The 122,663-nt window shown below is 32.3% G+C and overlaps 3 protein-coding genes and 1 long non-coding RNA gene across 6 annotated transcripts; 2 read left to right on the top strand and 2 right to left on the bottom strand.

Annotated features, from left to right (window-relative positions):
- Positions 1 to 1,743: 1,743 nt before the first annotated feature.
- On the bottom strand, positions 1,744 to 39,036 carry LOC132752340 (uncharacterized). Its single transcript, XM_060742653.1, has 22 exons — positions 38,971 to 39,036; positions 32,307 to 32,385; positions 22,042 to 22,176; positions 20,237 to 20,325; positions 19,644 to 19,717; positions 18,368 to 18,429; positions 16,780 to 16,903; positions 14,853 to 14,907; positions 14,526 to 14,624; positions 11,111 to 11,267; positions 9,491 to 9,608; positions 9,114 to 9,203; positions 8,634 to 8,753; positions 8,098 to 8,297; positions 7,609 to 7,720; positions 6,939 to 7,099; positions 6,307 to 6,432; positions 5,667 to 5,787; positions 4,938 to 5,094; positions 3,594 to 3,631; positions 3,229 to 3,372; positions 1,744 to 2,360 (listed from the first exon to the last, which is right to left on the bottom strand). The coding sequence occupies exons 2-22, from the start codon at positions 32,342 to 32,344 to the stop codon at positions 2,142 to 2,144; spliced, it is 2,439 nt and encodes an 812-aa protein (XP_060598636.1). The 5' UTR covers positions 32,345 to 32,385; positions 38,971 to 39,036; the 3' UTR covers positions 1,744 to 2,141.
- A 157-nt stretch (positions 39,037 to 39,193) lies between these two features.
- On the top strand, positions 39,194 to 57,100 carry LOC132752319 (methylthioribose-1-phosphate isomerase-like). Its single transcript, XM_060742628.1, has 5 exons — positions 39,194 to 39,401; positions 43,170 to 43,405; positions 52,362 to 52,531; positions 53,405 to 53,806; positions 56,740 to 57,100. Exons 1-5 carry the CDS (start codon positions 39,270 to 39,272, stop codon positions 56,871 to 56,873), a joined length of 1,074 nt encoding a protein of 357 aa, XP_060598611.1. The 5' UTR covers positions 39,194 to 39,269; the 3' UTR covers positions 56,874 to 57,100.
- A 7,484-nt stretch (positions 57,101 to 64,584) lies between these two features.
- LOC132752320 (neurocalcin homolog) lies at positions 64,585 to 120,731 on the bottom strand. Of its 3 annotated transcripts, none has more exons than XM_060742631.1 (3): positions 120,614 to 120,731; positions 83,391 to 83,785; positions 64,585 to 67,355 (listed from the first exon to the last, which is right to left on the bottom strand). In XM_060742631.1, the coding sequence occupies exons 2-3, from the start codon at positions 83,766 to 83,768 to the stop codon at positions 67,158 to 67,160; spliced, it is 576 nt and encodes a 191-aa protein (XP_060598614.1). In that variant the 5' UTR covers positions 83,769 to 83,785; positions 120,614 to 120,731; the 3' UTR covers positions 64,585 to 67,157. The 3 variants fall into 3 exon arrangements, with proteins under 3 accessions (XP_060598614.1, XP_060598612.1, XP_060598613.1); XM_060742629.1 differs by lacking the exon at positions 120,614 to 120,731 and adding an exon at positions 98,771 to 98,911; XM_060742630.1 differs by lacking the exon at positions 120,614 to 120,731 and adding an exon at positions 90,111 to 90,246.
- On the top strand, positions 71,912 to 73,882 carry LOC132752321 (uncharacterized). Its single transcript, XR_009628802.1, has 3 exons — positions 71,912 to 72,231; positions 73,251 to 73,353; positions 73,598 to 73,882. It is a non-coding gene; the product is annotated as an uncharacterized LOC132752321 (long non-coding RNA).
- Positions 120,732 to 122,663: the final 1,932 nt, after the last annotated feature.

The raw sequence follows: 122,663 nt of genomic DNA, 5'->3' as shown, positions 1-122,663 counted from the left end.
ACAAGCTATTGACGCCTTTTTTATATATTGTATCAAAGTTTTACTTGTTCAGTGCTCCTCTAGACCACTGCTTCAGTGTTCCAATTTAAGCTCCAAATTAGAGTAAAGAGAGCTGAGATAGTATTGACCTGAGACAAAGAAGAAATCACAAAATTTAAATTTTGTTGGTGGTTCTACTTGGGTGCCCATTCATACCTGAAGTAATACAGGGAGGGGCACCTGAGGTCTTTCTCTAATACTAAAGATGGAAAGTCGCCATATGACCTAACTGTGTTGGTGCAACTTATCTCTCAACTGAAGAAAACAAGAACCGGGTGATGCTCCCCTGAGTAGGTTTTGAACACAGAAAAGTATACCTCTTGAAGTGTCTTGAAGAGTTATGTCCCTGACAAAGTTCAAAGTGTAAAAATGAACAAAGGGCAATAACTCCAAAATTAAGCAAGGCAGAGTTAAGGTTCTTTTGCGCTGCACTTCTATTTAATGAGATCAATCTACATGTACCTACGAACCTCTTATGGTTTCAGAGCTATGTCCCAGACAAAGTTCAAAGTAAAAAAATTACCAAAATTACCAATAACTACAAAATTAGGCAAGGCAGAGTTAAGGTTCTTATGCACTGCACTGCTGTCCACCTACAAAGTTTCATGTTGATATCACTTACAGTTTTAAAGTAATGTCCCGCACAAAGTTCAAAGTGTAAAAATGAACAAAGGGCAATAACTCCAAAATTAGGCAAGACAAAGTTATGGTTCTTTAGCACTGCACTTCTACACAATGAGATCTATATACCTACAAAGTTTCATGTTGATACCTCTTGTTGTTCCAAAGTTATGACCCGGACAAGACTAGCGGATGGACTGACAAAACGGCCACTATATGCTCGCTCTTCAACGAGCATAAACACAACACTGCGCTGCCTTTCATTATCCTGTAGTACTGGGAAGTTTACATCTAATTTCTTCAATATAATTAATTATTCTCTAGATTATCAATAATTATAATAGGAGATTATTCAAACAAGTGGGCCATGATGGCCCAGAAATTGCTCACCTGTATATATGGCTAGACAATGTTTCATGCCAAATACTTAAACTCTAGCTCTTTCGATTTTTTTAAAAGATTTTTTAAGTTTTTTCTTTCGGTTGCCATGGCAACCAGAGTTATGCATGGAATTTAAGTCTTTGAACAATTCTTAAAGTTGACTGCCAAAGGAACATTCCTGTGAAGTTTGTATGAAATTGGCTTAGCGGTTAATGAGGAGATGTCATTTAAAGTAAAAGTTTACGGCTGAACGACCCAGACGAAAAGCGATCACAAAAGCTCATCATGTCACTTTGTGACTGGTGAGCTAAAAAACAGTGGTTACTTGTAATGGTGGCCCAGCCTTGTACATTTTGAACTAAAATCATGATAATATAAATTTTAAGAAAATTTTGAATATTTTTACACTATACATGTAACTGGTTTAGATAAATTTTGTTAAGGCAACATGGAAATTTCTCATGTACATGCTGTATTAGATTTTCTGTAGTATGTTTTTTTGAATTCCAAATATGACACAAAACTAACACATATTCATGACAACATAACCTGCTTATAAATAACAGAGTTATGGTTCTCAAAACCAAACTTGATTGCATAGACTAAAAAGAAACCAAATTATTAGCTTTTCCAAGATAAAATGATAATCTTTTCAAAGAGAATCTAAATACCATTATTGTTCATATAGGGTTATTTTGATAGATAAGAGTCAACTCATTTGATACTTCTCATTTATATTGTTATTCTAGCACAAACAAAAATATTAACAAGAGCACCGCATGCAGTGTGAACACTCGTCTGTTAAAATTCTACTTTAAAAGGGGCATTATTCCAAAAATATTGCTTTCAGAAATATGCCCCTTGTCTAACAACTGCACCTCGTCATGATAAAAAAGTACTCTAAGTTTCATATTGATAACTTAAAATCTTTGAATAATGGGCTACATTAAATTTTTTGCATAATAATTGTAACAACCATGCAGCGATCATTATAGCTTGACTTTTCTTTGAAACAGACAAGCTTAAAATCGTTGCATAAATGTGAAAGCTATCTTTTCAATGTTTTATTTTATCACAGGCAGTCTCTGATTTATGACCAGCTAACAGTCTATAAATTGCACCATTAGATGTTTTCCATTATATCTGTCAATTACAGAGCTGTCGATCATTAGACATTGTCCCTGTCTGTCAAGTTCTCCAACATTACATTGATATAGTGTCACTGTATGAAGACTGTGTAAACACTGACCAAGTGAATATAGCTGATCTCCTTTTATCATACTTCCATGTAAAGATAATTCTTCTAACTTGGGACAATACTGAAACAAAACATTACATTTATTGATAAAGATCTGTCTTATAGGTCTTGTACATGATACCTTTTTGAAATCAAAGTTACCAAAATTGCATCTTGCAGTATTATGAAGGGAGAATGATAAACTATCTCTCTTGGAAAGGAATATTAAACACATTTAATTACTACATGAAATACAAAACTGCATCAAACTTCAAAAGTTGTCTTGCCAATAATAAAGACTAATGTGTTTTAAAATAAGTCTTTAAAGAAGCAGTCATTTGAACACCAAATCTGTTTGAACAGTCAAGTTAAAACTTAACCAAAGTAATAAAACAGTCTTAGGAAAATGTCTTTTACAATAGAATCCTTGTCACTTGACTTCCTTTAACACACACAAAAAAATTGAAATATACCTTAACACTAGAATTGAGTTAATGAATACTCAAGCTATGTGAGGTGTGTGCACTGACAACTCTCATCCTATATTTATCTTATGATTAACATTTGAGTTATTTAATGCTATAATACTCTACCATGCCCACCTACCCTACTTTCCTACATTGTTGTTAATAAAACCAAAGCTCTGTTTAAAAAAAAACAATATTAACATACTGAACAAGTATACAATATTTGTGTATAGAGTTAGTGTTTTACCCTTTGATTATACTTCAAGTTTGTGTGAGGACTTCCCAGCCTATATTTTCACTAGTAAAATATGTCCGATTCCCCACTACAGATGAGGTATAACCTCATATGTTCCTTAAACTAACTGAACAACATCTGTTGAACTTTTTAACTTCATTGCAATGAAACAATTTGTGATAGCATGCATTTCAATTAAAAGTAGTATCAATAATAAGCTGGTATAATGGTACCGGTTTGGTACTTACATAAGCCAGGACTCGAGCCAAGTGTTGTACTTGTTTACTATGTAATGATAAACATTTTAGTGCAAGCAGTGGAGAACTGTGGTACACTTGTACTTGTGTCAGACTCTCAACATGTAATGTCAGTGAACACAGCTTTGGACATCCCTAAACAGACAATAATACATATTATGTTACTTTATGGAATAATAGAAATTATAATTACCAATAATAGCCATATAGTTTTATATTAACAACTTTTGCTGAAATTCGTTCATTGCATGTAACATTACAATCTATAGTTTCTTTTAAAACTGACATATTTTTTAAAACAAACGTAAACAAGATTAGCCACCAGATAACTACAATGTAGCATGGTATAAGATTACCTGTATCCTGAGATACCTCAACTTTGAACATAAAATCTCTGAAAGATAAAAAAGCCAGTATTATCACTATAATATGGTAAGCATGTCAATAATTATTGTTTACAAATTAGTAATTAATTTCAAACAAACAGCAGTTTTGTTAAATGCTACCTGGTAAATTAAGTGAACCATTCAAGGCCTTATAACCCTTTACTTCATATAGAAGTGTTTTGACGGCTTATCGACCCCGCCCCCCTTTTCGAGGCCTCAGACAGTGAAATATTACCCTATTTAGGCCCCAAACACTGTTTTTCGTTTGGGAAATGTTGCTGAAAAAAGTATTCACTTTATCAGCGCTCCCCCTATCAAAAAGGTACATCAGGGGGTTGCCAGAAGGGGGATGTGCCCCATTGTGTTTGGAGGGTTTGAAGGGGGACTGTAGTCCCCACATCGCCAAGAAAATTTTTGACTTGTGAGAGGCTAAAAATAACCCCAGGTCGATCAAAACGTAATGTGTAACCAAAGCTGAAAAGCCTTTGACTCTATATCTCAATCCTTTGAGAAGTTGCAGCACTTTAATATCAATTTTTATGGAAAAAATCAATGCAAAATAGTGATTTTTGGCAATTTTGAGATGTCCCCTTCTTGCCATGGTCACAGAAAGTTTAAGACTGAGCATGTTTTTGCATAGGCAATGGTCCAGTCAACATTTGTGCCAAGTTTGATTAGTATTGAAGCATTTTTTCATAGTTTCATAGCAGTTTGAACTTGTAACAGGAGGCTTTTCAATGAAAACGGCCGTTTTTACAATATGCTCGTGAGGGAAAGGGATAACAAGGCAACAGCCAACAGAAGACTATACATGTATTCAATACCAAGAATATTCCATTTGTAAGCACTGACAAAGATAATAAAATGTAAGTCAGCATGTGGTTTTACCAAACACTAAATTACTGGCTGACCTATTTTAAAATGAAATGTTTCAAAATAAAAATTACTAAATTTGAACGGCAAGCAACATTGGACAAGACAGCACAGGTGCAAACTGACCCTAATTGCAATATTGCTGGTATATGCCTCTTCATATTAAAAATTTATCAAATTTCAGATAGAACTTTACAAAAACTAATATTTTTATTTAGCACTTTTTTCTCATAGTAGCATATGAATTTACTACTCCATTTATAATGGCAAAATGACATCACCCTGAGAATACAATTCATTCATAAAAGGTGCATGGGAATGATGTCATTTAAAGTATGCAGCCTGTCTGAGACAGGGCAGGGGTGTAAGACCGGGTTTTCTTCTTGCACCTGTGTAAACAGTAGATATGCAATATGTAATGTTATAGGCTAAATGTGATACCTAAAGAAGCTAGATGTATGCCCTGATCTAGTGTGAGTGAAGTCAGATTTTGTAGTTGTAGACGAAGGAACGTTTCTCCAGGTATAGCACGAACTTCCAGTATTCTCAATGACTCTACACACTGCTGTAATATCAACTCCCTCTTCTCTGGTGTTAACTTAAACAATAAAATATACAGTTATATTATATTTTGATAGTAACCTTTGAAGAAAGAAACTGTTTTCTTATCAAACAGATTTAGAATATATTTGTATAGAGACTATCATCCAGCATAACATTCAAAATGTATTTTTATCATTTAATAAATTTAAACTTAAAATTAAACTTACCATTTTATAAACATTACTACTTAAAACACCTAAGTACATGTAATCCTAGTACAATAATGATATAAAAAATCTGCAAGTTGAAATTAAACATGTATCTGATGGCTGTTAACTACACTATTTGTCAGTATTTTGTGTAATGTTCCAATGTACCGTATATGTTTTTATTTAATAAGAAAGTAAGCAATATACGGTATTTAAGTAAAGACAGTTATTACATCAATTCAGTCCAACCAGGCTCTAAACTGTTGATAACTCATCTTGTGCATTCTGATATTGAAATTTCATACACTTTGGACTATTTCAAATTCAAACAGGGCAAATTCATAACATAAATTTAGCATTAAGTGGGAATTATAAATAACATTATACTTGCAAAATCAAAAGAATAATTTATTGTTACCTTTGGTAGATTGTTGAGGGTAAGATGGTGGACACAAATTGGTGACTGTAGTTTTATTTCTTTCAGTGTTCTATGACCTGTCAAACTGCATGTTTTTATACAGCTTGGTAATAATAGACACCTAAAATTTGTAGAAAATGGTAAAAATATAAAACTTGCAGTTGTTGAACAAACAAATGGTATGTCAATTACAATCAGCTTGTTCACAGAGTTCACAATAAGTCATCAGTCAGCCACCTTGGTACATGGACTTCACATGTTGTTGAAAGTCATTAAAATATTTTTTTTTTTAAACTGGTTTTAATCAATTACTTTGAAGAAAACCTGAAAACAAAAGATATCTTAGACTAACAATAATAAATAAGTCTGTAGTATTATATACATGTATAATATTTTACAATTATATTACAATAATGACATCCAACTAAAACTAACATTGCTACATTTGTATATTTTTACTGCAAAAATATTTAGATTTTTAAGCCACTAAGATAAGAAAGTATTGAAAAACAGAGACCAAGTGGCTTTAACATCCAGTTCAAATTTGTTCACTTGATTTTACATTGGACATAACACCGCCAAACAATGTCAGCCTCAATATATCTCAGAGAAATGGTTGACATGGGCAGAATGAATTTACCTGAGAGATAATGATCCTATCAATGACAATGAATGTAGTTGGGGATTGTTTTGAATAATCTCAGTAACTGTCACATCAGTCATTCTATCACATTTTGTTATCGTCAACTCTCGTAGTCTCACACATCTGTAAATATGCCAATACCTTGAAATCTGTACAGCTAAACTTTTCTTTTGACACAAATTTATAGAGAATATAATTACATGATGACTTAATAAATACAGTGTATAATCAGTATTCATCATTAAATAATATATCTTTATAATAAAATTACTTCATAAAGACCATAACTGGGGTCACATTGTTGAGATAATTCGATTTTAATTTCACCCATAACTAGTACTACAGAACAGACTTTATTGATTTAACCCACGAGCCCATAACATATACAATTGTAACATTGAAAAAGATACAATTTATGTGGAAACACTCACATAAATGCATTATATTTATAACAATTTATACACATTATATATAAAGACGTAATTTAATCAAAACTGCATTATCATCTTTTTTCGAATTGTTGCATGGTTAAAATTATTGGCAAGACTCTTTATAACATTTTCATTTTTACACGATAATAATATACTCAATAACTAGTTCTAATTAATGTTTATGAGAGAATGAGTTACCTTAGTGATACTGTATGTTTTGGTTGAGTACAAACACCATTAAGTTTAAGACTATCTAATTGATCACAATGTATATCAAGTTGAGCAAAATTTGTTCCTATAACATCCAAGAAGGTTACATTTTCACCTGTTAATCTGAAATTCTGTACCATACCACACCACTGTAACAAATCAGGAATAAATGTAAATATAAACAATACAAAAAAAAATACAATTATATGTACTGAATAAATTTTAACTATATGCAAATTGATAGATAATAATGCAAAGTAAGAAAGTTAATCATTCAGGGAGTGACACAGAGACTGTGTGCAATAAATACCTGTCCAGAAAACAAAAATAAAGAAAATTCCACAGTAATTACAGAGAAACTAACTTTATGTACAATTTACTATTAACAGGTATTTATAGATTATATTTGTTAGACCAAAATATTTTTGATGATTTTAATATATTCCTGACAATTATAAGTTATTGATGATAAATATAAATTCCTTTTTTTCCCTGAGATTTATTATCTCTTTTTTTACCATAAACATGTAACCTGGTAAGTCAAACTGATTGTCATGATTTATTTCTGTAAGTCGTCAATTATTTTGGTATTCATACATTGTTGTTTCTAGTATATCAGTTATATGTATTGAATAATATGATGCACAAGAAAACATACCCTGACATGAAGTTGTTGTAGTGTAGGAACATTTTGTACAGTGATAGCAGTCAGTCTGTTACAACTCTCAATCTTCAATGATGTCAAACTAGGCCATCCATTTACAAACATACTGTAATACACATAGATAAATATCTTTCTATAAAATGACCATGCACAATTCATATTTGGTTTATACAGAATTTATTTTAGTTTGATTGTGTAGGAAGCCATAAGCTTAAAGACACACTTTCGAATCCGTTCTTAAATTCATATAAATATCAAAATTGATATTTTGAATAAGAAAAAAGGTCAATATACATGTATATGAGAAAACATTTCAATAAGCAAATGTTGTAATCTAACAGTTAATGTCTAAAGAAAGCTAACAGTATCTTCATAATGTTTGTGTTGGTGGTTTAGGTAGTGATCCCGAGAGTAAACTACCAACACAACCCCTTCAAAAAATTTTCTTTCAGTAACAAACACATGAGTGCAGTAATAACTTACTGTGTGAGGAATGTACAGTGTATAAACTCAACATTAGAGAGATATTGGAAGTAACGTAGATCATGTGATAGAATATCACCATGGAGACCTGGAAGACTGTGACATTTCAATGTACAAAGATTTGGAATACCCGAGTCCTGAAAAAATGGTTGTTCTTTATGATCTGATACCAAACTCTCTAACCCCTGCATTCTTGTCACCTAAAATACCGTAAGAGTTTATTAATTCATAAATGAAATTTTAATACTAGGTGCAAGTTGAGTTAAAATCAACACAAGTACACAAAAATAAGATATCTAATCATTTAGATGTTATTAATGCTTTTATTTTAATATATTATCACCAATTCAACTAACTAAAATAGTAAGTCATGTCTGAAATATTACTTTACTTAAATGTCCCTACATGTCACACTGTTGACAGGTAGAATACCATCCAGGACTACCTGTTTCTTAATTATAATTATATAAGGTGGTTCTTTTTTTATAAGTCACACTATAACATTGTTACTATGATTACTAAAGTTATAACCTTACCAGTTTTCCATGGAGGAAGCTGTCCATGAGTTCCTGTTCAGAGAAATCTCTACAATCCTTTATTGTCACATGCTGTATGGACTGAGATGTCAACAAAATATTTGTTGTGTTGATACAAGTCTGAATAATTGTAATAAACATAATAAAATTGTTAACATACATAAAGAAAATTCCACAAAAATGTAGTTGACTTTTGAATACACTGTTATTGACAGAAATGCTTTAGCCTCAGATGTCAACTGTCATAACTTTGAGTGGAAAGCACTTTTTATTGTAATTTTGAAGCTTGACAAGGATTTTCACCCATAAACTCAAAATAAAATTTTATTTCAAGAAGCAACTGTAATAGATTATCATTGACCTAAACTTTACTATACTTAAACGTATCTGTTTCTGATGACATTCCTCCACAACCTTGATTAATACATATTGTAGGAGTGAAATCCTTGTAAAAGAATGAACAAAGATTTAGAAGTTTACCGAAAATTCTAGCTGTGAGATTATATTTGAAGATATTGCTACATTTGTCCATGAATGCCCACCATACTTCAATGTTTTAAGACCAGTCAACTGAAGATAAAAACCAACAATAAAAATATTACATTTAATGTAAAAATCATTGTACACGAGGCAGATAAAGTTACAGTAAAAAATCTTTTTAATGCAAAAAATACTTGAAAAATTGACCTTGATGCTGATGCTAGGGTAAGTCTTTCTATATTCTTTTGACAATTAAGTTTAAAATAAGAAAAACCTTTGTGACTGGCTAGCAATTTAAAGCATAAAACAAAACTAAAACAATGAGTTAAATTCCTTCTACTTCTTCATTTGATAAGGATCTAAGAGGAAAATGTTACCTGTGGTAATATAATAGAGTTGACATCATCGGGGCTGATGTTTTTACAGCCACAAATATTAAGGGACAACAATAAATCTTTGTTTGTAATTGCATCAAGTAAGTTGTTGGCTGAAAGTCTGAAATTTGAAATAAACAAATTAAAACATTATATCTGTACTATGTATATTGTTAAGCTCTTTGTGTTGCAATCAATTTTTTATCCAATTAACAATAAATTTCATTTATCCGCGCAGTCTGATCAGGATTCATGCTGCTCGCTTACAAACCCTATTACAAGTAGAGAAACTGATAGACCAAATAGACTAAACTGACAAAAGCACTATGTTGGTTTTGTCATGGTGTGGCTCATATAACTGTCATGCTAAATGTGGTAAAACTTCCCTTATAATGCCAAAACAAGTTCATTTTTATTAGTTTTAATGCATTTAAATGTGATAAAAAAAGAATCTCACAATCATTGTCATATTATATATAGAGGATATTAAATGAGTGTAGGTTTAATACTAAATTTATTGAACGAGTTGAATAAAATCATATTATGCGAGCCTCTGGCGAGCATAATATTGTTTTATTCAACGAGTTCAATAAATTCAGTATTGAATCTACACAAATATAATATTCTATTTATCACATATATAAAATAAGAACGGTAAACTGTTAACAAGAGTCATTTTTCTTTGACGCGTCTATAGTGTAACGCTAACATTAGCGCGCTTTAACGCTATGTTTATAGTGCAAATGACGTGACGTCAAAGTGTTATTACACTAGTGTAATATCGTCTAGTGTATTATCGTTTTTATTAAATGGCTTTAATACACTTGTTACTATATATAGTAACAAATTGCCTATGATTTCAACTGATTATGAGTGTCACGTGACCTATTATGAGTTTGCGGCCCGGGGCCGAGAACTAGTTATCAGCCCGCAGAACATGTGCACGTGCACAAACTGAAACAATGACGTCATATTTTACGTCATCAAACAGTTAAGTGTAAAAGTGAAAGCAGGTTGTCAGCACGAATTGCTTTATTTTTATTATGAGAGCTTAAGCGTATTTAGTACAAACACATTTTTGTTACTTTTGAAATTTGAAGAAATTATACGACAAATCCATTCGGAAAAAAAAGGAAAATAAAACTTGCTTCTAGATTCTACTGCTTTGAACACACAAACAGTAAACATCTCTGAACAGAACAGTAGAAGAGTAGACAAGAATTTCAACGAAAGAACTTTGTTGTTGTATTTTTTTATATGCTACTTTTAGATCTACCAAGTGTATTAAAGACATTAATACACGTCAGAGTAGGGCCGGGAGGTGATAATCGGCCCGCAAAATGAATAATGGACCCGAGGGCTTTAGCCGGCCCTCTCCTGCCGTGTATTAACCTCTTAGTGTAATATCATTTTTATTAAATGGCTTTATTACACTCCTGGGCCGCGGTTTATGTGATAAAAAATATTACTAAACTTGACAAGAAAATATTATAAAGCTCACCAGAGGTTCACATAATCATAATTTCTTGAGATCATTTAAAATTATATATTATATGGCAACTCATGTGAGAACCGATGTATTTACAACAGAAGTTCAAATATAATCATTCTACATGTACATACCTTGAGCAACATGAGAGATTCAGTGAGGTGAGCTGGTCTGATCCAATATGTAATATATCTAGCTGTTTCATTCCTTCACAACATAACTCACACAAATCAGAGCTTGTAAGATCTATCTTAGTTATTTCTTCACAGCCTACTGTATCTAACTTACACACTGTAAACAAATTTATTTTTACAATCTGCATACATAATAATAAACCAATATGTTGATGCTCTTCAATAGTTTACTGGTTTTATATTCCATAATAATATTGTAAATATGTTGATGACGTGATTGATGAATTACATTTTTTATCTGTGCGAGTTATTTCAGTTTCATAAATGATTGTAAGAATACCACAGCATTACATAAGTGAAATATCATTAGATTAAATATACAGTAAACTTCACTTATAGCGAACACGGTTATTGCGAACTTCCGGTTATAAGGAACAATTTATTTTGGCCCGAATTTTGCCCTTCTTGATTTAATATAAAAATATATGGTTAAAGTGAACACTGTTATAAGGAATAACAGTTATAAGGAATTATCGCTTATATTTAGGAACTCATTTTTTAGTCCCAATTTAGTTAAAAGTACAGAAAATTACACTTTTATAACGAACTCCAAAATATCGACTATCCGATAGATCCCGCATTTTCAACTTTCATTTTCATAGGCACGGATTAAAACTCAGCCAAATGTACCGTGTATTAAAACAGCTGTGAAAATGAATTTGTATAGTAGTACATAATTTTCTATTTAGGATATTTTTTGCATGGGTTCTTGTCACCAAGATAAAACGGTTACAAAATGTATTATTTTTATTCTATTATTTCTTTTCTTTAATAGTTTTGCTCGAGTAAAAAAATTATGACCATTTATAATCGGTTTGCAACATAATCACGAATGCTTGCTAATCCATTGAAAACTACAAAATAAGCTTGATTGAAATGAAAAGAAATCTATATCTTTCATTTGTAAAAGTCACCCTTAAAATATAATAGAAGATATTCAATTTAAAAAGAAAGGAAAAATCGAAAATCCTGTTTGTTCTTAATCATGGAAAGAAAACGAAAAACACTGAGGTTAGAACAAAATATGATGTTTTATGAGCAAATGAGAAGGGGAGTAAAACTAAGAATGAAATAGCAAAAGATTTTCAAATAAATGACTAATTTTTCTTAATCAAATGCTCTTCAAAATGGAGGACGATGGTAAACAATCAGTTCGTTATTCGTAAATCCGTTCGCTATAAAAACTCCTGATACAAGGAACTAATTCGCTATATGCTTACAAGGAACTCCGGATATAAGGAACAAATTTTGAATGTCCCAATGAGTTCGTTATAAGCGGATTTTACTGTACTAGTAAGTTTCACCTCTACTGTTGCAACTGTTTTAATATTATATGTATAATAATTTTAAACATATTTCTGCAAAAAAAGAATGGTTTCCATTTTTGTTTATTCGTCATGGATGGCAAAACAGTTATCTCAGAGCTTTTAAGTTGAACAAGAGCTGTCGGTAGGACAGCAACGCTCGACTATTTTTAGTGCTTGATAGTAAAACAAGAACTGTCGGAGGACAGTAACGCTCGACTATTCGAAAATTTGTCACAAGGGTGTTTCATTGAGTATAATAATGCTTACCTATATGAATACATAAAATTGTCCGAAAAGGTACAAACTCTTCAAGTTTCAATACATTCCCTTCAGTAGTTATGGAGATACAAGCTTACATGCAAAAACTTAACCAAGAATTCATGAGTCGAAAAAGGGGCATAATTATGCAAAGAAGCAAATCAGAGTTATGGGACTTGTACCAATCATCTTAGATAATCACAGAGAACAAGTGTGTGAAGTTTCAATCCATTCCCTTCAGTAGTTATGGAGATACCAGCTTACACGCAAAAACTTAACCAAGAATTTCTAAGTCGAAAAAGGGGCATAATTATGTAAAAAAGCAAATCAGAGTTATGGGACTTATGCCAATCATCTTAGATAATCACAGAGAACAAGTGTGTGAAGTTTCAATCCATTCCCTTCAGTAGTTATGGAGATACCAGCTTACACGCAAAAACTTAACCAAGAATTTCTAAGTCGAAAAAGGGGCATAATTATGAAAAAAAGCAAATCAGAGTTATGGGACTTATGCCAATCATCTTAGATAATCACAGAGAACAAGTGTGTGAAGTTTCAATCCATTCCCTTCAGTAGTTATGGAGATACCAGCTTACATACAAAAACTTAACCAAGAATTTCTAAGTCGAAAAAGGGGCATAATTATAAAAAAAAGCAAATCAGAGTTATGGGACTTGTGCCAATCATCTTAGATAATCACAGAGAACAAGTGTGTAAAGTTTCAATCCATTCCCTTCAGTAGTTATGGAGATACCAGCTTACATACAAAAACTTAACCAAGAATTTCTAAGTCGAAAAAGGGGCATAATTATGAAAAAAAGTAAATCAGAGTTATGGGACTTGTGCCAATCATCTTAGATAATCACAGAGAACAAGTGTGTGAAGTTTCAATCCATTCCCTTCAGTAGTTATGGAGATACCAGCTTACATACAAAAACTTAACCAAGAATTTCTAAGTCGAAAAAGGGGCATAATTATGAAAAAAAGCAAATCAGAGTTATGGGACTTGTGCCAATCATCTTAGATAATCACAGAGAACAAGTGTGTGAAGTTTCAATCCATTCCCTTCAGTAGTTATGGAGATACCAGCTTACATACAAAAACTTAACCACAGGGACGCCGACGCCGACGCCGACGCCGACAAATGGGTGACTGCATTAGCTCGATTATTCTGCGAATAGTCGAGCTAAAAAATGCTTGATACAGTTACCTCCTCCTGTTTACAGGTTGGGGTCATGATGGTGAACAAGTGTGCAAAGTTTCAAAGCCATATGTCAATGGACTTTGAAAATATTTGAACTATTACAAAAACTTTAACGTAAATTTTAAGTCGAAAAAGGGGCATAATTCTGTCAAAATGCTTGATAGAGTTACCTCCTCTTGTCTACAGGTTGGGGTCATGATGGTGAACAAGTGTGCAAAGTTTCAAAGCCATATGTCAATGGACTTTGAAAATATTTGAACTATTACAAAAACTTTAACAATAGTCGAGCTAATAAATGGAGTCAATTCAACAAAAGTTTATCAAATTAAACCTTACACACTTGTACCACATGTCTGTCTTGTTTTTCAATATGCAGGTTTATTTCTAGTTTAAAACCATTTAGAATACATTTGTAACTCAAACATATGTTTTGTAACTTTCTTTATCTTGTAAGAACCAAAATTTAATTGTTACATATATTTCTGATGTTCTCTCAATGTTATGCTACATATATAATATACATCCTGACAGAACTAAATATATGTGCTGACTCAGCAAAAATATCAATAATGATACTGTTACTTACATTTAGGAGTTGTTGCTGTAATTTCATTCAAGCTAACACAATGAGAGGTGTCAAGTTGTTGCAGATTTGGACAATATGGAAGACTGACCACCTGCAAGTCTACAAACAGGGCAATGAGTTTAATAATTGTTTTAGTATCACTCATATTATAACAGTTAATTTTTTCTAATACCTAAAAATTTTTGGATTATTTTTGTGTAACAATGTACAACATACTTGCTTGTTTATGAAATATTATCTAGCTAAAAGGAAACACAATGATTTACCTTAAATTTATTTTAATTTAAGCTAAACATATAAAAATTTATAAATTTCCATATTTAATACCTTTGCAGAATTTGAGTATTACAACTTTGAGATTATCTAACGCACTTCTTTGCCCCTGTATAAGAAAACGAAAACATTGATATAGGTCATTTACTAAACTAATCAGCAGCAGATCACTAATGCTTTTGTTGACCTTAAATTTTATAAACATAACAAACAAGGCAAGAACATTTTGACGTTTCAGCTATGCAGCTATGGCCACTTGTGCTACAAGCTTTTGGTCTCTGAAAATTTAATGATAACATGCTTTATGTAAAGCATTTGTGTAATGGAAATTAGGACAGGAACATATGAGCTGTGTTAACACAAGCTTTATGTAAAGCATTTGTGTAATGGAAATTAGGACAGGAACATATGAGCTGTGCTAACACAAGCTTTATGTAAAGCATTTTTGTTATGAACATTAGGACAGGAACATATGAGCTGTAATAACATGAGCTTCATGTAAAGCATTTTTGTTATGAACATTAGGACAGGAACAGGAACATAAGAGCTGCAATAACATGAGGTTTGTGATATGAACATTAGGACAGGAACATATGAGCTGTGATTTGCATATCCATCATTTGAGCTACATTTGAACTATGACCATTAATTTCGAAACAAAAACATTTGAATTATGAAGCAATGAAAATTGAGCCATGAATACTTGTAGGTTGAATATATGCAGAAAAGTATTTCAGCAATAAACAGTAAGCAGCAATTGAGATTTGAGTATTTGTGCTATGAACATTTAAGCTATAAGTGCTTAAGCTGTGACCAGTTGAGCTATGGTTATCTATGGAAAGAAGCAATGAGTTATGGCTATTTAAACTAGGTAAATTTGAGTTTATGAACATTTAAGCTGTGAACAAAGAATTATGAACATTCACATAAAGAACAGTTGAACTGTTATCAGCTGAACAATGAACATTTGAGCAATCAACATTGTAAAGACTTATTAGTTATTTAGTTACTAGTTATTGACAGTTGTGCCATGGTCATACATGTACATCTATATGAACTATAAAGATTCAGCTATGAACAATTTTAAAATAAACATAAGGGCCACGACCATTTGAGAAATGAACATTGGAGCTATGATTATTTCGGTCATGAACATTAATTTAGAGTTGTGAACATGTGAGCTGTGCATAGTGGAGCTGTAAATATAGGTAATTGATAATATGTGTCTTGAAGATTGGAGCAATGGTATTCAAGATATGAAAATTTGAGACACTTACAATTACACTGTGAAAAATTAAGCTACAAAGAGTTAAGCAATAATCATTTTTGAGCAATGTACAGTTCTGCTACAAACAGTGAAATAGCATTTGGGCTTTGACCATTTAAGCTATGACCATTTAAATTGCGATCATTTGAGCTATGATTAGTTATGCTATTTAGAAGTTGAGCTATGAGTATTAGAGCTATGAAACTAGTTTAGTACACGAAGCTGGATGATAAGTAGTGAAAAGATATCTGAAAATGTCTCATATTAACATGAAAAAAATGTCTCATATTAACATAACATTATCAGCATTTTGTGGACTTAGCAGACAAACACTTTCCCATCAAGTAACAACTGATGAAACTGTTTAAAACTGAAATTAAATAGCTATACAATACTGCACATTTGTAACATTGCTTTTCATTGGATAATCATAACGTTTAGTATAGTTTTATATATGAGCTGCTGTCAATTCATGAAGAAATCTCACTTTTTTTGTCTAAAAAAGGAAGTTTGCTATATTAGAAATTTGTTAAAAATATTCCTGACAGGTTATATGATCATATATAAATGGTGGTTTGCAATATAACCCTTGCCTAGTCCTCAGGTTATATTTTTAAACAACTTATAACCTGTCAAAAATCTCTATAACCAATAATATAAAATTGAATTTTAAAGTAACTAATAATTTTTGTTGTAATATGCTATAATAGATACCTGATTTACATCAAAGGAGAAACTGTTGAGATATTGACTGGCTGTGAGATCTAGATGTGTAAGGTAAGGACAAGATTGAACCAAGATCTGTATGTTGCTAATAACAACCTTTTGCCCTAACAAACTGAAAGATGATATAATGATTAGAAGGTTATCACATAACAAATTTAGTTTGATGCAAAGCATCACAGATGCTGTATATTTTTTTGTAATAAGACTTTAAAGAAGTAAGGTCATTTAAACATAATAGGATTATCGGCTCTTTTGAAATAGTATCACAATTAACATGTATACCAAGTTTAAAGTGAATAGCTTTTATAATTCCTGAGAAAATGGATCTTAATGAAAAGGTTAACCAATGCCAATGAAAGGGTCATTGCAAAAGCTCCATAATTTAAAAAAAAAAAATGGAGCTAACAATATGTTAACATACAAAAAGTTTCTATAGAATTAAAACATATTAGCCGCGTCACAACAAAACCAACATAGTGCGTCTGCTACCATCATGGATCCAGACCAGCCTGCTCATCCGCGCAGTCTGATCAGGATCCATGCTGTTCGCTATCAGTTTCTCTACTTGTAATAGGCTCGGTAAGCGAACAGCATGGATCCTGATCAGACTGCGTGGTTGCAAACGAATTATGTTGGTTTTGTCGTGACAGGGGCTCATTTTAAAGTAAATTTTAAAACAACAATCCCAAGGGTTTGTAAAACCGGAGAATGCGGGGCTGGGGATCTGAATGTTTTAATCCGGGAATTCTAACTTCTTCAAACCCTTAAAAAAAAATTTTAACAACTTAAATTTAAAAATTTAAAGAAAATTTGTTAAAACTGATTTTTCCCCTATTAATAAAAAATTATTGGGTTTCTTGGAAACTTTTGGGTATTTTGGGTTATGGAAATTTTTTTGGTTTAAAAAGGAAACACCAAAAAAAATAACTTTGGAAAAAACAAGGGCTAAAAGGACAGCCTTTTGAGATAAAAATGACACAAGTTTCCAAAATTAAGGAAATTACAAATTTTCATTTTTAATTCTTTGGATTTTTAATTAAAAATTAAACAAATGTCTTGAAAACAAAGTAAAATAAAAGGGGAATTTTGAGTAAAACCTTGGGCTAGGAATAAACTTAATTTAACCATTAGCTCTGATTTACCTGGTCATGCTGATTGCAAATTACATATCATCATGTATCAATTAATTAAAGTTTTCTTGGAATAACAATTAAGATCATAAAATATAAAACTTTAATTACAGTTACACCAAGTTCTTGACTCATGATACTAGCTTTAGATTAGTTCAAGACAAAAGTCAGAACTGAATATAAAAATTACAAAAAGCAATAACTACATGAAAAATACGAAGGGCAATAACTCCAAATTATGCACACACAAAAAAGAAAAGAATTACAGTTTTATTTCAAGTGTGTACAATTTTGAAGGTTTTTTTATATTGTTTTTTCTTTTCTTTTACAATAAATTGGTTACAGAATATAACTGCTCCTTAAGAGAATTGCAAAATCATAGTACTGTATCTAATTGAAATGCTCTTATATATACAATACAAGTGATATCAATAACTTAGAATTACCTGTCTATAACAAGTTGTGTGAGACGTGACTGGAAAGAGACCAGTTCATTGATAGAACCAGCCTGTATGTAATTATTGTCATGTATCTCCAGTGTTTGTAGACATGTACATTTGGCACATATTGCATTCACTAAAATAACAGATAATAGTGATACTAGGTAATATATTCCTTTACTTATATAAGGAAAAAATTCAAACACTCAAATATTGTACATGACTGTAGGTCACATAAAATCTTACAATGTAAGTTCCTGATTTATAAGCTTTATCATAGGTAGATGATAAGAAATTGAAGTAAATTCATTCAAATTTGGGTAACAAAAGAATGTAAGGTCAACATTATGTTACTGCATAAAAACCTTATTTTTAAAAGGAAAAAAACTTTTCTTTATTTTTAAAAGGGGAGTGATTTTTGCAAAAAATTTAGTAAATTGAAAACCCTTATATCCGGGAAAATTAAAGATAAAATTTATTAAATTTGTAAAAAGGGGAATTTGGGGAAATTTAAAAATATAAATTTTACCAGACATGTGGGTTTATTTTGTGCTATTGTAACTCAAAGATGTGATATTCTTGTACAACTTTTTTAAAAAACTCCACCCATGAACCCTGTCGGCACTGTGAGATTTGCTCGGGGTTTTGTTTCACCAGCTTTTTCTTCCTCATTATAAATTCTTTTTCCTCTTTTCCACCTTTCCCCCAAAAAACAAATATTATAAACATTTTACACAAAATTCAAATATGCTTCATTTCTTGAAAACATAAATTATTTTTTCAAATTTAATTTTTTTCCTTTGGTAACCCGGGCTTTTTTACCGTATAAAATGTATTAAATGTAGTGTGTAAAATTGGTTCAGACGATGACTAATTTTATGAACACTGTATTTTATTTGTATGAAATTATCCATATCACCTGTTATGTATCGCTCACGGTATATCATTCACTGAATGGTGTATATCACATTTTGTATATCATACATGCTATATCACTCACTGTTAATCACTGATTGAATATCCCTCACAGTATATCACACACAGTATATTACTCAATGTACATATATATTACTTATTGTATATATTTCATTTCACATCACTCCATGTATACCTTTCACAATATAAATTTATTTCTTTTAAATTTCAGGACATTTTTTTTATGTACAAATTTTTTAACTTTTTTTTTTCTTTGATAAACCCCCCCCCCCCCCCCCCCCCCAAAACAACAAACTAAAGCTAATTGTAATATTTCAGTTAAGCTTTAGTGATAAAATATGTGAACATACCCCATATTATTTGCCATCCTGATGTTGTCAGAATCATCCTCACTGAGAATATCTCCAAGAATTACATGAACTGCAAGAATTTATAAACAATAGTTAACAAAATAATATTGATACAAATTCCAATAAACGTTAGTATATCCTGGTATTTTTTTAGAATGGACTAGCAGTACTTTGACTTTGTAACTGTCTTCTGTTTATTTAAATGAAAGATTTCGATATTTAATGCCTAGCCTGTTAGCAGCAACAGATACATGTATAACCAGTGCAAAAAAGAGAAAAACGGAATCCCTCAAGAACACCCAAAATGACAAAATTAAATATGTTGAAGGCTCAGTTTGATTTACTCTGTTTGTGCCATCCAGTTAGAACATATTTTGAAATGTTCCCGTAAAAATGATGAGTGGTCATGAAAGATGGACCTGTTCATTTAAGATGTTTAGTGACATAATGTTTAAACAGGCCACAGTAAAGAGTTTAGGCATACTGCAAACAAAGTTTAGACTGTCATTAAACTTCTGGCATAAGCAAGTCATTATCATCACTAACATTCAAACTTTAACAATTGATAACATAGTATTCAATGTTTTACCTGCATTTGGAGTTTTGTGTAAAATTTGTATTATTTTTTCAGCATCTGGAACAGCACAGTTTCTGAAGTCTAACACTTGTAAACCTAACCTGAACACAGAAAATAACAATATTATTAATTAATCAACACATAATTATTCTAAAATATCATAGACAAGAGCTGTCCGTAAGACAGCGCGCTCGACTTTTTTATTGCTTGCCAATAAAAAAAGTTTTTGCAGTAAAAGGCAATACAAGAATCTCTGTATTTTTAAAGTGAACAATGGCCATGAGCATTAAGATATTTAGTGAAGAATTATTTATATATATATTATTTACTTGTCCACCAATCAAATAGGCGAGATAAAATGTGAAATATGCATATACTACTGATTTTAATTTCAAGTACAAAAAGAGAAAAATAACTAGTTGTTTGATACCCTTGAATATTACAGCAATGTTTATATGACATAATTTATGGTAAAGTGAACAAGTGGATAGGAATGAATTTTTTTAGATTTTTTAAGTTTTTTAGTGCTTGCCTATAATACAAAACATTGACAGTTAAGGGCCATAATTCAAATAAAATCTTTGACAGAATTACCTTCTCCTGGACATGTTTGGGAATCATGATTGTAAACAAGTATTCCAACTTTCAAATTAATATCTCAAACAGTTCAGTCAAAAAGTGGACTGGTACTAAAAACTTAACCAAGATTCTAAGTCGATAAAAGGCCTTAATTTTTAAAACAAATCCTTGACAGAGTTTACCTTCTCTTGCGTACAGATGGGGGTAATGATGTGAAATAGCATTAAAAGTTTCAAAGCAATATCTCAAAGGGTTAAGGCAATAAGTGGATTTTACCCATATTCAATGTATTTTCTAAGTCAAAAAGGGGCATAATTCTGTCAAAAACCTTGACAGAGTTATGTCCTCTTGTCTGTTGATGAAGGTCGTGATGGTAAACAAGTATGGTCAGTTTCAAAGCAATACCTCCAATGGTTTTGAAATAAAGTGAGGTGGTACAAAAAACTTAACCAAGCTCAATACACTTTCTAAGTCAAAAAAGGGCCATAATTCTGTCAAAAACCTTGACAGAGTTATGTACTCTTGTCTGTAGATGGAGGTTATGATGGTGAACAAGTATGGTAAGTTTCAAAGCCATACTTGTAATACTTCTGAAATAAAGTGGGGTGGTACGAAAAACTTAACCAAGGTGTGACGCCGACGCCGACGCCGGGGCGAGTAGGATAGCTCCCCTTTTCATAGAAAAGTCGAGCTAAAAATAAACAAGAAATACATGTGACAATGATATTCCAAAGAAAAGAGCACAAAATGATGTATTTGCATGTTTAATGTTACACATGAGGAGAAAAATCTGAACTCTAAAGCTCATGATAGCGATCTTACATTTATAAAGCATTGTTGTACCACAATGTAGTACACTGTAAGTAATTCAGAGTCACAGATATTGACTAGAAAATCTACTCAGACAAATGTATGTATAAACAGCTAGATATTTACTAAGACAGTTACATGGACAACTAACAACCATTGTTATTTATCTCCTTGTAATATTTTGCAGTAAAACCATCGTTTTGAATATTCTACTACTTTTCAAACAAAAATAAAGTATAGCTGAATAAGATGAAAACATAATACAATGTACATGCCGACTGTTAATAGCAGTGAAATGGTAACATATTCATCAATATGTAATGTATAGGCAATATTCTATAAACATAATTATATTCTGTTGTATTTTACAATTTCAGGGTGGCTAAATAACTATGTGACAATGCAGTGTACAGGATTAGTTTACCTACCATAGTGTTGCTGAGGAGCAAACTTCTCTGAATTTTGTACAAGTGGAGGATACTTGACAAATGTCATTCCAGTCTAGAAATTTAAATATTTCTAATAACACTCCTGCTGGCATGTACTCTAATAAAGATAGTACACTGTAATTAAATAAAATACAGTTGTATAAATAATGTTGTTTATATAAATATATAGAGCATAAAAGATGAATTATCATTGTATATGAATCATTTCATATCCTGTTTTTCTATAAAAAACAATCAATATAAAATGTTTTTGTAATATTATTCTATGCATGATAATAATAGGGTAATATATTGTCTTGAAATTAATTTATTTACTTTAAGCATTAAAAACTGATTATGCTTTGTTTACATTTAGAACAATCTATTTTCAGCTCTTATCTCTAAGCATCAACATAACAACATGTCACTGGTTATTAGATCAGTACGTGTGTGTGTGTTTGGGTTTGTTTACCCTCGCCACCGGAAAGAGACCATATGGGCGAGCATATACTTCATTTATAACCTTTTAAAAAGGGGGAGCTGATGTTTAATTACTTATTGTTATATCCGTACATGTGTTTATGTGCATACCATATCCCCCATGACAGGGTAGTCTCTACGTACAACCTCTGCCATGGGAGGAAGATGGGGCAATCCCATACTAAGATTAAGAATTCTAAAATTAAATTATTAAAAAGCACTTATTTTAAAATTGGCCAAGACGTTTATAGAAGTTACCGTCTTTTATAACTGGTCTATCTAATATTTAGTATAACTAAAAATTTTAAAATATTACCTATAATTGTAGAGTTCGCATACTTGCGAAGAAGGCATGTCAGGAACGTTTTCTGACCAATTCATTGTGGGCTAAAAGTTATTTATGTTGGTTTCTATTTAAATGTTATAAACCGTATACATTGGGATGCATATAATTAATTACATGTTTGTAATTAGCAGAGTTTGTTTTAAATTTTGTAATTTTTGTAAGTTCTACCGAACACCCGCTTTATAAAGTTAATTTTGATTGGTTTAGAGAGGATTGCCTCCTTTGTTCTCATTGGCCGAAAATTCTCTGTTTACAAAATAAGGAGGTCAATCCGATTTTGTGATATTTTGCAAATTTTCTTAATTTTTGGATTGACCTATATCGACAGGTTTGTCGCGCGGACTGGATAGAAATTTTGCGGGTGCCCGTTGCATCCAATGTATACGTGTTTTTACCAACTTTATTTCAAAATTAAAACAAATATGATAGTTAAAATGTGGTGGAAACGGCCTTATCTATTTATCACTGTCTCATGGTCTATAAATTATTATGCATCTAGATATCACACATAATAATTAATCTTCTATTACTTAAACAATTCATAGAAGAATAAGAAAAAATCTAAGTCCCAAATATGGCTAATAATAATAACTTGGTTACCCATAATGTGATGAGATAGTCTTTATGTAACATATTTAAGAAAATCTCATGCTTGAGTGTACCCGTGATAAACGTATTGCTCCATATGGGGGCACGGGTTCACGTTTACTAGTATTAAGGATACTAGTTTATATATACAGGAATAAAAAGATAGATAATAAATAACACGGGGCGGGGGGCAAAGGGATATATACAATATGGAGTCTTTTTTGACATTATGGGTAATCTGTAGCCAGCACTTCCCAATTTTGATAATAACCATGAGACTGTATGGTAAAAATAGTCTAGTGCACAGCCTATTTAAGAAATTATTCAATTAAAATTACATAGCAATAAAATTACAAAATAGATAAATAAATAAACTTCGTAATAGCACCGTTTCACGGCCACTTATTAGGGCCACTTTTAAAAATAAACACTTAAAAATAGGTTATGTACACTTTATACAATGGCTGTGCACTGACTCAAAAATTTAAAATATAAAATATTTGTCCAAACTAACATACAGTATACTATACTGTAGTATATAGCTTAGGCAACTACCCCTCGCGTATTGTTTATATGTTCGCGTCATAACCTAATATATCAAAAAAGTTTTGTCTAGTTAGACTACCTAATATTTATCTTATAAAGTTTCATTTTACGGCATTGATTATATTTTAATACATTCGCCTTTTTGCTGGAGAAAATGTGAGCTCGCGGACAGCGCACTGATAGATCACTCAAACCTTCTTCAGAATCGGATAGATGGACCAACCACCACATATAATGATGTTAAACGAGACGAAAAGTATTTTAAATTTACGAAAATAGAAGAGGATAAACCTTTTACTGTACACGATAATTGTGACCAATCATATTGTTGTATTTCTGTTAATTTGAGAATACTTCAATTTCATTGGTTGTTGGAAAATACCATAGAAGAAAATATGATAAATTTCTTCGCGAATACCTTATTTTATGAGCCCATAATTTTATTGATGGGGACATATTTATAAAAGAAACCATTTTTCTACAATGTCCAGCATTATTATTTAATGAAAAAGTGTTTGATTTTGTCAGATCTTATTCATATTATAAGATCTGATACCCCATTTTCTTCTTTTCGTGTTGGATAGAAAATGAGGTGAATTAACCTATTGGATACGTCAATTTGTACATTCGATAAATTTTTATTCTGATATTGAAATAGCTTGAAAATTGTTTTCTACAATGTACGTTGTATGTGTTAAATGATAAAATATTCCAAAGCATTATATCTGATCTATACAATCAGATCTGATATGTCATTTTCTTCTTTCGGTGTCGGAAAGATAGAAAATCTAAATTTGAAAATGTGATACAAAATGCTGTATATGTAGTAAATTATACATTAAAAGGCAAAATAGTCTATAGTTATAGATCTTGTATCACTATAAACTGAAATAACGTCAATTTTTAAATTAAATATTAACCATTTAGTCGAAAATCTACTTTATCGTTATTTCATGCCGAACATGGGATTTGATACGTGCTCTCTCATTGGTTGAGAGCATTTGTCTCCTATGCGGCCATTGGTCCATTTACTATCCGATTCTGACTTCAAGCTCAAGACTTTGACCTATGACCCCCTCAGGAATGTGGCATAAACAAAGATTTGTTTACATTTTGTGCTGTACACTATGTAGAGCTTTTAGACCCTATTTATATTAAAAATTTGATTTTTTAAGATATAAAAAGTAAAATACATTTAAAATAATTGCCACTAATCCTTATAGATATATTGGTAACACAATTATATTCATTTTACCTTATTAATTTGTTTGAATTCATTCGGGTTGAGAGTTTTTAAAGGTATACTTTTAGATTTGAATCAAATAATTAATTGCTGTTGGAATTTGCCATGAATACAGCTGGTAACGGGTATTTTCCCGATGTAAGGCCAGTCCACACGCTCAGGTCAACCCGTACCAAAACTGTTATTTATAAAAATATGTTATGAAAAGAAGAACAGATGGAACTATGTTTGATGAATAGATATATTTCAAAATTTATTGACAAGGGAACCTGGAGTCAACCAGAGCTCCTCCCCGGTAACGTAGGATACTAGTATCCCCCCTCCCTGTTGAGACAGGGCGCCGCCGGGGTGCCCGAGACAGTCTTCTGCCGTCCTTCCCCTGATGGAATGGGCTGAAGGACAGCATAGGCTTTCTCTGAACCCCTGCCTTACCATAAATAGTCAGTTCTATTATTAGTTAAGATATGAGGTAAAGGTTAAGAGTCTGTTTGTTGTTTATTGCCAGGGGGAGAGTAGATAACTCCTGTTATTTAGTTGTTTTTTATAAAATTGGCCGAAGATTTTCTTAAATAACGTATATTAACTGATTGTTTGATGGTTTTATTCCGAAACACCCTTAAAAGTTTATACATTAATAAATTTTGGAACATTTTAATGTGTTTAGGTTAAATTTGTCTATTGAAATGTCAATAAAGTAAAAATATAGTATCAGATTATTAGTTAAAGTTTTCTCCCTTGGACTGTTATTAACCAATATATAGGAATTATTGCAAATCATTATGGAATTATATATCATAGGAAAATGGCTATAAATATTTTATTTCTCAATGGATTTTGTTGGGGTTTTCTTCTTTTAGTCCATTATATGTATCTGTTATTTAAAAAATAGAGTTTATGATAGTTATCTTACTCTTTCTTAATTATTGGAGAGTTATATTTGTATAAAATTATCTAATTTTAGAATATTTGGGTTTGATTTTGGGAAAGTTACCCATCATAGGAAAATTTCTATATCTTTTTTAGTTTTTAATGAATTCTTTTGGGGTTTTCTTATTTTATTCAATAAGATATGTCTATTAATAAATACTGTGGTTTAATTTTGATTAATATATTAGATTTCAGATCATAGAAGGTTAAGATTTCTTTATTTTAGTACTTTGGTGTTAAATTTGTACTAATAACCTATTACAGGTAGAATGATGTTATATTTTCATTTATTAGTCAATTTGTTTAGGAATTTTCCTGTATGTTATGTGGATGAATCTATTAATGTTTAAAGATGATTTGGGATGGGTTATCTACTCTATTTCATTTTATTGTGGGTATATTGACATCTGTTACTAAACCGGTGTCAAGGGACTAAAGTATGCAAACTGGGTCCCTATTAACCTGTTATTGTGAGGTTATATTACCATATAATTATGGTTATATATAAATTGGTTATATATCTTAGATATTTAATTATGGTTATATATATTTTGGGTGAATAATTGTGTTACCTGAGGGGGACACGGGCACATTTCAAGTTGATTTATTAAATTTTATCTGTTAATTTACACTCAAGGATAAATATCTCAAGAGCCCCATATACATGGTTATGATGTTGTTTTGGGGGATTTAAAATGTTCTTTGCAGTAAATCCAAGCCCCACTGATCCAATGCGACCCACCAATTCTTGCCGCTGGGCTGCAAATTGGGGACATTCGATCAGTAGGTGGTCAGAACCATATCTCACTCCACATTGTGGGCAGGTCGGGTCAATTTTCTTAATGTACTGCCCCACACTACCAGGTAATAGGCTTGAGCCCAGTCTTAGCCGGCTAATGATTTTATCAATTTTGGTATTGTTTGAATATTGTTCGTTACCATAGATACCTATATGTGCTGGACACCAAACAATGGTTACCATTTTACCTACATTTAGGCATTTATTGTATAATATATAGATTTCTTGTAAAAGTTCTGGTCTTGACTGACTATTATTTGATTTCAGTGAGACCAATGATGATAGAGAATCAGAGAAAATGACAACTTTATTGTGATTGTTGTCATTTATCCAGCACAAAGCATTCCTAATTGCAAGTAGCTCAGCCGTATAGATGGATGTTTTATTTGTTAACCTGTCAATTTTTTCATATTGCTGGGAAGGGATTACTACGGCTGAAGCTACTTTGCCCGAGTCCGGGTCTTTAGATCCATCTGTGTATATATGTGTTTGACCTGAATATTTTTCATAGTATATTTGTACTTCTGATCTTGCGAGGTGCGGAAGATCAGTTTTGTTCACTATAGATGTTAGATGTGTATCAACTATGGGTGGCGAAAGGGTCCAGGGCGGAACCGCAGCAGGCCGCCGTTCAGCAATGTCAATACCTTTAAGGCCGCACCCCTCCGCCAGAAGGTCAGTACTGACCCCAAAGGGAAGGGCGGGGTCCTTAAACTTGGATTTACAGAAATAACCTTCCCCTAAAACACCATGCACGGGATTATTAGTCTTATTACTTTTAATCCGTGCATAGTATTTTAGGGTTTGTTCCTGTCTTCTCAAATGTAGTGGTGGTATACCGGCCTCAAGTTCCAGGTCTCGGGCTGGGGTAGATCCTAGGGCCCCCAGGGCCAACCTGAGAGCAGCATTTTGGATACGGTCCAATTTATTAAGGAAGCTGGGGCATGCACTAGAATAGATTTGTGCTCCATAATCTATTTTTGAACGTATTAAGGATTTATATAGTAGTAAAAGGCTATTTTTATCAGTGCCGAAATCTGTGCCTTTTAACATTCTCATGACATTTAAATCCTTTTGACACCTGTTGACCAGATCTTGAATATGTTGCCCGAAAGTTAATTTTTTGTCCAAAAGTATGCCTAAAAATCGGGCAACTTTAACAAATTGAATTGGTGTACTGCCTAAAGATACGTTCAAAGTGTGCTCTTTTTGATTTCCAAATAAAAAATTGCTACTGTTTTGGTCTCAGAAATTTTGAAATCCCCATTTTTTTGCCCATCCCCATAGAGAGTCCATGCCAGCCTGTGCACATTGGGCTAGTTTTACCAAATTGGACCCTGTCTTCCAACAGCTTGAATCATCAGCAAATTGGCTAATAACCATACCAGAGCCAGAGAGAGCCTCTGGTAGACCATTGATTATTATAGAAAAAAGCAACGGTGAGAGGATCGAGCCTTGCGGAGTGCCCCGCTCCACAGGCTCAAGGTCAGACATAAACCCTTCTACCCGGACCGATATCTTTCTGCCCTCAAGGAAGGACCTGATATACTGGAAGCAAGACCCTGTCACTCCATATTCTTTTAATTTAAATAATACTCCAAAATGCCATGTTAGGTCAAAAGCTGCAGTAAGATCCAGAAAAATTGCTAGCACTGAACGTGATCTGTTTTTTGCATAGGTCACGTCATGCTGCAGTCGAGCCAGCTGATCCAAAGTGCTCCTGCCCTTTCGGAAGCCAGATTGAAAGGGGTTAATTATATTTTTTGATTCTAGTAAATGTTCTAAACGTGCCTTGACCATTCCCTCAAGCAATTTCCCTGAGTGAGATGTAAGGCTTATTGGTCTGTAAGATTTTGGTTCATTTTTTATTTTTGCCATTTTTGTATATAGGAATGACAGTGGCCTCCCTCCAAGCATTGGGGTATATTCCCTCAGACCACACCCTATTGTATAGCCTTAACCATATTTCAAGCACACTGTCTGGTAGGTGCTTGAACATCTGGTAAGAAAGCACATCCTTGCCCGCGGCAGAATCTCGCCTCGCATTTAAGCAAGATTTAAGTTCCGAAAGACTGAATTGTAAATTAAGAGGCGAGTTATTTTCCCCCGGCTCATAGACCGAATCCTTGTTTTGTGTGACTCAAACTCTGCCTGATATTGAAGAGTTTCCGGTAACATGTTTGAGTCACTGGAGACCTGTTTGTAGTGCTTAACAAGGAATTGAGCCTTTTCTAGAGGTGTTTTGCTATATCATTATTTAATTTTAATAGTGGTACAGGATTGGAAGCTACACCTTTAATACTATTAATTTTTTGCCAAAAAATATTCTTGCACTACATTTTGTAACTGAGACAGTCTCACAAAAATTCTGTCCAGTTCTGTTTTTTAGCTTCCAATATTGTTTCTTTACATTTTAGTTCAGTTTGTTTGAGATTATTGAAATTTTCAGGACTTATATTTCTTTTTAGTTTATTTAAAGCTATTTTTCTATCCTGTACCACTTTCTTACATTCATTATTCCACCATGGGACAAGTTTGTGCCTTCTTGGCCTGGAAGATGAAGCCGGTATAGACAGCTCAGCCCTGTCTAGAATTTCTTTATTAAGTTTATTTAAAAAAGAATCAATATTATCACTGTAGACATCCTCATATTTAATTTGTTTAGTTAAGTTATGAAAAGTAGACCAATCTGCCTTTTCATAATTAAATTTAATTTGTTCACTTGAACTTTCTTTTTCAGGTATTTTTGAATTTATTGTGATAAATTGTGGGAAGTGATCAGAACCCATGTTATCATCCAAAATACCCCATGCCAAAGATGCCGAAAGTTTAGGGGTGGCCAATGTGAGGTCTATACAGCTATATATTACTCTCCATTTTTCTAACCTTGTTGGGGTGCCATCATTCATTAGTACTAACCCATTATTTTCTAACCATTTCCAGATATCCCTACCCCTCTTATTAGTATATGATGACCCCTAGAGCTGGTGATGAGCATTAAAGTCCCCAGTTATCACACATTCCTGTAGATTGTTATCTTGAGTAAGAGGTGCAATAATTTTACTCAGTGATAACTGGTCTGCCCCCTAGAGTACAGGTTAACCAGGGTGAAAGGGGGGCCATTTGTATGTATCTTAATGGCTTGTACTTCAAAGATCACTTCCCCTTGATCATTTGATGGATTATCTACAGTGATTACCTCATAGTTAATACTGTTTTTGATATAAATTGCTAATCCCCCTGCTATATTATTTTTTGGTGTGTTAGGACCTGAAAAAAATTTAAATTCTGACCTAAATCCCGGGATGGTCCTAACATAATTTTCTATAAATTTTGTTTCTTGTAAGCACAGGATATCAATTTGGGGGTTATTGTCTATTAAATGTTTTATTTCTACATGTTTATGACTACTACATCCTTGGATGTTAAATGATATGATATTGAATTGTCTAGACATGGTTGAGCTGTTTTGTTTTAACTAAATTTAGTTTGTTCCTAACAAAGGGGGACACACACATTTGATTAATTGACTTCCTGCTAGATTTTAATTTGTGGGGGGTGCCGGGGTCTCTATATCCCCCACCTATCATGGCGGCGCCACTGGAGGTCAGCTTTCGGTATACCTTCTTTTTTTAAATTGGGGATGCCGCAATTGTCTATTTCAGGTTTTAGGCCTAGTTGTGAAAGAAGAGTATTTTTAATAAAGATTTCTAATCTGTTTTTGGCCGGTTTACTTTTATTGTTTATAATGTCCCTAATTAATAGGGTCAAACAGTTAATATCTATATTTTTGACCCTATCATCATATTTGACCTGAATTTTTTCTTGTTTAACCTTGGGTGGGGGGTTAAAGATGTTTGACATGATTTATTGACATTTGGCGGCACCCGCAACTGACTCTTAAGGGGTGTGACCTCTATTTCACATAGGCCCGAAAGAGTTAGATTATTATAGCCCATTGGGGTGACTTCCCCCAATGAGCTGTTCATACAGGATGTATGGACTGAGACTATGGAGTCCTCCTCGGTGACATTGAACACTCCATTATCACTCATGGTTGGATCATCCATGAGAGATGAAGTGTTCTCTGTCCCCGCAGAGGGCCCCACAGTCTCTCTACCATTAGGGGTAGATGTACATTTGCCTCCAACTGTGGGGGTTTTGATATCGGTCCTCTGGTTCGAACCCCTGCTTGAAGTCATAATTGAATCTCCCTTACAGTGGTATGTTGGGGAGGGAGTCCCCACCCCCCCAACTAAGGAGATTTTAGGGAGAGACCCTTGGGGGGTCTTTGTTTTCACAATATCCCCATAGGATTTAATTGGGGACTTATTTGGTACCCCATTTCCCCCATATGGGGAAATGGGGGGAGTGAGCCCAGAGGGGGGAGATTCCCCCTCCACGCTCACTCCCAAAATATTTCCATTAACTCCAAGTTCCCCCCGCTCCCCACATGGGGAGCATGGGGTACGTGTATTTACCCCATTTCCCCATATTGGGGAAATGGGGGGAGATGGCATAGAGGTGGAATTTTCCACCCCCACTCCATCTCTCAATTCACCCATGCTCTCCCCACCCTCCCCCCTGTGGGGAGAACATGGGGGCTGGGTGTTAGTCATTTCCAGGGGGCGGACCGGGAGAAGGCCCCTATCCTCCTCTGCTTTTAGCTGTTCCAGCTCTTTATAGAACAGGGCAGTACTCCTAGACCTATACTTTACATAGGGATTTATGTCCAGTTTTCAAAAGTGGAGTTAAAGAATGACCTTTTCTTATTTTAGTGCTTAATAAGCCACACAGGATTTTTTTTTTTAATTCACATGGATAATTTCAGTGAAAATCTATGCTAGAGTCTTAATCATAAATCTAAACTATTATGACCCTGAAATGAAGACATGTGAAATTTCCAAGAATAACTTAAGTGATCGTAGAGACGGTAGTTACTTAAAACAATTTTAACTTACCCAGAAATGTTCATGTTCAAAAAGTGACATACCGGTAACTCATTAAAAATCCATGTTAGAGTAATGGGTCTCAAGAGTGGCAAAAGTGGCATGGGTATGTGATAATCAGTTATAATGAATTGTAGGGTTATATGTATTGGATAGTCATCTAAAATATGATGCAATTTAAGACTTACATGTATGTGAAATGTTTTAATGAATATCTTAATGGTTAAAATAAGGATATATACTGTTACAACCAAAATAAAAAATGACAACATCAATGATTTTACAGTATATGGTATAGCTAACAACTGTTATTATTTGAAAGTTTTAAAAAGATTAAAAGCATTTCAGTCCATGAATGTTTTTCTATAGGTTTATAGATTAACTTACTTGTCTTCTTCATCTGTTAAGTCATCTTTGCCTTCCATTCTAATTTTCTTTACCAACCAAAGGTGCTTTATGTTCTTTGCTGAAAAATATTTTTTTTTCAAAAGTTTTGATCACATGAACCGTTAATCTGTATTTGTGCGACTGCTTTTCAAAGAACATCAAAGACGCTGCAGACTTTAAACTAGATGCACTGAGCCATTTGTGCTCCTGATGTGTATTCATTCATTATATGCAAGTAAATTTACACACTGTCTATGTGACCTTGCGTGTACATGTAGTTACTGCCAAATATGGTTACACCGATTCATGATGTCAACTAATTAAACTCACAGGTGTTGTGTAAATTATGATCAATTAATTGTGATGTTTCTATCGATGAATTTACAGGGGCACTTATATAATGATCAATGAAATTCTATCCATCTTCCGTTAATGTCAAACCACTCGCGGGAACGTAGACATCATACAGTCTGCGCATCAAAAATCGCAAAAAAAGTTAAAAAGAGTTGTTTAAAAGAGGATAAAAGAATATTTAAAAATGTTAAAAACAGGGACTGGAAAACAAGGGTGAGACATGTTTGATGCACTCTATGGCTGCACTGAACAGCTCTGGCACTGAACTGCTCTGGGGTAGGGAAACTGCAGGGGATAGGTGGTCCCAGTGGTATACTGTCCTAGGAAAGAATGAGAATTTATAATAGTCTGAAGTTGTTGTGAATAACCTATAATATTAGGGATGGCCATAGCATGATGTTCAGGAAAAGGGTGTCAAATATTCTTCTATGGGGATAGCAACCAGACCATGGTGAATCTTACAGAGAAGGGATAACCTGGCATCTATACGTCTGAGTTCTAGTTTTCGAAGGTTAAGGGAGTGAAGTATGTCTGTGACACTAGAGGTCTGACCATAATCAAGCTTAATCCAATCGGGGGCTACTCTTCTTTGGACATTTTCGATTTAATCTATTTCAGTTTTGGTGTGGGGAGACCAACTTCGGGAACCATATTCAAGCTGGGGTCTGACAAACGTCTGGTAAGCAATAGACCTTATGGACTGGGATTAAACTTTATGTTTCTGCGTAGGAATCCTAAGGTTTGGTTTGCTTTCTTGGATGTCCTATGACTGTGAATATGGGCATCCCACATGAGGTTTTCTGATCAATCCATGCCTAGGTATTTAGCTGAGGTAACCGATTCGAATTGGACTCCATGAAGGTAGTATTGTATTGGGATAGGATGTTTCCTTTTTGCGATGTGGATAACTTGACAATTGGAAGTTGGAGGGTTGAAATTCCATATCCCACTCCAACTTTTCTAACCAATTTAGGTCATTTTGGAGGGTGACTGATTGGTTTGCAGACGTCAGAGCAATGTATATTGCAGTATCATCTGCAAACAAGCGGACCTGGGAATTTATGTTTTGTGGGAGGTCATTTATATAGGCGAGAAACAGGAGCCTCAGGGTCCTAGAACGGAGCCTTGGAGGACACCTGAGGATACTGGGATGGAGTTAGAGGAGCTGCCATTCAGCACAACAGACTGCAGTCTGTTATCTAGACCTATTTTAAAGTTTGACCTCTGATTGCATAGTCATGTATTTTCAGCAGTACTTTCTCATGGCTGACCTAGTCGAAAGCCTAACTGAAATCTAAAAGAATCAGATCTACTATACTGAGGTGACCAGGTCATTATCCAACATAACAAGTTGCGTAACACATGACCTTTTTTCCCTTAAATCACATTGGAGGTGGTAAAGGATGTTATGGTTGGTGAATTAAGTGTTTAACAATGGAGTTACAATTTTTATATCATGTCACATAAAAATAAAATGAAATGTGTTAATTGCAGTCCATATTGGCAGTAACTGTGTTAGTTCAAGTATCACCCGGAGATAATGATTAAATTTATTGACAGGCATTGGGAAACACGTAAATTAGACTAAAGATCTGAATATGTGGTAAGTAAAGAAGTATACACAGATGTTGATGTTTTCCTTTTGAGCCTTTGACATTTAACAAAATTTAAGCAACTAAGTATCACATATCGCCCAGTTGCTTAAGTCCTGATTATTACAATTATTAGGTTAATTGTGTTAGCTGATCATAATCAAGTTTTAGTTATATTATATATCTCAGGATAAATACAATGGCCTGAAAAGGGTAGTCAGACTATTCTCTCCCTTACCGTTTCCTTCCCTGACGTTTCCTCCCTGACGATTCTCTCCCTATTTTGGGGAAGAACCGTCTGCATAATTGCAAATATGCAGACAGTTCCCCCCCCACCCCCATTTTTATTTGTATATTATATTTAAAGTATTTAGATGTTAAATAAAATGGTAAGTTTATCATTAATTGATACAAATTAAAGAAAAAATATTTTATTGAAGTATTTAGATGTTAAAAATGGGTATATTTCAATGTGTTTAGTCATTAAAAATAATTATTGAATAATTAATTTGATAGGGATAATAATTAGATATTAATTATTGTGTTTTATTTTTTCTTCTACATTAATTTGATAGGGATAATAATTAGATATTAATTATTGTGTTTTATTTTTTCTTCTTCTTTCATCTTAAAGATTAAAAGTAAATATTTAAAAACATATTAATTGATTGTTTTTCATACCTGAAAAAAATTGCTTTGATGTTAAACTTATTTGATCTGTCTAAATAATAAGTGAATGTGCCTTTAATTAACACTTAAAATGTTGCAACAAACAAAATTTGTTTATTGATAAAATTTTGCTTATATAGAACAGAACAGAACAGAATATTTAATTGGCATTAAATACAAACAATATTTATCTTCCAATGATTCTACACTTGATAGGATGGAAGAGACACAAAATTCCAGAATGACTTTACCTTTCAATGTAAGAGACCAGCAGATTATTGATCAAGCTTATCCAAGTGTAACAGCAATTGTTGAGGAACCTCTGTCACAAACATTGATTGAAGAGCCTCAGGTTGAATTTACAGTGTTTGAAGAAGGCAGCAAAAGAGGTAAGCCTTTACTAGTGGCATCTGATGGGTATAGGTACTATGCAAAGAAAAGAGGAAAGAACTCAGTTCTGTGGTTTTGTTCAAGCCGGAGTGTTACGTGCAAGTGCTATGCCAGTGTGTTGCAGAAGGGAAGTGATTTTGTAAGGGGTAATAACTCTCACCAGCATGGGCCTGAGCCTTCTCTTAAAGACAGGGTTAACGTTTCTGTCAAAGTCCGTAAGGAAGCTAGAGAACAACCTTTCAAAAGTACCATTGAGATTGAAATTTCGCCCAGCTGAACCTAAAGACCTAGACTTTGTGGTTGATATGGACTTCCTTAAGTGTCCAGACTTTTTGGTGGTATTCCTGGTGCCACAGTGAATGGTTGTGTCTTCCATTTTACACAGGCTGTGTGGCGCAAGGTCCAAGAAGTGGGACTGAAGCCAGCATACTCTCGCCGGGCTACCATCTACAACTACATCCGTCAGCTTCTGGGACTTCCATTTCTCCCATACACCCATATTGAGCCAGCATTCCAAGAATTGTCATCTAGAGCAAACAGTGAACCTCTACATGACCTCATCTCCTATATGGAACATCAGTGGATGAACCACCCAATCTTCACCATTGAGTCATCGATGTGTATGGTCTTACCATCCGCACCAACAACGATTGTGAAGGTAATTCTTTTGTGAAAATATTTTTACAATGAACTTCTACATAAATAAATAAATGCACTTGACACACATGAGTTTAAAAATAACTAGCATTAATTTAAAAAAACAAAATTTTCTGATAAGAATTATTTTTATGATCAAACATTGTTGACTTGCATATAAATAGTGTGGAATACTGTATAATGTACTTAATGTTTCCATGGTATAATATTTTCAGGGTGGCACAACAAATTGAACCGAAAGGCTGGGGGCTTGAGCTTGTAATTTTACAGACTGGTACCTGTCTTACAGTGCGAGGCTGAAGAAGTGTCATATGAGTTGCGTCACCTAAGAGATGGTATTTCTACGCGTCGTGTTCGTCCAGCAGCACGCAAGATTGAGGAAAAGATAAGGGAGCTTTGGAAGAACTATTCTGCAGGGAATATTCAGACCAGTGAATTGCTTGAAGGCTGTGCCTCGGCATATGGTCCTCAGTGTGAAGAATAAACATTTCAGGTTGAAATAATGTGAAGTGATGAGTAAAAACTATTAAGAGGAGTGACATGAAGTTAATGTGGCTTTCTGTAAAAACTATTAAGAGGAGTGCTTGAAGTTAATGTGGCTTTCTGTGACTGTTTAATATAACAGACATTGTTTTTTGTATTAGAATTAAATTATCTTTTTTAATAATTTTGATATAATTTACATTTTTTGTGATATGATCATCAATGAGCTTTAAAATGAAAAATTTTCAATTCATGAAATTAATAACACTAAGCATAAATTCGAGTTAATTTTTGATTTCATATTTATTCTATTTCAATTATATCACCTTTTATTCATATAAATAAAAAAAGTCTAACTTAATTAACATATTTTAATTTCCTTGTAATTAATTTCAATAAAATTTATTAAAACTTCATTAATTTTTTACTCCAAGTCATATTTTTGTGATTGAAAATATTTAAGATCTCAGAAGAAATATCCAACAGAGCTGATTTGAACTTGGTATTATATATTGTTTCATGTTAATGACTACATGTTCTTTCAGAAATTTTGTATAAAAGTAAATGTGATTGCATACCAGTTGTTGCTTATTTGTTTTCTAAAATTTGTTACCACCCTATGTGCTATTTAAACAAATAATGAATATCAATAGATTGTTTTTTACAAGGATGGAATGTAAATAAGGAAAGTAGCGAAGTGTTAGATTTGTATAAAAACTTTAAAATTGTTTTTGGATACGAAGCATATTTAGATATTTTACCTAGTTCATTAAGATGTTACATCACTAGATTAAGAATTTCAGCACATGCTCTAAGAATTCAAACTGGAAGGTTTGCCAGAAATAGAATACCTAGAAACGAAAGATATTGCCAATGTTGCCATTCACTAGATTTAGAAGATGAATACCACTTTGTTATTATATGCCCTATCTATTCAGATTTACGTAAAAAATTTATAGCAAAATATTATTATATCAAACCAAGTGTATATAAGTTTTTAGAATTGTTACAAACAGAAAATAAGACTGATCTTTATAAATTAGGGTTATACTGTAAAAACGCAATGTCTATAAGAAATTCGATTATTAATATTACGAATTAGTGAAAAATTGTCTTGAAATATTAAACGTGCTATTAATTATATGCCTGTTAGTGTTTATATGGTTGCTTTGGTCAACCAGTCTGTGTTAGTTTGTATATATGTATGTTTATAGTTTGATGTTATAAATAAGATGTTATTTATTATAAGCTTAATAGTGTTTATATGGATGTTTCTGGTCAACCGCACAGTTCTAATTTAATAGATGATGAGTTATATTTAGTTGTGAAAATATATTATATATTATAAGTAAGCCAAACATTGTTGAAAAGATAGCAAACATTATATGGATGTTTCTGGTCAACCGTATAGTTCTAATTAAATAGATTATTAGTTATATGTCTTATGACTGTGCACAGTTAAGAAATGTATTAAGTAGATTATTTTGTCTTATGACCCAAGTTAGTCGTAAGGCTTTTTCTTAAATTACAACTTTGCAATCGAAATATTTTTTGGAATAGCCAATTGTTAACCTTCCCTTTCGTTTCGTTTAAGGTTAACTGTAGTTTTGGAGTACTATTCCCTTTCAATATAGTATATAGTGTGATACTATAGTTGGTAATTCACTTGTATCTGGTGTTGATTACGTATATATAAATAACTTTATTGCAAGTGGCACAATAATGTACATGTATGTGAAATTCACGCTATCTTTGTCAACATGTTCGTAACACAATATTAAACTATGTAATATATGTTAAACTGATTATGTCAAATCCTATACTGAAGGAAACAAAATAGATTAAACTGTTCACCTTCAAGAAATTTGCAGACTATCCATTGATTTTGTGATTGTATATATGTATGTATGAATGAATGTATTAATGTAAATGACTATGTACTTTGTATACGTCAAAATAAACTTTCTGTTCTGTTCTGTTCTGTTCATTAATTAACATAATTACAGGTGTATATCAGTCACTGTCCAATAATTAATCTCCTACAATGAAGGTGTTGATAGGATTAAAATACTTGAAAAAGGTGTAAAATTTACATGCACGAAATTCAGATAAACAAAACTTAAAAAAAACACTTAATTATCAAACACATTATTTTAATAACATTCATTAAGAAATATAACTAGATTAAGTCAAAACAAAAAAGATAACTTATAAAATAAAAATTGGGGGAGAACTGTCTGCATATTTCAATTTTGGGAGAGAATCGTCAGGGGAGGAAACGGTTAGGGAGAGAACCGTCAGGGGGAGGAACTGGAAAGGGAGAGAATAGTCCGTCATTCCCTGAAAAGTCCCATTATTCAGCTGTTCAGGTATTGGGAATAAAAATATTCTATTATCGTAAACTTAAAGATAACGTCTTGACTAAAAGTCGGTAGGTTTAAAGTTCTACAGTACTGCACCCTTAGCATATTAACATACTGCCTTAGTCTTTTCTTACATATTTAAGTTGATTGTTTTACCATGAAAAAAGTTTTACTTTCATTTTGACATGTCAATTTCCGGTGAATCAGTACCTCCTTTGTGAAGAGTAAGTACAAGGGATAAGCTCTTAAAATACTTTCTGAATAATAAATCTACACGTCGGAAGACATTAACATTCTTTCAAAGCAATAACAAAAACAGGAATAAAGAATCATATTGTTATTTAAAACAAAAATATAAACATTCAGTATCTGCATTTTATAATTTTATACATGTCCATTAACAACTGCCCCCGTACAAAAACAACGTGGATCAGTGTAAAATTAAATAAACAGTGATGACGCTCGAAGCAATAAGGTATCGTAGAGGACAACTTGATATCCTTGACCAGTTACTTTTACCCTCTCAGTCTGTATATATATCAGTGAGTGACACTAAAGATGCATGGGATGCAATCAAAAAAATGCAGGTAAAATATTCGTTCCAATTTTTAACCTTTTTAGTTTATGCACTGAAGTATGTGATTGGAAAGTACAATAGAACAAATAAGCCACAAGTGTGACTACTAATAATCTCTTTTCAGCCTTTGTGAGGCCGTCTGGTAGCTGTATCACAGTGTATAAACTCAAAGGCATGTTACACAATGAAATATTAGCCCAATTGTTTAATTTGTTAGACATACATACATGTATGTACATGTAGTTTATAATGGACCTGATTATGGACCTTGCCAAGAAGTAAAAATATCTCAAAGCAACATCATATTATATTTATAGGGCTACATGAAATGTTTGCAATAAAGATTTGCAAGACGGGGTACAGTGATTTTTTTGTTATTTGTGTTTATCTGCCTGGTGCAATGATGTGTTCTACTAGTCCAAATATTTAGACATAAGCCGCGGATTTGAAGCTGTTTTTAGTTCGACTATGCGAAGAATATGGAGAGCTATTGCAGTCGCCCCGGCGTCTGCGTTGGTTAAAGTTTTTTGTTAAGTCAAATATCTCAATTATTGCTTGAGATATTCAATTGAAACTTACAATACTTACAGTAACAATGTACATCAGATTGACAAGTTGGATATAACTCTCATACAATATTTACAGAATTATGCCCCTTTTTAACTTAGAAATTTTGGTTACCGGGGTAAATTTTTTGTAAAGTCAAATATCTCAATTATTGTTTGTGATATTCAATTGAAATTTACAATACTTTTTTATAGTAACAATGTACATCAGTTTGCAAAGTTGCATAACTCTGCCTGCAATATTTACAGATTTATTTGCTTCGCTGAAACTTAGAAATTTTGGTTAAAGGTCTGAAGAACTATTAAAGATAATTTTTATTTACTTGAAATTTTACACATGTACTTAGGGTCATAATTGAAGGTCACATCTCAAGATCCATTACTCTGCCATGTATTTTGACTGAATTATGCTCCCTTTTGTACTAAAAAAATCTCCTTTTTGTGTCGCCTCTACAGAGTAGTGGCGACATATAGGGATCACTTCTCCATCGTCCGTCTGTCTGTCCGTCCGTCACAAAACTTGTCCGGACTACTCCTCATAACATTTTCCGGTTCAATGATTTTTGTCAGAGTTATGGCCCTTTAATAATTTTATTTTTAAAGTTTGTCCGAACTACTTCTCTTATACCACTTATGCAATTTCAATGAAACTTTACAGGATTGATGTGTATCTCAAGTCCTTACGCATATTGCACGGGTTTTCCGGTTGAATGATTTTGGCTGAGTTATGGCCCTTTGATAAATAGGTGTTTTTTTTTCTGTGTGTTGCCAGATACACAAAAGCTTGACCGGACTACTCCTTATAAACTACTGGTGAAATTTTATCCAAACTTTACAGGAATGATCAGTACCAAGTCTAGTTGTGCACTGTTCGTCTGTCTGTCCGTCTGTCACAAAACTTGTCCCAACATGAAATTGGCCATCATGAGGCGACACATGTGATCACTGATCGCTCTTGTCTTGGTTAAATTTTACATGCAAGTTTTGCATATCTCTGAAACTATTAAAGATACAAACTTGAAACTTCATATGTATATTTGTGGTCATAAATAATCATCACTGAACAGCACTCATATCTGTGTCATGTATTTAGGCTGATTTATCTCCCCCTTTTTTACTTAGTCTCTTGGTTAATGTTTACATGTAAGTTTTACATATCTCAATAACTATCAGAGATTTTGATTTGAAACTTCACTTATGCATGAAGGGTCATAATTGTATGTCACATTACTGTCCATTCAAACTCCAACACGTCCATTACAAAACTTCAAACTTGTTCCTTGATTTTAAATGGAATTTGTTGCATATATTTTTATAAACAAAAATAAGGGTTCCTGATAATTTAATCTTTTTACACATTTTTGTTCACAGGTAGAGGCCTTTTTATAATTAATGTGTACTCTTGTGTACAGAAGTACTTTTGCTATCATAATTATTCACATCTTTATTAAGACACCTTTACACATTGCAATTTGACCGAAAGTGTACTTTGTTCAAAAGTGTTTTTGCTTTGTTCAAATGTTTATTTGCTTTTATGATATTCAGATTCTTATTGGTAACTTAAGCTTATGACGGCATCTTCCATTTTATATATTCATAAATACTAATAAAAAGTCATATATAACTGCATCATTTTGATTAAATATTTCAATTTTCACTTGCAGTACTTCAAACTTCTTTTCAAAAGTCATGTACATAATAATATTCTGATAAATATAAAATGCATTTCCACTAAACCAGCCTTGCTAGCGCACAGGTAGAGTGCTGGTCTGTCAAAAGGTAGACCTGTATTCAATCCCTGTCCTTTCCATTAGTCCAATGCCATTATTTTGATAACTGTTCTAATTGTTGAGCATATGCTGTCATTAGACAGCTCTGATTTGCTTATTTCTAAATTTATGCCCCTTTTTATACTTAATGAAACTCATGGTTAACTTTTTGCTTGTAAGCTGGTATCTCCCTAACTACTGAAGGGAATGGAATGAAACTTAACATACATTTTCACTGTGATTTTTTAACATGTTTGGCACAGGTCCCATAACTTCAATTTACTTATTTACATATTTATGCCCCTTTTTATACTCAAGGAAACATCCTTGTGACAACTCTATCAAATAGTCGAGCATTGCTGTCCTCTGACAGCTCTTGTTTACATTGGTCAAATCTGCTTGGCATTTTCTGATAAACGTCAAACTGTAGAAAAAGAAAATGCGATGCCTTTCAATGAAGGACTAGTGTTCTACATGTACAAGTTTACTGTAATTGATAATGCAATAAATCTTAGTATCTAACATCAATATATTTGAACTGTTGAAGCAGTAAACATATTAAAAACTTGACTAGGAAAACAGTTGACCAACACCTGCAAACTTTGTAACATACAAGATGATGAGTTTACTAATGTCATTATTAGTTTATACAAATTTATTTAAGTTTGATTGTGTTGAAATCTATAAGCTTATTGAATCAGTTCCTGTAACCAACCAGACAGTAATTAGCAATGAGTGTAAAGTTTCTTGCTCACAGAAACAACAGCTTGTTCCTGAAGGAGTTAATGACTTTGCACGGCCAGCAATACTTAGATTACTTGTCCAAAGCATTGCTTGTCCAGAGTGTTAAACAATTGGCCACACTGCCATTTTTTGTCGCCTTGAAAAGGCGACATATAGGGGTTACTTTTGTTGTTGTCAGTGTCGGCGTCCCCTAAAGCTTGTCCGGAGCATAACTCAGTCACTATAAGTCGGATTGACTTCAAACTTGGTATGCATGCTTCTTTCAATAACCCGAAGTGCAGTGCACAAGGACCGGTACTATGCACTTCTTAATTTTTGAGTTATTGCCCTTTGTTAATTTTCATACTTTAATTTTGTCCAGGCTATTTCTCCTAAAGTATAAAAGCTACGGACATGAAACTTCATAGGATGATAGATTAAATTTGACATACAGTTATATATTTCTGCAAATTTGTCAGATATTTCTATGTATTAATTTATATGTTGCATATATTTGTTAAAAATTTCACTGAATAATAGCACAGCCACTAGAGTATTTGTCCATTCATCTTTTACTGCCAAGGGTAGTAATAGAATGATTAAATTAGGCTTCAATAATTCAATTATTACTTCATGTTAATGAGGCCAAAAATAAAAAAAAAGTTTACGCAAGTTTCAATGAGGAACACCAGGGTAAAGTTACTATGAATCACATTATAGGTGCGTGGTGCTCCAGCTATTGCCATTGTTGGTTGTCTAAGTTTAGCAGTAGAGTTGATTGACACAGACTTCACTAACACTGACGATGTTGCTTCATATGTGGCATCAAAACTACAGTACCTTGTATCAGCCAGACCTACAGCTGTCAACATGAAAGAAGCTGCTGACAGATACACAAGTCTAGTGAAAAAAATCACACTTGAAAATTCAGCATCAGTCGAGAGTGTAAAGAAAAGGTAAGCTCAAAAATAGCAGATGGTATAAGATATATACAGTTTAGTCTTGCTGTAAAGATAAATCAAGATTTTAAATTTTTTTTTTTATTTAATCTCAAGTTAATTCAAATTCCATGCCATTTTATTTATTATCTTAAACAGCAACCATTAATCTTAAAGGTTAACATTTTTTTTTTGCAGTTATAAATAAAAAAAACTTTTATTGCAGAAATTAATTTAAATGTTGAAAATTCCAAAATGAATATGTCTAATTTGACTAGCCTTACTGAGTCAGGATTTATTTGTACTGGTTTGTATTTACCAAAATGATACCAAAGGTGCAACTCCTTTAAAGGCACATTATGCCTCAGAAATCCTTTTTTATTAAATTCTTTAAAAAAACACATGTCAAATAATGTTTTAATAATGAATTTAGAACATGTAAGATATTTAACAGCTGAAGAAAGTAGTGCTGAATCACAGTGCAGTAATGTGTAGTAAAGGTAGCAAAATGTAAACAAATAGTATTTTGACTTCCATACAAAATACTAATTCATTATAATTATACCAATTGCCAGCAAAGCAAAAGATGCAAAGATAGTTCTTTTATATGGCAAATTAAGTATTTTTTGTGGAACTTGTAACACTCAGACACCAAATATTTAAAATTTTGAGAAATAAAAATGATAGCATTTCTGACGCATAATGTGCCTTTAAATATCCAATATATTTATTTATGAATTGTAAACAAACAATATAAACATAAATAATAATATATATTGCCTATCTGCAATCATAGAATATTATATAAATTACTATATAACATATGTTTGTATCAGCTTATCAAGGTTACATTTACATATCCTAAGCCTAAGGTGGTAAACAAGGTAAATATCCAATTAACCTCTTTTTATTTTACACTTATTTAATTTTACATTTAAACATTCTATAACCCTAAATCATAAAATATAACTTCCTGAAATCCAAGATTTTATTTTGAAATAGTAACAAACAGTAAAAAAGAAACTATTATGTCTATGTAAAATGTAAAATTCGCACAAGATTTACTCAAACATAGGAATATCTGAGTACGGTGACAATTTAGTAATGGCAAGTTATAGGTAAGTATAGGATAATCGACCGGAGTACGAGGTCTTTCTGTTTACTATATATTTTGCATTTAACTTAGCTTTTCCCTTTAAATAATAATAAAAAAAGCGAAATGTGCAATTTGTCAATAATAAAGTGAATAGGTCTGTTATGGAAAAGTATGTTAAAGAATGAAATAATTATGTTGATTTGAGTATTTCATATCAGACAATGCAGATTCTAGGACATTTTGCCCCGGGGACCGTTTTGCCCCAAATTTTTTTTTGGCTGTTGTCACTTGTTATCTCGTGTATAAGATTTTTGTAATGCCAATGGGAACATTATAGTTCATTTATTTATGGATGCTATTTTGACTTTCACCAAATTTGCATGAGAGACATTTTGTGTATTTGAGAAACAATGAAATTTCAACAATGAAATAATTGGGGTAGCCAAACAATTCAACAAACAGTAAAAATTTTAACATTTTTAAAACAGGGAGGGGGCAAATGTTCGCCCCTTCCAAAGATATGAGGGGGCAAATGACCACCACTGCAGAAAAGGGGGCAAACTTTCGAGGGGGCAATTGTCCGAAAAGCAATGTCCGGATACCCAGCAGACCACGAAAGACTTACATATGTATATTTTTGACAAGTGTGAGATACATGAACCGAAACTATATTTTATATAGCAGATAATAAAATAGAATAAAACATTTAAAATCGTAATAAGTATGCTGTGATTACTGCTATATAGTTTCATAGATATGAACTTGAAGCGTCCATTTTGTTATATTGTGAATTTAATGACATAAAAACCACTTGGATTACTATTATTTTGAAAAATGACGTGATTAAATAAATGTTAAATGTGTCCTAACTTTGACATGCTATCCATTATTTGGATTTAGATTTAATACTGTAAAACACTTATTATTCGCGAGAAATTTATTTTCGCTAATATTCGCGAGTTTTCTAAGACGCGAATTCATATTTCTCGCGAATATTTCACTTTGTCTATACACTTGTCCGAAAATGAACATAATTAGCGTATCCGAAAAATGGGATACAAGGGATATATATCTGCGGGAAAGATCGAAACCAGTTCTACTAGTTCATCCATGTAGCTTTTCAAAGTTTCGCAGCATAACAATATCGTACAGCTTACAAAGTAGTATTACCTGTAACAATTTGGTTTATTGAGGAATGGGAAAAAATTCTCACTGCATATAAACTGTGTCAAGGAATGTAACTGTACTTGCATATTAAAAAAACAAATAATGCGTCGAACAAATTTTAATGGTATTTCTACAGATTGTTTCTAAAATTAATTGTGAAAATCTGTTCAACTTAATGGATTAATTGAAATTCCAACACACAATTAATCAAGGTCAATGTTTATTGAACAATACCGGCCTATAAATGACCGGAATAACTGTTTTGGTATTTGGTACAAATAGCTTTAGCCACCTGCAAGTTGTTTGTTAACATTTCTATTTATTGTATCCTATTGTATTGTACTACAGGTTTAAGCCGGAGGGTAAATATAATCGTTTATACAGGTTAGGCAAATTACAGTACCGTTTAATTGATTTTCGTCTGCTTGCCTTTTTTTTTAATGGCTAATCAGGGAAACTTTAACACTTTGCATGCTGGGGAAATTAGGACAATACATGACAAACACAGTGAACACATATCAAAATAGTTAATCCAAACTTTATTTGACATATTTTTAGGCAGACGGTTTCCACTAAACAAGAAGATTAGCAAGCTATCAGAAAAATCGATACAGATTATAAAATGCATTCGTCGCACAATAAACTACGCAAAGTTAGTGAACGAACAGGACAGAAAATCTCCGAATGACATTGGGTTTCCGGTTTCACATTTTTCGGGAAGACGCGAATTCATGTTGATGCGAAATAAATATTTTGGACATTTTGTCTCAAATTCGCGAAATAAGGTTCTCACGAAAAATAAGTGTTTTACAGTATTAGGATGCTGGAATAATTGCTTAGTGTATTCAATAAACATTATCTTGTTTAAAAAATCAATCTCGATTTTGTAAGACAGGAACATTATGACACTCATTTACATTTTATTAACCAGGTTTTCCGAAGGAAAAAACTGGTTATTAGATTGAGGCATGTCGGCGGGCTGATGGGCGGACGGGCGGGCGGGCGTAAACAATTTCTTCTGTGCGCAACTCCTCCTACATTTCTCAACGGATTTTGACCAAACTTTCACAGAAGCTTTGTCATCAAGTGCCCTGGCGCATATTGTCGGGGTTTTGCCATTGGATAATATTTGACCTAATTATGGCCCTTTGTTGTTTTTTCTTATATAGAATATATAGTGAACTATTTCTTCTGTGCGCAAACTCCTCCCATCATTTCTCAACAGATTTTGACCAAACTTTCACAGAAGCTTTGTCATCAAGTGCTCTGGCACATAATGTCGGGTTTTTGCGATTGGATAATATTTGACCTAATTATGGCCCTTTGTTTTATTTTCCTTATATAGAATATATAGTGAACAATTTCTTCTGTGCGCAACTCCCTCCTACATTTCTCAAAGGATTTTGACCAAACTTTCACAGAAGCAATGTCATCAAGTGCCCTGGCAGGCATATTGTCCAGGTTTTGTGATTGGATAAATATTTGACCTAATTATGGCCCTTTGTTTTTTTTTTCTTTATGTAGAATGTATAGTGAACAATTTCTTCTGTGCGCAACTCCTCCTAACATTTCTCAACGGATTTTAACCAAACTTTCTCAGAAGCTTTGTTATCAAGTGCCCTGGCACATATTATCGGGGTTTTGTGATTGGATAATCATTTAACGTAAATTATGGCCCTTTGTTTTTTTCCTTATACAGAATATATAGTGAACAATTTCTACCGTGCGCAACTTCTCCTACATTTCTCGACTGGATTTTGACCAAACTTTCACAGAAGCTTTGTTATCAAGTGCCCTGGCGCATATTGTCGGGGGTTTTGTGAATTGGATAATATTTGACCTAATTATGCCCTTTGTTTTTTTTTCCTCAATATATAGTGAACAAATTCTTCTGTGCTGAACTAGTCCTACATTTCTCAACAGATTTTGTTCAAACTTTCACAGAAGCATGTCAATCAAGTGCCCTGGCGCATATTGTAAAGGTTTTTTGATTGGATAATTTTTGACCTAATTATGGCCCTTTGTTTTTTTTTTTCCTTATACAGAATATATTTTTTCCTTATACAGAATATATATAAGTGAACACTTCTTCTGTGGCAATTCCTCCTACATTATTCATGTTTTACATTGCACATAGTTACATTGTTTATTGCTTGTATTTGTATTTCAAATACAACATATTTATCTACAATGGAGATAATTGAAAACCTGGTTTCGTGGCATTGCCATGTTTCTTGTTTCAATTTTTCATTTTTTATTGTATTTCATGTTTTCTTTGTCTGCGCATTGGTAGGTCTATCTTTTCACGAGTATTTCATGACCAGGTCTGTCTGACTAGAACAGACCTGTGCATGTGCAAAAGATAGACCTCATAAAGGACTTTCTTTTGTTTAAACAGGTCTATCCGAAAAATATAGACCTGTCACAAACAATAGACAAAATGGCCGCTAGAGCTGAAAATAGAAAAATCTTGTCCCGCCTTCACAGGTCAAACTACTGGTGGGATTTCAACCAAACTTTACAGGAGTGATCAGTACCATCCCTAGTTATGCACATCACTGGCACGTTCCGCTTAGCTGCACAAAATGACCGCCAGAGCTAAAGATAGAAAATCTTGTCTGGCCTTCACAAGTCAAACAACTGGTGGGATTTCAACCAAACTTTACAGGAGTGATCAGTATCATCCATAGTTGTGCCCAATACCAGCATGTTCCGCTACCCTGCACAAAATGGCCGTCAGAGCTATAAATAGAAAGATCTTGTACGGCTTTCATAGGTCAAGCTACTGGTTGGATTTCAATGAAACTTCACATCCATAGTTTTGGGAGACATATGTTTTTGTGACAGAAACCCTTCTAGTTATACCCCTGCACAACAAAGTTGTAAGGGGGGTATACTGGAATCAGCTTGTCCGGCCGTCGGGCGTCCGTCGGTTTTTTTCTTGTCCGCCCAATAACTTAAGAATCCTTTGACCCACAGTCTTAATATTTGGCATGGAGGTTAGTCACGATTAGTAGATGACCCCTATTGAGTTTGAGGTCACCAGGTCAAAGGTCAAGGTCACAGGGGCCTTGACTTCAAAAAGCTTGTCCGCCCAATAACTTAAGAATCCTTTGACCCATAGTCTTCATATTTGGCATGGAAGTAAGTCATGATTAGTAGATGACCCCTATTGATTTTGAGGTCACCAGGTTAAAGGTCAAGGTCACAGAGGCCTTGACTTCAAAAAGCTTGTCCGCCCAATAACTTAAGAATCCTTTGACCCACAGTCTTTATATTTGGCATGGAAGTAAGTCATGATTAGTAGATGACCCTATTGATTTTTGAGGTCACCAGGTTAAAGGTCAAGGTCACAGAGGCCTTGACTTCAAAAAGCTTGTCCTGCCCAATAACTTAAGAATCCTATGACCCACAGTCTTTATATTTGGCATGGAGGTTAGTCATAATTAGTAGATGACCATATTGATTTTGAGGTCACCAGGTTAAAGATCAAGGTCTACAGGGGCCTGACTTTAAAAAGCTTGTCCGCCCAATAACTTAAGAATTCTTTGACACAGAGTCTTCATATTTGGCATGGAGGTTAGTCACGATTAGTAGATGACCCCTATTGATTTTGAGGTCACAGGTCAAAGGTCAAGATCACAGGGGCCTTGACTTCAAAAAACTTGTCCGCCCAATAACTTAAGAATCCTTTGACCCAGAGTCTTCATATTTGGCATGGAGGTTAGTCACAATTAGTAGATGACCCTCCTGATTTTTGAGGTCACCAGGTCAAAGGTCAAGGTCACAGGGGCCTTGACTTCAAAAAGCTTGTCCGCCCAATAACTTAAGAATCCTTTGACCCACAGTCTTCATATTTGGCATGGAAGTAAGTCATGATTAGTAGATGACCCCTATTGATTTTGAGGTCACCAGGTTAAAGGTCAAGGTCACAGAGGCCTTGACTTCAAAAAGCTTGTCCGCCCAATAACTTAAGAATCCTTTGACCCACAGTCTTCATATTTGGCATGGAAGTAAGTCATGATTAGTAGATGACCCCTATTGATTTTGAGGTCACCAGGTTAAAGGTCAAGGTCACAGAGGCCTTGACTTCAAAAAGCTTGTCTGCCCAATAACTTAAGAATCCTATGACCCACAGTCTTTATATTTGGCATGGAGGTTAGTCATAATTAGTAGATGACCCATATTGATTTTGAGGTCACCAGGTTAAAGATCAAGGTCTAAGGGGCCTGACTTTAAAAAGCTTGTCCGCCCAATAACTTAAGAATTCTTTGACACAGAGTCTTCATATTTGGCATGGAGGTTAGTCACGATTGGTAGATGACCCCTATTGATTTTGAGGTCACCAGGTCAAAGGTCAAGATCACAGGGGCCTTGACTTCAAAAAGCTTGTCCGCCCAATAACTTAAGAATCCTTTGACCCAGAGTCTTCATATTTGGCATGGAGGTTAGTCACGATTAGTAGATGACCCCTCCTGATTTTGAGGTCACCAGGTCAAAGTCACAGGGGCCTTGACTTCAAAAAGCTTGTCCGCCCAATAACTTAAGAATCCTTTGACCCACAGTCTTCATATTTGGCATGGAAGTAAGTCATGATTAGTAGATGACCCCTATTGATTTTGAGGTCACCAGGTTAAAGGTCAAGGTCACAGAGGCCTTGACTTCAAAAAGCTTGTCTGCCCAATACCTTAAGAATCCTTTGACCCACAGTCTTTATATTTGGCATGGAGGTTAGTCATAATTAGAGGATGACCCCTATTGATTTTGAGGTCACCAGGTTGAAGGTCAAGGTCACAGAGGCCTTGACTTCAAAAAGCTTGTCTGCCCAATAACTTAAGAATCCTATGACCCACAGTCTTTATATTTGGCATGGAGGTTAGTCATAATTAGTAGATGACCCATATTGATTTTGAGGTCACCAGGTTAAAGGTCAAGGTCTTAGGGGCCTGACTTTAAAAAGCTTGTCCGCCCAATAACTTAAGAATCCTTTGGCCCAGAGTCTTCATATTTGGCATGGAGGTTAGTCACGATTGGTAGATGACCCCTATTGATTTTGAGGTCACCAGGTCAAAGGTCAAGATCACCAGGGCCTTGACTTCAAAAAAATTGTCCGCCCAATAACTTAAGAATCCTTTGACCCAGAGTCTTCATATTTGGCATGGAAGTTAGTCACGATAAGTAGATGACCCCTCTTGATTTTGAGGTCACTGGGTCGAAGGTCAAGGTCACAGGGGCCTTGACTTCAAAAAGCTTGTCCACCCAATTACTTAAGAATCCTTTGACCCACAGTCTTCCTATTTGGCCTGGAGGTTTATCATGACCATTAGGTGACCCCTATTGATTTTGAAGTCACTGGGTTAAAGGTCATGGTCACAGGGGCCTTGAATTCAAAAAGCTTGTCCGCTCAATTGCTTAAGAAGGCTTTAGTCTTCATATTTGGTATTGAGGTGGTTAATGACTTGTAGATGACCCCTATTGATTTTTAGGTGAATGTGTCAAAGGTCAAGGTCACAGGAATTTTTCTATAATAAGCTTGTCTGCTCAAATGCTTAAGAATGCCTGTCTGCAGTGTATTGATTTTGACATTTTCACATTTGAAGCATACATGGAATACATAACTTAACTTAGCAATGCACTGGCTTAGCTACCTCAGATATTGCAGAGAGGTTGTCTTTAAGCTGTCAATGGTCACTGTTGATTCTGACAAAGTGGTATGTGGGGGTATTCACGCAATGACAGTGGCAGTTCTAGTTTCATTAGTTAACTAGAATAAGTAAATTAGATACAACTATTATCTCTTGTTCTATGAGATATGGTAGTCTGCATCCCTATTATAGGTCATGTTAAATTGATCTTTCTTTAAAAAATTGAAATTTTTTAAATGACACTGTTTTTGTACAATGTTCGACTATGTGTCTGGAGTTTTTTTTTAAGGTAACTTTAATCTACTTTGTGTGTATTCAAATAAATGTATGTTTATTTTCTTTTTACATAGAGACAGCTGTGTTGCAGTTATTAATATTTTCAATTATGAAACTTGAATATAATCATACCTAAATACAGAATATACATGTACTATATTATTAAAAATTTGTCATATTTTGAAATTGATAAAAAGATCACAGCAACAAATTTTTTTAACACCTCTGAAGTAAACCATTGTGTTCACTCAATATACCATTGTAATCTTGATGTAAAGTACATGTGGTTTGTAAGTGGTTCTCTACAAAAGTGCTATAGATAATATTACACCCTTTGGGTCAAAATTGATCTTGTCAATGGTTTTTTTTTAATACAAAGACTGATATAGAAAATTGATTTTACAACATCCTCTTAAACTAGAGGATATAGAGCAAATATATATATATATATGTATGTGCGTGTATTAGTTAGCAAACTTCTACTTATATTTAATAAATAAAGGCCTTGGGGTCAAAAAATAGCCCTGCTCTTTGAAACTTTTCATATATTTTACATTTACTTAAATTGGCAATTATATAAGTGTGACAGGCCCACTAAGTTTTCTTGCTTTATTTTGAAAAAAATCATGTCATTGAATGGTTTATTTCTTTGGAAGGTTTGCTATGTCAGGTTTATTTCAAGTTTACTCCTACTTACTATGACATATTGTACAGTTTATGTGACTAACAGTTTTAGAGTGAACACCAGGAACAAATTATATGTTAATATCATTACATAAAAATATTTCAGAATGGTTGAGGAATTTGAGCAGATGTTTAAAGATGACGTAGCGACAAATAAAGCTATGGGTAGTTATGGTGCCGACCATATTCTCAGCAAGTATAAGAATAAACCAGTCAGCATCCTCACTCATTGTAACACAGGTTCACTAGCTACAGCTGGATATGGTACTGCTTTAGGTAAAACGATAATTCTTACAAATAGAGTTTATAGAACTATAAAACGACATTAGATGAAATAATACAGTTGCATTTTTTGAAGATGCAACATGTACATGTATGTCTAAAGAATTCAGTACATGAATTTATTATTTTATCAAGGAAGGTTTGGGTGTATCTAGGTTATATTTTGCCTTAATCTAGATTACATAGAAACACTACAAGGAAATACCAGACTTGATTTATGCATATTCTGTTTCATATTTACTGTGTTATTCCCATTTACAAAATTAAGAGCCAGGATTAGTCTAGATAATTTCCTTCTTGTTAATTTGAATAAGTATGACATGAGTTTTGATTTAGTTACATTAATATATGATGGTCAGATTAGGGTATCAGCAGACAGTAATCTGCTTATTGTCATTTTATTCATAGAAATTTGACTAAACATGACTTAGAATGATACATATTTTAAAACTGAAAGTTGGATATTATAAAGGAGAAAAGTAGGAACAATGACACAGCATTCAAGTACTATATAATATTTTAGGGGCTTCCGTGGCTGAGTGGTTAAAGTTAGTGATTTCAAACTACTAAGTCTTGCTTCTTACTACTGTGGGTTAGAATCCCATCAGGGACTTTGGATTCTTTCATTTGAGGAAGCTACTCAGCTAGCTTACAGAACATATGTGGTTCTACTCAGGTGCCAGTTTGTGCCTGAAATATTGCACAGAAGGGCATTTCACCAATAAAGATGAAAAGTTGCTATATGACCTATACTGTGTTGGTGCAATGTAAAAGCTAACAAAAAAACAACAACAAAAAACAACAAAACAACATCTTTCTTTAAGAGAATGTTTTACACCTGGAGTATAATCTTCTGTTATAATACAGGTGTAATAAGAAAACTACATGAGATGGAGAAGCTTTCACATGCATTTTGTACGGAGACACGCCCATACAACCAGGGAGCTAGACTTACAGCATATGAACTTGTATATGAGAAAATACCATCTACTCTAGTCTGTGATAGCATGGTTTCCATGGTGATGAAGGAGAAGAATGTGTCAGCTGTTGTAGTAGGAGCAGATAGGGTTGTGAGGAATGGAGACACAGCTAATAAGATAGGAACTTACCAGATAGCAATCTGTGCCCAGTATCATAATATACCATTCTATGTAGCTTGTCCAACTACAACATTTGATTCTAATTTAGCAACTGGCAAGGACATAGTAATAGAAGAAAGACCTCATAGCGAGATGACTCATGTGAAAGGTGTCCAGATAGCTGCTGAAGGTAGGCACTTTATAATAATGAAATAGGTTAATATAACATTTATAGTTAGACTCGAAAATTAAAAATATTCTTCATGTAACACCCTTGTAGTGTTGATCCTCGGTGGAATATCTGTGTACATTTTACCAATTATAGTTCCAATTACTAACAGGAAATTGTCATGAAATCGGGTTTTCTACAATAATAATTGATTCACAAAACTCTAATTGTATACCCAAGGGCACTTGTTGACATCTGTTCTTTGAGGGTTTGCCCCAGAGCAATATTGTAATAGTTGCACTTTGAAAAGAATTTCTGTATAGTATATAATACAATGTATATTAAAACAACAACAAAGGATCTTAATTACACAAATAAATGACAGTAGTATAAATGCTGACAGTCTGTGCCAGGGCACTTGATGACGAGTGTTCTTTGAAAGTTTGGTTGAAATCCCTAGGGAAATTTAGGAATTTGCCTGTCTAGTATCCGGATCTTGGCTTCTGGCAACCTGGTTAAAAAGAATACAGATTTTAGCTCCTAAAATCAATGAATGTGGATCCTAATTATGTTGACATTATCTAATAATTTTTACTATCAGTTAAAAGCACCTTACCAAAATACACAAGATTTATAATACAGTTGTAGATCTTTTTAGTCCCCTACCGGTTTAATCGGAGGGGACTTTAGGTTTACCCTCCGTCCGTTTGACAATCTGTCTGTCAGTCCGTCCGTTCGTCCACAAAACTGGATCCCGCGATAACGCAAAAAGTACTAAAAATATTTTTATGAAACTTGATATATGGATAGATGGCAGTATGGAGATTATGCACGTCTTTTTTTTTTCTTCCTATGTTGAAAATTCTGGTTGCTATGGCAACAAATAGTCTGAAAATATGGCAAATTTAACACATAAACTGGATCCAGTGATAACTTAAAAAGTACTGAAAATATTTTTATGAAACTTGAAATATGGGTAGATGGCAGTCTGGAGATTATGCACATCTTTTTCTTTTCTTCCTATGTTGAAAATTCTGGTTGCTATGGCAACAAATAGCTTGAATTTCAAGATTTCTGATTTATTTAAATTTTTCAGCTTTTTCACTATAAGTTTTTTATTTCTTAAGGTGTTTACTTCAAACTTTAAATATAAGTTTCTTCTCATCAACCACATCATATGTGAAAAGGTTTACAACTCTAGCACAAAAATTATCAGTATTACCTCCCTTGAACTTACAATTTTTATGAAAAAAAATGTCTTTTTTAAATTACTTCTTTATTTCCTAATGTATCTACTTCAAACTTCATATATGTTTCTTATTATCACTCAACATTTTTGAGAAGGTTAAATACTCTAGCAAGACTATTTCCAGAATTATTTCCCCCTTGAACTTAGATTTTTTTCGAGAAATTGGTATTTTTCACTCCAACGTCTTCATTCCTTATAGGATTTACTTTAAAATCCCACATCGTAATAATATGACAAGGTTGTATAAACATAATTTCCTTACTAGGCAGGGAAACTTAAAACATTATGTGATATAGACAAACTTAGAACTCAAAAGATTAAAGTTCATTCATGTCATTCATTCACTGGTAAAATTGAATGGCCAATGGCCCATCAGAATGTTGCTGGGGTTTTACCGGTAGGGGACTTATGGATTGCTTGCAATACTATGATAATTGCTTGTTACATGTAGCTCTATGAAATATAAAGATGTACATGTATTTGTTTAACTTTAAGGTAATAAAATTTTGTAAGTCATTCTAACATGATTTCAGCTTTGTTGCAGTAATTATGTTTACAATTAAAGGAAATCAGCTTGTTTTCCTCTGGAGTGGAAAACTCTGTGATTGTTAAATCTGTATTGATCATGGCAAACTATTGTCATACATATTGATTATCATTGAAATTATTTAAGTTTTCAGAACCAATGACCCAAAACCTAGAATTGCATGTTAATTGATACCTGATAAAAAGCTGAAATTCTTTATCTTATTTACTTTGAAAGCACTTCTAAGAAATAAGGTTTACAATAAAAATCAATACAAATTAGGTTAAAGAGTACATGTTTCTTAAATAGTATAGTAAATAAAAAACACTGATAGAGTGTGGGTTTTGATAGGATGTAGGGTTCTATATATGGGAAATTGCAGGCTGATATTCAAATATTTACTTGCCTCTTCATGTTTTGTAATATATTGATTCCTTATTTTCATTAATGATTTTTTATTGGAAAACAAACATTCTCACTAACATATTTGAATGTTCACTTCACTTGAAGTTGACTAAATGTTAATTAAGCTTGTTTGGAGAAATACTATTATTTCTCATCAGATGATTCTGCTCTTGAGTGGAAAATAAACACCTCAATGATAAAACAATACAGGAATGATCATTCAATGGTCTTACAAAAAAAGCTGATTAGACTTTACAGCTAAACAAAAGGGAAAATGAAATGACATCTCCTTTTTCACTGGTCTGATAGGACATGAAAATCTCCTTCTGGATTGCTGTACAGATTAAGATGAAACTTTCAAGGAATGATACTTTGTTGTACAGAAATAGCTGGAATTCATTTGGTCAACTTATCAACATGGCCAATAAAGCTAAAAAATAGACATAAGCTTTATATGACATTATTAAATAACAACATCTCGGCTGGTTTTTCAAGTAGTACTTTTTAAGTAACTTTTAATACTGCATGGAAAATTGATAGTTATGTTTTGTACTTTAACTATAAGCAATGTTGAATAATTTTCTGTGTGGAAGCTATACAGGTTGGTGGGTCTAGCCATGTGCCGGTTTGTGCTTGTATTTATTTTTCAGAGGAGAAATATAGGGGGTTTGCCTCCTCCAATAAAGCTGCTGTAAGAGGTTAACAGTGTTGTGACTTGAAACTCGTTATTTTATATTGTTATGTTATAATATAGAATTTGTCCTTGTGTTTCAGGTATAAATTGTTTTAATCCAGCATTTGATGTGACGCCAGCAGACTTGATTACTGGAGGAATTATAACAGAACATGGGGTATTTCCAGCTGACAAAATCTATGTTGAACTTAAATCACGATCCATACTTGGATGACCTTACAGTCTGTGTGTTAAATGAATTAGATCTATGTTTGAAAACATGCAGCTTTTATTGTTTATATCAGATATTTTTATTAACTGTCTTCACATCGATTGTGTTCAATATTTTTTATAATAATTAGTGTTATATGTGTCTAGTCAGATCATAATTATTTGTGTTGGGTTATCCTGTAAAAATTGAAATAGAATAAATCCTAATACTAGTAAACAGTATATATAAAATTTTCATTTTTTGTATCGCCTTGAAAAAGTCGACATATAGGGGTTACTTTTGTTGTGGTGTTAGGCTTGTCTGGAGCATAACTCAGTCACTATAAGTCAGATTGACTCCAAACTTGGTATGCATGCTTCTCTCAATGACCTGAAGTGCAGTGCACAAGAATCGTGACACTGCACTTCTTATTTTTTGAGTTATTGCCCTTTATCCGAGCCATTTCTCCTAAACTATAAAAGCTAAGGCCTGAAACTTCATAGGATGATAGATCTCATCGGTACTCTGTATTTCATGATTTTTGATTTATTGCCCTTTGTTAATTTTCATAGGCATGTGGTCAATATAAATTTGATAGACTTCAAATTTGGTATGCAAGCTTTTTTCATTGACCTGAAGTGTCCTCCATTTGATCTGTCTGCGTAAAACTTTTCCATGTTTTTTTTTATTTTAGATAATATAACAGTTTTATTAATCCTGACGTAACATTGTTACAATTAGTTCAGATGCCACTAAAGTTAAAGGTACATGTGTTTATAAATAACCTTTTTTTAAGAAGAAAATGCCTAACTGACAACTATACTGTTGACAAGGCGACACATCTGACTTGCAGAGTTCTAGGTTTTTTCCTATTTTTGATAATTTTTATATGGTACTGTTTTACCCAGTATGCAAGTTGTTTAATTTTGACTGCAATGTTTTGTGGATTAAAGATCTTAGAGATGTGAAATAATGGTACAGGTATTGTATTTGAGTAACTTTATGCAATTTATTACATTTTGTAAAAGCTGTGATTTGTTCATATAGTCATCATATACCATTGTATGTCAGTAAAGGGAAGTCTTTAAATCTGTCCAATTAAATATTTTACCATTTTATGTAGTAAACAAAAACAATTTGAATTTGACATAACATATAAGTTAAATTACTAACTGGAAGACTAAATTTCAGCAAAATAAGAAGTAATCTTATCACGTTATGAGGGAAAATTTTACATGAAACATTTAATTCTTATATTTATTTTATGACTTTTTCAATGAAAAAAAAAGAAATATTCAATTTTATATTGATTTTATGACTTTTTCTATTGAAAAAAAACCCTACAGGTTTCATTTGGGAATAAAGTTGTACTGTGACAAATAGCCTTCATGAAGTTGTCAAAAAGCTAGATCTGTTCTCTTTTTTTATGCAAGGGTAGAAGATTATAGTGAATAGCAGGAAACTATGGAATATTTTTAATATTATGTTGTTGTTTTTTTTTCAATTTGTTTTACAAAAAGAATATTTAATTATATTTTATTTTAAACTTAATTTGTCAAATAGAGATATTTTTGCAAGATTAAAATGTGCTTGATCAGGTTATGGGAGGTAATTAGCTTTCTTGTGAGATTTAATACTGAAATGATGCTGGTATGATACTGTTGTTACAATTATAAAATGGGAAGGTAGTATTATGCAAAAAATTTTATTAAATCAGAAATGTGAAATCTTTAAATTAGTAAAACTCATTCTTTGAATAAAACATGAAAAAGTTTTCTTCTGTAATGTAAAAAAGTTTAAGCACTTTTTGAAGCAGAACGCTTCACTGGTTGCATCCAGGTAAAGCTGTCCAGTTAGCTCAATATGTAGAGCGCAGGACTGTTAATCGGGCGACCCCGGTTCATTTCCTCGACAGTGCAGGTCACTTTCGTTGTGATTGATCATGAAATCCTTTCTACAGTCATTCACACTGTACCGCTGGTCTTGTATGTACAATCAGTTCCTTGTGAAAGTGAAGGCAACTAGTACTGGTAAATTGCTTGACAGCATGACCAGGAACGATGCAGTGGCTGAACTGTGCTCTGGTAAATTCAGCGTGGTATACTGCTTTATTACATGCTTTTCGGTGGTTTATAGAAATATATCAGTGATATAAAACTGGTAATTTCACTGTTTGAAACAGTGAAATTACCACTTTGATAATTTCACTGTTTTGAATTTAAGCCCCTTACGTTGTTTCAGTGAAATACCAGCGTGCACAGAACTGGGTACCAACTTAATGACGTGACGTCGTAAATGACGTCACGTTGTATTATTATTTGGCGCGCTTTTCATTCAGTATAAGGTTTAATGTCTTTTTAAAACGTTTCTTTGCATATAATAAAAAGAAAATTTGTTTAGTTTAGTGTGAGATCGAAATATATTTCACCTTGTGAACACCAAAAGTTCATATTTCACTCGTGGCTGCGCCACTCGTGAAATATACCTTTTAATGCTCACTTGGTGAATTATATTCCGATCTTACACTGAACTAAACAAATATCCTCTATGTGATCCGGAGTGAAAACTACCAACACCACCACCAGTAAAGGTTTAAATAATCAACATTTGAAAAGAAAAGTGTAACATAAAAAGTGATCAACTTGCAGTGGAAGTATATGACAGTGACTTAATTAAACTGGCCAATAATAAACTGTTGGAAACACAACAGGTTACTTAAAGTCTTGCATCAGACTAAATATTGGATGATAATGTTGACCTAACTGAAAAAAAGAATAACAGTTAATAACTTGTACCTACTAATTATATTTCATGTCCCATGGACAGTATATAGTCATATGCTGACTTGTCAGATTTATTTAAGGAGGAAGAGCTCAGATAATTATATAGGCAACAAAAGAGGATCATTCATAGGCCAGCTGGACATACAGTCGCCAAGTTGACAAATGATAGTGACTGAATCGAGTCAATGCTTTAAATCTGAATCTATTAACACTTTATTAAAAACTTACATGTATAATGATTATTGCACAGGTAAATTATTGACACTAAGAAATGCTGCTACATATAATATTCATATATATATAATTATAGCGGTTGTGAAATTATTTCTAAGAGTCCACTGTATAAAATCAACATTCCAAAGAACTGACTACGTCATTTGAGCCAGAGATAAAGATTCAAAACCACCTTTGAAAATAAGAGTTCATGCCATAAATACCAATTGATGTTTTCTTTATAAAACTTACAATACCTTGTGAATGCAAACAGTTTTTACCACATTCAATCTCATTGATTCTACCATTGTCTGTCTGTGAACTTGGCTTGAGTGCAACACACTTGATTATAAATAGAAACATTTTTTATAGAGTTTAGATCAATGACTTGCTATTGTTTAAGGTGTGTGATGTATATAGAATGTTATTTTTTGGGACTATGCTGATCACCTTATATTCTGTATCTTACATGCAGCAGCTCATGTTACTTCTAGTTAACCCTGACCATGCTAAATATCTTAAATGGACTTGTCCATCTTTCAATCTTGATATAACCATTTATTATGTTTAGGAAAACATTTCAGTTAACAGAATGTATTTATATACATTGTCTGAACATCAAACAGTGCAGACCATGATGACTGCAGAAATGTGATGGCTGACTGGTTTAAACCATATTTTTTCATATAATGCAAACATATACAATTATGATACAACATAATATATTGTTTTCGTAAAGGTAAAAACACTAGTATATAACGAATATATTGATATAATTGTTAACTTCACACGTCAAAGACTTGTGGTGTATTGGTATAGATGCTAGACTACTGATCTAAAGGTCTCTGGTTCGATACCTAACCAACACCAAGCATTTTTTTTTTTATTTTACTAGCAAGAATTAATTTGAAATTGTTTTACTACATCTGGTTTTAAGATGCCTGTTAAGTAGTGTTTTATACAGTTATTTTTTTTTTTTATTTCATTAAATTATCTTTTACAAGTTTACGGAATTTACCGACTAAAAGGTCAAATGCAAGAATGCCAGGTCAATATTGTTGGACAATAAAGCAGGATTGAAAAGGAAGTGCGACTTATGTAGATTTCTTCCCTGCAGCTGACCTTGGTCTGCACTGGTTGGATAGGTAGAATGTTGCTGCTATTATAAGTTAGCTTATTATTTTCTACTCCTCAATGATTCATTTGTAATACTGATTTAATTTTTGTATTTTCTTTTTTTTAAGTTAAATCACTGTTATGAAATGAATTCTGATGTTATGATTTTATTACAGTAAGGACAATAAACTAAAATTGTGCAAGCAAAAATGTCTGTTTGTTTAATGTATAAGGTGTATATCTTTTCCCATATACATACAAGAACTATCTGTACGAACATTATGTAGCATACCCTATCGTAGCGAAGAACCTAATTATAAAATGATATAAGAAAACGAAGTCATTATGAGAAGAAGTATTTATTTTTCAGTTTATATGACAAAATACACTCAGCTGACAGGGTGTTTACACGACATCTACAAACATAATAACCAATGTAAATAACATTTCAAAAATACAATACATAGTTTCATTACTATTTCACACCTTCACAGGAACTTTAGTTTTTGTTTCTTTTTTGTAAGTTCTTATTTCTTAAAGTTTATCTTACATAGTCATAAACAAGAATTTTGAATTTGTTGCAAGAAAAAAATCAAAAGTGTATTTACATATTTGCTAAACATTGATTACTTTTTAATTATCAAGAAAAGAACATGACTTGATGTTAAATCAACACAAAGACAATGTATTATGGAAACAAATCAATTTTGCATTAATAAATGAAGCTGATTTTTTATGAACATTTTACATGTATCAAAGTTTGCTAGTTACTGAGTTTATAAGTCAGTTTTAAGAACACTAGATAACAATGAACCTTTTCTTATTGATAAGTTAAATATATCAATAAATCTCTAGTGATATTTCAACTCAAAAATTATCTTCTCAATTTTGTTTTCTACTTACAAAAAAGGACTGATTAAAATGATAGCAAATAACCTTCAATTTCTACATATCTATAAAATTTGTCTAAAAAGAAATTTTGTAAAACAATTTCTCAAAGGAAATTTCTTTCGGCATCAACTAAATATTATATATAAAAACCTACGCTACTGTAGAAATATCAATTTATTTTTTTCAAAATGTTTGGTGCATGTCTTCTACGTCAGGTATTGAATGTTCATGATGTTATACTGTCGGCACATGTTCTAATTAAAAACAAGCACATGTTTTAATTAAAAACACAGACAAAATTGATAATTATAATACAGAATTAACAAAATGTCAAGCACTTTTTCAAAGCACCTAGTAACCTTGATGACCCACCGTTTATTGGCCTTCTGTATATTTGTATAGTCAAGTATGAAGCAAACTTTGATGTTATTTTAAGCTTGACAAAAAAAAAAATATACATGCATGTGATAAAACATTGTATCATTTTCATTAACTGACGCTCAATTACTTTTTTTGCACATTTCCTTTTTCAATACTTTTCAAAAGCAACTTAAATTTTATATAAAATGTACAATCTACAATCAGATATGAATGCGACATCTTGTTCTACCTTTTATTAAATAAAGTCAATACTGTTAAAACGTGTTCTTCCATAATTTGTGCATAAAAGAAGCAACTAAGTGAGTGTATTCTAATTAAAATGAAAAATGGACTAATCTAATTATCTACTTAAAACAGAAGTTAAATCTGAAGATACTGTACACCAAGTTTGGTCCCTTAGACAGTGAACATTCCAAATGGTTGAAATCTGTTTTATTTATTCCCCTTTATCAATATCAGTTTAATAGGAATCTAAGATTTTTGTATCTTGTATAATATAAATGTTTATTAACTGAATTGTATTGGAACTATATTTACATTCCAGGGATAACTAGTATTTGTGTGAAAATGATTTTAAGATATTATGGTAACATGTAAACATACACATCCTGGTACTAATATTATACAGGTATATATATAATATATAATTATAGAAGCAAAATTAAACTGTTACATAAAATAGTAGAAAAAGAGTTGATCAAACATTAACATTTTACAAAATCATTGACCATTGAAATAACAAACAACAGGCATTGATATTCTCATAATAATAGGAATTAACAAAAAAAAATATATATATGAAGAAAAAAAATGTACTCTAGCTTTAACCTTGCACAAGAGTATTACATTTCATAACAGTGAAATAGACAAAGAGGTAACATTTTATGCACAAGAAAACAACTTGTTTAGCTCAAAGAAATGCTTATAATCAATCTCCTTGTCTGTCTATAAGTGTGCACTCTGTGTGAACTCAACTTTAACATTTTTATACAGTATTTTTATATATATTTTTCATAAATAGGTGTATGATGAGAACAGTGATAAATGATTAATTCTCAGAACTGCCTTAATATCAAGTTGTACACAGAATAGAAAATCTTTTGTGTGAAATAAATGGAAATATTGCATACATGTGAACAGCGACAGGTATTTGTGTGAAAATATCATTCAGTATGTTATTAGAATGTAACAACTTTTGTGCAAGTCAAAGCCGGAGTATGATACCAACAAAATGTTTTATCAATAACAAGTTTGAACTCTACCTTTCAAACATAATATATATATATTTATATACAAAAACACAATTATATCTCCAGTATAGCCTTCATGGCAATATAACAAAGATAATTGTATCAGAATAAAACAAGAGCTGTCCGTAAGACAGCGCGCTCGACTTTTTTATTGCTTGCCAATAAAAAAAGTTTTTGCAGTAAAAGGCAATACAAGAATCTCTGTATTTTTAAAGTGAACTAGTTGTTTGATACCCTTGAATATTACAGCAATGTTTATATGACATAATTTATGGTAAAGTGAACAAGTGGATAGGAATGAATTTTTTTAGATTTTTTAAGTTTTTTAGTGCTTGCCTATAATACAAAACATTGACAGTTAAGGGCCATAATTCAAATAAAATCTTTGACAGAATTACCTTCTCCTGGACATGTTTGGGAATCATGATTGTAAACAAGTATTCCAACTTTCAAATTAATATCTCAAACAGTTCAGTCAAAAAGTGGACTGGTACTAAAAACTTAACCAAGATTCTAAGTCGATAAAAGGCCTTAATTTTTAAAAACAAATCCTTGACAGAGTTACCTTCTCTTGCGTACAGATGGGGGTAATGATGTGAAATAGCATTAAAAGTTTCAAAGCAATATCTCAAAGGGTTAAGGCAATAAGTGGATTTTACCCATATTCAATGTATTTTCTAAGTCAAAAAGGGGCATAATTCTGTCAAAAACCTTGACAGAGTTATGTCCTCTTGTCTGTTGATGAAGGTCGTGATGGTAAACAAGTATGGTCAGTTTCAAAGCAATACCTCCAATGGTTTTGAAATAAAGTGAGGTGGTACAAAAAAACTTAACCAAGCTCAATACACTTTCTAAGTCAAAAAAGGGCCATAATTCTGTCAAAAACCTTGACAGAGTTATGTACTCTTGTCTGTAGATGGAGGTTATGATGGTGAACAAGTATGGTAAGTTTCAAAGCCATACTTGTAATACTTCTGAAATAAAGTGGGGTGGTACGAAAAACTTAACCAAGGTGTGACGCCAACGCCGACGCCAACGCCGACGCCGACGCCGGGGCGAGTAGGATAGCTCCCCTTTTCATAGAAAAGTCGAGCTAAAAACCACAGCCAATTTATAAACACCTGTCTTACTATAATACACAGACAGCATTCAACAAATGTTAAACTGAAAAAATTGACAAAGATTGTTTTATTTTCCTACAAAGTTCCATTTGAATACATTTCTAATTACCTTTTCTAAATTTTTCGTAAGATTTTTAGTGGTAATTTGATGGTTACTGAGACAATATTCATACAATGTTAAAATACAGTTAATAATGATGTTAATCTCTTTAATAACAAAAGATGAAAACAACAAAAATAATGCATGTTACTATGTTCATCATGTAAATATTTGTCTTACAAAGACAAGCACTAAATGTATGTTTATCTTTCACAACAAAAACAAGTCAACAGATATCTGCAGCTAGTGCCTAACCAGAAAATGTTCTCCTAGAAAATGATGTCTATTTCCCCATTAAGTGATAGTAAGTTTTGGCCCTACCTGGGTAGAAACCATGTTCCTTTATACTAGTAGATGTTTAACACCAGTAATGGATAGTCAAGAAAATGGACTTCTGAAAGACCCTTAATATTGGATGTAAGATAAATAAGTTGTAACTTATGCAACAAAAAAAATCAGTGTTATGTCAAGATGACTTGTTCCCATATAATTTTGATATTTCTGTTATGAAAGAATTACGACAGGATAGCAAAGTTTTCTCTTGCTTGCCTTACATCTCAACTTTCTTTGTACATTAATGCCAAAATTAGACTAGAGCACATTGTGAGACATATATTTCCTGACAGAAGATATTGCAAAATATCCAAAAGTTGACTGTTAACAAAATAATTGTTACATGGAAAATTTAGAAAATCAATGACCCTCCATTCAACTCGATACTCACTGAATACAAAAACATGGGCTCTCAAAATGCATGTGCTACTTTACTGAAATCATCAAAATGGAAGTTTTCTTCTAAAGAAAGAAATCTATTGATGAATATAGGTCAATAGAAATAATTCTATCTCCATCTCTTATAGCTGAAAGCTATATGAAATTCTCCAGAATGAAATACATGAAACTTATTCATGCTCAAAATATTAACTTTCAAGTATATAAAACTGAAGTAAAAATAAGAACAATTTTTCAAGTATAATAATTTATCTTGTCCAGTATTAAGTGAATTTACTAAAGCATATATGATGAGATCGTAACAGAAACACTGTTTTTAGTTAGAGTGATTTATTATGCTAGTGTTGTTTTTTAAAGCTAGGTACATTTACAATGCTGCCTGATAATCTACATCATGTTTTCAGAATAAAACTTGTGTATTTATAACAGCTTGCATTAAAACATGGAATGTGCATTCTTTTACAAATATAATGATGGTTGAGCAACAATGTACAGCTGTTTAGGGTACAATAACAAGCTAAAATATTGGCAACAACTCACGGATCTAGTCCAACAACCTATCTCAAGTACCTATTTAGATTTTCCCTACCAGTAGGTTTTTCTCTTAAGCAGTGTGCTTGAAATTTCGGAAACAGTTCATTTTGTATTATCCTACACAAGAATAATATTCCAAGTTTCAGATGCAGTATCCCATTGTTCACATCACACTTTTTCTCAAGCCTGTCAATATTAAACTTGTCACCCTACTCCTGTAGTAATTATGCTGGTTGTCTTTAAATCATCAAAACCTCCAGATATTTTATATATAAACTTCTTTGGTTGTTTTTGCTTTAATTTTACTGACTGAATATTTATAATTTATACATCAGACAGTATATGTTGACATATTTTCACCTCTATATACTGGACATGTTAAAATGTATACATGTATATCAAATTATCATCAAACATATCAATTCTTTATAATACATCTGTTATCACCGATAATGCAAAAATATTTTTGATGCAAAACTTGAGCTTCAGTACTTTTTTGAAACTCCAGTTAAGCAACATCTTTGTGTTTAAATTAACATTTTCTTCCTTATTTTTCCTGTGCTTCCATTTAATTTACATTATCAGTCATGTGAAAAATATAAAACAATATATTAAGAGCAGTTTTGCTTTAAACAAAAAAATCTGTTTGAATAGTAAACATGTAGCTGTATGACATATATAATTATAAAGATGAGTGCCTGTACATGTACATATAAAAACTAAATAAAAAGAGGACTGAATGTCAGACAATAATGGTGATTCTTAATGGTAAAAAAAGAACATTAATATGAAAAAATATAGGCCACAAAATGAGATGTAATCAGGTACCAGTATTCTATCAAATGGATTTCACAGGAGTTGTGTCCTGATTCACCATATTTATCATAGTAAATGTACATAAATATAGTACAGTATATTGTGTTTAATATACAAGTTTCATGTGTATGACATTTATTAGAATAAATATGGTGCATTTAAGTTTGATCAATTATGGTACCAAAGGCAATGATGCAATACATGTATAACAAACAAATCATAGGAAAACATATCTTATAATAACATATGATAACACCATGTCCTGGAGAGTATTGTGCTTTGTTTTCTGTCTTCTAAAACACATGATAATAAGGAATTAGCTTCCATTCTAGTTTTGCAGATGGCAATGTCATGTTTTCCTGCCAAAATTTTCAGCTTGCAGAGCTTGGATCACATTGCAATAATCTAACTATCGATGGATCACTTTTAGCTCCTTCGATAAATTCTGCTAGTGACAACTGATTGTCAGCATTTTTGTCCATTTGACGGAATATTTTGTCTGTGCGCTTCTCGGGCGTGGATTCATCATCAGGCATCTTCATAACTGTTCCGACCATTTTGTAAATTGCCTGAAATTGAGAAACAATACAAGATGATAGATATAAAGCTAAAATTATTTTGAGAAAGATAAGTCAAGTTTCAACAAACAACATGTATTTGGCTGACAATTATTGTCAGTATAGTAGATATTAACTGATACTATGAACATAGGCCAAATGTTCCATCATTTGTCAGTATGAGGTCAGTAAGAATTCAACTGTCAAGTGTCAGTAAATGTCGAAACCATCTGTATTGTGTATAATAGAAATTTAAGAGGCAAAGTAAAATATTTTTCTCTTTTAGTACATGGGATCAGAAGACTTGACTTATACATTACAATTTTATTAATTTGTAGAATTCCACAATTATATAATTATACAAGAACTGCTAATACAATGTATTATTTCTTGTTTTAGTAAGAGGTTTAAACCGAGTTTGATAATGCATGAGATGAGACTTAATTTTACAGCATTTTCATTAACACACAAATTTCATTATATACTTATAATTGTTTGAAACTTAATTTAACATTTGGCACTATCAGTCTATCACAAACAAAAAGCAAATTTCTGCATCATATAGTACTTTGATACCAGTACAATCAATTATTAAATAGGCACCATCTTTGAAGAATTATTTCACCTAAGAATATATCCAATATGATTAATTGAAAGACATATGTAGATTGTGTAAGATGTAACAGAATTATGCAAATTGTTCAGCAATAATTGCTTTTTAATGGTGTAAATGGAAAGACTTAAAGCAACAAATCTGTGATTATTTAGAAACATAAGCCACTCTATATAATATATTATGATAAATGAGAGAATAAAACATTGATGTATGTACAACCTTCAACACAAACAGTTTTTGCTCTGCTTTAACAAGGACTCGTTTAAAACAAAAGTCTGCAGTGCAAGAAATTTAGTAAATCTAAGGACTTCAAATAACAATGCATGCAGAAAAGGGGCATTAAGGATAGTATATGATAAAGAAACTGCTATTAAAATACATTGTATAACAAAAGACGATTAATGCAACTTTTTGGGGCATTAACATCTGCTGAAACATGAAGACTCATTTAAGTAAGTCTGAGGACTTCTGCATTAAATGTCAATGCACAAAAAAAGAGGCATTAGGGCTTAGTCTTTATTCTCGCATAAAAGTATATGTCTGTTTTTCACATTACAAAACCACTATTAAAATACATTGTATAACAAAAGACGGTTAATGAGAAGGAAAGGAATTCTGTCATTGATTATATATAACTAAAATCTACATCATTATGAACACATCTTTATTGATTTTTGTTCAGAAAAGTTTTCTGGAACACATGAACCACTCCTACACGAGATGAGAAACATTTGGGGGAGGTAATCATGCCAAGATTTATACATGTCACACTTGGCCTAGACAATCATGACTATAGGAAGACATAAACCAGTCACAGTACAACCACTACTTTCCCATCACTTGATTTTCTTACTCTTTTAATGTTGTCTGAACTTAGTGACCTTTCATCTTAAAACTTGAATAATTCTATTGTAGATTTCTTTAAAGAATTTCCTTTTCAAGGATTTTTATATTAACTGCATATGTACTTTGATCAAAACTCCTCAAAACAAACATCTAAGTCAATTCTGCCCAAGTTGCTAGATGACCCAATTTTCCCTTGATTAAGCATGATGTGATAACTTTTACAAGTTTTGCTTATTTAATCAGATTAAGTTTTCAAAGGAATTACAGTTCCCTGCATACATCACTGGCATTAGAGATATTTTTGTGAACCAAAAAGTGACAGAAAAACTGATATTACATCCTGAACTATAACTTCAAAATATCTAACATGTGTATACAACATAATAGCATGCTCAAAAACTGATCATGTAGATATTTATACCCTATAGACAAGAAAACAGAGATTATAAAACCTGTATTCAGATGCAATTGCACCCAATAAATAGCAAATCAAGTTTTATGACCTACAGTCTATTGATAATCAATCATCTTTCCCCCCTAGTAAAAGACAAGCTATAGATAAAATCATGCAGAATTTGTTTCCTGTCTTTCTATAAAGATAAATTACAATATATTAATGCATTTTACAAATGTGCAGATTTTCTCAGAAATGATACAGAAATCATTAATGTAAATTAAATTGGTGCATCCAGTTGTATTACAGAGAATGCAATTATATGTCCTTATTAATAAGAGCAAAGGGACTATATTATATAGAATTCTCTTTTTAACTTAATAATTGTCAATAAGTAATGCACCCGCTCCTTAAAGAAGCATAAAAAGTTGTTAACATTAAAACTATTTTTTAAAATGAAAGGGTGTGGGTATCTTAGTATTTACAATGCTGACATATTATTATTTGTATCTAAAAATATCTTTATATGTCTGGCTTAAAAATGTTTATAGTTCCAACAAGGAGCCTGCATATATTCAAACGGAATCCCTGGGGTGTTTCAGTTAAGCATGAATGCAAAAAACACATCAAATCCACATTACTGAGTCACTGTGATTGAACAACCTTTTTCATCATTAAGTCATAAGAGAGAACAATTAACTTGTTTAATCATGGAATTCATATTGTCTTAAAATGTACAGGGAAACTAGAAATGTGTCAACTGTGCCCCCACACTCCACTGTTTTTCCACTGTTTTGTCAATCTTATGACTCTAGGTCACAAGCTGAAAAAAAAAAATTATACTAAGTCAAGGGCAAGAACTTTACAAATACTTAATAAATCCACAAGCAAACCACAAGGTGGATAAGAACACATGCTGATCAACATTCTTGTAAACTTTCAGGCCTACAGGTCAAATACTTTTTGAGCTATGCATGAACAAGTTGAAAATTGTAAAGTCATATGAAGTCAAGGGCAATAACTCTAATAAAACTGAAAAAAATCCACATGCAAAACCCAAGGTGCATAGCTTCACAGTGATGTTAATCATTATTCCTGTTAAGTTGGTTGATTCTAACTCAAGCACTCAAGGAACTCATAACACAACATTATGAATGGAATGATTTTTACTAAGTCAAGGGCAATTATTCATCAAATACTGAATAAATCTACAGTCAAACCCCAGGTGCACAACTGCACTATTATTGGTAACTAACATTTCTGAAGTTTCATGACTTTAGATCTAATACTTTTTGAGCTACACTCGAAGTTGAAAATTGCAAATTTTAACTAATAAAAGGGCAATAACTCTACTGGATAAATCCACAAGTGAAACTCCAGTTGCACACTTACGCATGCTGACCACATAAAATTACACTCCTGTTAAGTTTCATGACCCTAGGCCAAATACTTTTGGGGCTATGCGCAACACAAGTTTAAAATTGAAAATTTTTACTAAGTCAAGGGCATTTACTTTGACAAAACAGAAAATAAAACACAAGCAAAGCCCCAGTGCACAACTTTACGTGCTGAGCAACATTCCTGCAAAGATTCATGACCCTAAGGTCAAATACTTTTTGAGCTTTATGCGACGCAAGTTGAAAATTGCAAATTTTTACCAGGTCAAGGGCAATAACTCTGACAAAGCAGACTAAATCCACAAGCGAAAACCCAATTTCGATATTGAAATAACATTTGATGAACAAAAGACTGTCCCAAATTAACGGCAGGAAAATTTCAAAGTACATTCATACTCCAGTTCTTGCAGTAAGAAAGCATCAACAGAAAAATAAATGGAGTGACAGACTTATTATTTTACATTTTCCATAAACTTTCTTATACTAGAATCACCACAACATTTTAAGCACTTCACATCAATCAGAATTCCTCTCACAGTTTGACACTATGGTGATTGATTTACCTATGTTAACAATAAAACAAAATCCTCAAAAACAGCTTGTACCAGGCACAACTGGGAATCATACAACAAAAAACAGTCAACACATAGAGGTTTCCATCATACAAGATGATTAAGGTGTCAGTGTGTAGAGTAATTGACAATAATAATATATCATCTTATTAATACCATATGCCTAATTATGACAATAACCATGCAATGAGCATGTACTTACATTAGTTAATTAACACACAGAATTTACACTTGGCACTTTCATCATTAACTAGTAATTAGTACACCCACACTAAGTATCCACTTGTAAAATTTAGTAATGATAACAAGACAACAATTACTTATCTCCATAAACTTTACTAGCATCTTCACTTATCATTATTAAATGTAATTCCAAATAATAATTTATTAATATGCATAACTTGACTTATATTTTCTGAAAGGCATTTTTCAGCAATGGATGTGAAGATACTATCTCATTTCACTATCACCCAGCAAACACCCGACGTTGACCCAACGTTGGATCAACGTTGAATTTTGGTCGCGACGTCGGTGACCTTCATACAACGTCAAATCGACGTTGAATCCCCGACGTCTAATAGACGTTTCATTTTAACGTCGACTCGACGTCGGGTTTTGGTCGGTAATCTGACAATATGTGAATTTAATTTATGAAACCAATATATATATAAATTAAAGCATAAACTGTGAGAATTTTAAGTTTAAGTTTAGCAAGGGCACATTATATATTTATTTTCTACATCAAAACAACAGTATCACGTGGGTGGCTAACGTATGATATTCGATAGGTGGCGCTCTGTAAACGTATAGACGCAGATCAGTATGAAATATATTTGCTCTATTTTCGTTTAAATAATATCTTATCTTCTCGAATTAGTCTAAGAAGTGTTTATATAATTTACAATGAAGTTGTTATCATTTTTGAGGGCTTCATTTTATAGTGGTAAATAATTTAGTAAATTCGAATATGCGACTTATCGGATTTGAAATTCAATTGTATTGGCGGACAAAAAAACGACGGGTTGACAGACAAAGTTGTATATATTCCAAACAAAAGAAAAAGGTAGGCAAACATTATATATTGTTTTTCGATGCTAATTTACCGCATGTTTGCATGGATTCGATGGTTATTTGATCATTGAAATGTTTGACTGGTAAAACTTAATGTCACGTGATTTCGCGAGATAAATATTTTTGTTTCCACGTAAGAACACTTTATCATTTGCTATAGAACATTCTCAGTCTGTATAATCGGATCATTTTTCCCATGCCAAATAAATGCACAATCAATGGTAGGAAATATCATAGCAATTGAAATCAATAAAAAGTTAAATGCAGTACGTAAGACTCTTATTATTCAAATGCTGGTAAATAAAATATCCTCTTATTTCTTATCAACATGAATTTCCCTTATATGAGGGGCCAGTCATTTACACATGTTATGCATCACATGCAGTTTGATTTTGATATCTGTGTAGTTGTTAAACTACTCGTTGTTAATTGAAGTACTTTACCCATACTGTTAGCATACCATGTGTTTCTTATATTATGATAATGATTCATGGCATTTGATACATGTAAATGATACGACTTTGGTAAAATATATCTGAAAGCACATTGTATTTGACTAGCTGTCTTTTTATTAATGTAATCAAACAACATATTATCAATCAGAAAACACATTATCATAGTTATAAATCAATAAAAGTAATAGTTTGTTAATTAGCCTGCTTATCAACAAGTTGTATGCTCGTATCATAAAACGTTTTTACACTAAGCCAGTCTGTCCTATATACACTTAGCAGACCAGATCATGCTGGGCAGAGATGATATCTATAAAAATGACAGTAACATGTGAATTTCTTTGATGTTGTATGAGCATTTGTACAAAGTACATTGAATATAAAAAATAACAATATCAGTTTTTGCGGGAGTAGAATTAATTTGGTATTTGTTATATCAGTTTTCCATGCGCTTATGAGTTAACTAAGATTAATAGTAATTGGATTATGCCTATTGTATTAGACAAACATCCTTCCACCACATGGTTAAATTCTAAAACGATTATATTTCGTCTTTCAGATTGTGAAAATTATGATAATTCAACATGTGTCAAAAGTCCAGGAGGAAGATGAAAATATTTAGAGGAAAAGAAAAATGAAAACCTACCAAGATTTTGTCACAGGTATATTTCAAAATATTATAGAAAATACAGTGATCATATTACCCTTGATTTTACAATGAAATTCACGAAGATTAATAGATATATACAGTAGGTACACGAAACAACATGGTTTAAACTAAATTAAAAATAATAAGTATCTTTTTAAGTAGTTGGAGAGTTTTGTTAGAATTTCTTTTAATTATAATATGTAAAAGTGATTTATTTCTTGCACTTGTAACTGATTCTTTTATTTTTTTAATTTCAGAAAGAGTGATGAGATCTCAGGTTGGAGACGGTAATGATACGCTTAAAGTATGCCCCAGATCGACATAGTGGAGGAGGACGAAAGAAGAATACTAATTAAGATACATGAACATTGCTGTTTATAGTAATAACAAAATATTCAGAATATTGTTCCATTTAACATTCAGATCTAGATTCAGTTATAAAATACAAAGACAAATATACAATCAGTGAGTTGGATAGATGATTGAAAAATCCCAAACTCAGAGTGATCAGTTCAGTGGTGATATAAGAAAAAACACATGCATGGATGTTTGCTATATAAAATGTCAGTGTTAATATGCAAGAAGGATTTTGTTTATCTTATTTCTAAAACATGCTTAATTAATACATGAAGCATTATAAAAGTACATACCTTCAAGTTTAATAGTTTCAAAAAATATTATGTAAATATTTGTTATAGTACCACATTTCTTTTTTTGTACTTGTGATTCCGAGTATAAAATAAATTGCTAAAATCATAAGAATGCTTATTTATTAACCCTATTATAGAGCTTTAAAATGAAAAAAAATCATATTCAAAAAGTTTTGAATGAGGTTAAATCATGGTCAGAAAATTTGGTCAGATAAGGTTGGCATATGGTCAGATAATGGTCAGAAAAGGTTGGATTATGGTCAGAAAAAGGTTGGATTATGTCCAAATAATGGTCAGAAAAGGTTGGATTATGGTCAGAAAAGGTAGGATTATGGTCAGAAAAGGTTGGATAAAGGTCATTTTATGACGTTGTATAGACGTCGGTTTCTGACGTCTAAAAAACTTTCAAATCCAACCTTCTGCCAACGTTTACCCAACGTCAGGGTCTAACGTCAGTACAACGTTGGTACAACGTCTTTTGTTTGCTGGGCACTGTCTTTGTTAATACTGCTTGAGAGATATGAATTAGTTATAGTATACAGCAGATTTGGTGTTTTTTTTAATCCAGCATTTATAAACATGTTCAGTGTCAGAAGACCATTAATGATGGTGAATGCTGAACATATTAATATAACATGTGCAAGCTCATCATGCTCTCCATTGTAAATGTTCAATACCTCACCTGAAGGTTATAAAACTTTGTCTCAAATCTCAGAATTTTCATTGGTCTGTGTACAGTATTTGCATGTTGAATATTACTGTATAACCTTGGACCCTGGATTTCAATCTTTTCACATGACATGTCTGGATATATAATATTGAAACTCCACCAATAAGGGAGAGCTCCATCACATGTATGACTGAGATGGTGACTCTTATAAAGAGAACTATTTGTATTCTGGATAAATGCTGACACCATGTTGACAAAAACAGTGAAGTTTGCTTATTGTCATTATAAGTTAATTCCTACATAACCAGTAGTGATTCTTACAATAATTAAGTTAATATCTCCTTCAACTAGCTTTATAATAGAATGAGGCTATTTTACTTTACCCATATAGTTAAACAAGATACAATATTAGTAAATTTGCCGCAGTTTTTCATTTGACAATATTCACTATTGCTTGAGGGAATGATGTTATACGAATGGTGATTGAATTGCAGACAGTTTCTAGCCTCTAAGGATTATTTCTAATTTTCAGCAGAGCGATTCTTATTTAAATCACGATTCAGTAATTTGGTTTGAAGTAATTATAGAGCCCTTCAGCAATAGAGTAACTGTTCTGTGGACATTATTATCAGTGTCAGTTTACTGAACAATTTCAGGTACCCAACTTTTAAGAGAACACATTAACTTTACATTGCCATTTTGTCAAAGTAAATACATAATAATTATGTGCTTTACATAATGTTTTAAGTATTACATTGTGCTGTCCATGTTTAAGTGTAACTATGTGTTGTCCATGTTTTCAGTATCACATTTTGCTGTAAATGTTTTAGTGGCACATTGTACTGTACACATTTTAGTGTTACATTGTGCTGTACATGTTTTAGTGGCACATTGTGTTGTCCATGTTCTAGTGGCACATTGTGCTGTACATGTTTTAGTGGCACATTGTGTTGTTCATGTTTTAGTGGCACATTGTGTTGTTCATATTTTAGTGGCACATTGTGCTGTACATGTTTTAGTGGCACATTGTGTTGTTCATGTTTTAGTGGCACATTGTGTTGTTCATGTTTTAGTGGCACATTGTGCTGTACATGTTTTAGTGGCACATTGTGTTGTTCATGTTTTAGTGGCACATTGTGCTGTACATGTTTTAGTGGCACATTGTGTTGTTCATGTTTTAGTGGCACATTGTGCTGTACATGTTTTAGTGGCACATTGTGTTGTTCATGTTTTAGTTTCACATTGTGCTGTTCATGTTTTAGTGACTGTACATGTTTAAGTGGCACATTCTGCTGTACATGTTTTAGTGGCACATTGTGTTGTACATATTTTAGTGGCACATTGTGCTATACATGTTTTAGTGGCACATTGTGTTGTTCATATTTTAGTTTCACATTGTGCTGTTCATGTTTTAGTGACTGTACATGTTTAAGTGGCACATTCTGCTGTACATGTTTTAGTGGCACATTGTGCTGTACATGTTTTAGTGACTGTACATGTTTAAGTGGCACATTCTGTTGTACATGTTTTAGTGGCAGATTGTGTTGTAAATGTTTTAGTGGCTAATTGTGTTGTACATGTTTAAGTGGCACATTGTGCTGTACATGTTTAAGTGGCACATTGTGTTGTACATGTTTTAGTGGTACATTGTGTTGTACATGTTTTAGTGGCACATTGTGCCATACATGTTTTAGTGGCACATTGTGCTGTACATGTTTTAGTGGCACATTGTCTTGTTCATGTTTTAGTGGCACATTGTGCTGTACATGTTCTAGTGGCACATTGTGTTGTTCATGTTTTAGTGGCAACATTTGTACTTTACATGTTTTAGTGGCACATTGTGTTGTACATGTTTTAGTGGCACATTGTGTTGTTCATGTTTTAGTGGCAACATTGTGCTGTGCATGTTTTAGTAATACATTTTGCTGTACATGTTTTAGTGGCACATAGTGTTGTTCATGTTTTAGTGGCACATTGTGTTGTACATGTTTTAGTGGCACATTGTGTTGTACATGTTTTAGTGGCACATTGTGTTGTACATGTATTAGTGGCACATTGAGTTGTACATGTATTAGTGGCACATTGAGTTGTACATGTTTTAGTGGCACATTGTGTTGTACATATTTTAGTGGCACATTGTGCTATACATGGTTTAGTGGCACATTGTGCTGTACATGTTTTAGTGGCACATTGTGTTGTTCATGTTTTAGTGGCACATTGTGCTGTACATGTTTTAGTAACACATTGTGTTACATTGTGCTGTACATGTTTTAGTGGCACATTGTGTTGTTCATGTTTTAGTGGCACATTGTGCTGTACATGTTTTAGTGGCACATTGTGTTGTTCATGTTTTAGTGGCACATTGTGTTGTTCATGTTCTAGTGGCACATTGTGCTGTACATGTTCTAGTGGCACATTGTGCTGTACATGTTATAGTGGCACATTGTGTTGTTCATGTTATAGTGGCACATTGTGCTGTACATGTTCTAGTGGCACATTGTGCTGTACATGTTCTAGTGGCACATTGTGTTGTACATGTTCTAGTGGCACATTGTGCTGTACATGTTTTAGTGGCACATTGTGCTGTACATGTTCTAGTGGCACATTGTGCTGTACATGTTCTAGTGGCACATTGTGTTGTACATGTTCTAGTGGCACATTGTGCTGTACATGTTCTAGTGGCACATTGTGCTGTACATGTTTTAGTGGCTAATTGTGCTGTACATGTTCTAGTGGCACATTGTGCTCTTCATATTTTAGTGGCACATTGTGCCTGTACATGTTTAAGTGTCATTTGTACTGTACATCTCTTCATAGTTCCATAACATGCTGTTAACTGTTTTCTGTTAACATTGTGCTGTCCATGTCATCAGTTCCACATTATGCAATTTATGTAATCACTGATCAAAACAAAAATTTGTTTTAAAGTGAGGTTCAAGCTTTGCCCATCAATGAGGAGCATATTCATACTTCATTGATCCAAACACTTTCTTAGACATGTCTATTATCTGAAAATCAATTCTTGTGAAGAAACTGTAGTTTTGGTATGGCAATTTGATTACCTATCCTCATCTCTAATTAGACTGGAACTTAAAGAACATTTTTGTCTTTATAATATCTTTATGTCATTTAAATAGTATAAGAACAAGATATTTAACTTTTTGAATATCTTCAGTATAATTTAATTTTCTGCGTAAAATTTAATCAAAGCAACTGTCTTATGACTCGGCTTATATTACAAATTGTTGCTGAAGCCCAGAAGGCAAAAATCCTTGAATTTCTAGAAGTAACTATAGAAACAGTCAGAGACATTTATCCTCTACTTTCATAGACGGACAAAGACTGGTTTATGTAAACACTGTCAATGTCTCATCATCATAGACACTGTTTGTCTTTAATTTCATGTGAACACAAACCAAGCTCAACAATAAAATATCTGTATTCTTAATGATATAATATTCCAGTCTTACTTTCTGCCTGACAGACAAAGCTGATATGAATTAATGCAAGTGATCCTTGGTGAATGTTCTGAAATATATCCATCATTAATGGAGACATGGTTACTTCAATGAGTCTGATTGCATTATATGATCTCTTTAATTTACTAAATGAAACAGACTTTTAACTTGTCCTTGCTCTATTTATAGTAAATTTGTTTGATGATTATCGAGAAAAGAGCTGTTTTATATTATTCATGTTTAGAATTCTGTATTCTTCTTACAATGATAATGCTTATTGTAATGAAATATCTGTGTTTGCATTCTTCATACAATGGTTCTTGAAAATTTCATGTTTACATGTATTTTCTTTCATTTTAATTTGCTATAAAGTATGTATATACTTCATTGCAATGAAAGCTTGAATTGACTTTGAATATTAAATTATTATTTTACATTATTTCAAACAGTTGTAATAAAACTTAAAAGATTTATTAGTAGCAAATTGTAAAGACTTATATTAGGAACGATCATATTATAACTATTTCTAAGTTGCAACTTAACTGTAGATCAGCTTTTAAAATAGCAAGCATATTGAAGAGAAATATTAAAAGCAAGTGAATGTAGAGATTGATAAATCACAAGCAAATTTTAGGGATGACAATGCAGCAATCGCAAGACTTTTTTCAAAACAGACAAGCTAAATATGTTCTGTTTTGTCTCTGGACAAACCCTTTTTATTTACAGCCCACCTTAAGACTTCCACTTTTTAAAATATCTTCTTTAATTTTTGGCAAATTCGATTGGAAGTTGACTCACAGATTCTGGCCAAATTTTCAGTTGTATGTATGTACCTTTCTAATGTCTAACTTGCCAGTGTCTGAGCAATTCCATGTATAGTGGGCAAGAGAAAATGTCATCAAATAATAACAGAACTTCCTTTACTTGAAACCACTCCTTATTTATTTTTAATGTTTTGCTGTCTTATTTTATGCATTGTTTATGACTATAGTAGGAAGCATCAAGTATAATCAGCAAGCTGAGCTCTAACATCATAAACAATCCACAGTTTGTACACAGTAATAATCTTCTTGTCTTTATAATACCATTTGAGGACAGCTAGGGGAAATCAGAATGTCACAAACAATAAGTTTATAACTGATCAATGTCTCTCCTTAGAACTACAACAAACACATTGCCAGCTTCTCTTATACATTTCTTTCACAATGTTACTTCCTTAGAGGAATTAAGCCTTTAGTGAGAAACATGATGCTAGGTCATAATGAAGAATTTTACAACACTTGGTGTGAATGGCTTACATCAGTAATATAGATACATATCTCCATCTTGTATATTTATTATAGATGAAAATTGCATATTACATATCAATTCAATTATTGTAATCAGTGACATAATAAGATTGACTTTCATTAAATATCATATGTATGTATGTAGATTTTACTGCCTGGTTAATTAATCAAAGGGCACTCTTTAAATGCATTCTTTGAACAAAAATCTAAGAAATTCCGCATAATAAGCAATCTAGTCACAGGACACAAAATATAATACACAACCTCTTAGCTTTCTTAATACTATATGGTAAAGTTAATTTAAGCAAACCTAAACACATTAATGTCTCAGGTTGCACAAGAATCTTTATACAAAAATAGTGCCAGAACAGACAAGAAAATCCTACACCACACTTAATGAATATGTTTCATGGTTACTGCATAACATTTGCATAATTATTTGCTGCTCCATTTTTGTATAAAATGTTCACTTTTATTATATGACAGCCTGCAGGAATGGAACAATCACATTGTTAGTGTATAATTAATTATCATGAAGGAGCAGTGTCAATTAACTTGTAAGTTTTATCATAGTGCTTTGAATGCTATCTACATTTTACAATACCCTCAGTATGACTTTCTTAGAATGAGAGAATCACGTTTATTTAATGGCAGAGATGAGACTGAGAGAACAGTAAACACTTCTAGATCAAAGTTAATTAACCCAGACTAGTTGGAACTTGAAGGCAATCCTCACATGCTGAAAATTGTCAATTTGTCACTGTTATTTATGAGTACCAGCAGAGCTTCGCCAGTAATAAATAGAAAACTACTTACAGTAATAAACATTTTACAACAGGATTGGCCAGGGAAAAATTGCTGGTGACAGTGATCAAGTAAATGTCTCTACTAACTCTAGATAAAGTACATGTTAACTAGAGATAAATAAAAACACATAAAGTATTCTTCATTAAATTTTATATATCACCAAAAAAAAAAGAATTGCAGATCATAAGAACGCACACAAAAAATCGCCTGCAATTTGACATTTTCAATAGAGCCAGTATTTCTTGCTGCTCATCATAATGTTTTCAGTAATTTGTAATGTAAGATATTAAAGGCTACCACAGTAAGACAGCTGCTCAAATTGAAGGAGATATTTGTACCTTTACTTCCTGCATCCAGAATGCAAATAATAATTTCAAATTAGTAAAGGAGTCATGTATGACAGAAATTATTTAATTACTTAATAACAAGTCCAATGGAATCTGCGATTGTGTATGCTGTTTGTAATACATGTGTAAGTATTTCTTGACAAAAGTGAATATTACATATCTTAAGTTATCATTTTGTTTTAATAATTGCCTCTTCAAATTCACTACAGATAAGAATTCTACTTAGAATCAAACACAAATTGTCAGGAAATTTTTTATTAATATCAAAATATGTGATTATTCAAGTAGAACAAAACAAACTTTAGAGCATTATTCTGTTTAATTCATTTTCCTTGTTTATCCCACTTTCATACCATAAAATCAGTAAGTCATCAAAATTTGGACTTGTCCGTTTGGTACTCAGAGTTAAATACCATCAAGTCCTAGAAAGACAAATTTGTAAAAAAAAAACAGAATAAGCTTTAAATCAACCATTGAAACTACCAAATCTTATTTAATGGGCATTTTGGGGCTTTAAATTTAGAACGTAAAGGGATTATAATGTTAAAATCACAGACTGTCCAAATACCCATGAAAATAAAAGAAAAGTTTTAAAAATTGGACAGGCTGATCACACATTATAAATGGCATCATGGTAATAACACAAAAGGTACAAAGCCACTATATGAGACTTATTCACCTTTGAATTGTCAAGCTGATATCCAATTAAAGCCAGGACAAAAATATTGAGTATGAAACATAACAATGGGCAATAACTCTAAAAGTTGCAAAAGAATAAAGAGTTATTATGATTCTGCCGCAGCACTCTATTCAGTAAGATATATCCACTCAGGTAGTTTTAAACTGATATCTCAAATAATTAAACAAAAACTATAAACAAAGACCAATAACTAAAAAGTTAGTAAGTTGAGAGTTATCTGATGCTAAGACTCCCTATTGAGTTACAAGAGGTAACCAATTATGAATAATTTAGTTCTTTCATTGCTGGCAATTACTAATAAGAGAGTATATCAAAATATACAACATAATTATTATGTCCTACAGACAGACTAAAAGTCACAGCTGTCTGCAGAAAATATCACAAATGGTGTACCACAAATGGTGTACAGGCAAATAATTATGCAGCAAACTGTATTTTGCCTTAAGTTATAAAGATGAACAGATTCATTGAGTGCACAAACCCTATCACAGAGTAACAGTACAAGCTGATGGCATAAATCTAATACAAATTAGATATTAATATGATGTTTTCCTCCTCTTAGCACTTATAAGGAGAAATAGTTTCCCGTAAAATACAGTTAAATTATTTCTGTCTGGCAACAGTTGTTACAGAAATTCAAAACATATACTGATACTGATTACCATCTTCAAAGTTCTCACAGAAAAGACACTGTGACATGCCAATGACCTGACCTAGCAAGTCCAAGCTCTTCATGAGAAGTAATCAGGCATACCTGGTCCAAATAATAGAATACTTACTTAAATCAGCTGTCCATTGAGTTAGTCATTGACCTAGTTAACAATATATACCATTTTCTATACTATATCTGGTATTGTAAAATCATTGAAATCTGCCAATAAGTGAAAGTAGGAAAGTTAGACAGTTGTATCACTTAATTACACAACTTGCCTAACAGTTACACCAGTAATTAATTAATAGTAAAAATTTCAAACAACACAGGCACACATATCTCATGTGCTAACTGTAAGTCCTGGAAACATCAAACAATGAATACCTCTTTGAACTTTTAGTCAACATATTGATGTTTTCTAACATGGAAACTATCACTTTACTGTCATTTAAATGAAGGGAAATGGAAATTTTGACAGAAACTAAATGTAATGTCTTTATTACTATGATGTTATTTGTCCCTGATCAATAATTACATGTCCAGGTCAAAGTCAGTTAAAAAATTCTTCATCAAAACAGTGTTTAATCTCAACTGGATGCTTAAGGACATTTATTTCTCTATACATATGTATTTAAATAAGATTAAAGTATGTATAATTATACTACAGTGATATTAAGGTCCATTTCTCTTATATGCTTGAAATCATTATTTTTTTAAAGTCTAAATATATATATTATCATATGATAAGACATAAGCTAACTAACCCTTAAACAGCTAAATATCTAAAACAAAATTGTCCATCTTTCAGTCTGGACAAAATCATTGATCATTTTTGTAGAATATTTCAAAGTATATACTGATATAGTTTGTGGAATATTTACAAAATGTACGGACTGAATGGGGGAACAGTGCAGACTGTTATCAGACAGCATGGAAGTGCTGACCTTATCTTTGTTTGCACTGGTAGCCTAGGTAGAATCAGTTGCTGCCAGCAGGCTAAGAGTTAAAATTACAAATATCAAAACACATTAAATATATGACTAAGAACATTGAGTCAGTCTTTAATTGCAACTAAGACTAGGTACTAGTCAGGTTGAGCTAATTTCGAAGGTTGGATGCATTGCTATTGGGTCTATAATTGGTTTATAATGGTACAGAATAGAAGGACTACCCGTTAATCAAATATTATTAAACTGGGGCTTAAACCTCAGTTCTAATAACCTTACTTTTTCATAGAGACATCCTGAAAATTTTGACAGACCATGCAATGATGGAACTTTACGTCTTTTATAACAACAATAATAAAGGTAAGTCTAAAAAACTTGAAATCAGTAAGGCTATTTTAAAATCAAAACATATATATTTTTATAAAAATTCTGCTGATTTCTAATGTCTATTGCCTTGAGTAAACAATGTGTTGGATTAAAGTGGTTACTCAAATTGATTGAAGAAATCATAAAATTACAGGTATACTTACAGTTACAATCTCAAGCATTTCTTGTCTTGATATATAACCATTGCCATCCAAATCATACATACTGAAAGCCCACTTTAGTTTCTGTTCTAATCTTCCACGTGAAGTAACACTCAGTGCACAAATAAATTCACGAAAATCTATTGTACCATCACTATTTGCATCAAAAGTACGGAATACATGTTCTGCAAATTTAGAAGCATCACCATAAGGGAAAAAGTTTCCATATATTTTCTTGAATTCTTCAACAGTAAGATGTCCACTTGGACAGTCTTTCAGAAAACCTTTATACCATTCTTGTAGCTCTTCATCAGTAAATTCTGTATTCTGTCGGAGATCTTGTAACACCTCAGGTTTGAGTTTGCTGTTTGCCTTGCCCATTGCTCAAACTCTTACCACTGAAAATATAATACATATACTTAATATTCACTTTATATTTATTCACATCAAGTTACACATATCCCCTGTAAATCTCTATGATACGTATCTCTCCACATGAAACAGTTCGCTCTGAATATAGTATTGACAAGTTTAACATTATATCAATGCTTACTCTGCCTCAATATATACAGAAATATGTTCAATATTCACAAAATCATTCTGCTTGACAAATCAGAATAGTCATTCTCCATCTTCTTTCCTATTGGACAATTTTTCTATACTTTATTTAATACATGTATAATTAACACAAAAATAATATTTTGATATTGTGCCACAAGAATCCCATACAAATTGCTTACTGTCCAGTACAGAATAAAATACAATATAGACAATGCATTGTGTATTTTGTCAAATATGTAAAGTCAGTCACAGTCATATAATAATTCCCAATTTCTTTTTAAGTGTTGTTTTTAAACATTGTTTTCATTTGTAAAAGTTAACTTTCACAAAAATAAAAATAAACCAGTCCAAACAAGACACTGACAGCACTCGACGTACTAAGTATGAGCACTTACCTTTAAGCCGTTTTTAAAGTTTTAAAGCAAAACCTTAAAAGGTAAAGGATTAAGTGGTGTGTTTAAGAAAATTTAAGTGGAAAAAGAAACAACCACTACAGTCAAAGTTATGATTTCTTGCATGGAAGTGGGGATGCTGGTCACTTACAAATATACAATGTTTCAAAATAAAAGCAAAACCTCAAAGGGTATAAGAAATAAATAAGTTGGTATGAAAAACTTAACCAAAAGTGTGACATAGAAGTCAACTTCCAAGTGAGTAGGATAACTCAGCAAGAATTGTTGAACACTGACAATGTGAACATGCAACCACCCTGTATAGGACTATTAAAAACTTTTCAGTGAAAAAATTAGTAAAAACCAGCAGCAGAATTATTGTCTTAATTATGCCAACTGGATGTCTATTTTCAAGCAGATCATAAACCTCATGAAAGCACAATATAATTAACCTTAACATAGCATGAATCTCTCAATTCTTTTTACAAGAAAACATCTCTGCCTTACACTAACACAAAACAAAAGATCAACCCAGTCAAGTTTATTGAACTGATAGACTCCATTCTACTCTCTTTTCCTGCAATAAATGCCAAACAATCTAAATTGTCTGACCTTTTGTTGTTTTTTCTCAAATAATCTGAAATGTTCTTATAATTCAAGTTAAATGTTGGCTTAATGCACTGACACATTCACAAGAGCAGCTTCAGTTTTAGCAGTTTTATGTCCACCTCAAACAAGGAAATAAAGGTTTTCATCTTACTATTAAGATTTAATGGTATATCATTGGAGTAAAAACTAGTTGACTTTAGATAAGCATGGTGGAAGATGACCTCAGGTGGCTGGACTTTTGCAAATTATTTCAGACAAGAGCAGGCACATGTGTCCATATTACCTTAGCTGGATAGATTTGTCTTTTTTTAACAGTCATACAAAATATTCATTAATTAAAAATATCTCTCCATATTTTTCATATCTATACACATTTGTACATATCAAAATAAGTATCAATCTAACAGTCTGGACATATCATTTGTAAAGCTCTGTTGTTCTTTTTCACCAAGTTTCAACTGCTTTTTATCACTTACTCTCAGAGACATTTTCAATTTCTTACTCATTGCCTCAGTTCCAATGTAACATTGCCCATACCAACCAGTTCATGTATTAATTCATTCATAGGAATAATTAGATTTGCCTGTAATATGTTGTGTAGGGAAGAGTACCTAATAAAGTAGGAGATTTAATGACTTTTCCCCACTCATTCCTATTCACACTGAGACAGATACATTAATACTATAAGAAACTGGCTGTAATAAGTCCCTATAATACACCCTGTATTCACATTTAATGGAGCTCTTCCTATAATAGTTTTTTTCCCATTTATTGGCATTACATGTTCTGCAGTTGAAACCTTTCAAAATAACTCTGCCTACAGTCTATCTTTTACATATAGCTGTATCAGTTCTTAGACTTACAACTCTAACCATGTATGTACAAAAACTGTAACAGTTAACTAAAACCCCAACAAGAAGACATTACCAATAATGTACACATACTTGGAACAATTGCCATAACACATACTTAGTCCATAACCTTGACATTTTTTTAAATGATTCCTTAGAACTATTTTGATTTAAACAAGAGTGTCAATTTGTCACAAAATATGCCCACTATAAATGCTCAATCTAATAATGGTGAACATTTGCATTAGAATCCTCAAATTTTATGATATCTTCTTATTCAATACCCGCTTTTTCATTTTCTTACCTCTGCATGTAACCTTGACCTTTAGCCAAAGGGCCTTGAATTTTATGCACAACATTATAATTGCTTTACAATGCTGGACATTAATTATGCCAAGTTCTATAACAATCCCTCTATGTTTGTAAAAGTTCTGCTCCAGACAAGCATTTTCCTTTGACCTCTAAGTGTGACCTTAACCTTTGAGACAGAGACCTGATTTATGCACACAGCACATCTCATGGTGGTGAACATTTGTATTAAGTGGTTATTAAATCCCTTCAAGCATGTAGGAGATATGCTCCAAACAAAGCTATAAGCTGCTTTGCCCAGGAGCAATCCTATTATATGTCCCCCCTTTTTTAAGGTGCATTTAAAAATTATATTACTGCCAATGAATGCTCCCTACAGATCATTTTAGATATCTTTATGAAAGTGAAAAGTTCTGTTGAGAATTGACTAGTTGAAAATGTTGAAATAATCAGCTTATTTAAAAGCAATCATTACTCAGAAACTTAGTTAACTGTAATCAAGTTTCAATATAATATAATCATATTATTGAAATCCCATTAACTTCAAATTGACTGTTCTAAATGCAAAGGCAAGCAAATCCATTACATAAATTTATCATTCAATATAAAGTTTTTCAGGCCTTTATCAAAGCTTCATATACGAGGAAAAAGGAACATGTCTGTGTCAATAATATTCTCTTGGCAATAAATGTCTGCCAAATGAAGAATTTCCTCTGAGTTCAACCTTTATATTATATGTATAACATAACTTTAATGTTATTACAACAAAATCAATGCCACTTCAGCCATTATCTGAGAGCCTACAGTTGTATTGACTTCCACTTTACAGTTTTATTCAGTCTCTCTTGAGTGTTTTTAAAATCATCACATTAAATTAAAACACATTCTAGAGCTTTGCCCATTATGTTCCAATGACTGCAAAAACAAAAAATTTCTGACAGTTTCTCAAACACTGTATGCCAGCTATGATTTGAAGAATTTATCCACGTTATAGATATTTCTATAATTTACATCATATAAATGATACACTGAAACAGCAACCTCATGCTATGCTTGTTTGAAATATTTTAAAAAAAAACATGATTCTTTTTTTCTAATTGTTAAAAAAAAAACCCAATTAATGCCAACCGACAGAGCAATTTTCACATGTGACATATATGGCAGAGATGCTCATATTGCATGCAGTACACTTTCGTCTACTAGTTTCAAAAATTTTAACAGTAAGATAAAAGCAACAGAAGGTCAAGACACTAACATTACTATTACTGATGTGAACCAACCAGTAAAACCAGAATTATGCTAAATATTCTCTCCAGTGTATCTGTTTATATCTGCTAACCCCTCAGTCAACAAAGACACTCTTACTTTGCTGGGATAGGTGGAATATGTATATGTAAATCAACTAGCTTAAGATGTACTAAGAGGGTAGAAGCTGATGGTGTGTTGAGAGGGTAACAGCAGATAATGTTTTGATAGGGTAACAGTTAATGTTGTGTTGAGAGGGTAAATGTTTATGATGTGTTCAGACGGTACAGTTGATAATGTATTGAGAGGGTAACAGTTGGTAATGTATTGAGTTGATAACAATAAATGATGTTTTGAGAGGGTAACTGTTTATAATGTATTGAGAGAGTAACAGCTGATAATGAACTGTGAGAGTAACAGTTAATGATGTATTGAGAGGGTAACAGCTTATAATGTATTGAGCTGGTAGAAGTTGATGATAAAATGAGAAACAGTTGATGACATATGGAGAGAGTAATAGTAGACGATCACTGAGAGGATAACAGCTGATGATGTGTTGAGAGGATAGCAGATGATATTGTGTTGAGAGGGTATTAGTTAATGATGTGTTGACAGGGTAACAGTTGATAATGTATTGAGAGGGAATCAGTTGATAATGTATTGAGAGGATAACAGCTAATGGTGTGTTGAGAGGGTATCAGATGATAATGTATTGAGAGAGTTAAACAGCTAATTATTATGTATTGAGTGGGTAAAAGTTTATGATAAACTGAGAAACTAACAATTGATGATGCGTGAAAAGGGAGTAGTAGAAGATGATGTACTGAGAAGATAACAACTGATATTGTATTGAGAGGACGACAGTTGATGATGTATTGAGAGGGCAATAGTTGATAATGTAAATATAAAGAGGGTAACAGTTGATAATGTATTGAGAGGGCAACAGTTGATAATGTATAAAGAGGATAACAGTTGATAATGTATTGAGAGGGCAACAGTTGATGATGGTATTGAGAGGGCAATAGTTGATAATGTATATATAAAGAGGGTAACTGTAGCTGAGTTGATAATGTATTGAGAGGGCAACAGTTGATAATGTATAAAGAGGATAACAGTTGATAATGTATTAAGAGGGCAACAGTTGATAATGTATTGAGAGGGCAACAGTTGATAATGTATAAAGAGGATAACAGTTGATAATGTATTGAGAGGGCAACAGTTGATAATGTATTGAGAGGGCAACAGTTGATAATGTATTGAGAGGGCAACAGTTGATAATGTATTGAGAGGGCAACAGTTGATAATGTATTGAGAGGGTAACAGTTGATAATGCATTTAGAGAGTAACAGTTGGTAATGTATTATGAGTAAAGTAGTAAATAATGCAATGAACAGTTAACAGTTTATGATGAGAGGTCAATGTTTGCTCTTGATATATTATATGAGGGTTGCCATGGTTAGATCTACTAAGAGGATATTATGGGTAATGGCAGATTTTATGTGCTGAAGCACTGAAATAATTATTACCTACATTATATATATATGTGTGTATCATAAATCACAAGATCACTGCACCCACTGCTTATAGATGTGATTCTAAATATTGACAAATAGGTATTATTTTGTTGGCTAATCAAAGCAACTATTTGATAGCGGATAAATGCCATTGCCATAATTATAATAAGCAATTATTCACAGTCAGTCGAGTTGTTAATTGAGAACTAAATACTGACACATGATAACAGTATTATAAAACATTTATGTAACATTCTGTTACATGTCCTCCTCCAACAACTTTTCAGGAACATTACACAACCCTACATGTTTTATATGAATAATTCAAAACAGCAGAAATCAGCATCTGACAAGTAATTGATAGATTTTATCATGTAATTGAACTGAACAAATTACTTTTCCCTTTCAAGCCTGATCCTACAGCTGGCAACTGTGCCAGAATGGAAATCTAGAATATTAATAATTCAATCAAACCATTTCTATATTAATACCAATCAGGCGATGTTCTGCATATAAATGGTGTGTAACGTGGCAGATGCTAATAAATTATACAATATATGTATCTATTAAATATAATTGGCTCTTAATTGTAACAGAATGCTGGAGGCTATTTAAAGACTGGTGTGTTACTATGATTATCCTGTCTGGAGATTTGAAAACATGGTGATCTAAACAAAAACAAAATATACTTTAAAACAAGAGCTGTCAGAGAAGCAGCACACTCTGAGAAAAGTTGCTGAATATATAGTAAACAGCACGTTTTCTAAACTAAGAGAATTTTAAATAATTATAATAGCTTTGTTTTTCTCCAAAAAGTGGAGCTAAAAATCAAAATATATAACTGATTACTTTTCTTCTCTTTGAAGATGTAAATTTTTTTTTTTTTACCATCCAATAAAAAAGATAAACGTTATCTGTTTGTGAAATGTTCTACCATATTTTTATCCTTGAAGTTAAAAAAAGCTCATGGCTTATTTATAAATTCTCTAGCTTATATTGAAAGAAAAAAATTGCTTTTTCTTATCTTGTTTCTTTTTTTTTTACAAAATTTATGACACTTAAAATTTTTATTTATAATTTTATGACCTGGCATGAATTATTATGTTTTAAATAATGTACAAAGTACAGGGTTTTAATCTAGTAAATGTTTAAACCTTATATAAACTGCTTCATTCTTTAACTACATGTCCTTACTTAATCTGTCTACAAATTTTATTTTTTCAAAATAATCAGTGTTCATACCTTTAATATAAAACATCATAAAAAACTCCTGCTAAATATTCTGTCCAAGTATCAATATCTATGATATTTACCGTTCTAAATTTAAGTTTACTGCCCTAAAATAAACAACATGTATATGACATAAACTCTATCTTTACAAACACTCAAAGAAAATAATATTTGTTCAAAACTGCAGAACTAACTGTGACATTTTTATGACGTACACTTCAATATTACTGAATTGAAGCGTGATTTATAATAAAAATATAACCAAAACTTTTAAAGTCTATAGATTGTATATGGATTTAAAGAAGATTAAAATATATTCGTCTATTGATCCTTCAGTTGTAAATATGCTAGAATTCCATTTTGGCAACAAACCTCGATGATCAGAGTATTGAAAACTTAACTACATGATCATTTTATCTCACAAAATTCAATATTTGATACAAAAATATGCAATTAATGTTGCGCTTGCGACTGAATATCAAATCACTTTACACCATGAACACTTTATTATCACTGTGAGTATGAAATAGATCAGATCTTATCACTTTATGTATCTTAATTACATGAGGAAGCTTGCACTACAGCTAAATGTCTAAGTACATACTTGGTTGATGCACTATATTTAAATGTCTAACTACAAAAATCTGGTTACTGCACTACAACTAAATGTCTAACGCCCAGCTGCTGCACTACATTTAAATGTCTAACTACACATTTGGTTACTACACTACATCTAAATGTCTCAGTACATTTTTGGCTGCTGCACTACATTTAAATGTCTAACTACACATTTGGTTACTACACTACATCTAAATGTCTCAGTACATTCTTGGTTGCTGCACTACATTTAAATGTCTAACTACACATTTGGTTACTACACTACATCTAAATGTCTCAGTACACATTTGGTTACAGCACTACATTTAAATGTCTAACTACTTTTTTGGTTACTGCACTTCATCTAAATGTCTCAGTACATTCTTGGTTGCTGCACTACATCTAAATGTCTAACTATACATTTGGTTAATGCACTACATCTAAATGTCTCAGTACATTCTTGGTTGCTGCTTTACATCTAAATATCTAAGAACAAACTTGGTTGCTGCACTATATAAGATGTCTAACTTCACATTTGTTTCTGCATTGCATCTAAATGTCTAGGTACACATTTGCTTACTGCACTACATCGAAATGTCTCAGTACATTCTTGGTTCCTGTACTACATCTAAATGTCTAACACTACATCTAAATGTACATTCTTGGTTGCTGCACTATATAAAATGTCTTATTATACACATTTGGTTACTACACTACATCTAAATGTCTCAGTACATTCTTGGTTGCTGCACTATATAAAATGTCTTATTATACACATTTGGTTACTACACTACATCTAAATGTCTCAGTACATTCTTGGTTGCTGCACTATATAAAATGTCTTATTATACACATTTGGTTACTACACTACATCTAAATGTCTCGGTACATTCTTGGTTGCTGCACTATACAAAATGTCTAAGAACAACTTGGTTGCTGCACAACATTTAAATGTCAAACTACACATAAGGTTACTGCACACATAAAATGTCTTAAGTACATTCTTGGTTGCTGCACTACATTTACATTTGGTTGCTGTATTACATTTACATGTCTAAGGACATATTTGGGCACTGTATAGTCTATAAATATATAAATGTACATGTATATCTATAAGGTGAATGTCTCTACAAACATTACTAATGCATTGTTTCAGTTCAATTTCTGTAAATAATTTGGCTGGGTCACAGTGTATATTTGAATGCTTTACTCTTCTGATAGTTGCTCAGTGCCTCTCTTTACATTTTATTTAGCTTGTGTGCTACCATAAAATGCTAGTTCCCTGTAGGCTTCAGTAACATATATATGAAACTTTTTACCATTTATTCAATCCTGCAACTGTTGGGAATAACTAGGATAGTGATGGTTGCATGTTAAGTAAGTAATGTGAGCAATGAAAACATTGATAGATGGGTAACAAACTACTGATCACTTACATGATCCACACATTTTAGACAGGAACCCTCAAGGCAACAATAGCTATATATGATACAGATCAAAAGGGCAAACATTCTCCCATCTATTTCCCCCATCAGATTTTATATCAGAATGCAAACATTCTCCAAAGACTTCTCATGGGAACTTTACAAGATAAATTTTAAAACTGCAAGAGTTAGATTTGATCTATGCCATTAGAGCTTGAAGGTTGTAATTTTGTAGAATTGTTTGAGGCTTATTTTTGTACTGTTAAGGAACTTGTTTCAAGAACAGTACTGAAATGGTTATTTAAGTTGTCAAGAATATTTCTTGAAAATTCTTCAAAGAATGTAATAATATTGAGACAAATTTCAAAAACAGTTTATTAAAAGGGTTCTGAAAAGTTCTTCCTTAAAAGTATATGAACACATATATGGAACATTTGAATAAGTAAAATTAAGGACCAGTTCATGTACATTTTTTGCCCTTTTCATCATTTTAGCTATACTTAATTACACTGTTAACCCATTACTTCATGAGCATTTTGTGAAAAATGGTTGTTTTCATTGAAAAGTCTCCCATTACAAGTTCAAATTGCTATAAAACTATGAAAACTGCTTTAATACTAATCAAACTTGGCACAAATGTTGACTGGACCATTGCCTTTGCAACAACATGTTCAGGCTTAAATTTCCTGTTACCATGGCAACGAGGGGACATCTCAAAATTGCCAAAAATCACTATTTTGCATTGATTTTTTCCATCAAAATGGATTTCAAAGAGCTGCAACTTCTCAATGGACTGAGATAGAGTCAAATGCTTTTCAGCGTTGGTTACACGGTACCTTATGATCGATCTGGGGTCATTTTTAGCCTCTCACAAGTCCAAAATTTTCTTGGCGGCCTAAATAAGGCATTTTTTCACCATTTCAGACGGGGGGTAAAAAGGCGTTAAAAGGCGTGTTTATCGCGTAATGGGTTAAATTCAATTCAAGAACTGTTTTTGGACATTTCATGAATTATTCTTACACATTTCAAGAATTGTTATTGAACATTTCAAGAGTAATTCAAGAACATTATGTCAAGAACAATTTTAGAACATCCAATATTTCAAAGTTGTGAAATGGACTTTCAAGATCAGTTTTTATAACAGTAACCATTCAAGAAATGCACAATATGCTTAAGGACAAAAGTGTAATTGTAAGGAAGTGCAAGTAACATTTTTTATCACTTAGATATCTTATTGAAGTCAATCTCAGGAAAAAGTTTTTTCAGAATTGTTTTTAGTCAGCTTCATGAACATGGAGACACAGTTAAAGGACAAAAATACAGAACAAACAGAACTATAAATATTGTAAATAATTTCATTTAAGTTACCAAGGGAGTTCCATACAGCAGTTCTTAACTAGATGAGATATTCAGATAAGAAAAAAAAACATTAAGGAGAATATAAAGTCAGTGATTTAAATAGGACTGCAAACCCTCCTCTTCCAGTGAAGAGTATTGGTAATTGGAGGGAAATGGTGCATGCAGGGAACGTCTGTGGAGAATTGTTGGTGTCAGTAAATGAGGAATGATGAATGAGGCTGAACTATTTTGCTTTTTAAACATGACAAAACATTGATTTTCACTTACAATAAATAGAGCACATCAATGACAACACTCCTTATTGCCCTAAATCTATCATTTATGAACTAAAATGCCCTGTAAGTCCTTATATGAACTGAAATAAATTCAGGTTCATTTTTCCCCTCAAAGACTTGGATTTAGATGAAAATACTTCAATAAAATAAGAAGAATGACAGAATTGATGACAAAACATACCAGGGCAATTCACTATAAAGGTAGATCAATCCATGGATATGAAAGGCAGAACAAAATGTGGACAAACATCCTCAAATTTTGGAATTAATGTGGCTGATCTTAAAAAAAAAAATTGTTCTTCCAATAGTTCTCTCAGCCATGTAACAGTAAAAATAGTCACAGCAGAGCTTTCTGAATGAACAGCATAAAAGGAAATTTACTGTCACCTATTTTTCCTATAGCTTTGCCTATGTATTTCTGCACAGACAGATGGAAAGAAAGATAGACAATTCAAAAACTATGTACCACATTTCAGGGGCATAAAAATAAAATGGTTCAATTATTTCAAGGAATTTATTCATAATAACTTATTTACATGTTTTAAGGACTGAAAAGTTGTTGATTCTTAGCATATCTATAAGTTTGAACAGATTACTTTCCATCATCTTAGTTCTATACAGATAATTTAGCATTGCTACAGTTGAAATCACAAATTTTAACTGCAGTGATGCATTTTCGTTTCAACTATGGATATAGCAATATTGTATAAATGGGAGAACTTCTAGTCAATGTTATTGCCTTTTGTCTTTCTCCAATGCCTGTGTGTGAAATATGAGAAGCATTTTTACCCATTTTATTTTCATACCCATCAATATTAAGCAATTCTAAAACAGCTCTGCATCTGTGATTTCTGCAATGATCATTTTTGATGAATGGGTTAATTTTAGAGTAAATCACATTCACTACTGAGGAGAATGATTTGTGAATGGTAACATACTGCTGATACTGTACTCTAGGGACACTACATCAGGTCATATATGACTATCTATCAACATTTACTGGATACCAAGGTGCCCATCCATACATATTTTACACTTTGGTAGAACTAACTAATGATTTTTTCATGTTAGGTATCTGGAAAACTCGACTCTCCCAAAACATAATGTGTAGCTGATGTGAATATGTCACAACTGAAAGACTGTTTACTATGCAAGGGGCTTGCAAACTAATTAAGTCAGGGGACCTTGATCACTAAACCAATTAGTAGCAATTAGAGTAGTGTCAATTAAGAAAACAACAATGACCATGCTTGGTGTAGCTTTTATACATAAAACATGATATTTTAATATTAACTTGTCTCTCACCATGGTTCAACGAACTTAAACATTTGCAATCAATAATCATGAAAAGTGACATTTTAATATCCAGGCAAGAAACTTCCCCAGTGACTTCATCATGCTTCAAAAATACAAATTTATGACTTAATCCTTTTATTTTTCAACGAAGTAAAGCAAAAAAGAAATGATATTAACAAATAGATATGAATAAAATTCTTACCACAGCCAGGGCTCGAATTTAACACTCGCAAACTAGCAAAATGCTAGTTGAAAAATGATTTTGCGAGTTAGATTTATGACAACTCGCAATTTTTTGCGAGTTGAAGAAAAAACGGAATACGCTTGTCAGGAAAATCGGGCGTAATATTCGCAAGTACCAAGTATTCGCCAAGTTATAAACTATGCGCGCACTTGCTGTCTGGTTTACATTTTCTATACCTTAACCTCGGTTAAAAACGTAGACAAATTTAAACCAGTCCAAATGTCATTTTGTCCGTGTAAATCAAGCGTGATCGGAATAATATGTCTAAACAAAAAATAGCGACTTGACTTCCCACTTACTGAAGCAAATGTGTCTTCAGATAACAATACTCTGAGTACAGAAGATGATTCACAGTCTATCAAAAGAAAGACAATCAGACCTTCAGTTTAAACGGTTAAAAAATGGGAGAAAGAACTGCACGTCAGTCTTGCGTACGAACTCGATGACGATGGAAATGTTGCCAAAATATTTTGCACCGATTGTTGTGCGCATAATCCAGACTAGACATTGTCGGTATGGCGACAATATTGCATTATTATTTTTTTACAGGTAGATTGACATTTGATAAGAATCCTTGTCCCCTAAATCAAGTTTTTGAGTAGAAAGTTACGTTGCTGATTCGTACCCCGGGCAGTTCGAACTCGTCCAAATAAATTACAATTTTAATTTTGTTATTCTCTATATCCAGCAACAACTTTGTCTTTCAGCAAATCAAATAATTAAACTTAAAAATGAAGTATTATAATTTTTTTCATGCCCAATTTCATGATTAAGTCAGCTGTTTATGCAGAAATAAAAAAATATCTTTCATATCAATCATGTTAATTTAATCATTTATTTCAGTGAGTTCAAATATAAGATAGTTTTATTCTTTATTTTGAGTTGTTCCAACATGACAATTGAGATACAACAATTGAATGAACTCAAGTTATAACAAACTACTGTAAATTCATGTGTTGTACTACAACATTTATTAATAAAAACATTTTCAATAAAATTCATTATTATGATACATAATTGTAACAACAATTAATTAATTATTATGGTACATGATAATTCAAACAATTAATGAATGTACACAAAAGTTTAAACAATTTTGGAATTAAAAAATCATTGTCGTAAAAAGTGCTAGTTGAATTCAGTTTTTGCTAGTTAAAAATTTGTCCACTAGCAAAAAATTGCTAGTGGCCAAAAAAGTTAAATTCGAGCCCTGACAGCACATATGGTAGAAATTCAATCAATATTAGAAATGTCCATAATAAACTTGCTATATCAAGGTTGATAAACCTGGACAATACAGTATATATACTGATACTACATCATATTGATTTCATATATGAAATATATCACTAACTTATGTGAACAAATTATAGCTACATTGATGTTAAATGAAGCATTGTAGTCAGCTAATATTTTTTCCCCCAGTAATTGTTGTTTGTAAGATATCATTTGGTATTAAAACTGACAGTTATCATACATGTAGTTTCTTGCATTCATAAATACTCAAAAGATTGGTTCCATTTATTCTATTTAAAATGAGCTGACATAAATGACAATAATATCTCCAAAAAAAAAGTTAACAGTTTATAATTATATAATAAATACTTATTAATAATAAAATATAATCATAAACACATTAACATTTCATTACAAAATCATTAATTTCCTTAGAAAACAAAATATGCCAGTATTAAGACAAATTAATTTATGGTAGTTAGTTTATCTTATTTAGCATGGGGTAACTCATTTATCTGAGAGCAGGGAGACATGATTACCCTTAATTATACTCAAACTTTGAGTATGACATATTTATTTAAAAAATATAAATGTTTCTCTTCATCAACTGTCAAACATTGTAATCTGAGAGCATAAATCTCTATTAGTTTGCTGGCAGTGTATTCAGGGCTCGAATTTAACTTTTTTGGCCACTAGCAATTTTTTGCTAGTGGACAAATTTTTAACTAGCAAAAACTGAATTCAACTAGCAATTTTTACGACAATGATTTTTTAATTCCAAAATTGTTTAAACTTTTGTGTACATTCATTAATTGTTTGAATTATCATGTACCATAATAATTAATTAATTGTTGTTACAATTATGTATCATAATAATGAATTTTATTGAAAATGTTTTTATTAATAAATGTTGTAGTACAACACATGAATTTACAGTAGTTTGTTATAACTTGAGTTCATTCAATTGTTGTATCTCAATTGTCATGTTGGAACAACTCAAAATAAAGAATAAAACTATCTTATATTTTAACTCACTGAAATAAATGATTAAATTAACATGATTGATATGAAAGATATTTTTTTATTTCTGCATAAACAGCTGACTTAATCATGAAATTGGGCATGAAAAAATTATAATACTTCATTTTTAAGTTTAATTATTTGATTTGCTGAAAGACAAAGTTGTTGCTGGATATAGAGAATAACAAAATTAAAATTGTAATTTATTTGGACGAGTTCGAACTGCCCGGGGTACGAATCAGCAACGTAACTTTCTACTCAAAAACTTGATTTAGGGGACAAGGATTCTTATCAAATGTCAATCTACCTGTAAAAAAATAATAATGCAATATTGTCGCCATACCGACAATGTCTAGTCTGGATTATGCGCACAACAATCGGTGCAAAATATTTTGGCAACATTTCCATCGTCATCGAGTTCGTACGCAAGACTGACGTGCAGTTCTTTCTCCCATTTTTTAACCGTTTAAACTGAAGGTCTGATTGTCTTTCTTTTGATAGACTGTGAATCATCTTCTGTACTCAGAGTATTGTTATCTGAAGACACATTTGCTTCAGTAAGTGGGAAGTCAAGTCGCTATTTTTTGTTTAGACATATTATTCCGATCACGCTTGATTTACACGGACAAAATGACATTTGGACTGGTTTAAATTTGTCTACGTTTTTAACCGAGGTTAAGGTATAGAAAATGTAAACCAGACAGCAAGTGCGCGCATAGTTTATAACTTGGCGAATACTTGGTACTTGCGAATATTACGCCCGATTTTCCTGACAAGTGTATTCCGTTTTTTCTTCAACTCGCAAAAAATTGCGAGTTGTCATAAATCTAACTCGCAAAATCATTTTTCAACTAGCATTTTGCTAGTTTGCGAGTGTTAAATTCGAGCCCTGTATACAGATAAATAAAAGAGGGAAAAAACATTGTCTACTTTAAAGAAAGAATACAAATATAGTGTTTATAGGATTACTGGGCTTGAAAAACAAGCAAGAAGAATTAACGGCAAACTGTATTTACAGAGACTCTCAGACTGTGTAAATCTTCCTTCATTAAATTATTGTCTCATTTAGAAGGGAACCACATTAGCACTTTCAATCGATCAAACCATTTAAGTCAGTGAAATAAAACTCAGCCATTTCTATTGCCGCCAATAAACATGAAAACATTTTCTGACCTGTCAGAGATAAGCTAATTCCATAAAATGAAGCAAAGAGAGAATTACCAATTAAAATATATATCCACAATTTTACTTTCAACTAATTTCTTTTTACTTTCCCACTAATTTGTCAGCCTTAATTTCCATACATCACAAATCCTCCCCTTCTCTATCTTGTATCATATACAGTCATAAATTGAGAGATGTATGTAAGTGCTGGTAATAAATCTCCACCGATCAATACATCCTTGGCCCACTAATAATATCATACCCTCTACCAACTATTCTAGTACCAGGTAATAAATTGCCTCATAACAACTTACTTATGGTCAGTATGTTATTACATCTTGAACATATCTTCATTATTTTCCAATACCTGGCTATCAGCTGTCTGTATCATTAAATCTTTCAAAAGATTAATCATAACAACAACATATGGCTTAAATACAAGTTAAAAAACTCAAAATGTTCAAAAGTAAATAATAAGTAACCATAAGTAGTTATTTAATTAAAACAAATGTCTTTGATCTATAATAAAGATGTTGCAGTGATTTGTAACATTTAGAATATCAGATAAACATTTAATTTATAATTGTACAATTAAGAAAAAGAATATCTATTTAACCTAAAAGCTGCTGTCCATAGAGCAATAAGCAGTGGTCATCAATGAGAGACCTTATATATAATGTTGTCCATATCAAGAAAAGACTAACTCCATCCTGACTTTTAACATACCGTATACAGTTTAATGCACATTTAAAGAAAATTGATATTGAAATATTACTTAATATGTACAATGAATAGTCTTTCCAAAATCAAAACATTACACACATTTTGTGAGGCTTAAAGAAATATGCTCTAATATTAAATCATACAAAGAATTCACACAAGAATACAAAACTATAAAATTATCTAATATTTGCTGGAAATATAAACCTCTTTTATGATTTTCTAAGAAATTTCACTCTTCATGTACATATACAAAATATAGTTTTACAAAGTCTACAAATTACAGGAAACATAAAGCTCTACAAATTTCTCTTTTTAATATAAATTTTATGAAATAGAAAACCTCTAACTCTTCACGGGAGAGCCAAGGTAAGTGGGAAACACTCCATTATTAACTTTTAGCAGCAGCTACACTGTTTTTATGTTCTAATACCTAATCCACTATCATCTTACAGAATATCTGCTAGCTATATGTTTTAACACAGACAAGTTAAAGAAATAGTTTTATAAAAACAAGTTGAACACAGCTAGCTAGCCTCAAATATCTAACTATCTTATTATCAAACCCATCTGGTTAGCTTTCTTTTATTTCAGTAATATACTTTATTTCATTGGAAATATTTGCATAAAAGAAATAGGAGTATATAGATCAATATGGTAATCACTGGATGTACTAAAGTATACATCTCTTCCACACAGCTCACCAGTCTCCATATATTATCATTCTCATTAGAGATTCATTTTACAAACCAAAGTCATTTACAAAGCAATGATAAATTGAAAAGGACATGATCCATTATGAGTGGCCTTCATTAACAGAAATTCAAAGTTTTCAGTGCCTTTCTTGCCCACCAGACCACAGCTCCAATAGTCAATGAAGCATCCGTTCATTACATAAAAGGAGTTACAAGTCATGAATAGCAATGTTTTTAAAGTCTGCAGCGCTGCTATAGTCATTAAATGGCAATAGAGACGAACACAGGGCTGCTATAATTATAAATGGAAACAGAAAACAATCTGCAGATAATACTGGGACTGCTACTTATAAATGGCAATGAATTTAATAAAACATATAAATGCAAACTTACAGGGCAGCTAGAGTTATCAATGACAATGGTTTAAAAATTCTGCAGACTTGCAGCCTTTTTGCAGGGCTGCTACAGTTATCAATGACAATGGTTTCAAAATTCTGCAGACTTACAGGGCTGCTACAGTTATCAATGACAATGGTTTAAAAATTCTGCAGACTTGCAGGGCTGCTACAGTTATCAATGACAATGGTTTAAAAATTCTGCAGACTTGCAGGGCAGCTAGAGTTATCAATGACAATGGTTTAAAAATTCTGCAGACTTGCAGGGCTGCTACAGTTATCAATGACAATGGTTTAAAAATTCTGCAGACTTACAGGGCTGCTACAGTTATCAATGACAATGGTTTAAAAATTCTGCAGACTTACAGGGCTGCTACAGTTATCAATGACAATGGTTTAAAAATTCTGCAGACTTGCAGGGCTGCTACAGTTATCAATGACAATGGTTTAAAAATTCTGTAGACTTAGAGATCAATGACAATAGTTTTGAAAAGTATGATGTAGGCATACAGGGCTGCTACATTTATAAATGGCACTGCATTTAAAACATCTGCAATCTAACTGGGTTGCTAGAGTTATAAATGGCAATGGTTTTAAAAGGTCTACAGACTTAGAGGGTTGCTAGAGTTATAAATGGCAATGGTTTTAAAAGGCCTACATACTTAGAGGGTTGCTAGAGTTTTAAATGGCAATGGTTTTAAAAGGTCTACAGACTTAGAAGGTTGCTAGAGTTTTAAATGGCAATGGTTTTAAAAGATCTACAGACTTAGAGGGTTGCTAGAGTTATAAATGGCAATGGTTTTAAAAGGTCTACAGACTTAGAGGGTTGCTAGAGTTTTAAATGGCAATGGTTTTAAAAGGTCTACAGACTTAGAAGGTTGCTAGAGTTTTAAATGGCAATGGTTTTAAAAGGTCTACAGACTTAGAGGGTTGCTAGAGTTTTAAATGGCAATGGTTTTAAAAGGTCTACAGACTTAGAAGGTTGCTAGAGTTTTAAATGGCAATGGTTTTAAAAGGTCTACAGACTTAGAGGGTTGCTAGAGTTTTAAATGGCAATGGTTTTAAAAGGTCTACAGACTTAGAAGGTTGCTAGAGTTTTAAATGGCAATGGCAGAGTTAAAAGATTGTTGTTATTGTCAACAATAATGTTTTTTTTAAAAGTCAGTATTTACATAGTCTCCCGGTAAAAGAAGACTTAATAATATCCACCTATATAAAGTAACAATGAAATAGCAATGTTTTCAAACCATGTCAGAAAGTCATAGGTTATTATTGAAAGGTCTGCAGCGACTTGTTTGTAAAAGTAACATGCTCAGTAGGCCGTTTATGGAGATCTTTATGACTACTTAATGTTTACGAGTTGTAATATCTCATATGGAAAAGGTTAGCAATGCCTAATTACATCAAATATACAATACCCACTCAGTGGGCTCAGTTTATGAGTTGTGCAATAAAAACTTCATGATGGAAGAGGGCTTTATGAACATTCTTTCCACTGGAGATTATCTCTTGCTGGGCAAGTATTTGTTTTATACAATTAAACAGTCAAGTCTGGCTCTTACAATATAAAGAATGCAGGATGAAGTCTACAAACTTGTTCATTTATACACTTTATGGATTGAATTGGTGAAAAAATATTTCTACAGAATACAATTTGTATTCAAGCCAGAACAATAATATTTACCATAATTGTGCTAGTGCAAATTTCAGAGATTATGCATCTTGCTTATTATGTTTGTTTAGTTGGGTTTGAATAATATAACGCAACTCTCCAGCTTTACTGATGGCAGGAGTATGACATGCCATTTCATGAATAAATTTCAGGTATGAACAGCCATCTAGAAGAAGAAGGAATCTCAAGTCCCTATGGCAATATTTGAGGACCAGGCGTCTTGAAGTCAGCAACCAGATTTAAACCACTCAGTCAAGGAGGTCAATGTTGATTATGAGAAACAATACAAGTCCAATGTTTGGCATAAGTGTGCACATACCTGCATTGCCTTATAGTATAATTTATGCATGTATATATATATTTAAATGTTTTAGCTGAGTTGGTCTACAGCTTCTACACAATCATCTTGTGTTTGTTACCTGATATTATTTGATGATCAGTTCAAATCTGATACAGAAATTGTATGATGCAACTGCATCTTTCTGTTATTGACTAATACCATACGAAGCAAGAGTATAATCATCAAAATCATCATACTTTAATGAAACTTCTTGCCTTATTAAGAATGATAAATATATATATCTTAAATAACAAATTTAAGGTTGATTTCTTTTTATATTTGACAACAGCAAGGTTGACAGGACTAAATCATCATATATCTCATTTAAAACATTTGCTCATAATAAATATATCTACTAACAAAGTATCATTAAATGACAGTTAAAATGTCTTACAATCTGCTCCTAAACTTTTATGACATTAATAAAAACTTATAAAAATCGAAACTGACCATTAAAGTCACTTTAAAGAAAATCCATTCACAAATTTTATCTTTCACCAGGAGGATGTTGTTTATTTAGAATTTAAAAGCATTCAATAAAAGATCAGGCCTATAATGTCTCTGTCACTATAAATCAATGAATGTCAAGAGAAAAACAAGAGGACAAATTTACAATGCTAATTGTTTCCATTTTCCCAGATTATAGTTAACCCAGAAGCAGGGTAATACATTGAGATTAACTCATAAGACACCAAAATACATCCTGCTCTGTAAAATATAGTTATATAATATATGTTACATCAGTGTACCGGTAATTAGCAAATATTAGGTCATAAATCATTAGATTCACTACATTAATAACAAATCTTAAATCATAAAATCAATATAATTACAACATGTAAGGAAAAAACAGTAACAAATTTTCCAAATTTAATACCTAAGCAAATTAAATTGGCAAAATTTTTACATATAAATCTACATGATTTAATATAAACAAATCCTTTAAATTGCCTTTATAAATAAATATTCCAACATATTAAATCATTTAAAAAATATTAAAATTGCCAATTAATTAATTACCTTAAAACTGGTTTCAATTAAGTTTTAAAACTTTTTACCTTTGACCTTTGGAAATGAATTAATATTTGCACAGTAAAATTTATGAACTACACCAAAATATCTTATACTCCATTGCTAGTGTAAGCTTGGGATTGACAAAATCAAAATGTAGTTATATCTAGTTTAGAATTAAACTTGTATTATTATCAAGAGGCTGGCAGAAGCTTAATAATAGTAACAATCATAACTTAAGTCAATTTATAGCAGTGACAGCATTGGCTAGCTTAAGTCATAGAGATAAGGAGGTTTATATATATAGAAATGTTTCAAAATTAAGCATAGTAAAACGAAATAGGAAAACTAATCTGATAAAACATCTGTGGTATAATAAATATTTCATAAACTAATAACATTAAAAGTAAAATTATCAAATTTAATGATGCATTTAGTAATTCAAAGCGCACATATAATAATTTATTTAAAGCCCTATAATTTTATATTCATTAAAATATTGATAAGAGTAATGTTATTAAAATTCAATTTGGAAATGAAAATATCATTAATATCACATAATTATGATGACACACTGCAGGCATATCCATCATCTTTGTATAAAGTATATATTAAGATAAAAGTTTTAAAATATTGTTTGATTTCTACCTTTTTCTAAATTGTATGGTGGCTGATTTGTGCCATTCCTGTTTTTGCCAAGCAAAAAGACGAAAATTAACAAGTCAAAATGGCGGGGGCATGGAGCCAAAACTCAAAAATTAGCGAGGGTGAAGAGCGAAGTTTAATAAATAAAACTTCGTCTCGCGGGGGCGCGGAGTGAGATTTAAGAAATTAAATGGCGGGGTCATGGGACGAAAACACGCTTATAAACCAGGGCGCAGGGAGAAGTTTAATAAATAAAACTTTGCCAAGTGCCCCCGCTAATTAGCATGTTTTCGTCCTACGAACCTGCCAAGCAAAAAGTCGATAATTAAAAAGTTAAAATGGCAGGGCGCAGAGTGAAGACACGCTAATTAGCAAGGGCGCTAATTAGCGTGTTTTCGCCCTGCCACTTTATTTCTTAAATCTCGTCCTGCATCCCCATTGGGCGAAGTTTTATTTATTAAACTTCACCCAGCGCCCTCACTAATAAGCATGTTTTCGTTCCGCGACCCCCCCTTTTTAACTTGTTAATTCTTGATTTTTCACTTGGAGGGGTTGCGGGGCGAAAACACGAATGGCACAAATAAACCACCATAGAATTGTGCTAAGTAATTAGATTATTGAAATTGCTGAGAAAATTTGAAATTATCAACTACAGAAATGCCAATAAGGTAGTCATTTACCACTCTGATGTTTCTAATTCCTCTTCTACTGTATATCAAGTAAATCAACATTTTTTGTTTTGAAATTGTATGACTAATTGTCAATGCTAATTTAGAGAAAGTATGCTGGATCATAATAATATTGGAATGCCTGTTTATGACAAACAATATACTCAAATAAAAAAAATAAAATACGAATATACATTGGCAGTTGTATTGGTCAAGCACTTAAAACAAGCTGCTTGATTAAAAAAATAAACAAAATGAGGTGTTAAGAGTGGCTGAGGGGTTAAAGTTCATGGACTAAGAAGTGTTTGCTCTTCACAATTGTTCACAAACATTGAAAATTCAGTCAGCATGGTCACTTTATATAAGCTGTTTTGAAAAAATTTCATATTTCAACGTCAATAATAATTATAGACATTTTCAAAACGGCTTATATTAAGTTTTTTTGATATATAATATGATCAATACAATTGTGCTGGGATTGACAGATATACATTTAATTTGGATTTCAAAGGCGTTTTGAGCTCCACACCCAAGTGTCTGTGAGCATGGTTGGTGATGGTTGTTATATTAGACCAAGGCGTACTCCTATAACATTTAAAATTTAATGGGAATGGGCCTTAGGTTTGGACTGCTTGCTTCTCCACCGATTAAAGCTGGAAGATTGCAAAATGACCTTTAAGTTACTCTTGATGAGGAAATGTAACATAAACCTAAAACTCCACATAAAGTCACTCCATCAGAATATAAATTATTTATACAAAAGAACTGTCTAACATTGATCATGACATTAAAATCAGCTTACATGTCATACAAACATTGGCTATAAACTATTTGCAGACAAACATACATGTATGCTTAATCATGTAATCCTCCCCTTAAAGCAGGTGAATCAATGCAAGTAAAATATGCAATTGTATTAAGAGTATCTAACTGAGAAAAATATGACTTTTTTATATGGCCTCCTGAATTGTGACAGAGGTAGCAATAACCTGTGATTATAAACGTAATTACTGGGATCAATGATAGACAATCTTGGAGAAACTTTGACAGTCTTAAACAAGAATTACTGCACAAGAGTCCAAATATAGAATTATCGCAATATCACATCTCTGCACTTAAAATAAACAGAGTAAACAAACAAATTAACCCTGATTGTTCAAGAGTAATAACTGCTAGTAAAACAAGAATTTGTAACAGAGTTACCAACGTCCCCAGCCAAAGGAAGCACAAAATTGTGCTATTTCAAAAGGTTGAGATATGGATCTGGACTTTCAGTGTTGCTAGATCTGCACATGCAAGTAACAATAAATAAATTAAAGAAACATAATGAAATAACTCCTGTGTATGTGTCAACAGAAATATATTTTTATTGTTGTTATCACAATTTTAAGACACAAAATTTGACAAATACAAAATCAATACAGGGTATGACAATTTCATGCTCAGTCCCATCAAGGTATGTTAGCGATTCACCAATGATACTTTACTGACTTGGCTTCATACCCTGTAACAGGTTTTGACCTCCAAGTGTGAACTTGATCTTTGAGGTATGGGTCTGGGTGTTGCCTATGACTGTTGTCTTATTATTGCAAACATTTGTGCCAAGTTATTTCAAAATCCCTTGGTTGATAAAAAAGTTAAATACCAGACACAAAATATACCCTATAACAGACCATGTTAAGCTTTGAACTCAAAGTGTGACCTTAACCTTGAAGGTAGGCATCTGGTTGTTGTGCATAACACATCCTTTCATTATTGTGAACATTTTTAAAATCCCTTCATCATCAGGATAAGAAATATTATGAACTGGACACAACATACACACATAAATAGACAACGCTGACCTTGGATAACAGTGTGACCTTGACCTTGGAGGTAGGGGTTGATATTGTATCAGGAGGTGAGGACAGTGATTCTCTTACCACTATGTCTGTGTCCTGGACACATTATTATTGTTGTAGATGCAAAGTTTATGATAATGTGTTTTTAGACAGAATTCTGTCTGACAGTCCCAATTTAACTACTTTATATGCGAGTTTTGTCAGTTAGAGGGTAAATTATATACATGTGCAACTGTCTGACAGTCCCATTAAGCATGTTATATGTGAGCTTTGTAGGTTAGAGAGTAATATGTGCATCATTATGTCTACTTTATTATGCTGGTAATAATAAGTATAGAAGAAATGGCATTCACTCTGACCTTTTGAGAATATGTAAATACAAAAATGTTTAATTGCCATCTGTAAAAAGTACCTTTTCTGTGGTGAAATTTGCGCCGGGATTTTGAGCGCAAGCTTTGGACCGTCTAAAATCGTATTAGAATTCATATTTGAATAAATTTGTTACGATACCTTTAAAGATTATTCATTTCTACATCAATTTCATGTTTTATTTGTTGAAAATATTCCTAACATAAAGATTTTGATAGAAAAGTAAACACCAATGAACCATCAAAATAAAGACATCGCCGCTAATGTCACGTGACAAATACACTGTTGATTACTACACTGGTGTGTATACAGTATTTGCGTTACTGAGAAACGCCGAAACACTCTTAGTAAAATATCAAGTTTAATGTTATATTTAAGACATTTTTTTTTATGCAAAAAATAATAACTATGAAAGGATGAAAATATTATTTTATTGGGGCAGATGCAAAACTTATTCGTTATTGTCAGAGCGTTCTTAGAAATATCAGAATCATCATTATCTTTTTAGAAAAGGTACTCTGTAAATGGACTCCTCGCAAAATATTTTTCTAGTTTATTAAAAAAAAATATTTTTGTTCAGCTTTCCCAGTAAATATAGGACATGGGACCTATTGGCGTAACTATAGATTTTTTTCCCCACGATTATGATGAAAAATAGGAATATGTTAATAGCAGAAACACGAGGTTTATATGTTTTAAAGAGCAACGAACGGATTTCTAGTGCCTTAGCGACTACGAGAGGACGCCATTCTAAGGAATTTGACAGTCTGTTATTTATATTAATGTTGATTAGCTATTAAACGATATTTTCAATGTTCAAAATATTTTTTATCAATAATAAAACGAATAAATGTCAAACGCGTATAAAACGAATAAATGTCAACGCCGGTGCCTCGACATTATACATGTATGTGCGGAAACAACATTCCATGTAATTTTATTTTTTTTTATTTTCTTATCCACGCAGGTCCATAATTCTTTGCTAGTTTATTCCAAAAAGGTTTCTCTGAAGATGTTTAAAGAAATAAAAACACACACACACACGTATGTATGAAATTGTTTTAAAATGACCGTGGTACAGGGAAAATACTCGGTAAATTTATTTCATGAAACAGGTGCCCGCTTCATTTTTTTTTTTGTTTTGTTTGGTTTTTTTTTGTTTTGCAAAAGACTTTCATAATGTTGGTATACAGTAAAGATTTATTCCATACATTTCACTTTTATGCCGTCTTAGAAATTATTTTCTTTTATAAATTACATGCATGGCGAAGTGGGATTTTGAAGAATCAACGCGGTTATTTTACAATATTACATTAAACAAAACGCTGCGGCCGCTTATTTCTTTCATAGAAGTGTTGGGTGTGGAGCTCAAAACGATTTTTAAATAAAGAAATGCATATTTGTCAATCCCAGCACATGTACTGATCATGTATATATATATAAAAATACTTAATATAAGCCGTTTTTGAAAAAAAAATTTCATATTTCAACGTCTATAATAATACACTGTTACACAAGATAAAAATGTTCGCCGGAAAAAATCCGCACACCTACCGTCAAAAACACCATGTATTTTATTCCGTTTCCAATATTTTCACATAATCCTTTGGACCCACAGACACAGAAGATATAATTCTTCACGATGATGGTCAATTTTAAACTTCAACATCAATATAAACAACGCAACAGCCGAAATAAACATCGAGGTTATCGCCGTTTTACTCCATTTACAAAATCTTTCAACAAATTCAAAACGTGGCACCCCAACGTTGACAAATATACATTTCATTTGGATTTTAAAGGCGTTTTTTGAGCTCCACACCCAAAGTGTCTGTAATTTCTTTGATTCTTGGTCCAATCATATAAGATTTAAGGGTTATGCAACACGTTAACTCATTTTAAACAATAATATGATACAGATTGCTACTGCCCAAGTATTAAAGTTGTTGCTTTGGAAAAACGAACTTTTAAAATCCGGCCAAGAAAACACGGCGCCTCTTCAGTTCTTTTTTTTTTCAATTAATTTTTAACCTTCTAGTGAATTTAGATAGAAAACCTGAAAATAGTTCCTAAATATCAAATGTTCACAACTCAAAACTTAAAAAGTTGGTTTACATGTATATCTTGCGTTAATTCAGAGCCGGGAAAATATACCGAGGAAACTCGTGACCGTAACACATTTAAATTCTTACCACCGTTTAAACAATTTTCATAAATGAATTATAGAAAGAAATTTAAGCATAGTAAGAGTATCGTCTTTAAAATGAATCATCAAGTATATTTATAATTATAAATTGAAAATAAGTACATGTAATTACAATCTAAAAATAACTTTTCTTTACAATTTGGACCCATGGTCAGCATGGAAAATTGTTTAACTGATTCCGGATAGGAATCACGGCTCCAATTTAAATACTTATCTATAAATCAAATTTATTTAAAACTTAATTCTTATAAATTTTAAGTTGACACGAAGAATTTAAGTAAGGAAGAAACAGAAACTGCGGCAGTGACAACATTTCCGAAGTGGTGTATTGGTCAGCGTACCGGTTTCAGCGTTGTGGAATAGTTGACACGTAACGTTTCAAAAAATAAATATACATGGTTGAATATATTTTCTATACCAGAACTCTTAAAAACTTTTCCTGAACATTCCCTTAAAACAACACCGAAATATCCAGGCCATTACGGTATGCTATGGTTATAGTCTTTTATTACACGGAAAATGGTACATATACACGCAGACAAACGAAAATGGGCGCTCGGAGTAACGAGTTTTACTTTTTCTGAAAACTGTTGAGGAATGAAAAATTAACGCAAAGAATTTACCGTTTGAATTCAAAAAATCTTTCATAGCGTAATGCACGTTTTGCGAAAAACAAAACTTTCCTAGGCAAGGAGTTGCTTGATTTTAATACGCAGCAAGTTGTAACTTACATAATTATTCTAACATAGGTAATACTACAGAGTGGTGACAATATAAAATTTTAATGAAATACAGTTATTTGTTTATCCTTTAATAAACATGTTTATAAAAAAGGAGGTATAAATTAAAAGTTTCTCCGCATCATTTTAAAGATTTCAATCAATTAGAAAAAATGGTTAAAGATTATTTCCTGGCGATTTATTTTAATGTAGCAATAAATATAATTAATTTAATAACAACATTAAAGAATAATAAGCACTGTTTAAACAGTTTTTCATATTTTTTTTGCCACGCAAAAAAAAAAATGACAACATTCACGCACGGTACCCGAACAATATCGATTTTTAGCGTAAACATGTTACATTTACTGTTAGCAACATCCACAATATGGCGGCGTTGGTACCACAAACAAGACGGTTGAAATGAAACTAACGTGGTTTACTTTCTTCTAAGTTGATAGTCTAACACTTTTTGTGCTGTTGATTCCTTAAAATTGTATTGTTGAATAGATTCTTAGTTTAAATTGTCTGCAATTTTACATTAACATCGAAATCCACGTTTCACCACAGAAAGGTCTCCTTTTGGTTTTGACGTTAAAGCGTGATTCTGCCCCAGAACGAAAATATCTCAGAATCAAGCTTTGGCACGTCAATATATTTTGACTAGTCCTAGAGCACACAGTCAGAGCACACAGTCATTAAGTTGTAAAAACTCACAGTGAGCATATCACTACACTCTCTAGCCTTAAAAATAGTTCAATTTAAATAATTTTTTTTATCAAACTTAAATCTGTTGTTTGATATAAGTAGGGTATTAAATCACTGCTCAGCTTATCATATGGTAGCTTTCCTGAAGGGCAAGCTGAAAATGAATCCAGTTATGCTCAAGTGTTTTATTTTAGACCTTCTGGCAAGTATTTTTTCAAGGCATGCTGGCATATTATTTCAGGCAAGCTGGCATATTATTTCAGGTATGCTGGCACCTGCTATTGTGATATAACAACTGACCTTCTGCAAATTTACTGGGTAGCTTCCGCATATAGAAGACTCCAATGTATACCTATAATATAATTGTATTAAGAAAGCAAGTAAATTTTAATTTTATCGATTATACATAATGCAAACAATCTTTTTTTCATGAGGGTAAAGTTTCCAAAGAGCAATACATCCCAAAAAGTAAATACACAAACTATGGCTAAGCTATATTTTTTAAAATTATTCATTAGTATTTTCTAATCAAAATTCAATAAAAAAGTATTGTTGATCCTAGATGAGAAATTACTATAACCACACTGTTCAAATAGTAAACATTACATTGTACCTCTTCAAATATTTATACAGAATCTTATTGCTTCATGTTATTTAATGAGAAAATGATATAGAATATAATAGAGAATAATTATACACCTGTGACATTATCTGGCTGCACAAATATGATAAGATAATCCCTCGGGTTAACATATACACATAGAAACACTATTGATGATTTGTTTTGTGATCAGACTATTCTGACGGTGTTTGGCATTAATTTTGCATTCTGGCTTGTTTAACTGAAGCTTGAACATTCTATTTGCATTTTTCTGGTATGTTCCCGTTGGTTGAAACCACTTTCTTCAATCATGTGTGTTTTTTCAGGGATTTTTAGTGTGATCTCAGCTTTTCATTCAGTTATGTTGTGAAAATGATGTTTTCATATTAAGTTTTATTCATTTTTTCTTCTTGGTGATATATTTTGATTTGTTGCTTTTGTCTTGCTTGTATTAAATCAGCTTCTGTAGAAATGAGTATTGCATTCATTTTCTTTGTTTTCTATGCTATTTTTGAATGTGTATATAATTGCATGTTTTGTGTAAACAAATCAAAAAAGCATATTTTGAATGATTTAAATACATATATTGTCACAAAACTTTTTTGAGCAATTAGTAAATGTACTTCTGTTTTAACCTGCAGGTTGGACATACTTACGTGGAATGTGATTAACATTCTGGTGAGCTTGATGTCATGTTTGTACTGTATAATGTTTGTTATTTTCACATATACAGTGCCATTTATAAAATTAATACCTTTACACCTCTCTGAAACTAGCTCTGTGGCTGACAGACAAAGTACATTTATGTATTAATTTCTAAGAATTGTTTGATTGTAAAATGACTCTCACTGTAATAAAATGCAATATAAGTTTTACTCATTAACAAGATTTAAATCAAAGAAAAAATGCAAGCAGGTAATTAAGCCCTATTCTACCACTTGGTGCATAAATAACAGACTTGCAGTTTTCTGTTTGGCATGAACTAAATAACTCTTTGACATTGTTGAACTAAATAACTCTTTGACATTGTTGAACTAAATAACTCTTTGACATTGTTGAACTAAATAACTCTTTGACATTGTTGAACTAAATAACTCTTTGACATTGTTGAACACCAATATTTGTTCAGTTGCAATATTTGCAGGCTGTCTGTGGAACCTTGTTTGAACTTGAACATACTTGCATACCAAAGATTTGGTTTGAAATCTACATATATTAAAGATAGTCCCACAAAGTACTATTATTATGGTCAGGTGCACCGGGGTGAAAAACTCACTTCTCTTGCCAAAAGTGGTCACATTATGACCATTATTGTCAAGACAAATGTGCCCTATGCCTGTTTTGGGTACCAATACTCATTAAATGCCATCAAAAGAGATAGCATGTCCTCAATATGTTAATTATTGATATAAACCAGGTGTTGTTGCTGAACTTTGATGTTAGTTCTGCTGTGTGGCACACACCAACTGATCACTTTATCACCATGAAACTTGACTGTGGGTATCATACATTTCCCTGTAGAAACTTTATGCAACCTTCAACAAACACAAACTGGACCATCACTTTGAAAAATCTTAACCTTGTTTTATCTACCATAAGGATAAGTAACAATATGTCACATTTTGACCCATGTACTGTCTCAATGGAAGAAGGAACATTGTGGGCATCTAGAAGAAGTCGCCAGGACCTGGAGCCATGGGGCACATCAATAAATGTGTGTTGGATTAACACACACCCTGGCAACCTACAACATCCTGAGACAAAAAAAAGTGAGTGTTTTTATTAATATCAAAGGTTTACTAGTTATTCCATGCAAAATTGTACATAATCCATTAAATATTAGACAAGAACCTCATCCAAGAACCTCATTCCAGTGCCAAAGTTTAACTATTTTCAATCTCATATTGTAAATATGAGATGGGTTCACACTAAATAACTGCAACTACTTTTGTGACATTAGACAGGACTAAATATATTTTACAAAGGAACCCACCATCTTGACTTTTAATTTCATTTAGAGTGATGGAGCCCAAACAGTATCATGTTAATTCTTTCATATAAAATATTTGATGAAGTTATTACCTTAAGTGTCATTTCAACTATCAATTAACTCTGTTACTAAATTATTCATGTTATAGGACATTTAACAAGCTTAAAGGCTAATTTAAAGCTGTAAAATGATTTTAATGGCTTTGAAATCATCACTAGTAATTGAGTTTCACATTAAAATCTGCTGAGAAAAACCTCAGGTAATATTATGTGTCCCTCTGTGCATTATTTCAGGCACTACAGCAGGAATCAGAGAAGTACACATTATTCTATTTAATAATGTAAGGTCATTTTGATATTTTCCACTTTATATTTTACAATTCAATCATCTTTACAGCTTTAAGTTTGTTATGTATCTTTATTTGATCTAAAATATTGTAATTTTCTTCAATCAATTACACATCAAAGTGCTTTTCCTATAAAATATTAATATCCGATTAAGTTTTATGTTTGTATATGATATGCTTCACTTAATTTAAATTTGTATTCTAGAAATGTTACATTAAAATTGATTGCAAAATTAAAGGAAGGGGAAAACTAATTTTACATGGTACCAATATTTTTTATTTCTTATGTAGTTTCTCTAGAATCAAATAATGTTTAATTATCTTACTAAAGTACTAAAAAGATGAAACTATCAACACTTAAAGACAGAAAATTAAAAATGACAACAAAAACAACACTTGAAAAGTATACCATAGCATATACTTAATAATACAGGTTAACAAAAGCAGTTGCTAGACAGAACAAAAGTTAATTTGGGAAAAATTCTATGTTGAAAAGTCGGGCATAATTCTTTCAAAATTATAACAGTCTCAGTTAAACATGTTTGTCTAAACATTATTTAACAAAAGCAATTATCAAAGAGTACAGTGACAATGTGAGGTGCCTGGTATAAAAAATTTAACCATTATACCGCATCTGTACTGCCCTGTAGGCAGAAAAACTGCATGATGCCAAAGTTAAAGACACCGCTCTCTGTATTTTTTTTTTAACAGTGAAGCTCAAACGTCAGACAAAATCATTATTTTGATTCTTGGAAACAATATATAAGGTTTTGTACAAGATCATTTTAAAAGTCCACAAAAATTTATATCAAATTTTATTTTCACGACAGTTTCCCAACAATTTCTTACACATTGTTCAACACTTAACTTTTAAAGCATTATGGCTTTGAGTTGTCTTACTATACAAGTAAATAGCTCTGACAATAGCATGTCTTATTGTAATTTTGAATATTATATAAATAATTAGTGAATTACTTTTATGAAAATCACAAAAAAGAAATATCAATTTACCTTATTTCCTTAAAATTTTCCTTTTTAGAATTTTACACTCCAAACATGAAGTCAGTATTGGTCAAGTGTTTGATTTCATCAAATCAAATTTGTTCCAGTTTGTATTACAGATGTAAACTATCAACACAGAAGTTTTAATCCTGCTGACAGATAACCCTGTATGTTACAGAACTCATTACCAGTACTCACAACTACCTGTCACAGTCACAAGTTCACCGTTGTTGTTTTTTTTCCCCTCAATAATTATAGAGTAGAGAAAATGCTGCAATGTCTAGAGCAGAGTAACTATTCACCTGGCCTACCAGCACAATTATTTTCAATATATGGCTGTAATTGACTAACTGTGTAGAATGCTAGGTCTAAAAAGCTTGTGACAAAGGCAATGTATTGATCTGCTGCGACAATTCCAGTACAGAGAATTATGCTTCACAATGTATTCATCCCCAGATATCAAATCAACTTGTTCTACCACCAGGATTCAAATATTGAAAAACAAGAACTCTAATAACTTTCTACTTTTAATGTTCATACAGTCAGGATGGTTTAAATATGTTATCTTAAATCATTTTATGGATGATCTCTGGTAAATCATGATAATTCCATTTTGTTTAAGTGATTTTTTTTTAGATCATAATGATTTTAGCTTTATTGTTTGTGGAAGACCTCAGGTGGTCTTAATACTGAAATGAGATTAAAAGTTGACAACAATTTTTGATCTAATAATAATGTTTGTATTTCAAATTTCCTCAAAACTCGGATCATTCAAATGTCCAAAATGGTCTGACAAGCTGTCCTTCAATCTTAGAAGATACTAATAAAGGTTAAATAAAGAGTTACTTCCTCCCCTTTCCTCTACTTCTATCTTGGAATTCCTGGAATTGAAATTCTACATAAAATTTCCTTGTTTTTCAAGATATATAGATTTTCTGTTTCCTAAAACACCCCTGTCTCTATAAATTTCAACTCATTACAGGAAGGTTTTAAATTGTTAGAAACTAATTTGTTCACTGACAAAAAATTAACAGCTCAGATAATAGCAGGCACAACAAGAAGGAATGCAGGCAATTACTTCATGGGTATTATGTAAACTAAGTGTGGCAATAAAAACTAAAGAATACTGTAGGAACAAATGTACACATACAGTACATGAAATAAATGAAATGGAGCAAGAAAAAATTCTGATTCACCAATATCTTTATTGTTGTTCTTTTTAATTAATAATAACCAGCTACTGAGGAAAACACTGAAGTTTATACACCTTATACAAGCCAGAACTTTAAACAATTGGCTTAGAATAGAAGAATATTGGCCACCATCATACATAGGGTCACCAGATAATCACAGTCAGTCATGCTATAGAATGCCTTCTTCAGTCAGAAACCTCCCCCCACCCCCCAGATGATTGCAACACCTTAATTAAACACCTAATTACATGAGATGTATTTGGACAAAATATTATGAATGATAATCAAATAATTTTCATATTAAATATTTTCTTTACAAAGACAAAAACAAACAAGAAAAAGAATTCAAAAAACAAATATTCTGACAGCAGTTTTGTAATACTTCCAACAAATAACTGGTAACAAAACAAGAAACTTGTTAACAAATTTTATATCTTAATTCTAAAGCAAGTGGAATACCTGGAGAAATAACAAGAGCTAATTATCTTCTAATCAGAAATGTCAAAAACCAATTTATGAAGAAGTTTAACATATTACCAACAAGGGTGGCATTAATCAGACATCTACTAACTGACTTCTTCTACTCCTATATTAATTAATATACTATCAATTTCACTAACACCCAAAACACTTACCTGTATGTCAGATTTTTTTCAGAGTTTTTTTACCTGTAACACCTGTAAATACTTACAATAATTCTGAACTCACACATGTTTTAGCTATTTATAGAAATCTGCTGTAAAAATCAGCAAAAATATTAAACAACAATATGAATCGTTTTCTATGGTGATTGTTTCTAATTTTCATATGACCTCATGCTACTGTAAGTATTAGACAAACATCTTTGGCAGAATTTGTATTAATTCATCTTTAACCTATGGCATGAGGTCTGAAAATAGATATAATTTACATGCAAATAGAGCACTGAAGGCATTTTGTCTTTCAAAGTGTGTTAAATAGATAAGAAGATGGTCACAGTACACACATTTTAAACCAAGAATTCACATTTACACATGAGGGCCATCATATTGCACATATCACTCAACTGAGTAACACTACTTTAAAGTTGAACTGATACAACAGTATTTTACAAGTCTGGTTCATATTGAATAATGCAGACAATGCCAAATATGCTTGTTTTGACTTTTTTAGGGCCATAACTCTGCAACAAATGATGTCATTACTGTATCAAGAAAGGAATCAAGATTTAGTGTTGATGCAATTTGATATTTTAAACAGCTAACTAACAAGAAATTGCTGTAACACACTAACATTGTACATCCATGCAGTCATAAAAGCTGAAAACAGAAAGCACACAAGGGGCAGATGAGCTAGACACCTTCTACAGTAACAGTTAGCATATATACAAGTGATATAAGTCATTTGGAGAACAAAAGCTTAAAAATGTGCTCACTTCCCCTCACTGTGCCCTTGGGTGGGACACTGTGTTAAAATTTGAAATTAATGTGTTAAAGTTTTCTACAACACAAATTCATAATACAGGTATGCCATTATAAGGTGCCATTGATGGAAAATCAACATCTTATACATTTTGTTGCATAATTATTATTAAATACCCATCACTTTGTAGGTTGCGAAATATAAATATCAGAATATTCAAAATTTAATATAAACCGTGCTGGTTATGGAGTTAATGATTCTGATATATTCTCAACTCAGGTGTATCATTACACTTGATTCAGACGGGCTATTATCCTTCTACACTTCTTAAGTTAGTTTCCTACTCAAAATCATAATACTGATTTGTTCTTTCAATCATACTTATGTCAATGAAAAAAAATCCACTATCTTTATAAAATATCTCTCCAACATTCTAACACATCATTAACACCCCATGTTAACGCAATATTACTGCTGTTTTATTTCTTCTTAAATTAAATTACCTGTTACTGCTTGCATGATCTAGAAAATTAAACTCCAAGGAATCAAAGGTTTCTAATTAGTAAACAAGTAAAAAAACAGTTCTTATCTCAAAATACAGTTTAGATTATCTAACTCGGCCTCAATGACTTTAACACTAACATACATTATAAGCCCAAGAGAACAGAAAACCAGAGTTTCCATTGTAGTTAAGTTCTAAGTTATCAATATGTTGTCAAAGATTCTCAAGGTAGATGCCAACTCTGAGAATGCATTTATAATTTCAAACATGATGTTTGTTTTTTCATTAACTGAAGAAGTAAATCTGATTTACACTTTGCCTCTAAAGAATCTAGAAACAATTTATAAATAACTATTTATTTCAGAAAGTGAGATGGTTGATAAAAACTATGTGAAATAGTTATAAATTATGAATTCTAAAAATCAAAAGTAGATGTTGCTGAAATTTCTTCATGAACTTGTCACAACTATCATTTTGATACATCACTACAAAAATGTGCATTTGGAAAGCTGAGCAGGTCAAACTACAAAGCCTTCCATGTTTCAGCCAGCCAAGAACATTATCCTTCAAATACCACTGTTTGTAAAACAAGACACAAGACACAGTTCATTGATACAGAGCTAAAGATTACTGATTTAAAATATTTTAAAACAATAATCAAATTTATCCCTAAATACATCACAAAACCACACAATTTTAGAGACTTGCTTGATTAGATTGTTGTAATGGTAAATAAAGGCTTGGTCCACCTTTTTATAATCCTGGTCTGGTTGAGCATCCTGTGAATAAATGCATGTTAGTATGAGTGAACTCTTTTTATTTTAAATTCACATTTTAGTTATGGATATTAAACCAAATTTTCTTTGATTTTACATTGTGGTTGAAAATAAAGTTTTGAAGGATATACTTGTAGGATCAAACAAGGGCATTGTTTTGTTACCACAGTTCCCAGTGACCTTTACCTTTTAACATGTGGCAGGGAAACACACCAAAATGCATCTTTATACAGACTGAAGTTTCTGGGTCAATGCATTCTGATTGAATGGTCATTTTCACAGGTCCCAGTGACAATTTGACGTTTGACCTAATCATTGTGCATCAATATGTAGTTTTAATGTAAAAACTTTGTAAGTATCTAAATTAATGACCATTTTTGAAAACATTACCAAAAAAATGTTAACCTGAATGCTGACGCCACCACTTGTGGTAATGACAATAGCTCCAATTTTTCTTCTAAAAGTGCAGCTAAAAATACTATTGACACAGTAATCTATGTCATAAAGATCACTTCATTTATTGTTGAATATTGGATTTTTTCTATTTCAAAATCAATCATAGCAGACTATAAACAATGTCAGGTATTTTGATCTATTTTATGTTTTGTATTTTAATTTCTGACTAATTTCCAACATGTTTTGACATCCGAGTGTCATAATCTGTTAGTTGTCTACTTCTTACGAATGTTGTATTACTCAAAAACAAGTCATGGAAGCACAGTAAGACTAAAATTGCACAAGTATTATTATATGGTATCATCTATGATAATTATAGAGTTTCATCAGTGATTATTATGCATCATTCAGGTCTAAATACCATTATATTTCAATTTTATACTAATTACACTTATATTCCAAACATCATTACAGTCACAATATGGTTGTTATAGTTACAAGTTACAAACTCTGTCTTTTTTACCTTAATCTCAAAGCCAGTAAGTAATTTAGTAATTCCAAACGATTAGATCATTTTTTTTATTCGTAATTAATAAAAATGATGACCTATCTGGGTTTCAGAGTTATTTCATTAATTATCTCTAATCTATTTTACACCAAAACTAACCTTCTTAACTACCAATCCAATCACCAAATAATCTACTTTGTTCCAATGCATAAAGCTGTAATATTCAACTTAAAACACTACCAGGCAATAACTGATATAATATTTAAGAAATAATATATCCAAAACAGTGATTTTATCGCTCAATAACATCACTGTTTGGAGTTTGGATGCGAGGAATTATATCGCAAGGGCGCAGCCCGAGTGATATTATGATGTGCATCCGAACGACAAACAGTGACTTAATCAAGTGATAAAATCACCGATTTGGATATATTATTGCGATTCTAACACAACATCAACAAATGAATGCTGCCATACCTGATATTATTAGCTAAATTGCGCCTGATTTGTTTCCGTAATTATTTTCAGCGCGTCGCATTGACTTAGAGATTACGTCACATGTATAATGATTATATGTCACATGTCTCAATATAGAAGTCAACAGTGATTTTATTGCATTATAACACACACTTTCAGTTCTTCTATATTTAAAACGGAAAAATGTGGGTCCTGTTAGAACACACTAATTCCATTTTCATTTTACATGTATGTGAAAATTTCAAAATATGTACTGACTGAATGGTGTACAGTGCAAACCATATCTACACATAACTACATTGTATGCCAGCTGCCACCAGTATACTAAGAGTAATAAAACTTGAAATTAAATGAAATGACAAACTTACAATTATTTCCCCTTCTAGTCCTTCAATATATGAACTTTATAGTAAATAACATACTTCTCTGAAACAATGCATATATTGATGTTAAATGAATAAACATACTTCTCTGAAACAATGCATAAATTGATGTTAAATGAATAACTGTTTGCTGTAAATTCTAAATAAAATACTCAATTAGATTCAACACTATAAAGTTATAAGTTTGTTCAAGTGCCAAGAAATAATCATGTAAGTAAATTCTGTTAAGTTTCAAACGAAACAAAATTACTCTGTAATAATCCTTTTCAACAATAATTCTCCACACAATTACCCAGCAAGTTTTACACCTTCAGTTTTACAAAGCTTATTACCTACCTTACATCAGTTTAATTAATCTCTCAGTTGCTTGCAGAATAAAAATTAAAATACCATGGCTTATAACACAGATATTGATTGGAGTTTTGAGCATGATTCATTGAAAACTATTATAAGATAGAATATCTTCTTCTTGAAACAGTGTAAAATTTGAAACATTGCCAGTTTACATTGAAGATGTTTCAGGTGAATGGCTTACTAACTATTTGTAAATTCTATTTTCTGAACTGGCTGGATTAAAGTAAGTGCTTGTTTCTGTGACTGGAGCAAATATATCACTACAATTTTCTCATTTTTATTGAAACATAAATAAACCAATCAAAGTAAAGAGGACAAATTTTTTCTGAAGAAAAAAACATCATTTATTATAGTCTTACTTATACATGTAGTTTATAGATATAATTCTTTTCTCAATGTCAACTTTGTTAGATTTTCTTTATGCTAACATGGAAAGCATGGATAAGTTGTTAACAAGGTGTATGCCCTTCAACCAATAGATTGTGGGTTTGAGCCCTACTGAGACCATGACTATGTTTCCTATATTGCACCATAGCTGAGCACTTAACCCATTACCCGATATACACACCTTTTAACACCTTTTTCACCCCCCCCTTTTTTGTTGTCTCAAATGGTGAAAAAATGCCTTATTTAGGCCCCCAACACTTTTTTTGTTTGAGAAATGTTGTTTAAACAAGAGGGCCATGATGGCCCTGAGGTCGCTCACCTGTATATAGGCCCCCCCCCAGCCCCCAACGTTGCAGGGCCAATTTAACCCAAGGGCTTTTATTTGAACAAACTTGGTAGACACCCATAAGAAGATGTTTCATGCTTAACATCTAAGCTCTAGCTCATTGGGCTTTTTAAAAGAAGATTTTTTTAAAGTTTTTACTATACACATATAGTTAAAAACAATGACAACCCTGGGGCCGGGCCAGTTTTGACCCCAGGGCTTTTATTTGAACAAACTTTGTAGACACTTACTAGAAGATGTTTCATGCTTAATATCTAAACTCTAGCTATTTGGGTTTTTTCAAAGAAGATTTTAAGTTTTTGCTATACACATATAAAGAAAATCAATGACCCCCTGGGGCGGGGCCAATTTTGACCCCAGGTCTTTTATTTGAAGAAACTTTGTAGACACTCACTAAAAGATGTTTCATGCTAAATGTCTTAACTCTAGCTATTTGGGTTTTTACAAAGAAGATTTTTTAAGTTTTTGCTATACACATATAAGGAAAATCAATGACCCCCGGGGCGGTGCCAATTTTGACCCCACGGCTTTTATTTGAACAAACTTGGTAGACACCCATTAGAACATGTTTCATGCTAAATATCTTAGCCATAGCTCTTTGAGTTCTTTAAAAGAAGATTTTTTAAGTTTTTACTATATGCATATAGGGAAAATCAATGACCCCCGGGGCGGGGCCAATTTTGACCCCAGGGCTTTTATTTGAACAAACTTGGTAGACACTTATTAGAACATGTTTCATGCTAAATATCTTAACTCTAGCTATTTTGGTTCTTTAAAAGAAGACTTTTTAAGTTTTTACTATATGCATATAGGGAAAATCAATGACCCCCTGGGGCGGGGCCAATTTTGACCCCAGGGCTTTTATTTGAACAAACTTGGTAGACACCTATTAGAACATGTTTGATGCTCAATATCTTAGCCATAGCTCTTTGAGTTCTTTAAAAGAAGATTTTTTTAAGTTTTTACTATATGCATATAGGGAAAATCAATGACCCCCCGGGGCGGGGCCAATTTTGACCCCAGGGCTTTTATTTTAACAAACTTGGTTAACACACATTAGAACATGTTTCATGCTAAATATGTTAGCTCTAGCTCTTTGGGTTCTTTAAAAGAAGATATTTTAAGTTTTTACTATATGCATATAGGGAAAATCAATGACCCCCCGGGGCGGGGCCAATTTTGACCCTAGGGCTTTTATTTGAACAAACTTGGTAGACACTCACTAGAATATGTTGCATGCCAAATATCTAAGCTCTAGCTCTTATGGCTTTTTAAAAGAAGATATTTGAAGTTTTTTTC

This window comes from Ruditapes philippinarum, unplaced genomic scaffold, assembly GCF_026571515.1.
Source record: "Ruditapes philippinarum isolate M1 unplaced genomic scaffold, ASM2657151v2 ctg606_1_1_1_1, whole genome shotgun sequence".
Classification (NCBI taxonomy): Eukaryota; Metazoa; Mollusca; class Bivalvia; order Venerida; family Veneridae; genus Ruditapes; species Ruditapes philippinarum.
This window is presented reverse-complemented; position numbering and strand designations above follow the sequence as displayed.

What these genes read in the sequence shown, in the direction of transcription:
- LOC132752319 (XM_060742628.1), top strand. Translation starts at nt 39,270, where the DNA reads ATGACGCTCGAAGCAATAAGGTATCGTAGAGGACAACTTGATATCCTT. An exon ending in GTCGAGAGTGTAAAGAAAAG is followed by an intron (nt 43,406 to 52,361) that starts GTAAGCTCAAAA and finishes AAAATATTTCAG; the next exon opens with AATGGTTGAGGAATTTGAGC. An exon ending in TGGATATGGTACTGCTTTAG is followed by an intron (nt 52,532 to 53,404) that starts GTAAAACGATAA and finishes GTTATAATACAG; the next exon opens with GTGTAATAAGAAAACTACAT.
- LOC132752320 (XM_060742631.1), bottom strand. Translation starts at nt 83,768, where the DNA reads ATGGGCAAGGCAAACAGCAAACTCAAACCTGAGGTGTTACAAGATCTC. An exon ending in AAATGCTTGAGATTGTAACT is followed by an intron (nt 67,356 to 83,390) that starts GTAAGTATACCT and finishes TCTCAATTTCAG; the next exon opens with GCAATTTACAAAATGGTCGG.
- LOC132752340 (XM_060742653.1), bottom strand. Translation starts at nt 32,344, where the DNA reads ATGGAAGGCAAAGATGACTTAACAGATGAAGAAGACAA. An exon ending in TTAACAGATGAAGAAGACAA is followed by an intron (nt 22,177 to 32,306) that starts GTAAGTTAATCT and finishes ATTTAATTACAG; the next exon opens with TGTACTATCTTTATTAGAGT. An exon ending in AATACTCAAATTCTGCAAAG is followed by an intron (nt 14,625 to 14,852) that starts GTATTAAATATG and finishes CCCTGTTTGTAG; the next exon opens with ACTTGCAGGTGGTCAGTCTT.